The sequence below is a fragment of the Tyto alba genome, unplaced genomic scaffold, assembly GCF_018691265.1.
Source record: "Tyto alba isolate M040663 unplaced genomic scaffold, T.alba_DEE_v4.0 Super-Scaffold_10, whole genome shotgun sequence".
NCBI classification, from domain to species: domain Eukaryota; kingdom Metazoa; phylum Chordata; class Aves; order Strigiformes; family Tytonidae; genus Tyto; species Tyto alba.
The window spans coordinates 28672523-28809891 of NW_024881262.1; the positions used below are offsets into that span (position 1 = coordinate 28672523).

The 137369-nt window shown below is 50.8% G+C and overlaps 8 protein-coding genes and 1 long non-coding RNA gene across 16 annotated transcripts in view; 4 read left to right on the forward strand and 5 right to left on the reverse strand.

Moving 5' to 3' along the window:
* Positions 1 to 22528: 22528 nt before the first annotated feature.
* CRYGS (crystallin gamma S) lies at positions 22529 to 31023 on the reverse strand. Its single transcript, XM_032992602.2, has 3 exons — positions 29844 to 31023; positions 24858 to 25100; positions 22529 to 22856 (listed from the first exon to the last, which is right to left on the reverse strand). Exons 1-3 carry the CDS (start codon positions 29862 to 29864, stop codon positions 22584 to 22586), a joined length of 537 nt encoding a protein of 178 aa, XP_032848493.2. The 5' UTR covers positions 29865 to 31023; the 3' UTR covers positions 22529 to 22583.
* Positions 31024 to 31691: 668 nt separating this feature from the next.
* On the reverse strand, positions 31692 to 41774 carry TBCCD1 (TBCC domain containing 1). The gene is made up of 7 exons (XM_042797616.1): positions 41387 to 41774; positions 41151 to 41300; positions 39069 to 39435; positions 37870 to 38056; positions 37227 to 37724; positions 32833 to 32996; positions 31692 to 32211 (listed from the first exon to the last, which is right to left on the reverse strand). Exons 1-6 carry the CDS (start codon positions 41723 to 41725, stop codon positions 32867 to 32869), a joined length of 1671 nt encoding a protein of 556 aa, XP_042653550.1. The 5' UTR covers positions 41726 to 41774; the 3' UTR covers positions 31692 to 32211; positions 32833 to 32866.
* A 264-nt stretch (positions 41775 to 42038) lies between these two features.
* On the forward strand, positions 42039 to 56207 carry DNAJB11 (DnaJ heat shock protein family (Hsp40) member B11). The gene is made up of 10 exons (XM_032992627.2): positions 42039 to 42234; positions 42356 to 42512; positions 46089 to 46186; positions 47300 to 47432; positions 48394 to 48536; positions 49072 to 49154; positions 49749 to 49806; positions 50379 to 50490; positions 50900 to 51059; positions 55276 to 56207. The coding sequence occupies exons 1-10, from the start codon at positions 42167 to 42169 to the stop codon at positions 55338 to 55340; spliced, it is 1077 nt and encodes a 358-aa protein (XP_032848518.2). The 5' UTR covers positions 42039 to 42166; the 3' UTR covers positions 55341 to 56207.
* An 11783-nt stretch (positions 56208 to 67990) lies between these two features.
* On the reverse strand, positions 67991 to 70243 carry PROCR (protein C receptor). The gene is given in 5 exon segments (XM_032992605.2): positions 67991 to 68566; positions 68662 to 68928; positions 69699 to 69935; positions 70065 to 70179; positions 70181 to 70243. Coding segments are annotated over 5 exon segments (795 nt in total). The 3' UTR covers positions 67991 to 68453.
* Positions 70244 to 71468: 1225 nt separating this feature from the next.
* On the forward strand, positions 71469 to 78529 carry PFKL (phosphofructokinase, liver type). The gene is made up of 22 exons (XM_042795965.1): positions 71469 to 71772; positions 72321 to 72394; positions 72497 to 72574; positions 72712 to 72901; positions 73122 to 73287; positions 73365 to 73409; positions 73486 to 73594; positions 73970 to 74065; positions 74155 to 74247; positions 74616 to 74741; positions 74877 to 74941; positions 75073 to 75136; positions 75252 to 75398; positions 75512 to 75582; positions 75715 to 75802; positions 75939 to 76091; positions 76240 to 76404; positions 76607 to 76668; positions 77032 to 77143; positions 77227 to 77326; positions 77457 to 77562; positions 77686 to 78529. Exons 1-22 carry the CDS (start codon positions 71688 to 71690, stop codon positions 77831 to 77833), a joined length of 2343 nt encoding a protein of 780 aa, XP_042651899.1. The 5' UTR covers positions 71469 to 71687; the 3' UTR covers positions 77834 to 78529.
* Positions 78530 to 80628: 2099 nt separating this feature from the next.
* On the reverse strand, positions 80629 to 86822 carry CFAP410 (cilia and flagella associated protein 410). Its single transcript, XM_042795974.1, has 7 exons — positions 86681 to 86822; positions 86533 to 86551; positions 85935 to 85981; positions 84901 to 85130; positions 84092 to 84263; positions 83335 to 83428; positions 80629 to 82260 (listed from the first exon to the last, which is right to left on the reverse strand). The coding sequence occupies exons 1-7, from the start codon at positions 86755 to 86757 to the stop codon at positions 82135 to 82137; spliced, it is 765 nt and encodes a 254-aa protein (XP_042651908.1). The 5' UTR covers positions 86758 to 86822; the 3' UTR covers positions 80629 to 82134.
* A 7666-nt stretch (positions 86823 to 94488) lies between these two features.
* On the forward strand, positions 94489 to 117264 carry TRA2B (transformer 2 beta homolog). Of its 4 annotated transcripts, XM_032992498.2 has the most exons (10): positions 94529 to 94570; positions 96204 to 96297; positions 103793 to 103926; positions 107973 to 108135; positions 108981 to 109169; positions 110450 to 110565; positions 111154 to 111237; positions 115044 to 115106; positions 115901 to 115974; positions 116868 to 117264. In XM_032992498.2, exons 2-10 carry the CDS (start codon positions 96256 to 96258, stop codon positions 116876 to 116878), a joined length of 876 nt encoding a protein of 291 aa, XP_032848389.1. In that variant the 5' UTR covers positions 94529 to 94570; positions 96204 to 96255; the 3' UTR covers positions 116879 to 117264. The 4 variants fall into 4 exon arrangements, with proteins under 4 accessions (XP_032848390.1, XP_032848389.1, XP_042651778.1 ...); XM_032992499.2 differs by lacking the exon at positions 116868 to 117264 and having other exon boundaries at positions 94489 to 94570; positions 115901 to 115982; XM_042795833.1 differs by lacking the exons at positions 94529 to 94570; positions 96204 to 96297 and adding an exon at positions 96594 to 96830.
* A 6673-nt stretch (positions 117265 to 123937) lies between these two features.
* LOC122153708 lies at positions 123938 to 125637 on the reverse strand. The gene is made up of 2 exons (XR_006165582.1): positions 125557 to 125637; positions 123938 to 124302 (listed from the first exon to the last, which is right to left on the reverse strand). It is a non-coding gene; the product is annotated as an uncharacterized LOC122153708 (long non-coding RNA).
* IGF2BP2 (insulin like growth factor 2 mRNA binding protein 2) overlaps positions 124892 to 137369 on the forward strand; it is a 27017-nt gene continuing 14539 nt past the window's right edge. For 2 of the 5 annotated variants that reach the window (XM_042795797.1, XM_042795805.1), the window contains exons 1-4: positions 124892 to 125207; positions 125792 to 125852; positions 136485 to 136533; positions 136919 to 136970. In XM_042795797.1, the coding sequence (XP_042651731.1) occupies positions 125018 to 125207; positions 125792 to 125852; positions 136485 to 136533; positions 136919 to 136970 (352 nt within the window). In that variant the 5' untranslated portion in view covers positions 124892 to 125017. The remainder of the gene's footprint in view (positions 125208 to 125791; positions 125853 to 136484; positions 136534 to 136918; positions 136971 to 137369) is intronic. The other 3 variants (XM_042795792.1, XM_042795812.1, XM_042795801.1) reach the window with 2 other exon arrangements.

The following is a 137369-nucleotide window of genomic DNA, read 5'->3' on the forward strand; positions in this document are numbered from 1 at the left end:
ACCAGGTTCTTGGCAGGAGTTAGAGGCATCCCAGATTAGGTTCTGAGCCTGAGTGCAATGCTCAAATGGGAGTGAGACAGAAGGAGGGCTATTTTCCAAGAGCAGAACTGCAGCTGCAGAGAAGTACAGGTCTGGGAGCGGAAAAAAAAAAAAAAAAAAAAAGGGAAATGAATTATTTCTGAAGGACACCAGGCCCAGAAAACCCCTCTGGAAATGTTGTACTCAACTTCAGACACCAGCTAAATAATACCTTGATGATATCTGCTGCTTGACTAGAGTCTAGTATTCAGTAAAATCACATGCAGTACTCAGAAATATTCTTATGTATAAAAATAACAACTGCACGAAGCACCTTCATGCAACCTCTTCCTTTTACATTATTAATATCAATCTCCCAGATTTGCATAGCTGCACAGTCTCCATGCACGCATCCACAAATTTGCCTGCAAACGTCTCTAGGAAAACAGAAGGATCGCCATTTGCTGTCAAGTATGTTTCAAATCTGAGCTACAAGTATGGAGCGAGGAGTAGCATCTTATTCTAGCAGGGTAAAAAGGGAATAAAACTGAGGATTCTTAACCCTAATAGAAGTGTTCAGAATTTATATTTGTGTTTTAGGGCACTATTTAAATAGAGTTAAAGTGCATTTAATAAATCACATTTCTCAGTAAAGGGAACGCATTCAGCTTTACATCAGTATTTCAGGACATACGCAGATGCTGAGCAAGGAAGATGATAAACCTGTTCTCACATGGGAGATGTAGGGAGCGTGCTCTCTTCTTCCTGTTATAGCTGAAATGTAAAGGGGAGAGAGATGAACGGTTAGATGTGGTTAACTGGAAGGAGTTGAACTTAGCTGGTTAAAACACACCCGCATCCTGACTAGTCACTAACAGCCCTTTCTAAAGGAGCAGTTTGGTCATGCGTTACCTGGATGTTGGACCTGCCTGAAAACATGCCAGCATATACCCAAGCACAGTGCCACATGTGCCATACGGGTACATGGTGACACGGTCAATATTCCACTCGTGTCTTGCTTTGCAGAGCAAAACTCATTGTGTTACCTGCTAGAGGCTGCTATCAAACCCAACAGCCACTGTCCCTTGCGCTTCCTTATCTGTACCATCTGATATTTTGGACACCCTTCTTATTCCTCTCCTCTTAAAGGAAAGCAGACCCAGGTGCTCCAGCTGCATTGTTTTCTCCAGCCTCTGCAATTGTTTTTATGGGCTGACTCTGAACTTTTTATTTCCCACCATCTTCTGCCTGTGGCAGGCATCCAACTGACAACTACTTTTCAGAACAGGAGCATCAACGTGGCTTTTCTAAGAGGGGTTTAATCTTTTCAGATGCTTTCCAAGAAGTCTTCAGCAGACCAAATAAGCTTGTTTTCCTGATCTTTCTAGATGTGTTCCAGCTACAATTCCCACTTCAAACCACTTTCCCCACTCTGAGGGTACTGAAGGAGCTTTCTAGATTCTTGTAACTTGACTTGAAACCAGTCGATTCTTTGCATTGTTTGCTATTATCCTTGCCATGAGTGCCTTCACTTTTGTTTCACTGTCTTCTTCCAGAGCTGCCCTTGCACAGAGAGGTGGAAGCCTGCCAAGCTCTGAGCAGGACATCAGTGTAGAGACCTGCTGAAGTCCTTTCCAGCCTGAATTATTTTATGACTGGTGTAAAATATCTGTCTCGATCACCATGTTGCATCATTCAATGAGAAAAAAAGTGAAGATGGCACCTTGTACGGTCAGGTGCTCTCTGTTTCCCCCTGCCTCTTCTAGATGACTACCAATCCCAATTTTTGTCATGCTAAGAGTATTTCAAGGCATAGGGGAAGCAACCAGCTGCAGCAAGAACATGCTTGGTGAAGATTCCCCACTGCCCAGCTAGCTGTGATCCCGTACAGCGGCTAAGCCCTATCCAGGGGTTTATGCAGAGCCTTTGTGCTGCCTGTAGCTTGTGCTGAACCTCCAGCAGGATGCCTTCAGAGAGCAAATGCACCGCAAGGTTCATGCTTCAAAGTACACACAGCCTGGTCTCAGAAATCTCACAGCACTACCTGCAGGCTATCCATCCAGTGCTTTACTTTCATGCCCTGTAACATGTCAGCACACAAATTAGCATTAGCTTTCACTGTCCACTGAAGAGTTAATCTAGATCACCAGAATATAGCATGCAAGCAAACAGCCAAACTCAGAAAAGATCCCAGACTGTTACTGCAGTTTCTCCCTTTTCTGTTTCCTCCATCTTCCTCCACCTCCAAAACATTCATTTTGCTCTTTTCTTTGGTGGAAGAACTAGCTCAAGCAGAGGAAAGGATAAAATGAACCCAAATAAATAATAATAAAAAAAAAAAAAAAAGAAAAATAAAAATAAATCCATAACAAACCCCCTTCCAAATACTCACCCTTCAAAAGGATAAAATGATTCCAATTTTGGTCTGTCTCGTTCACTTCCTTCCCCCCTCCCTCCCTAGGTATATATACATATCTGTATATTTAGAGAGGGTTGGTTATTTTTTAGTATTATTATTTAGTTAATATGAATTACAGGCCTCAAGCTGCCTCCCCTCTAAACCCAAAATGAAGAAGCTCTCTTTTTTCTCTTTTTTTCCCCTCTTCTTTCCCCCTCACCAACACGATTTACATTCTCAATGTAATGTATTAAAAAGTTGACAGGGCCGAAAGGATTCACATGATGTCGGCTAAGAAACCCAATTTCCATGATGAATTGCCCGGAGCCCCTGAATCACAAACCATTTTTTCCGCTGCTCAGAAGTTGATTTTTTTTTTTTTAAATCTTCTTAAAGCTTCTCTCCTAATCTTCGGCTAGAAGAGATGGGTGAAAGGATTTTTTTTTCTAAACTAAGGAAAGTATTAGCATCTTGGTTGTTGTGCATCAAATTTGAAAATGCAAGGTTAGTAATATTTCAAATCGGCTACGGTCCAAGCCACTTGATAAGTATGCTTGCTGTCTCTCGCTGTCTCTCCCCCCTCTCTAAGTTTCTGTTGGCAGGAGGACAGTGCTACCGCAGTGATTGCGTGTGCAAGCGTGCGCACGTGCACACGGCGTGTGCAGTGTAGGGCGGTGGGAAGGGAGCTTCAGCCCCCCCCCAACACACACTTCAGCTCTTCCTCCCCTCTTTCTCTCCATAGCGCATGATTTCCCGCCGAGGAGACCCATCCATCCCTATTCAGTGCGTACATGATTTGAGACAAGGCAAACGGGGCAACAGCCAAATCCAAAGCCAAATACCCAGTAGGTTTCCCTTTCAGAAACCACCGCTGAGCTCTTCCCTGGGTGCTGGGATAGAAGCCCCGTGCTGAAAAAGTGTGCCCTGCAGGCACGCTGGCATGTATATTTGTTTTTAAATGAACTCCATCCCTCCACGGAGTTCCTGGAAAAAAACCTGCACAGAGGAAACGAGTCATTTTGCCCACTCTAATGAGACGTCCAGCCATTCCCAATAGCAAGGTCTTTAATGAGATTTCCCTCCCTGCTCCCCTTCTTCCCCAGCATATAAAAACAGACTGTGATCAGAGCTGCTGCTTCTCTGGATGAAAGGAAGGACAGTTTCTTCCCGCACTGCTGCCGCTTCCAAACCATAGTTTTCATGCCTCCATCGTTTGTAGCATGCCCCTACCACTTACTCGTGAAGGAGGAATATGCTGGCAGCCAGTGGATGGAAATGTGTTGTAACCAGCTGCCCAAATGCTTGAGGCTTTCAGGAAATGGCCCGCACCGTCAGTGCCAGATGCAAACTCCGGGAAGGTGAAGCAGCTCAAGCATTAGGGACTCCCAGCAGCAAGTTCTGCACACAAAGAGCGGGATCAGCCTTAGCATAGCAAGGCATTTCCAGGGAACGCACTGCGTTTTTCCCCATTATGTTCCAAGACAAAGGGTATTTTCAGCTTTGGGACACGCAAAATACTACTGGGACCAAGTAGGGACCATCCACTCACACGACGCCAGGCCTGCTTAGCATTTGGGTCAAACAGGACAGTAGCTACAAAGGTAGCCCAGGAATTTATCCAGAAGACCCAGCACACCCACTGGATGATCATCCAGCACTAACAAAGCCAGCAGCTTAAATATACGCTGTGCAAAGAAACTCGTCCTCCCGTCCACTGTGAATCTATTCCCTTGCTACAGTCATCTGACCCCTCTTGTAGAGACCCCAGACTTCTCTACCTCTGGGAATACAAAGTTGTTGTAAATCTGCTTCTGCAGTGGTATGTCTCACCTTAGCCGACCACAGCTCTCCATGTTTGCTGTCTAATGTGCTCTCCATCTCTGTTAGCTATTACTCTAGATGCCTAAAGGCAGGGAGTCAATTGTATCCATCATTTTGCATATAAATTTCTCCCACTGAGGAAAAACCACCTCTGCTCTGACAGAAAAGCAGCTGCTTCAAATCTCAAGTTTTTCTTACTGGGGGTGGTTCTGTTATGGTATATTGTCAGAAAGATGCTGGAAGGAGTGAGTCTCTCACGATGTTGGCAGAGCTACCACATGAGTCTCCACTACTTCTCTGTCATGATTAGTCTTTCCCAGCACAGATTCCAGCATCCTACTTTATTTTTATTCATAAAATCCCACCCTGGTCACCTCCAAGTCAGGATCAGTTCTGGGAACAAAGCCAGAAGTTCAGGAAATCACCATCAGTTCACAGAGACCTGAGGACATCATCTATTTGCTACAGCTATTGGAACCCAGTTTGCATCTAGGGGACATGAGAGAAGCCATGGTGGACTAAATACCCCTGGGATCCATCTGCAGTTGAGTGGGAGGGACTGGAATCAATGACCTTGGAGACCTCCCTCCATTGAGTGGGACCTGCTAGTTGAGTATCTGAAGAGGAAATATTCAACCATCCCTAGCCCAAGACCTGTGCCCAAGGGCATGACCTCAGACCCGCAGGTTTCTTTCTAGCTGTTCTCCCACTTGCCCTGTGGATTTACACTCCAAAGCATCCCTCTGTCTTCAAATACTGTCCTTCTCAATAAAAAAAAAAAAAAAAAATCTCCTTTTCTCCCAAATTTAGCCTTTACCCTGCAGCATTGCAGCACCCATTCCCACCCTTACCTTCAGCACCTAAAAGCCTGCTTTTTTGAGGCTGATTCCCAAAGCACATTGACAAAACTCTGGACTGAGGCATCCTAGTACATTAAGCAAAGCCCAGTTCTCTTTGCTAGAGCCATGTCTGTTAGTCCCATCTCATGCAGAGCTGTAGGATCTGTGCCCAACAGTTGACTCCACCTCTTTCTCTGGTGCTAACATTAGTTGCATTGAGTGAGGTGATGCTGAGGTTTAGGGCCCAAAGATAAGCCTGATACTACTTTCTTCCAGGTGCAGCAGCTGATTTTAACGCACAGCTGCCCAGGTGTTAGGCAGGTCTTAAACTCAGGAGTGTCTTGAGCAATTCCAGCCCTTATAGTTTTAGGGAAAACACAGGACTTCAGCAACTGGGCTTAGGAGCTGATCAAGCTGAGCTACACTGCTGCAATCACAATCACCCGACTTTGCTTCCCTGGATTTAGCACCAGGAACATGTATACGAAGCAGCAGCAGGAGGGGACTGACCCAGTAAGTATTGCTAGGAGCTAATCCAGTCTACTCAGACTGATGAAAGCCCCCTCCTGTGCCCTGAGCTCTCAATCCCCGCAGGGTTCTGCTTCACAGAGGGGCTGGGAGAGACCCCAAATTCCACTACCCCCTCCTGCTTCTCTGCTGCTCACTGCCACTGAGCACGTACCCTGTACTCATATACCCACCACACCACATGCAGAAGAGGTGGTGAGACACACCTGAAAGAGCTGGGTACAAACCAGACCAAGATGATGCAGACAGGCTGAGACTGAGAGGACTCTCAGGGCACTTAGGAGAAGGTGAGAAACATCACCTGCAGCTGCTGAAAACTTGGCAGACTTACATACACTGAAGGCATTTTGTTGTGAGACATGAGACCTGTGTAATTTAAGGAGTTTTCCCATGTATTCCAAGGGCTTGATCAAATTATAACACACATAAAAGCCCAGAGGACTGAGTCAAAAGAAGTCACCAAAACCAGATTATGGCAGTTGGAGAATTACGGAAGTGTTTTCCTTAGATTTAGCATGCACTGATATCTTTCAGTGAGATTGTTCCTCCCAGTCCATGGGGAAAAGCATCATCCCAACAGATAACGACAAGCAGATGAATGCAAGTTACCAGCACCCTTACAAGCTATGTAATCTTTTCAGGACTTCGTGTCCTCTATGTCTGAAACAATTATGTGATTTTTATGATAAAATTCACCACATCCATAGAAGCTCCTGAAAACCAGCACATCACTCCCGTCTTAATTCTCCAGACACCAGCAGGGCACTCAGATGAGCTGTGCTCCCCATGGGCACCACCTTTTTCCGATCACAGCGGAATGACTACCAGTCACAACATTGAACAAGCCTCAGCACACTTTTGGTCACTGTCGAATTTTTAGGAAAACACCTCCGAATGTGCTTTGACCTCTCACAGACAGAGCAGGTTTAAGGCAGCAGGCTGGTGAGCTGTCACCAGAAGCATCGGATTTGGCATGATGCATGCCTAAAAAGCAACCGGAACACAGAAGCATGAGTGAAGCCACGTCCACAGGAGTGGTTAGGTCTCTCGATGTTGGATGTCCAACTTAAAGTTTGCTTCACACTCAAGCTTTAAATCTAGTAGCTTTCAGACTGTGCCCCATCTAGATTATCTTCCTCACTCATCAACTTCAATGTAGCGGGAGCTTCTTGGGTTGAAGGAAACCCACATTCCTCAGCAGCAAGCTGCGTACAGCAGAGTAGCTGCAACCAGGCTGTATCTAGTACTACACAGCAGGTAGCAGTACTGCTGTGCAAGGTGGGATGAGCTGGAAGCCAAGGGTGACCCCAGCACGGGCAGTGCCCTCACCCACCACGGCACAGTCCCCCAGAACCACAGAGCCAAGTGCTGGCAACAGGGTCCATCAACAGTCCCTGACACAATGAGGGGATGGACCAGGTCCATCCTTGGAGTCCTCTCGGAAGATGGGACAGAAACAAGCTAGATACAACATATATTCAATGATCTAGTGAGGAGAGAGGCAAGACTGGAGACAAGCACACCTACAGCCCAGTTCAAGCCAGGAGGAAATGCTCAGGTCTGGGCTTAAATGGAGCTTGTGGGACCATGGGCATCAGGGTGTGTGGGCCAGGGTCCTAGGGCAGCCAGCTCAGGGCAGTTAAGGTGTACTAGTACACTCAAGGCCCTGGCATTATATCAGGGATGTCTATAATACAAGGGCTATGACCCCTTTTTAGCATCTTCTAAACCTTAGAAAATATACAGAGAGCATTAAAAAGGCTGTATTTCTTATAAAAACACACCTGGGCACTGATAATTAGAAGACTATCCTGCTGCTTCAACATGTGGCACAGAGACCCCTCTCCCATCCTAAGATCTTTTCCCAGGCTGTTGCCTTCCTTCCTCTGCAGGACAGAAAGACAAGGGGGGATGCTTCCCAGCCCGGCCCAGCCCAGGGGGCCTCCACCGTGCCCCATGCCTGGGCCGAGCTGCCCGTGGGTGCTGGGGGATTGCAGGCAGCTGCCTGTGGCTGCAAGGACAGCAGCAGCCTCCAGCGGCCAGCTGGCAAACAACACCAGCACGGATCTGTGTCCCGTGTCCCACGGCAGACGCCGCTGCGGCCTCACGTCCAACATCCCACAGCAAACACCCGTGTGGTTTCATGCTCAACGTCCCACCATGAATTCCAGTTTGGGCTCACGTCCAACATCCCACGGCAAACACCCGTGTGGTTTCATGCTCAACGTCCCACCATGAATTCCAGTTTGGGCTCACGTCCAACATCCCACGGCAAACACCCGTGTGGTTTCATGCTCAACGTCCCACCATGAATTCCAGTTTGGGCTCACGTCCAACATCCCACGGCAAACACCCGTGTGGTTTCATGCTCAACGTCCCACCATGAATTCCAGTTTGGGCTCACGTCCAACATCCCACGGCAAACACCCGTGTGGTTTCATGCTTGATGTCCCACCACGAATTCCAGTTTGGGCTCACGTCCAACATCCCACGGCAAACACCCGTGTGGTTTCATGCTCAACGTCCCACCATGAATTCCAGTTTGGGCTCACGTCCAACATCCCACAGCAAACACCCGTGTGGTTTCATGCTCAACGTCCCACCACGAATTCCAGTTTGGGCTCACATCCAACATCCCCTGGCAAACATCAGTGTGGCTTCACCTTCAGCGTCCCACGGCAAACACCACTGTGGCCCCATGCCTGACATCCCACAGCAAACACTGATGTGGCCTCACATCCAACATCCCACAGCAAACCCAAGTAAGGCTTCGCATCCAGTGTCCTCATCTGGCATGTCACCATCATCCCCTCCATCAGATCTAAGCCCACAAGGATTCATGGTTGGCCCAGAGCCAGGACATAAATAATACTCCTTTTACCAAAAAGGCAGACTTTCAACAGCACCATCACACTTGCCTTTGCATGGGCAGGTGTCCTTTAGGTGTCCAACCCTTTCTGTCCAGAAACAGTGCAGACACATGGGGCAGGACCTTGCCCTTGTTGCATGGACGTGTGATGGTGTGACAACTAACTTAGTTGTCCCAGCAACACGTCATCAAGTTGAAATGAGCAGGAAACACAGGTAAGGTAAGAAAGAGGAGGGGGGAGGAGAAGAATAAAACCACAGGAGGAAAAATGCCAAGAGAATGAGAAAGAATAGGGAAACCCCTTTTTATTTGCTGTTTCATTAGGATGAATCTGATTTTATAGCCACTTGAAAAGAGGCTAAAATATAATCTCCTTTTGTGTAATGCGCGTGTTAGGAAAAGGTGTCATCAGCAATTCTTCTGTACACTACAGCAATATTCAAAAAATTAGCAGGGATATTCAAGTCAAGCTACAAAGCAAAACAAACGGAAGACTCACATTCCAAGCCCGAGCTGTCATTTAAGAATATTTTCAACTTTTTATTAACCTTTTTGATTGTCCCTGATGGTTCCTCTCCGCTGCAGCCGAAGAGCAGCAAGGCAGTGTGAAGGGGTGCAGCTCCTTCGCTGCCTTTCACCCTGGTGCAGTTACACAACGGCACCATCCTTGTCCAAGTGTGGCTATACCCATGGCTGCAGGATCCAGAGGTCTCCTTGGTGGTTATTGCCCATTCTCCCCCAGAAGGACGGCCTTCAGCCCTCAGTGTCACCATGCCACTGGGGCCCTAAGTGACCTTCATGACAGAGCTTTGTTTGCCCCGAGTCCCCAGGTCCTCACCCCTCCCCAGCATCTCATCCCACGCATTGCCTGGTTGTCTTCCCTAAACTGCTGCACAGAGAGCATCTTGCAGAGGAGGAGCCCACCCAGGTGCCTGAAGAAGCTGCAAAATAGCAGTGGATGAGCTTGTTTTCTTGTTGTCTGCTTTTTCTCAGTCCTTTGAAATAATCACAAACATAGCAATTATTGCAGAGATAAAATAGCAAGGATTATGAAATCCTCACAGGCAAAGCTCTCCATCAGTTAACCAAATCAATCCTTGCTTTAAAATATAATCCACAACAAGAAGCCACAGCAGGAGACAATTAAAAAAAAAAAAAAAAAAAAAAAAAAGCACAACAAATAAATATTTTTGTGGAAGAGAAGGGTGGGAAGGAGAGAAGAGAGATTCTTATCAGAGAGCAGAATAATTTCGGGTGGTTGCATGTAATGTACAAGCACCAAAAATATTTCAGCAAGGAGCATGCTGAGACATACTGCTGAGTTTTAAAATGTAGCTGAGGGACTTAAGGGGTGTCGTAAGTTTGGAGGTACGCACACACACAAAAAAATGCCTGGATCAAGATTTTTAAAAGTAGTGCATAAAATTGGGTTCCTCAGTCCACATTTAGGGACATATAACTAGAAAAGCTCCGAGGGACCATGAAGTCCGTTCCCCCACAGCATGGACAATGCTGGTGTTTAATCCTCTTCATCACTTACCGACCTCAGCATAAAACTAGCCCCTCTCCTGGAAAGGTTCAGGCTGGGGGATGCTGTGCTCGGTGCGATGGTAGAGGGGCTCCTCCACAGCCTCCTCACTCCGCGGTTGGAAACTGGTTACTGGCAGTCAGCTTAAGTCTCTCCCAGTTCAGCCCCATTTCTTCCAGTGTCAATATCCCCCTGTAACTGAACCGGCTGCTGATCATTCCAGTGCCCTCTGTTTGGGGAGTAAAGCAAGCAGCCTGCTTCTCTGCAGCCCCAAGTCTCCTGCAGCGACCGCAGAGGAGGCTGAGTGCTTGCTTGACTGATTCATTGATTACTATTTGAATTAAAGTTTTGCCTAGTGACCCTAGCCAGGGATCAAACCTCAACATCAGGGGGAGATGCCATCGTCAAGTCAACAACTGGGCTTGCGTCCTTCGGGGGCACCCCAAAACCAACAGACTTGTGAAGGACACGGGAGTGGTGGTCACTGATGAGCATCATACGAACTCCCAAGGCTTCGGAAGGAGGTCCACCAAAAGCTGTAGACTCCCGTGACACTTGGGCTCGCCCCTGTAAAATGGGAGCAAACTGAAATTGATGCTCCATACAGCCTTAGCACCGGGCTGGTGCCTTGAATAAGGATAACTAGCCTACGTTTGACCAAGCAGATTTGGGCTTGTGGCTCAGACGAGCCTCTCATTTCTCTTTGTTCACCACTTCTCCACCCCTCTGCCAGGCACCGCACCGCGCAAGGCGAGCGTGCTTTCTCCCTGCGCCCACGTACAAAAACCTGCCATGCTGGAAGAGTAGGGAGCACCCTGAGCTTGCTAGGCAGATAGAGCTGCATTTCTAACCTCTTTCTCTCGCATGCTTTGTCTTCCTTTTGAAATTAAGAGCTCTTCGGCTGCAGCGGAGAGAAACCATCAGGGACAATCAAAAAGGTTAATAAAAAGTTGAAAATATTCTTAAATGACAGCTTGGGCTTGGAATGTGAGTCTTCCGTTTGTTTTGCTTTGTAGCTTGACTTGAATATCCCTGCTAATTTTTTGAATATTGCTGTAGTGTACAGAAGAATTGCTGATGACACCTTTTCCTAACACGCGCATTACACAAAAGGAGATTATATTTTAGCCTCTTTTCAAGAGGCTATAAAATCAGATTCATCCTAATGAAACAGCAAATAAAAAGGGGTTTCCCTATTCTTTCTCACTCTCTTGGCATTTTTCCTCCTGTGGTTTTATTCTTCTCCTCCCCCCTCCTCTTTCTTACCTTATCTGTGTTTCCTGCTCATTTCAACTTGATGACATGTTGCTGGGACAACTAAGTCTCGTAACCTTCTTAACTTTGCCATTGTTACTGCCTGGAGTGTATTTAGGAGGAGTGTTTTAATTTCTTTTCGAATGCACAGTGCCTGCCCCGTAGAAAGATATTAGAAATGGAAGGGGGGGGGGGGGGGGGGGCGGAAGGCTTTTCTTCTATAAATGTATGCTATTCAAATCATCTCTTTTTTTATTTCCTTTAAACCCATCATTTGTATGCTGTAGGTCGCTACTTTAAAACCCGGCTCGCTGTTGCTGAAAGGATCACCCGTATAATGATGTCATCCATATTCAGCTGAAATCTTGGCTCTGCTGGAGCCCAGCGCTTCCCTCTCCTCCCCCTTGGAAGCCCGGCCTCAGCCTCCCAACCGGCCTGCACTCACCCAAAATTTCCACATGGGAATGAGCGGGCTCAGCGGGGGATCACGGAGGAAGGGGGTCCTGGCGGGAGGCGCATCGGGCACGTGGAAAGAGATCATAGTGCACAGTTCATATTGGAGCAAGCAGCAAAACCAGCTGTTTTGGAGACACCCCTTTTCTCATTTTGATGGAAGGTCCTTCCTTGGAGGTCATCCCGCGGAGGAGAAGCTCTTGCTCTCACCGAGACCGAAGGATTGGGCCTGACCTGGCTGTCCCAGTCCTTACAGCCCGGGGAGAGCCAGGTTTCACGGCACGGTGCGTTATCCCAGCCCCACGGCTGAGTGCTGGCTGGATGCCTCCGTGTCCACTCCAGTTTGGCTATATTAAAAACCTAATTGTACACGTGTTGTGCACGCGAACTCCCAGTCTCTTCAAAGTCAGCTTGATGTCTCCCTGACACGCTTATTGTACCTGGATCAATGCTCTTTTAACAACTAATTGATCCTTTATTAACGTATAATAACTTTCTTATTAAATCTAAATTAAAGACTTAATTGAGACACTTAATCTAGAGTGGCTCAGTATATCACCCTCATAAGCATAATGTATAATTTAATTAATTGACAGAGCTGATAATAGCATGTCATCTGTCACCGTTTCTCCTGACCTGGGAGCTGGTTGCAGCCCGAGGATTTTTCCATGGATGCAAATACAGGGCTCTCCCAGGAGTGGTACCACGGGGCTTGGGTTATGCTGCTCAACACGCCAGGCACAGACATCTGATCCCCACCCCTACCAAAATGCACACAAATAAATTACCTGCTGCCTAGGATCACAAATAGATATTAAAAATTTATCTAATCGGAAAGAGAAGGCTGATGGTGAAGGACCAGCTCAGCCCGGTGTTGCCCCAGGGTTGCTGGAGGAGGACGGCAAGGACATCGTTGCCCTGCATCTCCCCTCCCTCCAAGCAGAGATTTGGGCTCCTCTCCCGCCTGGCAGCAGCCCCAAAAGCGGGGTACAGGCAGCGTCCCCCAAGTAAGGAGGTAGCAAGCGGCCCCGCGTTCTGGGGGTCACAAGGGACCGACCAGGCAGGGCTTTATTTCCCCCCACTGGTCACTATTTCTTCTCTTCTAGCAAAAATTTGGGCCCATACACCATTTTTCACAGCCAGGCACTTACATTCTGCACCCCCCCCTCCCCCCCCCATCTCCCAGCAATAAAGAATTTCATTTTAAAAACTGAAAGATTTAATTTAAAAATACAAAATGGCAAAGGGAGGGTTTTTAAATAAAAAAATAAAAGTAAAGAGATGATGGTTGGAACAAAATGTTCTAGAAGAAAGCTGTTCCCTTGGGGTTTCTTTTCTTTAAGCTTTGCATATTACAATTTAAAATTTTTGTAAAGAGATCCCCATTTTATATTCACACTGGTAGCCTGAATTTAAATATCTCTCTCACCTGAGATTAATACAGGCTTCACCCTGAATTACTTCCCAGCTCTGAAGTACAGCTCTGGAGAGCTCAACTCTCCACAAATTCACTTCTCTTTTAGAGGCATAAAAGCTTATGAAATATATGAAATATTAAAATAGCGTGTGTGCTGGGGCAGAGAGGGGGGAAGGGAAGGCTGGGTCAGTGAGGGGGGGCTCCTTTGATATGAAAACACACTTTTCCTCAAATGAAATCATGGATCTGTTAGCACAGGACAAGAGACCCATTAAACACTGAAGTCGAGGATTTCAGCCCAAAAGATAACGCTTTTTTTTTTTTTTTTTTTTTTTAATTGTTAAGCCCTGCAAAGGGAGCAGAATGCAATCCATGTTGTGTGCGACAGAAATCATTATTTCCATCAGCGATAGAAAATATCGAGTTTCTCCAGAGCCAACCAAAGTATTCCCTGCAAATGAGGTTACAAACAAAGTTGTAAACACCAGTTCCTTGTTATAACTCAGTATTAACCAAATCCACCTGATGGGGGGAAAAAAAATACTTTGTTTTACGTGCTGAGGACCCATTAGCTAATTGCCGTGGAAATCCAGCATTTTATATAACGGTTTAACCCTTGCGGAGCTGTCAGGCTGGGGGGGGGGGGGGGGGCAGCCAGCGCAGGAGAGGAGCCGGCGCGGTGGCAGGGGGGGCAGGGGGGCACCCCGACACGCTCGCACGGACCACCTCTCCTCCTGGGGGTTACCCAGTGGGGTTTTCCAGCCGGAGGACTTGGGTGCTGTGAAAACCAGCCCCTGCCCACCCTGTGTTTGCTTTCATTCCCTGCGTCCAACAAAGAAATCAGCTCCATCAAATGTAAGTTGTTTTCCTCAGCAGGCGATGCTCGAAGACCTGCTGGTCCCTGGGAGCCCCTCGCACTGTCCCCATCTCTCTTTTTCCCCTCCCCGGGGTTTTTTCTGCGTCCTTTCCTCCCTGCCTGCCATCGGCAGCTTGCACAGCCCAAAGCAGGAGCTCCTGTCCCCAGCTGGCGGGGAGGAGAGGAAGCTCTCAGCCCGGACAGGCGGGGTGCTGCAAGGTGGGACGTTTTGGAGACCCGGCGTTGCTCGAATAAATAATCAGGAGCCGGCAGTGCCGCGAAACCCTATTTGCTCACGAGCCGTGAGCAGAAGATGCCGCGATGGAAATTGCATGGAGTCTAACGGGGGGTGGCAGAGACAGCCCAGAAGAGGCCGAGGGGCGACTTCATGCCGTAGCTCTGCTTGCAAGCACTAGCGGGAGCGCCGTGCCTCGGATCCTGGGTGGGAGGAGGCTGTGGTGGGCATGGCACTGCCCGCCCTTGTCGCACCCTGCGATGCTCCACGGCCCATCCGATGGTTTGGGACCACCACAGTGACCTGCCAGCCTCGGGAACCACTGGCAGAGAAAATCTTCCTTCCAATGTACGGCTCCGTTAGAAACCTTTCTCAAGGGGTCATCAGCGTCTAAAAACCCCACCAATTTCCTCCTTTTTAGCCTCTGTAGTCTCCCGGGCTTGCAGGGCGCCCACCCAGCGCCGTCGTCGCCCCGAAAGGCACCCCAGTCCACCAGCACTTTTGGGCCAAAACCAGGAGGGCTGTGCCGGGGGCCGACGGCGGGCAGGCAGCCCGCAGCCTCACCTCTGCCAACGAGCACCCAAACCCACCCAGTTTGGGACACGCCGGCAGGGTCCCGCTCCTGGCTGTCCCCCAGGCAAAGCGTCACAGCTGCCGGAGGGAGTCAGCCGGGCAGGAGCATCTCCAGATGTGTTCTGGCATCTGCGCAAGGCTTGGGCAGGGCGCTTTCCACGCGGACCACGGGCGCGCGGGCACGCGCGTGTGTGCAGTTTTCTTGGAAAGGTACTCGCTGCTGCGACGGGGGGACTTCTGTGCAGCTGCTCCATTCTGCCAGCTGCAATAAATTTCTTTGCTAGCCCTGAATCGAATAGAGTTTATTTCATTTTAAGAACTCTTTCTTTTTTTTTTTTTTTTTTTTTTTTTTTTTTCATTTCAGGAAAATGAATGTTAGAGACAGATAAGAAACTATAGTCTGCTTTCAAGAAGGTTACAAGAAAACTGCATCTTGCATTACTAATCCTTTATCTTTCATGTTGAACAAAAAGATTACTGACATATTTTTGAATGAAAGAAAATAAAATAGCAAATGCATCTAAAGAACTGTGTAACTTTCATGCAACACACAAATCGGTTGTTAAACGTGGAAAAAAAAAGGAGGAGAATGAAGGGAAAATTCATAATACATTTCCCTTTGTAAAGTGAGCAAACCAACTTTCTATAATAAGAGAAACTAGTGGAGGACTAGAAGATGCTCCTTTCATAAACGGAGAACGACGTTCTTTTTACCAGAGGCTGAATTCAGGTGGCAGAGGAGGAAATCTCCCTTGCCCAGGGAGGGGATCAGGCGGTGCCAGCCCCAGGGCAGCCATCCTGCCCTCCTGGGAGCCGGGGAGCTGCGTCCCCCAGGCCCCCTTGCCTTCAAAAGAGATGTCAGTCTGCCAAAAATCAGATGGAGGATGAACACGTCCCCCCACGTGGGCCGTCTCCGGGACAGACAGTTGTCACGGGGGACCTGGACTGTGCCTCCCTCTGCAGTTCATCGCTCTGTCCCCCTGTGCCAAGTCTTCCCAGGATGAGCTTTTCTGGTGCTTCTCCCCCCCAAACCTCCCTGGAAATCCTAGTCTTGATCCTCAGCCCTGGTTTTCCAGGCGAAAACACCCGCCTGCCTTGGCACAGAGTGGTTCATTAGGAAACCCATAATTGAATTCCCTGACCATTCAGTTCTAAAACCCCTTTGATCAAGAATTAGTTAATTACATTGGGCCCAGTATATTCCTTGTTACAAATTTTGCCCATGTCCCCCAGATATGTGATTGCAGGCTCCGCTCGCATTGTGTCCTTTGAAATGCATTTATGAGCCTTTGAAGCTCTCCCCCCTTAATGATGCATTGTTCGTTAATAAGTTGCCTGTAACATTTCCCCATTAGGAAATAGCTGTCTGCGACTCACTTCGGCTTGAATGAGTAATAATAATCCAAATGTAATTGATAATGTTGGAGAATAAATGGGGATAGGCGCTACCTGGAGAATTGGCTCGAGCAGGGCGGAGGGGGAGATCGTGGTCCCTGCCCGCCTGCCCACCGCCAACCTTCGCCTCGCTCGCCCTGCCAGAAATCCGTTTGACTTTGAGACGGGGGCCGAATCAAAACTCAGGGCGGCAGATAAGAGCCGGGGAGATCACAGGTAGGGAGCCTCGGCGCGGGCAGCCGTCTCTGCCTCCAGCCGGGGGAGCGGGAGAAGCACGCCAGGTTTCTGGGGAAGGTGAGAGGAGATAAGGAGCATCTGGAAGCGTGGAAAAAGAAGAGGCAGATGGGGAGATAACGCTGAGATGGGGAGATTGCCCCTTGCTCATCTCAGCAAGGAGGGGTTTAATGAGGCGGATCGGGGGGCTCTGCGGAGAAAAGGTGGTGGACGCCCTTCATTCTTCTCCTTTAGGGCTGAAGTCCGGTTGTGCCCTCTCCAAGCAACAGCATCTCAACAGAAGGCTTGCCCTAGACTCCCCAAAAAATGTTCATTTCCCCGCGGCTTCACTCCTGGCCCCACACCATAGCAGCAGAACCGTGCTGCGGGTCTCTGCCCAAATCACCTCCCCAGATGCTTGCTGTGGTGTCTGGCCCTCCTGAGCTCCCTGCATCCAAGCAGGGTGCTGTTCCCCAGTACTCACAGCTCCCTGCCACGTGGATTTTGCCCTTCCCTTCCAAATAATGGTATTTTCCCCCTCCACCCCCCCCAAAAAAAAAAAAAAAAAGACCAGGTCTCAGCTCTGCACCCAGTGGGGAATACTGCCAGGAAAGATTTCCCTGCAGTGTCTGTGCAGGTGTCTCATCCTGGCTGGGAGAGCAGGATCTGTAGGATCACGCTCCTGCCATGGAAAGCTTTCCTTGCTAAAACATCCCTTGTGTAATTCCAAGCAGTTTGGGACAGAAAAAAAAAAAAAAAATGCTGTAAAACCATATGTAGGAAATGTGCAAGCGGGATGTGAATACCTGCCAAGCCAGACAGGAGCAGGCAGGGAGCAGCAGTGCGGCAGGGCAGAGCTCTTGCCCAAGCTGGTCCAGCAGCCGGGAGGGATGCTCTGCCCGCATCTTCCCTGCGGCTTTCCCCCTCTCTAGTTTTCCCTTTATGGGGCAGAAGGGAGCCTGCAAGCAGCTCCTCCAGCCCCAGCCCAGCACGTCCCTCTTCGGAGATCGGCACCCCAAGTCTCCAGGCACGTGTGACTATGGTAGAATTTGCTCTCCAAGAGACCAGAGCATCCAGAAAGAGACCCAGAAACTGAGTTCGGCTCAGTCGCACAAACTGACTGAGTGGAATATAATTGGTGCTGGGAGCTCTCTGAGCCTTTCCTTCCAGCACCATTCACTGGAGGTGCTCGGCCATGCCTGTCAAGGCAGCACTTTCTACATAAAAACTGACCTAAAATCAAGAAAGTTTAAACAAAAGGGTTAAATATCTCCCCTTTCTTCTCCATCCAAACCCAAAGCAATTCATTTCGGATTTATGAAAGCACTGTTTGGCTTCAACCCCTACTAAAATATCCCTGAGTTGCAGTTCTGCTTTGCCCTCCTTCTCAAGCCCCCCACCAGGCACCGGTCCCGCTGCACATCACCGTGTCTGCACGTTGCCCCCACTTGCACATCGCTCGGGCTTGCAAACCACTCCTCTTGCACATCCCTTGCAAGGTCTTGTCTCTTCTATTTGCTTCTATTGCCCTCTGCTGGGGACTGTCAAAGGCAAGGCTGATCCCTTGGGCAGTGCCTTCTCCTCTCTGCCTCCCTCTGCAATTTTAGGGGTGGCGCAGAACCCCCCCCCCCAGGTTGGGGTGCCAGTGCCTCCCCGCCCCCCTGCCCAGCAGCGATTCCTGGTCGCCACTCGCATGTCCCAGTGAGGCCGCTCTCACCCACAGAGCTGCACACACCCACCCGTGGACACGGCCACCCCGTCTGCCCGAGAGGCCGTGCAGGCACCGGAGGGGTCTCCAGGACATGCGCGTGAGCACACAGACACGTGCGAGATATGAAGCAGCTCATCTCTGCTATTGCAACCTACCTGTGCACAGCCCGAAAGCTCTGCGCGCCCGGAGCTGGGCCAGGCTTTACCCACAAGCTCGCAGCAGGACGGACGGAGCTAGTCCTGATCATCCCCTCCTGAAACGCTCCGCTCTGTGCGACCTTTGCCTTTCGGCTGGTGTCAGCAGGGGATGCGCAGGGCGGTTGATGCATAAAGCAGAGGAAAAGAGGACATCCGGAAGGGCCGCATGGGCAAAACCAAAGTCCGTGCTGTAATCTTTGGTGAGGACCTTCAGAGACCGCCCAGGAATGGTCCGAGGCTGTGGCTGAACCTACAGGGCCTTTGGTTTCAGGGAGGAGGCGGTGGGAAATGCAGGATCCACCGCGGCAGGGCTTCAGGGGAGCCAAGTGGCAAGGAAGAGTTGCCCTGGAGGGACACTACTGGGCCTCACGCATTAATGCCCTTTGCTGGCAGGAGAAAGCTCAAGCTGCTGATGCCTTGAGACTGAAGAGCGTCAGCAACGCCAAGAGAAGACCCACAAAACCCTGAGGACCGCTGTAGGCAGCGCGAAAGCTCCGGCTGTGCCCACAGCAAGCAAGGAGGATTTCTGCTGCAACCTGGGAGCATCGCCGCTGGAAAGCCTGGGAAACACAAGAGCGTGGGCTGGTCGTGTCACACACGCCATGGTGAGAGCTCCGGGCAAGCCCCTGCGTGGCTGTGGTGCCAGCAAGCTCACACTATTAGGGCCTGGGAGCAATTTGGGGGGCGGGGGGGGAGGGCAAAGCTGAGCACCAGTGTCCCACTGGGACCATGCAGCAATCTCTCCCAGACCAGACAGAAACCCAAAGATGCGATGCTCCGTCACAGAGATAACTGTGCCCCACGCTGGGCTGCCACCAGCCAGCTCAGAAAAAGGAACAAATTGTCAGTATTCAGAAGAATATTCTTCATTTCCAAGCATATAATTTCTGCCCTCTGGCAAAAAGCCCTCCCGCCCAGCTTTTTAAAAGCTTTTACGTTTCATCGGGCTGAATCCAAGGTGGAAAATGGGAAGAAACTGGAGACCATTTTCCTTCGAGAACTGGGAGGGTTTCAGCAGCAGAGAGGTGCAGGCGGGGGCTCTCCCGTGCGGCACGGGGAAGAGCACAGGTCTGCACCCAGAGCTGGAGGGAAGGCAGAAGCCAGCAAGGATGGGCCGGGGAGCTGGAGAAAGTGAAGCTACCATCCCACCAGCCCTCGCAGAGTGTGTCCTGGGGTCCCCTGGGGACGGCCAGCCTTGAGGGGGGTGGTCTTCCCTCCTTCAAAGTGGTGCCACCTCAGTCCCACCTGGACCTGCTTCTCCCCAGCAGCTGGAGGAAAAGTTTGGAGAAGAGTGCCACAGGCAGGGAAAGAAGGAAAAATAGCAGCAGGTCTTTGGGCACCAAAGGGGCTGGAAATGAAGGTGACTTCAAGATTTCAAAGCCAGCCTGTGCCCCTTGGTCACGGCCAGCGCTGGACAGGCTGAGGAGGGGAGACAGACGGCTGCCCGGCATGTCTCCTCTTCCAAAAGTCCTCGCACACTCGCCGGATTATAGGTGATAGAGGAGAGGAATGCCTTATGCCAATTAATTCCCAAAGTGTAATTAACATCTGGGCCAGCTCCGTGTGATCCCCAGCTGCTAATGAAGCATGGCACCGCTTTAATTCCTGCTACGCTGCACCATCTTCTTATTAAATCCAGGAGTAAGTTCCATCACATTTCCCTTAAAGGGAAAAAGGAAAGAGAGAGAAATGGAGCAGAATTTGTATCAATGAAATATGATAGATTAGAGTTTGCCGGATAAAGAAAGTAGGAGTGGGGGGAGGGCACAAAATGTGAAATTTCGTAGGTGTGTGCGTGCGCGCGGGCATCTGTATATTCTCTCTCACAATGACCTCCATACACCCCATCCATCAGCCTGGGGTTGGCTTATTCTAACTAGCAGAGTCTTTTCTCGTGTCTAACAGGCCCATCAGACACAATCTGCATGCCAATTACCAGAGCAGACCCCCTGATACTGAAAAATGGAAATTAGCTGTCAAGCAAAAAACAGCATCAGCAGGCTGGGTTTGGATTGCCTGCGCTCCCCGCTCGCTCTCGCCGCCGCTCATATCCATGTGCACTCTGCTCCGCGGGCAGCCGTGACAAGGGAGCCCCCGATGGAAAAAAGTAATCTAGAATAATAATAAAATAAAAAATAATAGCCCCCACCACCACCACCACCCAACTAGCATATTTTATTGTTATTCGTATTGGTTGCCAACGTTCGGGACACAATGTAAAATTCACCAGAGGGCAAGAGCCAGCCAGAGGAGGAGGGAGGAAAAGAGTTTGGATAATTGCGTTTTCGCCGTGGGTAGATCAGGAGGGAAGGACGCAGGGAAGAAATGTCAGTGTCAGGGCAAACCAGAACCAGGTCTGGTTCCTCCGATGCTCCGGGGTGGATGTGCACCAGCAGCCACGGGGCTCCAGCACCCCAAACGCGCCCACTGCAGCTCCAGCACCCACTGCAGGGTGGGACAAATCCCACCGCAGGGCACACAGGGCGGGGAAGCACGCTGCCCAGGCAGACAGTCCCCAAAATCAGGGTGGGAGATGGTTGGAAATGCACTGGTCAGAGTACACCTACCTGCAGGAGATTTTCCTTCCACAACAGGGATGGCAACAGGCTCCCTGCAAATAAAAGGTGGCCAGGCCCTGCTCAGGCTGGTGCCTCGCACAGGCAGGAGCCGGCAGCTCTCGGAGAGCTATGCCTTGAGCCAGGGGGAAAAGGGGAGCTGGAGCCCAATGCTGGCCGGGCTGGCCAGTCCTGCAGAAATATTTTGGGGGCAAAAATGCACCAAGACCTAAACATAATGCCAAATTGTCTGCATCCCGCTGACCCGTGACAGAGAGATGGTGGGACAGAAGTTGGTCAGGAAGATGCCTCACCCTTTGCAGCAAAGGGCTGAAACAGGGCAGGGGGGTTAAGGCTGGGGTGGGGAGGGGGGGGAGGGATGCACTAACTGCAGGGTCGCAGCAGGAGGAGGACGAGGAAGGAGACGTTCTTCAGCCCACCTTTGCGTTAGGGGAAGCCTGTGGGGCTGGAGCTGCCCCTCTCAGCAGCCTCTCCCCGCTCCCCACCAGCAGTTACGTTCCCGGGGGGTCGCGGCGCGGCGGCTTGACAAGCATCGCTTAAACCTGCCTCCCTGCTCCGTAATAACCTCATACATCAACCGGCAAGAGAGCGCAGAGCACGGCTAGAAGGGCTCTGCTTCTACATCCAGCGTCATTACCCCAAGGCCCCTCGGCTCGATATGCAAACAGGCTGCAGGTCCCGGGAGGAGAGAGAGTGCCCTGTGCAGCAGACATCAGTTATTCCTGCGCGGGAGGCTGTGCCGGGACAACATGGGCAAAAGCTAGCAGCACCGGGCAAAATAGAATGCTCTGGCTGGTGGCAAACTGGGCTGAGGGGGAGCCTGGCAGCCCCCTCTGCTCCCTGCCCGTCTCAGGTACCCAGGGACCCCTTCCTGCCCTTCAAGATCATTCAACGGTGACCTCCCATCCCAGGGCACCTTCCAGAGGCACTGACCATCTCTGTCCCTGTCCAGCCTCTCCTTCCCCTTCCAGCTGCCCAGCTTGACGTGGTGCTTAGCCCCATTTGAAGCAACTAGACCCCTTGTGTCACGCCTAGGGGATCCTGTACCTGGCACACTGGGCTGCCAGGGTCCCCAGCATCCCCCATGGAGTTTGCAGCCATAACTCTCCTACCCGCTCCGGGATCCCTGCCTCTCATCTTCACTTCCCCCCCAGTCCCGTTGCCCTGAGCATCGCGGGAGGGACATGCTCCTCCAGCAACAGGGCGACTGGTGCCTTGCTCAGGCTCCCCAAGGTGTGGGGGGGTCACGCTGCCCGTGGCAGGGATGTAAACCTCAGCCCTTTTCCCCAGCCACCGTGCAGCAGTCACACAGCAAGCAGGGGACGCCCCAGGGTCACGACGGACTGAGGCCACCCACAGCTAGCACCAGAAAACGGAGACCCAGGGCGGGGTAAGATGGTCCCACTGCTCCATTGGACTGGCCAAACGCTGGAGCACAAAGCTCCAGCTTCAGGATGGCTTTTCCCTGGAGAGGAACAGCGGGGTGGAGGGGAAGGGATGGGGCCAGCCCGGAAGGAGGAGATGACGGGGAGACGGAGGTAATTGGGGCTGGTGTTTTGCTCAGAGAAGGCTCAGCTTCGCTCTGGCTCCCCCCCAAAGCAGGACAACTCGCACGCAGAGCCCAGGAATAAGCAGGACAGGCTGAGCTGAGTGACTCAGTTGCTTTATTGACGGCCTCCAGCAGCCCAGTCAAGGGTCTGCCTCACTCAGAGATGCTGCGGAAGGACTGGACGGCGGGGCTCGCCGCTCCCCACTCCACGGGTTTGCGGTAATCCCCCTTGGGCAGCACGTACTGCCGGCCCCGGTAGTTGGGATGCTCGTAGAAAACCCAGACGCCCTCCAGCACTCTGCAGGCATGGACCTCGCGCATGTGCCACTCCTCCATGATGGAAGGGCAGTCTTCAGTGGCTTCGAACATCTGCCCGCCAAAATCTCCCTTCTCAAATACCTGGATGTGGCCCCGGCCTCCACTCGGCTGGAAGAAGGGGAGAGAAAATGGCACGAGCGCTGGAGGGGAGCACCGACACGTCCCCAGCGGATGGGAGCAGCGCTGAGGCGTGGTCGGACTCAGACCAGGAACAAACTACTTCCCCCCCCCCCCCCCCCCCCCCCAGCACACCAGGACAGAGCTGAACAGCTCACATCAGCCCCAAAAGCACAGCAGGGAGGCAGCCGGGGTAACTCCGGACCGAGCATCACGTGCAAAGAGGCCGAGCTGGAGCAGAGCACTTCCAGCTCAAAGCCCAGCCCCAGTTTCACAGGGAGGGATGAGGCCACATCAGCAAGCGCTGGGCTCTCTATCCCAGGCAGCCTGCCCATCCCGCTGCTGGCTCGAACCCTTCAGCCACTCCACGGGAGCATCAGGAGGAGAGACAGACACCCCCCACCCCCCCCCCTCCACTCCCTGCTCCTCCGGGCAATGAGGAGTTTAATGAGCTGGTGACCCCAGCTGGGTTGTATTACAGGCGGCCGCGGCGGCGGGTATTTTCCGCTGTGATTTGAAGCGCTGCGTTGCCTGAAGGCACTGCGGCGGTTTTAATCTGCAGCTGCCTGGACACCGTCTTTCCCCCGCCTCCCCGAGCCCGCTCTGGTTGCCAGCCCCAGCCGAGCTCTGCGGGGGGGACTCTGCAGCTTCTCCGGGGTGCTCTGACCCAACGCCGGTGAGCGGTGGGTTCCGTGCCACCTCCCCAGGCACAGGAAGGGAAAGGCCCAGCACCAGGTAGACCCGCAGGATAAGGCCTCTGCATTTCATCCCGATGGAGGAAGCTGTGGTGCTGTTACATCCCCCCCTACGTGTTTTGGCTCCATCTCTTATGCCGGATCAGTGCTCTGAACTGGCTGGAAACACTCCGTGCAAAGGGTTTAGACCCAGCTCAAACCCAGAACAGGCTCGAAGCGGCACTAGACCTCCAGACGTAAAAGCAAAACTTCCTGCTCAGCTGTGAGACCTGCTCCACTCAATGCCAACCCGCAGCTGTGCCACTCAAGCCAGCAATGCACAGGTCCCCACAGAGCCTGCCCCGCTGCTGGCAAAAACACAGCACCAGCACTCAGCGGCTCAACCCCAATCCACACCCCATCCACACTCCCATACCCGCCAGTTTTAAAGGGTGCTTCTCCCCATAGGCTTGCTTCCCAAAGGGATCGTTCCCTCTGTCCCTTTCTACCCCCCAACGGTGCTTCCACAGGGTGCAAACGCTCCTGTCAACCTACATTTATCCCCTCTCCTGCAGGGTGGAAGGGCAGGCGCTGCCAGAGGCTGCAGAAGCATCTCCCCATCATCAGTTAGGAGGGGATGAGCACAGTTCCTGCGCTGCAGCAGGGAGGCACACGTTGCCCTGTGCTCTCCCACTACCAAGAGACACCGGGCTGCTCCAGGCACGCCCAAGGAGGGACTTCAGGCATCCCTCCCACTCCTGGTCACTCCAGGTCTGCTCCTGGGGCTCTTCCCATGCCCAGAGGGGCTCGGTGACACTGAGGTTCAGTTCCCTGTATCAGAAGGGAGCCCTGGCTTGCTAGAGAGGCAAAGAAACTGCCCTTCACTCCGAGTGTCCTGCAAAATCTACATCCCACTGTTACAAGCCTTGTGCCCACCATCACATTTGGATCGGCTGGCAGCACAGCAGGGGGGAAGGAGGCAAACCCCGGAGCAACCTGCCCAGACACTGAATTCCCTAAAGGAACACGCAGATAAAACTATGCTGCTGTTCCTATGGAAACTCGCTATAAAGCACTCAGAAAGATCTGCTTTTTCCCATGGCTGTCAAGAATGGAAGAGTTTACCTTCTCCACTCACCAAACACCTTGCCATTCCTGGAGCAGGACTTCAGGAGCAAACCCCCTATAGCCATTCTCTCCAAGGGAGCTCCTGCAGGTCCCCAGGAAGAGGCGGGGGGGGGCCACCCACAAGCAGGCTGAAACCCTTTAATGCTAGGGGTGTAAATTAAGACATCCCTTGGGAAGAGATCACACTTACTATCTGGATGGCTTTGCAGGAGCCGAGGCGGTCGTTGAGGCCCATCCAGTGGTGGTAGTCAGGATACTCCCCGTGCGTCAGAACGTACATGTTCCCAGAAAAATTGGGCCTCTCATAGGCCACCCAGGTGCCCCCGTCCACACGGATGGAGTTGCAGCGGCTCAGGTAGGTGTGAAAATCAGGACAGTCGCTGTCGCACTCGTAGCAACGGCCTAAGAAATTCTTGTCTTCATAGAAGGTGACCTGAAACACAAGCCGAGGAAGGAAAGCTGGGAGGTTCCTCAACACCCAGTGCATGCACATGTCTGCATCTGTATTCTAGCTGCATTGCAGAGTGAAATACCTGAAAACAGAGCCCTCGAGATGCCAAAAAGTCATCAAGCCCAACCACTGAGCAGGATCAACTGCATCCCAACTAACCCCCGCAGGCAATCCACCAGTCTGGCCCCAACACCTCCAGCTGCCACCGTTGTCTGACCCTTCCCAACACCTAGCTCTGTCCCAATCCAACCCAGAGCTCCCTCGCTGAAGTCCCTGTCCTCTTTGCAGGAAAACACTATTAAAACATTTCCCTCCCACCTTCCCTAGATCACTAGCTACTAAGTTATGGCCAAGGGAGCCACAAGTAGTCAATGGACTGTCCTAAGCAGCATTTCATTTATTTTGGCTTACCGAGTGTTTGCAGTTAGACCTTTACTGATAAGGGAGTGGTGAGGTCTCTTTCCTCCTGGGTCATGTCTTCTAGCCCTGCGATCGTTCTCCTTGTTTCCACTCTAACGGTCCACAGCTTGCTTTCTCAAAAGTCAGTGCCAAAAGCTGGACATCACACAAGCTTTACCAGTGCCAAGAAAAACTAAAGCAGCGCTCCGCGTACAGGGTGGATAGCACAGTTCTTCAGACACGCGAGGATTGCATTTGCAGTTGGCCGATTCTGCTTTGGTTGCTGCAAGTTTGCAATGCGGCTGGCAAGTTTCTGATCCATCACCACCTTTCTTTCCCAAGAGCTGCTCTACAGCCAGGCAGCTGACTGCAAAGCACTTTGCTTAGGGATGCTTTTTCCCCTACCTGATCGCAACCTTTTTTCAAAATGATCTCGAGAGCTGGTGAATAAATCCTGTTCCTCTTGCCTGAGGTATCACCAACCCAGCCAGCCCTGGAGAGGCAATGTGTGCTTTCTTCAAAACGCCCGTCGTGGAAATATTGACAAGCCCTAGACGCAGACCAGTCCTTTGTACAGCCCCATTTTCAGATCCTTCCGGATGACAAAACGGGTTCCCAAATCATCACGTCGATTTTGACTATACCCCTTGCTTGCTTGTGATGCTGTGATGCCAGACCACATCAAAAATTACATTAGTTTGACCTGAACCGGTCTCAGTAGATCACCTGTACCTGTCTCCAATCACCAGTCCATCTTTCACCCTAACAGGGGTTTGGTTACTTGCTCCAGTGTCTTCTACAGCCTTGCATTGCATCAACTGATGGGCGAGCCAGTTAATTCAATGCCGTGCATACTCGAAATATTTCACTTTTTCCCGTCTTCCAGTATGGCATCAGCCCCATACTTGCTGCCGGGTTATTTGGTAGCATCTGAGATTGCCTCAGCTAATTCCCTCAGATGCTCTGGAGAGAATTTTTCTGGCCACAGTGATTTAAACATCTAGCACGCAGTACGCCATAATCCATATTTCCCATGGTTTTTCTACAGCTTGAGTAACAAGATACATGATCACCTTCTGCTCCTAGCTGGTTGTACTTCACCTATGGTGCTTTGGCTACTGGTATCAATCTCACATCACTGCTTTTAAAAATACTGTTCGTTGTCATAGTTTCAACCCAGGAGATAGAGCCAAATCTAGGACAACCCACTTTTTTTTTTTTTTTTTTTTCCCTTCATTCATTTTGTGCTAAAAAATAAGTTAGCCACGGTTTTCCTAGAGCTGATTGGTCGGTGCGTCCCACCTACCTGACCAGATATCTGGGGAGTTAGATTAATCATGCCAGAGGATTTATGCCCTTGGTCTTGTAGCCTTTAGTAGACCTTTATTAGGATAATGTTGTTTCCCTCACATTTTCCTCTGACTTTCAAGAGACTGATCTCCCATTACGAAGCAGTCGGCACATACAAAACAACCTGTCCCCACATCTCTCCCCCCCGAGCAAGCTCTCCCCATCTTCAGGGCAACGGAGAGTTGGGAGATCACTACCATCTTTCCAGCCAGTAAATAAAGGTTGTAAAAGGTGTGCACAAAAAAATCCAACTCCCGTTTTCCCACACAGCTACCATTGGGTAGTTATCCATGCTGGTCAGTCCTTGCCAGCCACAATCCCGCTGTCGTTTTACAGATCCTGCTTCAGGATCTTTGTCCCTAGAGCTACCACCTGAAAAACCTGCTGGAGGCAACACTGAAAGCCCTGCTCGCTGCGGCGTGGCAGCCACTCACCACCAGGAATCCTCTTCTTGAAGCCAGCGGTCGAGGAAGCCACAGCCCCCCTTGCCAGCCCCCTCGGCGGGGATGCTCAGACATCACCCTGCACTGCGGCAGCAGACGAGCTCTCCTTTCCTCAACCTCCCTCCCCAAGCTCTGCAGCCCCTTCCGATCCGCAGTCCCGCTCCTGACCACGCAGTGAGCATCCAGCACGGTCAATACTGAACTCTGCCCAACGTCTGTAAGACCACAGGTCTGGTCTCCGTGCAGGCAGCACCCCGCCCGGGCAGAGGGATGCCTCCTCCTGCCTGACAGCAGGACCATCAGCAGTGGGAAAGGAGTTGGTCTCCATCACCTCTGGTCCTGGCTCCACGTGAGCTGCCTTGATTTTGTGGCTGGCCCCCAGCAGAACCAGCCCCTCTCGCGATGCCTCAGCGCAGCAACTGCGCCCGAAGTTGGTTAAGTTGGCCTTTAATTTTCTAGCAGAAAATCAAAGCTCCTTTTGATGTCCCTTCCCCACCCAGAGCTGAACTTCAGTTGGGCAAAGCTACCTGGTGCTCCTAGGAGGGTATTCTCCCTGCACTTATAAAGCCCTGAAGCCAAAGAAATCCAAGAGCACGCTAAGGGCATGGCCAGTGACCAACCACAAGTGTTGTTCGCTGTTTCGTTCTGAGTTCATTTATAGGGAGACTTAAGGAGAAGGCTCCTGCCCACCCACCCTCTACCACAGCCCTTTGCACACTCTCTCAGTTCATTTTAGACCTTCGCACCCAGTGCTTCTCAGTTTTCCTCCAATGATTCAGGCACAGACCAGACTGATGTTTTTCACCCGCAGGATAGTGACAGGTGAGTTACAGGTTTCAGTCACATCTTACTCCGAGGCAAACCGCCTTCCCTCAGTAAAGCCACGAAGTTTCTCTGCTCACAGCACCAACCCGCTAACCGCTCACTGCCCAAACTTTGCTTCTTGGGTGCTTCCCTGGCAGATAATAAATTTGCCATAGCAAATCTTCCTTAGGGGACTGTAAAACTCTTACTCCCTTGGCCACCTCATAGCAGCTATATTTCTTCCCAACAGCAGCTCTGTTAGAAGGAAACTCAGACAATAACTGTAAAAAAATAACTAGTAGTGCCCACTGCCTTCTAAGAAAGCAGCGTGGGGGCAGTGACCCGTCTCTAGGGCAGACTACTTGCTTCGGTCATGAAAAAAATAGTGCTTGATTCTCTCCTTTGGCCTTTTCTTCTCCCTGGAATGTGCTAGACAAGAGCGTAGCATGGGGCAAAGATGAGATTCGCACTCTTTCACTGATTTAACTCCTCTGGACATTTTGCTGCACCACAGCAGCACGTAATCAACAAATTCCCTGCAGCACGCTCACAGGGGACGGAGCTTTCAGCAGGGGTAAGGGCAGCGCGTATTTAAGTCTCTTTAAGCAGCCAGGAGACTCGAGCATGGATCAGTTACATTTCCCCAGCACCTTCCTTATGCGCCGGTACGTAAAGACTGCACCACTGCAATCTGACAGAAGTCAGAAGGAAGCAGCACACCGTGTTCCGTTTTTAAAGACTGCTCAGAAATAGTCAAATCGCTTTGAGCCAAGATCACCGACAAAAGGTGCGGAGAAGCAGAGACTGAATCCAGATCTTCCATAGCATCGGCCAGTGCCTACAAAACCACTCAACTTCTGAGCCCGCTGCCCTCTCAGGTCTTAGTCTCCATAGGTTAAAAGGAATGCAACCCAAAAGCAAAACTCATACAATGGAAAGATGTGTGTCTGTCCACAGCCTCTTAACAGTTGTTTAACATTTCATAGAAGCTGGCCGCTAGCCCCAAGTTCTCGCGCTCCTTTCCCAGCTGTTTATTCCTGCCCAGTCCCAACCCTGCGACAAGGTCTGGGTGACCAGCCAGCTCAGCTCTGCTGATTCAAGACTGAAGAACACAGCCTTTCGAGCTGGATCCCCACCTCACGCACGGCCTTCTAGCTGGAGTTGAGCTTTCCGATCAACCTCCTCCTCCAGTTTTAAATTCCCCTCTGCCGATTCCACCAAATCACAAGGCCGGTTCGCACCCCCGAGGGAATGCTATTGCCTTTGGTGCTATGGTCATCACTCGGGCATCTTTCTGTCGCAGCGCACCCTTTGCTCCACCGTGGAAGGGGGACTCGGGTTCTCCCGAGGAAGCCTTCCACGAGACTCCGCTCTGCAAACACAACTCGTCACGCTTGCTGTTGGCATAGCAGCCTCCACCGTCAATTTACAAGGCATCAGGTCCTGGTGCAACTTAAAATATCCCCTCACCCGTCACTGTGTTCGACTCCATCCTCTTGCAAAGCCACACTTAAAGGTAACAGCCAAGATCTGGGAAAAGACTAAGGAGGGCTCAGCTCCAGCTTCCCTCCCTTTGCGGTGGGATTTCACGCGTCTCCTCTTGCCGACAGACTGACAGAGGAGAAGGAGGCTGGTAGCAGAACAAAGAGACCAAACTTTATCCCCAACTTACCCCTGATAAATTCTGTACTCCTTGCCGCAGTCACGAATAAGCTGCAAATAAACTTACCTTGGTTCCAGCTCTGGACATTTTCTGTTCCAGCCAAGCTCCCCAGTGCTGGAGGGTCGTCGGAAGCTGTTACAAACAGCCAGGATCTGAGGCACCCTTTTTATAATGGGCTTGTTTTAAACCAGACAGCCGCTTTGTCATGAGAATAGGATCCAAAAATTGAGTCAGTGATTCTGAGGCTATAGCCGATTTCCAGAAAAGCAAGCAGGATTAGGGAATAAAGGAAGGCTTCACCATCCTCCCTTTGTTACCATTTGCTGAGTCAGAACGCCAAAACTCTGCCAAATGCACTCAAAACACGCAGCCCCCTGCCAAGTCCTGGAAGACGGGGGGGGGGCAATCTGGCTGCTCTCTGCCTTTCAAGCGTGTGAAACATCAGCTATAAAAGGCCCACCCCCATTTGTAAGGAAGAAACCCAGTATTTATCAGAGAATGTTCCCGTGCAGCAAAGGATGCCGCTAGGAAACGGTCAACACGTGCTCGGGGCGGACACCACAGGCTTGCAAAGAACAGCCGCTGCACGGAGGCTCTGCTTCCAAAGCTCACGATGGAAACATCTGTGCAGCAAAGAGGCTGCATATCTTTACAGCACCCCCTCAGCTTGAGCTATATTGCTCCAAACGGTGCCTGACATAGAGGCAAAGAAGTATGTCTGGCCACACACCCCCCACAGTGAGTGATTTCACACATCAAATATTAAAGAATGATGCCCAAATTTCTGACCGTATCACTGGTGTCACAAATTTAACTCAAAACTCTTACACCGCTGTCTGAGGTTTGAGCAAAAGTTTTTCTTTTAGCCACACTCTGGCCCACTGAGCAGGGAGGGCGAGGATTGCTGGCTTATGTACACCCAGAGTCCCCGCCAACGCATTATGAAAAAACACCTCTGCAGCTATTCACTGCACCAGCCCAAAGGCTTAGTGAAACAAAGGGAAACGAATTTGGCATGGCAGCCCCTGAAACACACAGAGCCTCTTTCAAATCTGTCAGGACAAGCAGTCTCACAACAGCAGCTCTGCATGCCACCCCATGCACACCGCAGCAGCTCTCCTAAACGCAGTCAGATATGACGGCCTGAGGCAGACATGCCCAGCAGCATCTCATCCTCTTCCCGTTTTAGGGGCCCTGAATCACCCAGTGCTGTTGGTTACAGCTCTCACTGCTAGAAAGCCGTGAGGCCAATTGGATTTATTTATTTTTTTTATTCAAATGCTGTCTTATGAAGATCAGAGTTCAACCACGATCCGAGTCCTATCAAAAGGCAACCCAGTAGGTTCACTAGGACATCCCAAAGCTCCACCGTGGTCACTGTGCACATCCCTCTTTTAAAAGTTGGTTAAATGTAAAAAACTCACCTTGCATTGCGTCACCTGCTTCCCTAGGAGCCAAGAGAGACCTTCAGGAAAATTCTAGCACCACAACAGCCGTGTACAGCAGAGCACTGAATGCCCCTGCCTTCCTCTCGCTCTCAGGTTGGATAGCTCTTCAGAAAGCACATGGAGCTGCTGCTCTCTCAGTCATCCATACAATTCCTTTGTCTATTTTGTCCAGCTTGTTTAGGTGCTCAGCTGCGAGCACATCTTCCCAGGACAGGTTCCACTAGCACATGAGAATGGTACTCGTTCAAGCTGATACTCTTTACAAGAAATATTAAAGGTGGGAAACAGAGTTTGGATCAAAATGCTGTGCTAGAGCAGCCTTCAAAACCTTCCAAATCCATGGCTGTTAATAAATTAGGACTTTTCTCTCAGTTGATCAGTTCACATATCATTAAGCAGTAAAGAGGTGTCCCCGTAACACCCACTGGACAAGTAAAACCCTTTCCCCAGGACGCGTGTGGCAGGCTTATCTGAGAACTGTGTTTTATTGACATTTGTCAAAACAACGCAAACGTGTAAGAAAGTTAATTCCATAAAAATCACATTGCTTAAGTGCCATCTTCATATAAAAAAAACTCCAATTAATTTCATTCATTAAAAAAAAAAAAAATCAAACATTTCTTTTTCACATTTGTAAAAACAGTGCAGCTGGCTCATCCCATAAGGACGCTCCGCACCAGGAAGGGGCTCCTTTGCTGGGTACTTGCACACCACGGACGCTACCCGTGACGACAGCCTCCCCACTAAAGGGTCTGCAACAAGGCATACTTCATCATCCTCTAGTGACATGCACCTTCTCAGTTACCAGTGGAATAGTTACAGCACGTTCCTGGGAAAGCCGCAGCGATTAGGATTCCTAAACCAGACAGACAGTCCAATCCACACCGAGGCTGGGTGTCAGATCCCCGTCGAGTGTGTTCAGTCAGGGTGGCTGCAGAGTCTTAATGAGAACTGTTTTCAGTGTATCGTTGCCTGTTCCCAGAACTCTGTAACGAAATCAGAGGAGCAAATTTTACTCTCAACATTAGCAAAGAAAAAGCAACTCATAGACTAAAGAAAAGGAGGGAAAAAAAAAAAAAAAACAAAAAAAAAAACCCCAACTTTATAATGGTTTGAAACATGCAATAGCAGAAAAGTATCATAAGGGCTTGTCTCTGGCTCCTAAACCACTTTACTTGGGCAAAGAAAGACACTACAAAGCAAGAATTATTTGAAGCCTCACTTAATTCTCTTAAGCAAGAGGTGAGACAGGTAAATACAGTCATTAATACACACAGCCTCTCTGAAAGAGCAGTTATTAAAATAAGTTTTTACATCAGATTATGCACAATATGCCTATCTGCCTTTACAGATGCACACAGATGTCCCCAACAAATCAAAGAGAACGCCTGCAGAGAACAAAGGAGGTGCTGAGTACACTGGGAACAGATTCAAATTGAAAGCAGGTTTTGTCTGCAAAGTAAGAACTAAAACCAAATGCAAGGCTCTCGGGAGAACATCCACTGAACAGCCTCCTACTTCTTCCCCCTCTGCGTAGGCTGTGCACACAAACATGGGACAATTCTTCTAGATAGAGAAGAATCAAGAGAAACAGGTCCTCTACTCACCCTTCCTTTCCCTTTGCTGTACAGGAACACGATGCTATCCTGCTGCCTGCTTGGAGCCTACTGCAGGAGGAACAAGGCTATCCAGCTGCTGACGGTTCCCTGTCTGAACCAGCCATTCATAGAATTTGTTTTCTACCAGTATCTGGAACTGCTTCCTCTGATCCCTGAAACCACAAGAAGACCAGCAGGGAAGTAGGTAAAGGTCACATTTATTTCTAGTATTATCATAGAATCACAGATGGGTTTGGGTCAGAAGGGTCCTTTAAAGATTACTTAGCCCCAACCCCCCTGCCCCGGGCAGGGCCCCCTTCCCCCAGCCCAGGGGGCTCCCAGCCTCGTCCAACCTGGCCTTGAACCCTTCCAGGGAGGGGGCAGCCACAGCTGCCCTGGGCACCCTGGGCCAGCGCCTCCCCCCCCGCACAGGGAAGGATTTCTGCCTTAAATCTCGTCTAAATCTCCCCTCTTACAATTTAAAACCGTCCCCCCTCATCCTACCCCCACCCCTTGACCCAGAGTCCCTCCCCACCTCTCCTGTCCCCCCTTTAAGCCCTGGGAGGCCACTCTCAGGGTCCCCCCGGAGCCTTCTCTTCTCCAGGATGAACCCCCCCAACTCTCTCAGCCCGGCCCCCCAGGGGAGCTGCTCCAGCCCCCCCAGCATCTCCGTGGCCTCCTCTGGCCCCGCTCGAGCAGCTCCGGGTCCTTCTGCTGTTGGGGGCCCCCGAGCTGGCCCCAGCACTGCAGGGGGGTCTCCCCAGAGCGGAGCAGAGGGGGAGAATCCCCTCCCTGGCCCTGCTGCCCCCCCTGCTCTGCCTGCAGCCCAGGGCACGGGTGGGTTCTGGGCTGCCAGCGCACGGGGCTGCCTCACGGGCAGTTTTCCCCCCAGCAACCCCCCCAGCCCCTCTCCTTGGGGCTGCTCTCCAGCCACTCCTCGCCCAGCCTGGGTTTGTGCTGGGGATTGCCCCGACCCACGGGCAGGACCTTGCCCTTGGCCTTGTTGAACTCCATGAGGTTTGCCCGGGCCCCCCTCTCCAGCCTGCCCAGGTCCCTCGGGATGCCACCCCTGCCCTCAGCGTGTCCCCCACCACACAGCTCAGTGTCATTGGTGAATTTGCTGAGGGTGCATCGATGCCACTGTCCATGTCACCAAAAAAGATGTTAAACAGCGGCTGGCCCCAACACCGACCCCTAAGGAACTGCTCTCCACTTGGCCATCCAACAGCTGACCACAACTCTTTGAGTGCAACCAGCCAATTCCTTATCCACCGAGTGCTCCATCTGTCAAATCCCTGTCTCTCCGATTTAGAGACAAGGATGTTGTGCGGGTCAGTGTCAAAAGCTTTTCACAAATCCAGGTAGATGACATCAGTTGCTCATATACTTCTAACCTCACCTCCACTACCAAAACAAGCTTCTATATATATCAGCTAAGAGCTGGGCTTGGTTCCTGAACTGTCTGTATCAGGGAGAGAAGGTTTTTACCAAGTGAGTGTGACAATAATAAACTCCAAAGGGAGAACTTGTTGGAGTTAACTAGCACAGTAACTCTGCTCCACAGGGCTGCCTCCACTTTGCACTTAGAGCACAGATTAAAAACAGTCTGAAAAGGGAGAAAAAGAAGATTAGTAACTAGGGTTGAAGCACTAAACACACAAAATGCTGTTCTGACAGCATCTGAGAGAGGATGGAAATCAGGCAAAAAATGCACCAACGCTCGTCAAATAATTCCCATTACTGCCAAATAATTTTTGGGGTGTTTTTGCTAAGACCAGCAATAACAGGGTATACCACTTAGCTCAGGCACTCTGTCTGGCACCAGTCAGATGCCCAAGAACAGCACAGGCTCACAGCAGTATTTCTCCAGAATAGCATCCCAGCCACCTGGGATCAGCTCAGCTCCGGAATTTCTTAAACCAGAGGCGGCAGGGGTATTGAGTAGCTCTTGCTGGGCTTTTTTTTTTCCTGTGAGCTTACACAATTCCTTTCTGAACCCACGTTCAACCCATGAACATCTTCAGTGTCCTGTGGAGATTTTACGTGGTTTTGCTTTGAACCCATTCCTAATCTGATGTGCTGATCCCATCCTGTACTGGGAAAAGCAGCAAACCAGCCCTATTCATTTTTGTACCACTCAGCTTCACAGAGGCTCGGGGTACCCAGACCCTTTTTTCAAGCTAAAGGCTCTTCTTTGTACTATCACTTCCATTTGAGACATTGCCCAAAAAGCAGGGTTCTAGGACAGAAACTAACCTAAATTCCTCCCCGGTGAATGTGAACACAAAGGCAGTCACTTCTTTCTTCCCTTATAGTTTTATCTTCTCCAAGTGCTTTTCATATACCTTGATCTGCTCCTGACCCTGAAAGACTTTCTGTCTGATATGCTCGGAAAATGAATAAACAGGATTTTATGCTTTTGCGAGTTGTTCCTCAAGCTGTCTTATTGGTCCTGTCTTACGGGGGTTTTACTTTCAGTCTGGCAGGATTTACATTCTTTTTTTGCCCCACTTTCCTCATTCAGACAACTTCAACTTCTTGAAAGATGTCTTCTTATTTCTAACATTCTCTTTCACCTCCCCGTTCAAGCATGGCAACTGTTTTCTTTCTACAAAGCTGATATCCTGTTTGCTCTAAGCTTCCTAGTTGTCTCCCTGTCCGCAAGATACGGAGACATTTTACAGTGTCAACTACCCAGTTGTTTTTCAGCAAGCTTCTAAACTTGGCACAGTTTTCCCCCTTTTAAGAAATAAGCCACTCCACTAGTGAGCTCTTGCCTCCCGTGACTGCCGCAGAGGATTTTAGTTAAATCTAAGCACATCATCTGTATTACCTCACATTTCTTTAACAGTAAGATTTTGACAGGCCAAACACCTTCACAAAACCCTGGCGTGAGAAGGAACAGCCCTGGGAAGACAGTGGCTGGAGGGGGAAGCACCTTAGATGAGATTCACAGACACAGCGGATGACTAACACAAGGGCCGAAGTTATAACTTTCCTCTCTGCTGCCCTTGAAGACTCAAGCCTGAGAGTTTTGAACATTTTTACACTGTCATTACTACTGGGTCGCTACTGCTCAGTCACCCTCCACCTGCAGCAAAATCCTGCCCCAGAATCCTTTCTCTCTCTCCCTGTCTAGAGCTCTTTCAAACTGCAGGCTCCTCCACGCTCGGCACAGAGGCACCTGGATTGCAGAAAGGTACAAGAGAAGTGGAGGGAGCTCCTCCAAAACATCAAATGATCAAATGGACTAGAACTCCTCAGCCTGGTATGATGGCAAGTGTTGACAGTTGGGCCCAAGGGGAGGTTTTCATACTCTGTGTTCCCCACAGGATAAAGCCCTCCAAGATCACTGCTTATCAGCACCCAGTTACACGCCTGTTACAAGTCATCGACTGACCGCAGAACAGAAAGAAAATCTATACAGCTTAAGTACAGCTTAGGGAACAAAACTTGTTTTCATCTCTTCAAGTCTTTACAGTTGAGTATCTGGGTTTCTATCCCCACTCTGTATTTGCAAAGGAAGCCGCGTCCTTCGGGTTGCTGCATCAAAACAGTTCACAAAAAGACAAAACCAGCTAAACTGAAGTCAGCAGTGATTTGTACCCTTGCCCGATCTGGCTGGCTGCAGAAGCAAGCACGCTGGCAAAGGAAGCGAGCTGAACGTCTTCAGAATCCCACAACATCCCTGTTTGCTGAGAAGGCAAACAGACACGCATCAGTACATGAGATGAGCTAGGCCAGGCCTAGCTGGCACAGTAAAAGCTGGGTGGAGGATCTGATGCGATCGGATAGAGAGGACTTTAAAAGCTACTGTCCACAAGGTGATCTACAGTATTGGCCCACATGCACATTCTTAGCTCACCTCAACAACAGATGGGACAGTGATTTAAAGCTTCAATCTCTATATAAAGGTTGGGCTAAGAGTGACCACCAATCAACTGCAGGCCAGTAATTAGTTGAGCTGTACAGGGTACACCCCCAGACCTCACCCACAGCAGCACACGACACTGGAAGCAAAACAGAGACAGCAGAGAGACAGCACCCAGCATGAGGTAAGTTGGAAACTCTTACTGCCGGGGTGGATCCCTCACCTCAGCCCTCAACAGTATCTAGGCATGCTTTTCCCTGAGTCTCACAAGCTAGGAAAATGCCATCGTGACAAAGTACCTCTTTCAGAGTCACAACTGTGAGCATTATTTTCCCATCAGAGGAATTACTAAAGAGCAGGATCCCAAGATGGCTAATTACTCATGCTCTAGAAATGGCATGCAAGATGTGGCTCACGCAAATCAACCCATTATTAAAGCACTTCTGTTGAACCACATCAAATGAATCTTGTGTTGGTGTCCGAGCCGAGCTGCGACGCAGCTCACATGCTCCTGTTCGGATGCAGCACTCACTTGGTCAGGCCTGCCTCCTTCACAGTTTTCTGCCAGATCTGTACCTTCCGCTCTCGCTGACTCAGCGCCTTCTGATACGCGTGGGGAAGCCCACCCGGCGTCTCCGTGGTGTCTCCTTCCATCTCAAAAGGAATGACGAAGGTGTAGAAGTCCGAGGGCGGCAGGAGGCGGAAGACACTCGTGTCACTGCTCTCCTTGCACACCAGCATGGGACTGTCCCAGTAGTTTGGCAGAGTGGCCAAGCCCACCTGAGCCATGTGGTCTTCAAGCATCGGATAATGGGTGTGGAAAGGGGCAAAGCTGATTGCTTCGTTCCCCGAGAGGATGAGAGGCTGGGTAGGTGTGAGAGTGTAAAAAGTACAACCAGCAGTGGAAGAAAGGGACAAGCAATGGCAAACCACAATAACCTTGATGTTGTCACAGCTGTGGACGTGAACAGAGGCCTGTACAGGGCCAAGGACAAAAGTGCTATTCCGGCACTTCTCAATGGTCACAGATCTGCAAAAGAACAAGAGAGCGAGGGCACGTGAGCAGGAAAGAGCAAAAGCAAGACTTTTTCACTGCTTAGTCCATCTGAGAAGAATTGGGCATTTGAACAAACCTGCCAAAAAGACAGCTGTGTCCCAGGAGAACAAAAACTCACCGGAGAGGAGAGAGGAGATAAATGAAGGACTCGTTGCAGCGATGAATTCTTACATGAGCCCCCACCAGGGTGTCCGAGCTCTTGGCCAGCGTCTGCTTGTACACCTGGCTCATTATCACCATGGGGAACACCTCAGGCACCACACGAGTATTGCAGGCAATCTTTGCTCTCCTGGTTGTTCCTTCAACTGCAAAATAAAGTTCACCGATGCACTTAAAATTGAAAAAAACAAAAAAACAAAACAACCCCCCCCCAAAAAGCACAAAAAGGCTATACGGGATTCCTACAGAGACACAGACATGATGGTTTGCTGTCCACATCACGCAGCAATCCCTCAAGAAAATAACCAGCCCAAAACTTCAAGGGTGGTACCATCAGGCTGCATCACTTCATGCACCAGCCATACCTTCCGCCCATGCCCACTAGGCAGGTCAGCAGTACGTAGCAGTCAGGAGCTCCAAAGTTGGGGCACACTGCAAGATCACAAACACTTCAAAATTATTCAAAGGCAGCCAAAGCCTTCCACAAGCTACAGACAGCTCTGACCTAGGCATCTCCATTTCCAGAAGTCTGTTTCCAAACACAAGACTTAGCTTGGCAGGAAGGTCCTTAGAGCAAATTTTATGTTGAAAGCAGGAACTGTATGGTTTAAGACAGTAAAATGCTCCCTCTACAGTACAATCCTTGAGCAACCTCACTGTCCCACTTAATGCGCTGCCACTCTTACGACTGTGCAGTCAGAGAAACAAAACACTGATCTGAATTTTTTTCTCCTAAGGTGGAATGGTCCTTGGCTCCACTGCCAAGTCCCTGCAGGAGGGAAGCTGTGATTCAAGACAAGGAAACTGAGACCAGTTTTCAGCTTTGCCACAAACCCATTACATTATCTATTCTCTGTGCCCAGCTGTACTTGACTAATGAGGCTAGTAATACTGACCTCACTCAGAGGGGCCTTTGACAGTAAAGTCATTAATGTTTGCTCACAAAAGTGATACAAGGACTGGAAAAACACACACAGATGTCACACGCAGCACCCTCTAGTCACTCAGACTCACCTCTAAGCTGTCACCTTCCCCATCTCCACTGACAGTAGAAGGAAAAGGAAACAAGCCGCCCCCACCACTGCCAGATCCCTGGTCAGCAGGAAGAGCTGAGACTGGAAAGTGATTTCTGAAAATAAAGACAAGGCCTATAGCTACCTTGCTGCGCCCACGCGAGTTTCTTCCCAGACTTGAGGCAGGCAGTCATTCCAAAAGGGTTTGTTGTCAGGCAAGACCGCAGCCAGCTCTCTAGCTTTGTGAAAGAGAAGGCTCTGGAGGCCTTTGAGTAGCCATTCTGCCCATGACAGGGCTGCCAGAGGGCAAGCTCGTGCAGAGGGTGGACCGTCCTGGAGTTGTTCACGGTCCCTTCAATAAGAAAGCTGAGGGCACAGATGGCTTCGTAGGACACCAGGCTACTGCGGGTAGAATGGGAGGAGGCAGCGAGCTGCTCCGGCTCCAGCAGCAGCTCCAGCATATCCGAGAGGTGGCTCTGCACAAAGGCGCGGTGGTCCTGATCGTTCCAGTTCTTGGCAGGTAGAAAAACACACAAGAAGGAGGTGAGTTCTCACAGAGCTGGCAAGCTCCACTAACACTGTACATTGCATCCTTGCTTACGCTCATTCTAGAACAGGGAAAGCAAGTCAAATGTGGTGATCTCTCCTGCTCACTGCTTCTGCTGCTCTGCTCTTCCAAAACAGAGAAAGCAACCTCCCCCCAAAAAGACAAAAAAAAAAAAAAAAAAAAAAAATTATTCTAACTCCAGGTACCAAATATTTCACTCTAGAAAGCAGAAACAGACTCTCCTACAGTCCTTCCCACACAAATTCAGCCAGCTGCTGCTGGTAACTGAAGGTAGGAAGCAAATCAATAACTGACAGTCAAGGTCTTGCAACTGCTCTATTGGAAAATCGCTGCATCTGTTCCAGACCTTCAGCTCTGATTTAGTGCCGCCTTCTGAGGCGCTGCGGGGAAAAAAGCAGAGGGTCATTTCTTCACAGCGAGCGAACCAATAAACCAAACAACCTCTGAAAGAATCATTAGTTCAAATTCTAAAGGGCTCCAGAGCCCCAAAAAAGCAGAAGACTAGAATTATGGCAGACCTTGATCAAGACAAGCTTTGCTGGCCTGGGAACTGCAGAACAAGCAACACACGGCTATGATTACCTGTTGTCCTCACCATCCCTGAGGGCTGTGGCCAAAAGGGCTTAAAAAGCAGCTGCGAGCATCTTGTCCAGCAGCTGGAGGTCCCTGCACAGCCACAGAGACCCTCTCGCACCAGTCAAGACTCGCTACACCATTTCAAAAGAGGGCACGGTTTACCTCAGGCGTTGCTGAAACTGGGGGAATCTCACCCAATCACACATAGAACAGTCACACCAGTGGAGACAGCCCCAAGCCCCTTGGGACCAAAATCCCTGGGAGGATTTCAGTGGCAACCAAGATGCACCTCCTTCCTGCCCAGAGTTTTGTGTAATGCATATAATTAAAACAAAACATCGGCTTTTAGATAATACTGGATGCTCCACAGTCACCCACCTCACAGCCCTGGGAAAGAGAAGGCTCTGGAGACCTGTGTCAGTTCCTCTCTCTTTTTTCATTTGTTCAATCTTTCAGTATAAAGTTACCCAGTTCCTATTTTTATCAGTTCAGCTCATCCCAAGCAACATTTCGCTAGCCCACGGAGCTCACAGCATCCCAGGCATGCCAGAAACCCACTGAGGTTTGCAGCTGGCCTTTACGGTGGTGTTGCCAATCTGTCATTCACTCTCAAGCACAGAGCTGCCCACAGGCTGCACCCAAGACTTCCAACTCACTTCTTTTAAAATACTTGATAGTATTTTATTGATCTACAGCTGACCAGCCAGCTCTCTGCTCAGAGATGTAACTTCATGCTAGGGAACATCCTGGGATCCCAATACTTTAGAGTGGGTCAAGGGAAAACAGCCTCAACCTAAGAAAAGCTTCTTGTTTAACTAACAGGAGAAGCAAAGAGGCAGCTGCTTCTTAAAAGAACTGCTAAGACTCTGAGAGAACTTTTGCAGTTGGTCTCAGACTCTCAGAAATTCCCGTGGAGAACTTTTGCTGGCAAAACTGCAAAGAACACACCCGCTTCACTTCATTATTGCCCATTTGCTTGGTCTTTACTCCAGGCAGGATCACGCTGTGCCAGGGATGAAGCGGCCAGTTCTCAAGGCAGTTTCCCACCCAGCCCCACGAGGCGAATCCCACAGCCACAAATACCTTATTTTCACCGGCAGATTTTCCAGTCAGGCCGGGGGACTTGGTCCGGGGGCTGGGCCATTCCTCCCCGATCAGAGACCTGCGCAGGGAAACCTTGTTCACCTGTTGGACGTACAGGAACAGCAGGAACTGCAGAGTGTCTACCGACAGCTGGCCGAGAGGGGAGAAAAAGAGGCGTTAGGGTGGGCTCCCCCCGCCCCTCCCCACGCCCGCCCGGCTCGGGACGCAGCTCCTGCCTTGCTCCGCTCCTGCTCCAGCTCGTCGGCGCTGGCGCAGGCCGCCTCGGCCTCGGCCCACTCGAGGCGGCGCGGCGGGTCCCGCCGGAGGAGGCTGTGGAAGAGCTCGAAGTAAAGCCAGGCCAGGCCGCGGCCCAGCTGCAGCTTCCCGCAAGCGATGTGCCGCCACCGGGGCCACTGCAGCCGCGGGAAGCAGCCCTCGGCCGCCCGCGCCCGGGCATACGCCGCCACCTTCCGCAAGTAGTAGGGGGAGAGGCGGGCGGGCGGCGGGGCGGGCAGGGCCCCCACCAGGAACGGCTCCGTCTTGGCCCACAGCCGCACCGGGCCCGCCGCCGCCATGGCGACCGCCGCCCGCTTCCGGGAACCGCCGAGGCGCCGCGCAGAGCGGCACCCGCGCCGACCAACGAGAGGGCCCTTCTCTCACAGCCGGGAGGACTCCGCCTCAGGAGCCGGAGCCGGCTTGCGATTGGCCGCTTTCCCCGGGCGCGGCGGTAGGGGCGGGGCTGCGCCGAGCCGTGATTGGCCCGGTGGGCTCAGGGCGCCGACGCCCTGGCAGGCGATTGGCCCCGCGCCGCCGAGCCGGCGGGTGAAGTGTGCGCAGCCGATAGGCTGGGCGCGCCGCCGCGCTGCGCTGCCATTGGCCGCGCGCGGGGCGGGGCGGGGCTAAAGGCCGTTTCAGCCGGAGCTCCGCTTCACGTCTAATGGTGGCCGGGCCGGGGCGGGCGGCTGCGGCGCTGCGGATCCCCCCGGAGAGCGCCGCTCCCTCCGTCCCGCCCCGCCATGGCCCCCGGGTGGCTCGGCCGCCTCTGCCTGCTGCTGCTCTGCCTCTGCGGGGAGGCCGCCGCCGGGTGAGCGCGCCGCGCCGGGCCTGGGACACGCATCCCTCACACACCCCCCCCCCACTTTCCCCTCAGCGCCGGGCCTGCTCCGCCGCTCCCCGCTCACCTCCCCTCTCTCTTCCCCGGGCAGGAGGGATTTCTACAAAATCCTCGGGGTGTCCCGCGGCGCCTCCATCAAGGACATCAAAAAGGCCTACCGGAAACTGGCGCTGCAGCTCCACCCCGACAGGAACCCCGACGACCCTCGGGCACAAGAGAAGTTCCAGGACCTGGGGGCTGCCTATGAGGTGAGGGGGGGCCGCGGGTTTCCCCCGGCCCCGCGCTTCTCCGTGGGTGTGGGGTGGAGGGAGATGGTGTAGCGAGGCCTGGGGTGGCCGTGGGGGAAGGAGAGGGGAGGGGAAGTTCCACACCCGGTTGTAAGGAACTCGGAGAACCTCGAGTCCTCCTGGCGCTTCTCAGGGTGGACGGGGCTCGTGGTAAAAATAAAAAAATTCTGGGAGCGTGAAGGTGAGCTTGGCCAAGGAGCAGTCTCATGAGGTTTCCTCCTACAACATTGAGGGCAATGGGAGAGGAGGGCTGCTAGAGATTGTAAATGCCCTTCTCTAAGGTGCAGGTGCCATCTGTCCTCCCCCCTGCCACTATATTGGAATTCAGACATTCTACCAAATAAAAAACAAAAGGAGAGACGCTGCCAGGCTGACTAGAGAGCTCCTTCTGTCAGAGGACACTAAAAGACCTTAGCTCACTTAAAGAGGAGGAAGCGAAGGCAGAGAGATAAAGTTATTTGGCATTTATTAATAGTTCTTTGAGGAAAAGAGTTGTATCATCTATAAGTATTGACGCAGGAACAAGTGTGTGCCTGTACAGGGCCTGGATGTCAGTGAGTCTGAGCTGAGAGGAGACAAAAGGTGCTCAGCTTGCCTTTTAATAGTTGTTACATTGGGAAAAACACTTGTGGGTCACATGCATGAGGATTCCTGTTGTTTTCATTATAATATAGTAGCGTACAAATAATACTTGACACTAATAGCACGGTGCGTTACATAAATCACATACAGATTATTTTATTAGCCAAATGTTCTAAGTCAAAGCCTACTTTCTCTGCCATGCTACATACACACATTAACACAATTTAGGCAGGGTGGTATGAGCTGTTTCTTCCACGTTTTCTGTCCTTTTGCTCTCCCTTCTGTCACTGTTGGTTTCCATCTGCTCCTGCCATCCCCCAGGGAGCAGAGGACCCCTGAGGAAAAATGTGTTGACCAGCAAGAATTTGCAGCAGCGGTTCCACCAGGAGCTTGCCTGTACTGCTGGGCTGTTTGCATGGGAGGTTTGTGTCCTCTTTGAGGAGGCAAGCCTCAGGAGGAGAGGGTTTGTGTTCCCACTGCAGACTGGTGCTGCTCAGCCCGCAGCTGTAGCGTGGCTTCAGCTTCCATCCCTGATGCTGCTCTGCTTTTCAGATATGCAAATACATGAGGAAGTGAAACAGCTTGAACGTGTTTTCTTTCTGAGCAAAGAGGAATGCATTAACTTTAGTTTTGTACCAGAGCTGGGACCTCTTTTTACTTCAGACTTAACTGTTCTTAAATAAATCGGGTGAACTATCACAAGGAAATTGGTGAACGTAAAGAATTTTTTCCTGGAAAAAAGTATGTTACCCGTCATTTGCAGCATCTGAAGATCAATGCATACGGTTTACTTCAAAGCTGTGAGCTTGATGTCGTTTCTGTGAGTTGGGATCTTGTCACATTTGACAGTGCTTTACACACAGGAAGCATTTCTCTTCCTCTTCCCCAAGTCCCAATTTATTTAAGTCTTTGCCATAGCAACACCTGAGAGTACTCTTTCTTTTAAAAACATTGGGGAGAAAATGGTTATAAAATCAAATCAGCAGGGGATGTGGTGGCAGAAGTAGCTGAATATTAACTTCCATGAGCAGTGACTGAGTCTGCCTCCCCCTGACCAGGGTTTTACTGAAGCACAGCGGTGTCCTCGTTCAACGTAGTGTGCAGGTCTAGTGCTGACACAGACCATAAGAATGCAACGTGCTCCCTTGGTGCTGCTGAATAATAAACTATGAAACCTCCCTTCAGAGCCTTCATTTGTGTGCCTCTTGCTGAAGCGAGATGCATCAGAATATTGAAATCCAGTCTTGACATACGTGGGTTTTTTTAAAACAGGTTTGGAAGAAGTAGCATTTTGATGTCCTGCAAGGTCTTTCTCTCTTTGTTGAGCTAGTACAGATTGCAGATGTTCAGATTGCAAATCCTTCTGCTAAATTAGCTACGAGATGCAGGGTGTCAATTTGTTTCTAGAGGGAGCTAGAATTATGTTTCCCTTATAACCTAAACCAGGATGCTTGTTGCCATAAAGTAACAGCCTGTTATTAGTACCACTACTCAGGGTTTGGCTAGCTGACTATGGGTAGTAAAGTCTTCCAAAAAATTGTGGGGAAAGTAGGATAATTAAACTGTGCTGTCTCATTCATTTTCATAGCCTAAGTGATTTCCACCCTGCAGCTGTGTGGTCTGAACACAGCTGTTTCAGTTAGAACCCAGACAGATCCCATGTGAGCCAACCGAGGCTTCTCTATGTACAGTCATTAGTCTGAGGATGGTTTGGGGGTGGAGTTTCCACAGGTTTTTTTTTCCTAAGCTTATACTCTGCTGGTGCTTTGCTTTTGAGGCAACCTAGCATAACAAACAGGAACTCGAAATTGTGTTCTTGGAGTCATGTTCTCTTACAGCCTGCAAAAAGAAAGAAAATGTGAAGGGAAAGGCAAATATTTTTCTGTTCTTCATTCCTTTCATGACAATACCATGACACTACCTGCTTGTGGAATTGTCAGTACTGTGCAGTATTTTACCAGAAGAATTTTGTTCTGCCACCAGCAGATCACAAAATGGAAAACTTAGCCTAGTTTTAGGGAATATAAGTCTTAATGCAAAATCTGAAATGACAAAGGGAGAATTGAGCTCTTACCTACTAGATGAAGCTAGTAAAGTCACTGTTAAGGTTTTTTTTTCCCTTGTTGCTAGCATTTATCATTGGTTGCAATTTCAGGTTGGTTTTCATCATTTAGCCAGCTTCTCCACCTGTTTCCATTTCTCTCTGACCATGTGAAAGCTAACCTGGCAATTTTAACCTTCCCAGATATGATCAGCAGGGGGGAAGAAAGAGAAGGAGCACTAAGTATGACTAGAAACTTCTGGGCCTCTGGGGGAGGAAAGAGCAAAGATCAATACTTGGGAAATAAAACTGAAGCTTTACAGTCTTGGAAGTCGTGTGTGTTGGCATGTGTTGTTCTGCCTCAGTACTGAAGTTACGTCTAACTTTTGCTGCCCTTAGGAATGGCCAGCATTCAAACTGGTCCAGAGTTAACATGTTTGGCTTGGTGGGCAAATTTGCCATCATTGCTAATTGTTACAAAATAGCAGTCAGAGAAATACATATTCTGCATGCTCAAGGAACAAATTGAGAAATGGGTGGCATTATGTGATTTTTTTTTTTTTTTTTTTTTTTTTTTTTTTTGGTCAGTGTGACTTGCTTTGTAGGAACTGATTTGAATCATTCCTTCTGATTAATTTTTTTTTTTAATCCTTAAGATAAACTCAGTATTGTTTGCATTTTCTGTGTTGCTTCAGCTGTTTTAATAAACTAACTGTACTTTTTATGGATTTAACTGATAAATATTTAACTTCCCTAGTCCGGGGCAGCAAACAAGTTCTAGCCAGTGTTTCTGTAATGCAAAGCATTGCTGCTTGACCCTTGGTGAAGAGTCCTGGTTTGCTTCTCAGAGCCTTGTTTAAATAACTCAGCTCAGCTGTGGGTGAATGTCTTGTCTGCTTGCCTCCCTTTGCCAGGTGCTGTCGGATGAGGAGAAGAGGAAGCAGTATGATGCATATGGCGAGGAGGGATTGAAGGATGGGCACCAGAGCTCCCATGGAGACATCTTCTCACAGTAAGGAGACTTTGCCACTTCAGGCTATTCTACAGTTGCTGCTCTGATCTTGTGATGCTCATACACACATTTGACGTGGGTAAATTGTATGTTAAGGTCTTTTACCCAGTCCAGAGGTGCTGATCTGAAGTGACAGTTGATAATTTGAAGTAGTACGTTTACAGTGGATATCCCATGTGCTGTTTTCAGTTGTCTGTCTTGCATCAGTCCTTACTTCGAGAGCAGTGAGTAGGAACCCACGGTGTCTTCCCACGTGGGCAGCTCTTGCTCACGTGGCAAGCTGTGTTGCCAGTGTGGGTGATTTGTTAAGGTGCTGCAGCTGCGTTAAACACGTACAAACTCTCTTGTGTTACGTGGTGTGTGACTGCTGTTTAACCAGTTGTCATGGATCACGCGTGTGCTTTGGGGGTCACTTTTCTTTTGCGAAGTAATGCTGTAGTGACTTGACACTACATTTCAGAGCAACTGTGGAATTTGGATCATTAAAATCTGAAGGCACTTGCACGTTGCTCAAATTTTCTGTTTGTTTAAGGCTCCTTTGGTTCTGCTAGGCACAAATTTACAAAAGCAGTTCCTGAAGTTGCTTGTCTCATGTCATCCTTCTGGATGAGAACTCACACCATCTGCTGGTCTGTTTTGAGGAAAAAGACACAAGCTTGCTGGGTAGCTTTTTCTCATCCCCCTTGTCCTCAAATTACTGAAAACCAACCTGCTGGCATTGACTTGCAGTGGCAGAGATGGAGGGCTACTCAGAGTTTGCACCTTGTGGTGATGGTAGCTGAGCAGCAGTGCAGTACAGAGAGGAATTCCCTTAGTTAGTGGTCAGATTTTGAGGTGTTAGCATTCAACTCCTGCTTCAAAACCTGTTTTCTTTAATACAGAAAACTCTTCCAAAGCACCCACTTTGTTTGAAGGCATTAGTTTGCATCCTGGGGGAGCAAAAAGAGGTATCTGGATTTACTGTGGTGCTTTTGTACTGTGAGCAAGCTGTTCTCTAGGAGGCTGGAAGCATTTGCCAAGCAGCACATTGCTGTTGCCTTGGGTGGCTCTCTTCATCAGAGCCTCATTTGATCAGAATTCCTTCCTGAACTAATTTGATGTGCTTCATTCCAGCTTCTTTGGGGACTTTGGATTCATGTTTGGAGGTAACCCTCGCCAACAAGACAGGAACATTCCCCGAGGAAGCGACATCATCGTGGACCTGGAGGTTACACTGGAGGAAGTGTATTCAGGAAACTTTGTAGAAGTAAGTTTGACTGCTGTCCTGTTGGTCTCTCCGGTGTGTTCTCAGGTTTGAGCTGACTGGCCTGGCCACTGCTCAGAATATCATCTTCTCCCAAAGAATAGAAATAAAATAGATGCTCTTTTTCTCAATATCTGGCAGTGACAGTGGAAGATGTTGTGATGCTATTTGCTGGTAGTTAACTGAAGAAACAACACATTTCTTCTTTGCCATCTGGCAATTTCTCTATAAAGGGATGCTTCTTGTGATAACAGCTTCTTTACAGGCTGTGGGTGACTAGCTGTAGCTTTTTTTTTTATCGCAGCAACCTAGTTGGAAAAAATGTAAGTGGTCTCTCTCTAGAACTTAGTGGTATTTGAAGGCCTATTCATAAGCCTCAAACTCATTTTGTGATTCTTGCAAAACCATGTTGAAGACTTTTCATAGCCTCTTTATATGACCAAACATGTCACTGCAAGTTTCTGGATTACATACTTCATACTTGGCAAATGTTTTGGTGGCCTTTTAAGTTTTTTTTTTTTTCAAGCAAGCTACATTTTTGGTGCTGGCAATCCCTGTTCTTCCACATGTTAGAAGTCATATCAATTGAGTTTGTGTGGTGTGTCTGAATAAATGAGGAACTCCAAATAATTTTGCCCATTGTGTGGGATAAAGAAGCTATCATAACCAAAGCGTGAGGTGTTTTCATCCTAGCGTTACCTTTTCTATTTAGAAAGGTGTGCAGGAAGAAGAAAGGAAGTGGTAATAGTGGTGTCAGAGAGCTTCTCTGGTATTTAATGTGTGATCAGCAAGAGGTGCAAGGTGAAAACTTGTCAGGATGTTTTGCTGTGACCATTTGGAGCTGCTGCGGAAGCAGCACACAAAAACAAGCTCCGTTCAGGCTGCTTAGAGAAATCCAGACCCTTGTGGAGACCCAGGAGTGCTGGCCTGTGTGTTGGTATCAAGCTTTTCCTCTTCCATGCAGGTTGTCAGGAACAAGCCAGTGGCAAGACAGGCACCTGGCAAGCGGAAATGCAATTGCCGGCAGGAGATGAGGACCACCCAGCTGGGTCCTGGACGTTTCCAAATGACTCAAGAAGTTGTTTGTGATGAATGTCCAAACGTCAAGTGAGTTTCATGCTCTTTACTGCTCTGTGGGTGTTTATTCAAAGCCTACCACTAGATGGAGGGAAATGCTTGTACTACCAGTAAGACCTGGGGAATTTTGAAAAACTTGGCACAATTTTCTCCTTTTCATGGAGCCAGTCTTTATTTTTACAGTAGAGACAGCCAATGCTATTAAATACAGAGCTCCCCGATTTGCTCTTTCAGCCTCTTATTCCTTTAACAATCAGTCATACTACACTGGAAGTCCCCCAGCTAAATCTGAACAAAGCCAGAGAAGCCCAGTTTCCAGCTGGGAACAGCTGGGCATGGAAAACTGTGTTGTAGTCACGTATGCAGATGCTGACTGTGTATTTAGGAGCTTAACTTTGCTTTCTCTACTAGATGAGTATCAGCACACAACAAAGGCAGTTTTAGATGTGGGCAATGAGAAAGTATGTGTTAATATGTGTGGGTGTTCTCATTATCCCAGTAACATAAGTAGGAGCTAGCATGTATTGTTGAAAACTTAGTGCTTGCTTGCTCTTCCCGTTGGCAGGCTTGTGAATGAGGAGCGGACGCTAGAAGTGGAGATAGAGCCAGGTGTGAGGGATGGCATGGAGTATCCCTTCATCGGGGAAGGTATGTGTATGGGCACTGCCCTGCTCCTCAGCTTTCACTGACTCCTTTTGCGTGATGCAGGGCTGGTCTCTGTGGCAGTGACCAGTGTTCAAACCCCGGGTTGGGTAACTGATCAGCGCATGTGGTTTGAGGTGCTGTGTCCCTCTGCGTGCTACTGAAATCCAGGAACATTCTATTTACTAAGTCTGGATAACACTGAGTTCCACTCCCTTTGCTTGTACTGGGGGCACACACAGACACAAAAAGGTCTAGATCTGATGTTTTGGGTAACCTTTGAGTAGAAGCATCTGTTCCAGGCTTGATTATGTGAGGGAATCCCCTCTTCCCAAGGAGATTAAATCTTTCAACAAGTAATGGACATCGTTAACACACAGGCAAGTCTTTCAGAACAGCAGAGAGCTATGAGCTCATTGAGGCAATACTCAGAAAGTCATGAGCTCTTTAATAAGCAGGGTTTTAGTCATGTGAAGATCAACTTGTTGGTTTTATACTGTAACACGTGAGCTGCAAATCAATTGTCTTTCATATGGTGCTTGTTTCTTCAACTTTTACTAACTAGCTCCTTTAAACAGAGCTTTTCTTTCTTTTTCACAGGTGAGCCCCATGTGGATGGGGAGCCAGGTGATTTGCGTTTCCGAATAAAAGTTCTTAAGTAAGTAACTGGCCTAGTTAGACCAACTCTTCCTGATTACAGTAAAGGGAGTTTGCAAGCAGTTTTCTGGGCAGTGTTGCCCACTTGGCTAGCATGTAGCTTGCCCTTCAGCAGAGTTGATGCAGCCAGGGCTTGCTCTGGGCTGTGCAGGATGTTCAACCCTGATGATGCCAGAGTAGTTGGACTCACTACTGTTAAGATGCTGTGATAATTCCACTTTTATTTCGCTTGGCTTGAATTCTGGCATGCTTTACTAGCTCCTGTGTGAATCACATGAAATAGGTCCTTTTTCCATAAATATTCTATCTTCCTATTGTAAGGAAAAGCACTACTAAGAAAACTGTTGCATGAGTCACAACTTCGTGACACGCCTCACCACTCATTGCCCTAGAAATAGAAAGGTTATTTAGTAGTACATACCTCAAACAGGAAAATGAAGCTAAATTTCATTCATTCTTCACTTCCTCTCCACTTTGTGAATTCTCCAAATTCACACATAGAGGGGAGGAAGCTAGAGGACCTATTTCCCCTATGAGGGAGAAGAAAAATTCCAGTGTCCTTTATTTCCACAGGCACCCAGTCTTTGAAAGAAGAGGAGATGACTTGTATACAAACGTGACAATCTCGCTGGTCGAGGCACTTACAGGCTTTGAAATGGATATCGCTCACTTGGATGGGCACAAGGTGAGGCAATGGTTTGCCTTCTTGCTGCGTGTAAACCAAGTTTAACTGCAGGTCTCCTGTGCTGAGGCTTGGCTTGCTCTGGGACCGTGCAGCTGGGGGCTCTATGCAGTTTCCCCTCTGCTAGAGCCTTCCAGACCAATTCCCACGGAGCCAAAACAGGCTCTGTACAAGGGGTGCACAGTGTGGGTCTCAGTTCCAGGCTGTCACAGCAGCTACTGCACGTGCTGTCATGGATGGTGTTAGTTCTGGCATGTGTCCTGGCATTAACACTGCTTGGACCTCCTGAATATCACTGACTTAAGGAATCAGTATCACTTGAAGAATTCTCAGTGGGTTGGAAAGGGCATTGGAGTATTGGGGTGCACACACAGAACACTAGTAATGTTCTGATTATTTCTTTTGTTTGTAGGTTCACGTTGCTCGGGATAAAATTACAAAACCCGGGGCCAAACTGTGGAAGAAAGGAGAAGGTCTTCCAAATTTTGATAACAATAATATCAAAGGCTCACTAATAATAACGTTTGACGTGGAGTTCCCCAAAGAGCAACTGACAGCTGAACAGCGGGAAGGTGCGTGTGTTAAAGCGCCGCCACAGCAGTGGGCTGCACAGACCTCTCACCAAAGCTGATAAGAAGTTGGCACAACTGACCCAGCAGCCTGTAGTGGTCAGGAGGGGGCTCTCCTTTCCCTCTGCCCCTTTAGAACATGACACAGTTGGCTGATGCCCTGTGATTAACTTCGATTTCCCTTTGAAGCGAGTGAGCTTGGCTGCTGCAGTTGTAGGGATCCAGATTAGGTTGGGATGTGCCACTGCTGGGATGCAGCACTTGGCAAGTTTGCAGGTGCTTTGTTTTGTAGCTGGCCATCTGTCTGAGCTGAAAGACTTACCGGGCTTTAGCCTCTGTCTGCTTTGGCTCTGCTGGAATGGGATCACAAGCAGTTTTCCAGCCCCTGCTTCTACTTTCTTGGAGGCAAGACCTGTGAAAATCCCTCTACTGTCAAGGGTAAAGTGTGTCATGCAGCATCAGGAGGGGATTGTTCCTTTCCACATCTTCTTCCCTAAGTGCTTTGTGGCTATATAGGAAAGAAGGGTGCAGTGCAGATATTTCGTATGAGAGACCTGCTTCGGTGCTCAAATGGAAACTTGAGGATCCATGTAGAAATCCTAAAACTGACAGCAAAGGTAAAGACAATACTCCTAGTCAGAAATTCCCCTTTGCTTCAGCAGCCTCTGCAGTAGGTTCTGCCGCTCTGCGCAGGACATCAGAGTGGGCAACAAGGGCCCCATCCTCTGCTACAGAGCAGTGAAGTTCCTGGCACGTACCAGTAAGAGCTCTTCAGGAAAAATCCCATTCCCAGAACTTCTTCCTGCTGGCCAGGGCTATCACACTTTTTTCTTCTGAAGGTGCCCGAGCTGATTCTGACAGCTGTCCTGGTAGGATGAGGCAAATAAGTGGCTTTCCTACACCCTTTAAGTTTATAGAGGGAAGCCAAACCCTGGGTGGGCTTTTTTCAGCCCTATGGCTCTTCCTGCTGTGTTGAGCACACTGTTGGTAGCTGCAGCTCCAGGGTTGGCTGTCCTGTGGCTCTCCCCGCAGCTGTTTGGGCTGTTAGGGCTCTGCTTTGGCTGCACCTGGTTTGTATTTTGACCCCGTCCTTTCCTGCTTGTCACAAGTGTTTGTGCCTGACAAGGGCTGCGGTGCGCAGTGAAGGTTTTCAAAGTTTGAGGAGGTTTGTGAAGTCTCATCCCAGGCTCTGCTGCCTTGCCTTTAAGCTTCGTAAGGCGACAGCACCTCGCAAACAGACATGAGGTTATTCCAGCTGTTGCTCTTGGCAGTTTAGAAGAGACTGGGCAAGGAGCAGCGACAGAAGCCTTCCTGTTTGTCAAAATTGCTTGCGTACCTTTACGGATGTCCTGGGAACAGATTGGTGATGGTACTGGCCATGAGTGTGTGCGGGCGTGGGGCCTTTGGGTGCTTCACTCCCTCCTAAAGCAATTCCCTGCTTCCCAGGGGAAGGTGACTGGGTAGGCAGGCAGGTGCATTTCTGTGTACTCGAATATCTCCAAACATCCCCTCATAAAACTCCTTAAATCACTGCATAGGTCTGTTCGTGTTGTGTGGCAGCAGTTCAGTGTACACATTCAAAGGAAGACTGTAGGCTTCAGAAATCAAAACATTCCTTTTTTTTCTTATTGTTGGCGATGGTCCTAGTTTCTTATCTTCTAACCATATGTACAGCTCCTGGGGTGGTCAGAAGATACTCTGACTCAGAGAGCACCACTCTGGTCAATTTAAGCTTTAGAGTCAGAGAAATAACATGCTTGCTTTCCTGCCAGTGTGACATCAGGGAATTTATTGGAGGTGACTTTCTCTTTGACATATCTCTCGTTTATCTCTACTGACACTTGTTTACTCTCTGTTTTGGAGCTTTGGATCCAGTGCTTTAGCTCTGGAGTGCTCAGTGAACAGCAGCAGGTTGCGTTGTAACCTGTCATCTGTTGGTGGTGTCAGGAAAATCTCAAAGCTGGCCCTAGTAAAAAATGCCTGAGGTGCAGTAGCCCCAAATATCAGGATTCCTGACTGAACATCCAATGTGTTGAAATATCCTGTGCACTAATGAGGGTATCCTTCAGGGCAGCAGGCAGCTGCCTAGAGCTAGCTAGCAGGAAACGAGGTACAGGAATGGTACTAATCCCACTTTTTTCAGGGTTACTGGAGCACACCTTTCTCCTGCTATATCCTTCCTGTCGAAGAACTATACGTCCAGGAGGCACATCCTCTTACCCATCAGCCAGGAAATGGCTTTGAGCCTCCTTTGGCTGCCGGGGGGAAGTGAACTTGCCTGGCACTCCCCTGGAGAATGACCTATCCTTAATGATTAGCAGCTCCTGGAGCGCGGGGCTCGCTTTGCCCTGCTGTTGAGGATGTTTTTGAATGTAGAAGAGTTGAGGATTCTCTGGCCAGCAAGCAAGAAGCATGAGTAGTTCTTGCCTGGCAGAGACCCATCTCAGTTCCAGGTAATACTTCCAGGATAGTTTTCCAGTATTTTAACAGAGTTACTGTGACCCTTGCGCATCAAATCGCTGCTCTTTTAAAGGACAGTGGTATTTGTATCCAGAATGATTTAAGGCTAGATCAGCAGGACAGAGTTTACAGGGAGGCATCTTCTTCACGCAATCCAGATAAAAGAGAATGACTTGCATGCCTGAAAGGTTGGGGGGGTTTTCTGCACGAGTAAATTGGTTGATTTAATTACAGATAGTTAACAACTACGGCAGCATTGGCAGCCTAATCTGACCTGTTGTACAAACACGTACGCGCTCTGACACCCTGACTTCAGTGGAGCAGCAGAGCAAGCTGATCTGAGGCAGGGCTGCGATCCTGTCTTCTCTCATGTTGAGGGTGCAAAGCTTGTCTGCTTTGTTGCAAGACTTGATGCTGTTTTGGGGACATCCAACAGCAGAATTACTACAGAAGTCTAGCTTAATTTTTGTGGGTTTGGTTTGTTTTGTTTTTTTTATTTGAAAGTTACCTGTGGCATGGGGAGTTTTCCTCTCTGTTTTGGGTCCTGACAGCCGCTCCTCAGGCTCAGTGGTGCTGGTCAGAGCAGAGATGCTGCCATGCCCTGAGGGGCCCCACTGGTCAGGGCAGTGGGAGTTCTGGCAGCGTGTGACCAGGCTGACTTTTAAAGGGGAGGGAGTCCCTGCTGCCCACTATCTCTGGAAAAAGTGTGACACATCCATTCTTGCCAGTGCTTCCTCTGTTTTGTGTGGACTTGCCCTTTAAGAAGCAGTGAAGACCTGCCAGTCTTTCCCTGAACGTGCTGACCCCAGTAGATGAGCTATTATGGTTTTAAGGGCTGACTCACTTGTCTCTTATCCTGCTCTGGTAAGAATTTGATACTGACAGGACCTCAGAGCAATCAGTTCTTTGAAATGTTTTATGAATGGGCTTTCAGGGGAGGGGTGATGGTATTTGAAAAGTCATCTAGACTCCTTTGTGAAACAGCAGGTTTCAAAAAAAGCTTAAGATTTTCAGGCTTTCAGTAGGATACTTAAGCCCACAGATAACAAGTTTGCTTCTCTTACTTGCCTTCAGGGACTACTTCTAGTGGCCAGTAGTGTCCCCAGGTACCACGTACCAGTGTGAAAACTCTTGCTTTCTAGTTACTCGTGTGAGTTTCTGTAGCTGGAAAGTCCGAAAGGACTCGAGCCCTCCCGGACTTGCCCCTAGCAGATTTCTTCTGGGCTGTAGAGGGAGCCTGGGCAGATGAGCTAGATCAGTTAGACACGGGAAATACTCAGCAACTAGTTTGTTGTTGCATTTGTACTAAAGATGACAAAACTGTTGTCAGCTTCAACAGCAAAGCAGCTCTGGGTGTCAGCTTTACCCCCTTACAGAGCTGTGAAGGTGGTGAGCTGGGCTTTGAGTTTGTAGCAGAGGAGGCTTTCTCCCTCGAACCTTGTGTGGTCCCAAGAGTGCATGAAAGCACTGCTACAGCATCACTAACCTCAGTCCTGTTTCTGTAAGTCCTGTAAGAATGCTGAAGGAGCAGGAGCAAAGCTGTCACACCACTGGGTGGGGGGGATTTTTCCTTTTTTATTTTATTTTAATGATGCTCTTTAGAGTACCAGTGTTTGCATTATTCAGATACATGGGCTCAGCCTGGAAAAGCTGGTGCTGTGAGGGCCTAGGAGCCAGACCTGCAAATGCAGCAGGAACAACAAATGCAGAGTCCTCCTCCTGTTTGTGCTGTGCAGTAATGCTTTCCTTTCTCTTGCAGGTCTCAAACAGCTGCTGAAACAAGGATCGGTGCAGAAGGTGTACAATGGATTGCAGGGATATTGATGTGTGGAAAAATTGGACTTAACTGAAAATGAAAAGTCAGATTTGTTTGCAGTCTTTTCTCCTGCCCACTGTGGAGTGGAAAAGAGGGGGGGGTGGGGCAATTGTTGAGGTATATACAGTTTTGTTCTTTGTAAATGGTGGAAATGCTCAGACGAGTTGGGGGAAATACTACCCTTTTCAGGACATAACTGGTGCTGCCTATCATGTTCCATGTCCTGGAACAACAAAGACTCCTTGAGCAGGAAAAAAAAAAAGGTGGGGAAAGGCGTCTTAAATTCCATGCAGATTGGAATTTCTGGTTTTTAAATATATTTTGATGTGACTTTTCTTGACCATCTCAACATATTTTCATAGCTTCTCCTGCTTTTTATGTCCTTTGTGTCAGTCTCTTCCAAGTTTGTTTTGGGTTTTTTTTTTTTTTTGTTTGTTTTTTTTTTTTTTTAAATCCCAGCCCTTCCTCCCATTCCCCACTGAGCCCAGAGTCTGTGTTTCTGGGGCAGGAGTACAAATGCTGCTGGGAGTGGACTGGCAGAGGAGCCTCTCTGGGTCCCCACACGTGGTTGGAAAAGTCTCTTAAGGCTCCTGTGGACTCCTAACTACCAAGTAGTCCTCTCGTCCTAAAAGTTTAATGCTTGGTTTTAAAGTTGAAGTCGCAACAGCTTATCAAAGACTCCTCAGAGTTTCATGGTGGGCTTTTGAAAAATAAGGGGAGTGGCTCCTCGTGGCCTTGGTTCTTCTTCGTCGCCCCTAAATGTAACCCAACAACTTGTCTGGAAAAGTTCACTTACCTCCTGCACTCTGTCCTCTGTGAGGACGGGTGAAGCTAACAGCACAGAAATAAAGATGTTTGAGTTGGAATGGCAAAAACTCCCTGGTTATGTATTTCAGCAGCCCTTGCCCTGGGACGGCTGTAAGTCGTCGGACTAACAAGGAATGGTCCCATCTGTGATCTAAGCTGTGAGCTGCTGAAAAGGGTTGAAACTGCTGCTCAAACCAGCAGAAGCTCAGTAGCTGCTTTATTTGAACTGTGGGCCTGGTAACCTGGCAGGGAGGTACCTGTGCTCCTCCGATCTCTGCTGTGAAGACCCGGCTGCTTTAAGCATCCCCACCAGAGACTCACCTCCACGCGTTCTCCGGCGGCGGTAGCGAAACGATTTCTCAGAGATGCCTGTGCCAGGCTTGTGCCTTCGCTGCGACAGGGATGTAAGGCAGCAAGAGAAAGTCAGTTGTTTGTGTAGGATGCTCTGCTCCCTCCCTCCGGGCTCTTCGGGGCTATTCAGTGGGATCCTTACAGCCGCTGCCTGCGAAGTGGATGGGCTCTGTTTTTCCTACACTAAAATGTTTGCTGGGAAGCAGCAGTAGGAGACTTGAGGCAGTTTGCCCCTGGGGGGGGGCGGTTGTTTTCTGGTTGGTTTTGCCTAGTTGTGAGCTTTTAAGTGTGCTGCCCTTGGTCCAGCAGTGTCCAGCGGGAGCTGACGCAGCGGAAGCACGAGCACGGGGAAGGCTTCCTGTTGAATCCTTTGTACATTTGCCTTGGCAGAGCAAAGCAGGGGCTTTGGGAACAGCTGATAGAGGGGGGTGAGACAAACCCAGGGTGCCAAACCCTTGGTCTCAATGCTTGTCTTCCTCAAAACCTGGAAGTGTAAGCTGGTAATCCCAGCTGAGGCTGCTACTTCAAGTGTCTGCCCGTCTGATGACGGGCTCTTTCCAGGTGTCTGGAGGAAGCTCTGCCTCTGCTTTCCCCCTCAGCTTAGTTTTCTAAGAAACTTTGGATTTCAAAGAAACTCCTCTTCTGATATCCCTGTGTGGGGGGTGGGTTCCTGTTAGCCCCTTGAGGATCTGTTTGATTGCCTGCCTTCCTCTCCCACCTGCGTGCAACCATGCTGCCAAGGCCTGCCTGCAGCAATAAAGCCAAAAAGCCAGGACTTCACACCAAAGTCTCAACTTCTCCCCAGGAGAAGGTGCTGTAACCTTTACTACCTGCACCCCTAGCAGCAGGCATCGCATTTATTTCGGGCATGAGTGCTTGTTCCTGCTGCTGCTTTTCCTTTCCCTGCTAATTCTTTTCCTTCCTGTCATTTGGTGGTGCTGTTTTTTTTGTCATTGTGGGCCTGTACTCCTGAGGGGCCGGTGCTATGTAGAACAGCAACAATAGCTGCAAAGCCCCAGCTTTTGTAAGCGGGAAAAGACAAACAGAAAAGAAAGCCCCGAATTATACCGAGCAACCTTGCTTCCTTCCCCTTCCTTTTCCCCGCGGCTGTGGGGTGTGAGCAGAGCCGGGGTCCGTCGCCTCTCCCACCTTCAGACAAAGCTCCCAGGGTTTCCCTGCTCTCTCTGCGGGCGGCAGCGTGCGCTAGTGCCTGCAAGGGTCCGGTTCAAACGTTTGCACTTGTTTTGCTTTGCTCTGTTTGCCTGAAGAAAGCTGCGCTGCTTCTGGGATCGTGGGGGGAGGTATTTGCCTTCCAAGGGCCGCAGGGTGTCTGGCCAAGGGGATGCGAAAGCTCTTCTGTGTCTCTGGCATCCTGCGTCCTGTGTTTCAGTAACATTTTGCTGCTGTGAGTGAGTCAAAGGAGTTCATGCACGCTGTATCTCATGGAAATGCTTCTTGAGAGGCTTAGATGTTCACGTCGCTTCTTGGTTTGGCACCAAGCAAGCATCCTGAAGGTGGGAATCCTGTAAGTCACAGTCTTAATTTCCAGCTCCTTCTAAGCAATGCTGCTGTTCCCAAATTGGGTCAAATCATCATCATAATAATAAAAAAAAAAAAAAAAAAAACAACTAATTTCCTGGTCCCCTTTTACCCTAAATCCTTGCATGAGTCAAGGATTGTTGAGGGTTTAGATACAGGCATGTTGTTCAATTCTTCTAGCAAAACACTTGTCCTTGAAACACATTTCTGGAAGTCCTCGCTGTTTTAGCAGGGGGTGTTTAAACAAGCACACGGTCCTTGCCTGGCTAAAACGGGATCCTTGATTTATTTCTGAAGCGAACGGTTTCGATCGCCTCCCGAAATTGTGTGTGTGTGCCCCCGGGGCCTCGCCCCAGACTCGCTTCAAGGTCTCCTCACCTCCGTCAGTGCTACGTCGGGACCCTTTGGTTGGATCCTTCCCATCCCAGGAGAGGTGAAGGAGCGGATGGGGTGAGCACTCCAGACCAGGGAGGTGATGGGGGTGAAACCAGGGTTCCGATCCGCTTTTCCAGAAAGCAGCGTGCCCTAACAGCCTCGTCTGCTTCTCCTCTCCCTCTGCAGTTTCTTTCCCATGGAAACCTCTGCAAGTACAGCGCAGGCAGGCTTGTTTGGGGGTTTTTTTTGGTTTATTTTTTTTCCAAAGAGCTTGTTATTTTAAAGTACTTATCTGTATCTAAACTTTTCTGCTTCCAAGAGACAGGCAGTGGAGATGGGAGGGCAGAAGTGACTGGTGCCAGGAGAAAATTGCTCTGAAAAGACGTAGCTTTCCAACGTTCCTGAATACATCAAATGTCTGAAGACAGGGAGCCTCTGCCTGGGAAGGGAAGACGAAGGGACGATTCCTTGCTGGAGTCTTTAATGTGATTTCTAGATCGCAGCCCCCGTCTCCGCTCCCATGCCACGGGGCTGAGGAGCAGCGGTGGAGCACCTCCCAAGGGATGGGTTTGCTCGGACCGAAAGGGTCCCCCGGGGAGGGGACAGCCCAGTTGCAGCCAGGACAAGGAGGTGTGGTGCCACTGGTGGTGTCCTGCTGCCGTGTAGCCCTGCTCGGTGTGACTGTGGCCGGCGGCCAGCTTTCTCCTCCTGCTTCCTCTGGCTTGGTCAGGCACGCTGACCTGGGAGCTGAGAGGAAAGGGAAGAGGGCAGCGATGGCTCCCGGGCACCCGTGTGCCCTGTGAGGAGGGGCCCACCAGCACAGCCCTTTCCTCTGCTGGTAAATATTTCCAAGGACCTGCCTGGGAGCAGGAGGTGGCTAAAAAAAACAGATACCCAACAGCTCCTACCCGCGAAACTAAGTTGCCCAAAAAAAAAAGCACCCCTTGTTCAGGGAGGGCTGGCTGGAGGCTGTCCCTGTTGCAAATCCCCTCTGGGGTTAAAAATGATGTCGCGAAGATGGGTGACACCCAAAATGAGAACACGGGGCTGTGACTATGTGGTGTTCAGAAGAGTGGAGATTGTTTAGTCCCAAAAAGCAACGACAACACCAGCGCAGGCACCAAGTGGTGATTACAAGGATAATCCCTTCCTCTTTCCAGACTTAAATCTGGTGCTCTCCATCTTCCTTGTAAACACTGATATCATTAGCCCTGTTGGTTGGTTTGGTTTTTTTCCCCCAGTTCCTGCCTTCCCCATCCCCACCCAAGAAGTCCCGGGAGCCCATCGCTGTTTTCTGGCAGCTCCTGGAGCCACCCAGCCCTTTGTCCCTGGGGACAGGCAGAGCACCAAGGCTGCCGGGCCGGGACATGGAGCCAAGGATCCCGTGGGAATGGCCGGAGGCTCCCGAAAGGACACGGCGACCTTGTGGCAGGAGCTGATGTCCAAAAAGCAGCAGGGTATCCCATCAGAAGCACCCGCGGGCAAAGGGGAAAGCCGGTTCCTAGCACGTTGTTCCAGTGAGCAAGACGAAGCCAAGGTTCAAGGCTGGGTGTCTTATCTCAATCCTTATCTAAGCCGGTAATAGCAGAGCTGAGTCATGGAAACCCCACAGCCCGCGTGGAAAGCCAAGCCTCACACAGCGATCGGTGCGGATGCCTGGGAGGGTTTGCTTTGGGGGAGATGCTGCACAGGCGGGTTGGTTAAAGCCTCCAGAGGTCTGCATGCACGTTTGTTCACCCTCTTGCAGAAAGAAAAAAAAAAAAAAAAAAAAAGGGGGGGGCAAAAATACCCACAAGGAGCAAATTAAAAACAACCCTTCGTTGACAGGATATGTGGTTAAGCGTTGGTGCCTGTCCCAAGCTGTGATCAAAGGTGGGAGAACAACTAAATTGGGGAGAGGATCAGCTCTGGATGATGGGACTGCTAGCTGCCGGACAGACGGTCCATGGAAGAGTGGTGGTGGGGAGGGAGGGCGGCTCACAGGCTGGGGCAGCCAGCCCGTGTGTCCCCGGCACGGCATGCTGCACGGAGCCAGGTGCTGGTGGCCCCGGGATGAGGATCAAAAATTTTAAGGGTGGATTCTATTGCCACGACCCCTCTTCTCTTGGCCACTGTGCCCCTGTCGGGTGCGGGTGCTGGTCACGACGAGAGAGGTGGCCCTGGATGGGGTGGGGGTGGCAGCTTTGGTTGAGTTGCCCGTTGGCACGGTTCGGGATGAGGCTGTTTCTCAGGATCCTGCAGTTTCAGGGGGATCCTCACTGCTGGGTGCTGCCCCTTCCCCTTGTGATCATTGGCAGAGGCTCAGGAGAGCAGCAGCAATGTTGGCTCCTTTCTGGCGTGCTCTCCTGCTCTGATCGGTGTGTGCGGGGGGCCGGGAGCAGGAAAGAGCCTTTACCAAAGCTCTTTAGAGAGACTTCCTATTCTGTCCAAAAGATGACGTATTTCAGACGAAAATGCAAAACAAGCTCTGTTGTTCCAGACTGTTACAACCCAAACTGGGAGCCCAGGGAGCCGTAAAGGTTCTTGTGATCCCCTTGGGTTAAATTAAGGTGAAACGACACCAAAAGACCACTCAACATGTTTGACCTGTGGTAGAAACAACATAAACTTGGAAAACGATAGTAAACAATGTGGCCTCTCATTGATAAGCCTGTAAGAAAGAACAGAAAGGAAATAAAAGGAAAAGAGAAAAAGGGAGTCAAAGGATCTGGATCACCACCTCAGGTTCCAGTGTTGTCTCAGGTCTGGTAATTTGGGGCGGTGGGTGCACACCCAGCAAAGTTTTCTGTCGCCTTTTAAGTTCGTCTTATCGTCTGATTAGCATCCTAGAGCCAGAGAGGCGGATATTTCACAAACTCATTTCCACGAGAGGCGAGGGAAAAGGTGGAGCATGGGTTCTGCACAGTGTGTTGAGGGGGGAAGGGGTGCACCAGCCCCCCTCGTCCAATGGAGTTGGTGATCGTGCTCCCCCCACCACCACCACCTTTGCTTTTGCCTCAGTTTTTGCTTAGCAGTATCTGGTGCTGGTTGTTTATCTCTCTTACCAGTCTTTTTAGCCCAACGTACAGTTTCATTCTCTCTGTGTCTCCACTCATCTGAGGAGCCTGGCGATACAACCACCGGGGAGTGGAGCCGCGCACCCTTCGATACACGCTGGGCTCCCCTGGGCACCCTGCCTTAGACTAGTCACAAAGGCCACAGCTTGTCAAAGTTTTCTGCGTCGATGAATGTTTGAGGCATCAATTCCTTCAATTCCTTACACCACCCCGTGACTCAAACATTTGGCGAAACTTCAAGGTAGTCATCATCAAGGGTGGTAATCTGGACATATCGAACAGAAGGAGAAAGAGAGGAAACAGCATGAGAAATCGTGTATTTCACCATAGCAATACTTCTCATTGCAAAAAATATTGACAAAATCATAAACCCAAAGTTTACGAGCTATCTTCCTCACCATGCTCAACATTTCTTTTCACATTCTCTTCCAATTTCACAATTTTTACAACAGTTCTTTTACTTTGCCTTTCCCTGAACGCTTTCTGCTAATATATACATCCCATTTCGCGAGTTCCGTGATCACGTCATTTGATTACAGGATGGCTCTTGGTTTAGGCATCCAAAATCAGGATAACCCCAACAAGCGCACATATCTTGAATAGAAGTTCTTAATGATTTACAACTAATTATCAATGATTACAAAAAAACATTTAAGGAACCAAGCACATTCCTAATGAGAGACCCGTCATGGTGAGCATACCCACGCCATTTGTTAGGATTTTGAATACACCCACCTGGAGATAGCAGAATGTTATATTTGTGGTGCAGGGGTTCACCATGAGGTAGGGGGCCCCTCCAAAGTACAAGATTACAAGGGATCTCCACCTCCCGGGTATACCATGTCCAATTCTTTTGGGTTGCAAGGGCAGCATTTGTAGTTTCCTTGCAGAGCTGTTGCTTCCAACAGGCAGAATTCCGTTCATCCCTCCAGGTCATGTCAAGCATAAATTGATAAATCACTGGGGAGGGTGTGTCCCAAGTTGTCCCCCTATACTTGTGGAATGGAAATGAGTCAGCCCCCACAAACATTTTTCCTTCCATTGTAATACACCTTTGATTTCACATTTTTAGTTTCAAATGCAAAGTTCGTGCAAATTTGAAACCCGCTGACGCAGGAAGGTCCACACAGAGACCTTGGTCTGTCTGATTCCAAACCCAGGCAAAACCAGTAATTGGTTCCCATGCCAAGTTAGGTTGGTTATCCACTTTCCCAGTTGACAGACAAAATTATACATCCACAAAGTAAGAATATAAACTTCTCCCGCACCAGCTTTCCTTAGTAAAGAAGCAAAGCAGAACTAATAAAACCAGACCAACAATACAGAAAACGACCCACTCGGCAGTGAAAAACATAAGTCCCACAGTGGGTTTCTGACCACCTGCAAAATATATACATAAAGAGACAAAGAAGTTTCTGCAACGGATCTGCAAAATACATAAAATCACAGGACACATGAGAAGGATAGAACAATCCATCTGGTGTTGATCCTGCCAGGCACATGAACTGAGCGGTGTCTTCAGGGTTAGGGGTACCTCCCCCACTCTTGGGAAGTCCACTGAAAGATGTCCTGAATATGCGTTTGAAGAGTCTTTTTGGTCTTTTTTTTTCCAGAAAGAAGAGAGGGAGGCCTGGGGCAAAACACAGTGAGTTTGGGGCACCCGTTTGTCCCCCAGCAACCGTTCACTTTGGCGAGTGCATCAGGGAGGTGGGAAGCCCATCCTGCATCATGAGGTTTAAGAGCTCATTTCAGTAACCCGTTTGTTCTCTCTACTATCCCACCAGCTCGTGGGTAGTAGGAAGCGTGAAACAACACCCACTGTATTCCCTCTCCTTTTGCCCATTCCTGCACCACCTCGGCAGTAGAGTGGTTGCCGTTGTCTGATTGAATCGACTGAGGTTTTGCTCAGGGACTGAACCATAGTTTCAACCCTTTTACCGTATTTTCTCCAGCTGCCCACGCGACAGCCTCAGCCTGGGTGAGCCCTGATACTAAATCCACTCCCATGAGAACGTATCGCTTCCCATTCGATTTTTTAAAGGGTCCGATATAATCAATTTGCCAAGTCTCCCAGAGGCCCTTCCCACCCCACAGGCAGAGAGGGGGTTCTTGCAAGGGCTGCCTTTCTAATGGGGTGCAACACTGACCACAAGCAGAAATAATCGTGTTGCGCAGTTTTCAAGTAACTGGCCAGCCCCTGCCACTGGCTTCTTTGAAAAGATCTTTGGCCCCTGCGTGACCACGTTTCACGTGTAACCACTCTAACAGATGTTCCCACTCTTCTCCTTCAGCTTCTGCTGCCATTGTAGCTAAGCAGGTTAACGAATCTACTTGATCATTCCAAATGTGGGCGGGGTGCTTCCCCTTTTGGTGTGCAGCTACCCATCCCACCGGGAAAGTTCCCTGTTTAGCAACATTTAAGATTTTCTCCCACTTTCTTTTTGCCACGCAGGTACCCGGTTGACTTCCCACTGATTCTGTTCCCAGAAAGGGAGCCACTCCGTACACCCTTTAAATACAGCATGGGAATCTGTATAAATAAACACTGGCTCTTTGTTCTTAGCTTCTATCACACTCCAAACTGCAATCACTTCCCCTGCTTGAGCGCTTCCCTCCCTTTCTGTTACAAGCTGCTCCCCTGAATCAACGGTATTTCCATACCCTGCCTTCTCTTTTTGGGGAGGTGTCAGTAAACCACACATTCCTCGGGTGAGGTTTGAATGGAGGAGCTGGCTGTATAAGGGAAGGAGGGGTTTCCTGATCAGGTTGGTTATCAGGTGGCTCCTGTATCCGACATACTTTGGGAGCTCCTTCTTCTATCTTGCGCGTGTGACACCAGAGATCCAGTTGTGCATCTCCCCTCCTGACCGTGTCTCGCTGTGCCGCCCCTGTGGGGTTGGGGTTCCATCTAATACTGGTTTCAGGACCTTGAAAGAGCCTCTCAAAATAACTGGTCGTTGCTTTATGATTTTCTCAGCTTCCTGTAAGGCCAGGCTAACCACAAAAAGACCCTTCTCCCAAATTGAATAACGTTTTTCTGCATCTTTACGACTTTGAAAATAAAACCCAATGGGACGAGTCAGACCCTCTGGCTCGTGTTGCCATATATGTATGTTGCAAAACCCCGCTCAATATGGAGTGGATCTGTCAGGTGTACCAGCCCTCGGGCCTGGTACACCCCAGCCTCAAAGATTAACATCGTTAAGGCCTCTCCCTGGACAGGAGTCCAGTCCCAAATAGTCCTTTTGCGTGTCAAATCATACAAGGGGTGAAAATTCGGGAACATGTTTCCTCCAAAATGCCAGCGAGCCTAGGGCATGTTGCAGTTCCTTCTTATTTCCAGGCATCTTTACCGCTTTGAGGGTAATTAAACTTTCAGGGGGAGTACACACTCTTCCTCCCTGACACCAAATACCCAGAAACTTTATTTCTGAAGGCAGGAGCTGTACCTTTTCTGCTGGAATTTGGAATCCTAAGCTCGCCACATGAGTGATTAGCTTCATTTAGGTCTATCCCATTACTTTGGTATCGGGGCCGCCAATTAATACATCATCAGTATACTGGTATACCTTAACTCCCTCCTCTGGGGCAACACGGGTGAGCTCCTGGACCTGTGCGTAGCTGGTGACGGTTGGTGAATGGCATTATCCCTGAGGGAGGTGGGTAAAAGCATACTGCACCCCTTCCCGGGTAAAAGCAAAACGATCTCTGCCTGCTTCCTGCAAGGGAACCATGAAAAACATGTCTTTTACATCAATAGTTGCTAAAATCTGATGGGCTTGCTCCTGTATGGTTGCATTCAGCTCGGCTATGTTAGGTACTGCAGCTGTTAGAGGATCTGTATTGGAATTTAATCACCGATAATCAATTGTTAATCGCCACTTCCCATTAGGTTTACAGACTGGTCACACCAGGGAGTTACAGGGTGACTGAGTTGGGATAATTATCCCTTGTTCTCACAGCTCCACTATTACCAGCGTGATCCCCTCCCTGTCCCCTTTACCGTAAGGCACAGGGTTTCACGTTAACAATTTTAGAAGGATGAAATGCAGGTGCTTGCTGTTGAAGTCTTATAGAGGCAGCTGGGAACCCAAATTTCCATTCCCTTCCTCTCGGATCCACCCAAGCTCATCCCTTCGATAGATCAACTCCTGGGATATGTGTGGGGGGAAATTTTCCAAGATCGTTGTAACCTCTGTTGCAGTTTCAGTCCCGGGTAACCAGCATTTCACCCGAGCAGTCAGCCGTGGCTTAGAGCATCCGAAAACATCTGCAACCCATATCTGTTTGTTATCGGGGAGAATGCCATTGCGATCAGCGATATCGGCTCGGAGCGCTGAGATCTGGGCACCCCCCGTCAACCAGAAATGTAACTGGGGTTTTAAGGGGGCCAAGGGGAAAGGTGATCAGCAAGTCTCCCTTACTATTTTCCATGAACCTCCTGAAGTGGAGCCACCGGCCATCCCCCAGCTCACTTGCTGAGGACGGCGCGTCCAGTTTCCCAACCCAGGAATGCTTGAATCAATCAACTCAGTCTCCCGGGAAGCTGACAGGGTTGTAGTTCTGAGTTCCCAGGATGGGAGAGAAAGATCTTTGGGGTTTGAGTGAGGTGGGGTCCCCTTTATTTTGACCCAGCCTTTTGCCAAACTTTCCAGGTTGGGGGTGGGTAAACCATCCACCACCTCCCGGGGAATCCCCTTTGAAATTCTCTCTGACCATCCCTTTCGCTATGAGGAGGTCACGTCAGCTTCACTGGGGGGGGTCGGGAACTGTGCAAAGGCTTAGCTTTTATCCCCCCATTTCCTTCCACCTTCCTAAAGTCTGCTTTGGATTTTAGCTCTCCCTAACCGGTGAATCCCATCCGTCCCCTGTAATTAATCAACTCCTCTGCTACTTCTCCCCACGTCATCTCTGGGAGGGCTTCCCCCTTCTCTGGGGTCAGGCTGTTCTCAAACGATCTTGTAATCCCACTGCCTATAATTTCAAGGCACGAGGCAGGCCCCTTAGGAGAGGAAGCGATCCATTGGGATCTGCCACATCTTGTATAGCAGAGGGCTGGCGCAGAATTAATAACCGGTCATGCATTAGCTGGAGACGTGCAGCTCTTTGTGTGCTCTCTAGAATATGCCCTGCTGTCGGAGTCGTTACTGAGAAGGGCTCTCCCCTTTCCATAGGGTCTAATCCTCCAGCCCAATATGCTACTGCCTGGGTCAGGGACCAGGGTTTTCTACTGTCATTGGTGGTTAGAGAAACCCCCGGTCCCCAATACCATCTTGCCTCGTCCTCACTCAGCAAAATACGGTCACCCCCAGTAAGGAATTGTCACCACACGTATTCAGTTTCCACTTCTTGGGGTCAGCATCAGCCTCGCGTCCCCCAGTGCCTGTGGCAGGGACACGCAGCGCTCGGCCTGCCGCAGAGCTCCCGCCAAGGGCATGCCTTTAGAAGCTGAGCGATGACGTTCGCATGCCTCGGCCTCGCCGGTTTGGATCCTCTGGCCTCTTGGCTGCCCTTTCCCTTTTGCAAAGGAGCCCGCTGAAGGGTGGGGAGCATCCCAGTCCCTGCCCCCAGAGCCTGGTGAAGGCGGGGGCTGCTCGGGGCGGGGGGGGGGGGGGGCTGGCAGCCAGGGTGATGAGATGTGGTCTTCAGAGACCTCCTCCTCCTCCATCCCTCCTTAAGGACAACCGCCGTCTCGTCTTCCCATCCCCTTTCTGTCCTACATCTTTTTTCCCCGTCTTCCCCCCCTGCCCACCCTTTCTTGCTTGCTTTGAGCTGCAGGAAAGGGTATTTAGAAAGGAATGAGCTGGAAGTTAATCCAGGAAAGCTCCTTGCTCCTGTGCTGTCCACTCTTTCGGTGGCCCAAGCCAGCTCCTGGCTAACCCCCAGCCCTTCCTGCCCTCAGGAAAGCAGAGACAAGAGGGGTACCGTGTTATGGGTGAAAGGAAAAGAACTCATTATTACTATAACTGAAGTCCAAGCAGTCAAAGAGCGTACTTTAGCTCAGCTCTAGCTTGTGGAAAAGGAAAATAAAGCCATGAACGCTGTTGGACAGTACGAGTAACACAACTCCACGTTTCTCTAGCTGATCCTTGGGGAGCAGTTTCTCTCCTGGGGGTCCCCAGCGCATCGCCCCATGCCTGCCCTGCCCCTCGCCCGGCGTCCCCACGCTCCCGCGTCCCTCTGGGCAGCGTCCTTAGGGGAGAGCAGTGAACACGTTCATCCGCTCGGAAAAACCGTCCCGTTATAGCTGTCTGTGCTCAACCTCGGCGTCCCGTGCAAAGATGAGGAAATGAAAAATAAATGAAGCGTTGCCAGTTGGCCCCTGGAAAAACGGCTTCACTGAGTCGAGCCAAAGCTGCGGGCAGATGGCAACGAGCTCAGGAGGCACAACCCCCCCCCCAACATCTCTTCAGAGGCCTTGCAAACGCGGGGCTGCCCCCCTGCCTGCCCCCCACCCCCCCCGTGATGGATCTGCAGCCCCTCCACCTCGGCGCTGCTGCGGGGGCAAATGAGAGCAACCACATGCGCTGTGAGAGCTGATGGGTGGTTTTATTACAGGACATCTCAAAGCAGTGCCACCAAGGTGTGACATTCTTCCTTCCCTGCGTTATCCCCACTGGAACTGGGATAAATGAGAGTTTCAATGCCATGCTTTTAACTCTTCCTTGGTTGTTTCTCCTGCCACTTTCCACCCCCCTCCCCCCCCCCCGCCCCAGGCCTCTCCTCCCCGTTTTTTCCCGTATCTGCCAAGTGTATTTCTGCATAAAGTCTCAGTGCACTGTGTCAGACCGATGTGGGGTGCTGCTGCTGGAGGGGGGGTTCAACCCAGCTGGGACTGAGCAGGGAAGCCACCGGCATCCTTTGGGAGCAAAGCCTGCAGTGCTGGGGAGCTGTCTCCTTTGCAGGGCACGGGCTCAGTCCCTGCCTCCTCAGGGTGACGATGGGTCCATCCCCTGCCTCCCGTGGGGTGACGTGGGACAGCTGTGGGCTCCGTTAGCAGCTCCCTCCCGTGCACAAGAAGATCCCCACGGCCATGCCCAGCAAGGCAAAGGTCCCCAGGATCAGCCCCAGCACCAGCGGGGTGTGCGACCGGCTGCTCTGTTTCCCTGCAAGAGGCAAGAGGGATGAAGGTGACGCCTGCGGCCACCCCCACCGTGCCACCGCGTGTCCCCACCCCCCCCACCCCAGCCCCGTCACGGACCCGTCCTGGCGCTCTGAGCCCGCAGGATGCCAACGCAGGTGGTGTTGAGGAAATGCTGGAGGTCCTGGGTGGTCATGGAGTACTTCATCAGCTCCCTCTCAGCAAAGGCGGCCACCGCGTCCCTGCCGGGCCAGCGCCGCTGCCAGGTGGCACTGGGGACGTGGAAGCTGAGGAAAGCCGTCCCGTTGAGGGTCACCTCGTAGAAGCTGTGCGCCGTGCCGTTGGGGAAGAGGCGGCAGCCCAGGTGGCAGCACAGGCTCTGGGTGTCTGTGGGGACAGAGGGAGGGGGGGTCGGGCTCAGCACGCTTCCCCCCTCAGCACAGCATCAAGCCATGCACTGAGCTTGCCAGGCCTCAGCCTTGCACCACCCGACCCCCCCCCCCCCCAGCATTATTTTCGTTCGGTTTATCTGCAGGAGCGACTTTTCCAATAGTCAGGCGGCCGTGCTTATTTTCCCCTTCCTTATCTGCGTACGGCACAGCTTCAGTTTTACAGAGCTGGGAGGTTTTTGGGTGCAGAGCGACTATTCACCGCCTTCATGGAAGGACGCAGCACGGGGAGCGTGAGGATACAGGGCAAGGGGAGGAGGTGTGAGGCTCACGCCAGAGACCCTGAGGTGAGAAAGTGCTCCCCGAGGGCTGGGTAAAGAAATGCAGAGCTGGGGCAAAACTGGTTTGGGGGGTATGAAATAAAAGGATGGTGAAACACACCCTGGGCATGAACATCAGAGGTAACGTGGGGGACATGAAACCATCGCCTTCAGCATCCCGCACCTCCTGCAGAGGCTTTGCCAGGAGGTTGAGCATCGCCCTGCTCCCAGCGTGGGCTCCAGGTAAGGAATTCCCAGCTCTGCAGAAGGGCTCCTTTTGCCCAGAGCACGGTTTTTGCGGGTGGCCGCGTCCCCGTCCCTTTGCCCAGCAGTCCCCTGAGAGCCATCCCCTTGCCCAGGCAGCGCGGGGAGGGGAGGGGGGGTGTCCCCTTCCCCACCCCCCCCACCAAGCCGTGTGTCCCTGTGCCCCCCCTGGGGTACCACTCACAGTTGATGGGCCTCTCCTTGACGAAGAACATCACCAGCTGGCCGAAGTAGTTCAGGTAGGTGATCACGTCCTGCTGCCGCCTGGCCCAGGCATCCGGGGGCTCCAGTGGCAGCACCTGGGTGACATTAAGCCCCTCCAGGAGATGGCTGAGCTGCCCGTCCAGGCTGGCGTTCCCCCAGAAGACGGAGCTGCCTTTGGAGACGCGGGTCCGCTGCAGCATGGTGAAGGCGAGCGGGGCTGCGAGAGACGCCAGACATCACCCACCGCCCCGTCCCCTCCCTGTCAGCCAGGCGTGTGTGTGTGTGTGTGTGCGTGTGTGTGTGTCCCCCCCTCTCCACGCGCCAAGCCCCCGTGTCCTTGCCTTACCCGCCCGCTCTGCCCCGCAGCCCAGGGCCCCGCAGAGCAGCAGCAACCGGAGCATGGTGGGGACAGGGATGGGGACAGGAATGGTGGCCCCACAGCTGGTCTGGCGGGGAGTTAAGGCAAACCCGGAGAGGTGGGGCTGTGGGAGGAGGAAAGTGGGAGCCCAGCCAAGTCTCTCCCATTTCCTTAACCCAAGCCACCCACACCCCTTCCCTGCCAGATATGCCGGGGGGGGGGGGGGGGGGGGGCCAGGCATCGCAGTGCTCGGTGATGGTGAGGCAGGACGAGGCTCCACGCTCCCCCCGAGGCCTGCAGGAGCACATGGCACCGCTCCAGCCGGCGGGGGAGCAAGCGGCCAGTGCCTGCCTCAGTTTCCCCATCCGTTGGCTGGGCAGCGGCCCCATCCCCGCTCCCCCCCCCCCGGGCGATGCAGGAGGCCAGCAGGGACACAGCGGTGGGGGACGGCTCCAAGAGGAGAAGGGAGGGCTGGAAGGCAGCCACCTCGCAGGCTGCACTCACTCCTTATGCTTGTTTTTAAATTACACCTGCAATAACAATAGCTTAACATTTAAAAAATACAGAATTTAGATTACAATACCCAGCTCGCCCTGCTGGCACTGCGTGGCACAGCCCGGAGCGGCATGCACCGGCACTGCACCGCCTGCCACGGCACCGTATGGCATGGTATGGCACAGTATGGCAGGGTACGGCAGGGTACAGCACGGTGTGGCAGCGTATGGCATGCTTTGGCACGGTGTGGCAGGGTACAGCACAGTATGGCAGGGTACGGCATGGTATGGCACACAGTATGGCACACTATGGCATAGTATGGCACAGTATAGCAGCGTATGGCAGGGTATGGTATGGTATGGCACACAGTATGGCACGGTATGGCATGGTATGGCATTGTATGGCACACAGTATGGCACGCTATGGCACGGTGTGGCATGGTATGGCATTGTATGGCACACAGTATGGCACAGTATGGCAGGATATGCCATGGTATGGCATTGTATGGCACACAGTATGGCACTGTATGGCATGGTATGGCACGGTATGGCACACAGTGTGGCACGCTATGGCACAGTATGGCAGGATATGCCATGGTATGGCATTGTATGGCACACATTATGGCACTGTATGGCATGGTATGGCAGGGTATGGCACAGTATGGCACACAGTATGGCACGCTATGGCACAGTATGGCAGGATATGCCATGGTATGGCACAGTATGGCAGGGTGTGGCAGCGTATGGCACGGCATGGCAGGGTATGGCACACGGCCTGGCAGCATATAGCACGGCGTGGCACTCCATGGCGCGCCACGGCTGCGGGAGGGGCGTGGCCAGGCGGGCTGGGGGGCGTGTCCTCCGCGCACGGGGGCGGTGTGTCCTCCGCGCGCGGGGGCGTGTCCTGCGGCGGGGCGTGTCCTCCGCGGGAGGGGGCGTGTCCTCCGCGGGAGGGGGCGTGTCCTCCGCGGGAGGGGGCGTGTCTTCTGCGGGAGGGGGCGTGTCCTCCGCGGGAGGGGGCGTGTCCTCCGCGGGAGGGGGCGTGTCTTCTGCGGGAGGGGGCGTGTCCTCCGCGGGAGGGGGCGTGTCCGGCGGCGCCGGTGCCGGGAGCGCAGCGATGGCGGCGGCGGAGCTGGAGCGGCTGCGGATGGCGGGGGCCGGCATGGCCATCGCCGTCCTCACCAGCGGCGGCGACGCGCAAGGTGGGGCCCGGCGGGAGGAGGCGGCGGGGGGAAGCTCGGTCCCCGCTCCCGTCCCGTGGGGGGGGGGTCTGCGTGTCCGTGTCCGTGTCCGTGTCCGTGTCCGCCCGGCCCCGTGGGCGCGGCGGGGCCAGAGTCCGCGGGGCCTCGGGGCGCGCAGCGGGGACGCGACCCACGTTCCGCCCCCCCCCCCCCCCCCCCTCGGTGCGTTCCACCTGCGGCGCTTCCCCAGCCCCATCCGCCCCCGGAGCACCCTCCGTGAAAGGTCACGGGCCCCACGGGGGAACCCCCACGATGCACCCTCACCCCCCCCGCCCCACCCGGGGATAAGCAGCTATTTCTAACACGTCTCGCTTTTGGGCAGTTGCTCATCTGCAGCTTCCACCCGTGCACAGCATATCCCCGCTCTCAGCCCGCGTGGGTGCCCCCTCCCCCCCCCCCCCCCCCCCCACCACGCGAAGGGACACTTCAGGGTCACCTATAGGATCTGGTCCCCTGTGGGGCGCGGGGTCCCCTCGGGGCCTCCCCAGCTCACGTCTCGCCTTTTCCAGGGATGAATGCTGCCGTCCGCGCCGTCACCCGTATGGGCATCTACGTGGGAGCCAAGGTCTTCCTCATCTACGAGGTTGGGGTACCCCCGCCGCTCCCCATCATGGGTGGGGGGAACCCCCCCCCCACCCCCCCCACGCTGGGATACCCCTCACCTCCGCCCCCCGTTTCTCCGCAGGGCTACGAGGGCCTGGTGGAGGGGGGAGACAACATCAAGCAAGCCAACTGGCTCAGCGTCTCCAACATCATCCAGCTGGTGAGGGTCACTGGTGGGGCCGCGGGGGGCCCCCCCAAATCCCCAAACGCCCTCCCCCCCAAATGTGCGTGACGAGCTGCGTGCCCCATGTGTGTGCGTGTGTTTGTCTGTGTCCCCCCACCCGTTTTCCTCCCCAGGGGGGGACGGTGATCGGCAGCGCCCGCTGCAAAGCCTTCACCACCCGCGCGGGCCGGCTGCGGGCCGCCCGGAATCTGGTGGAGCACGGCATCACCAACCTCTGCGTCATCGGCGGGGACGGCAGCCTGACGGGCGCCGACATCTTCCGCTCCGAGTGGGGTGGGCTGCTGGAGGAGCTGGTCCAAGACGGTGCGTGAACCCCCACTCCCCAAACCCCAGGGTGGGTCGAGTGAAAGCGTTCCAGGGGTGGTGAGGTCCTAGAGGTTCACCCCCGTGACCCACCCAGGGAGGGCTTGGGCTCCTCCTCTCCTCTGCAGGATCCAGCCTGATGCTGGGGGGGGGAATGGGAGCACCCCAAAAATAACCGGTGGCGCAGCCATCCTTCCCCCTCTCCTCCCCGCCTCTGCAGGGCAGATCAGCGAGGAGGTGGCGCGGGAGAACTGCCGCCTGAACATCGTGGGGCTGGTGGGCTCCATCGACAACGATTTCTGCGGCACTGACATGACCATCGGCACCGACTCGGCGCTGCACCGCATCATGGAGGTGATCGACGCCATCACCACCACGGCGCAGAGGTGAGCGGGCTGGGGGCCGGCTGCTTGGCCGCCCCCGAGCACACGCACCCACCCGCTTTTGCCTCCCGCCCTTGCAGCCACCAGCGGACGTTCGTGCTGGAGGTGATGGGCCGCCACTGCGGGTAAGCCCCCACGGGTGGGGATGGGATGCCACGTCTCGGGGCCGGGGCCGGTGCTGCCACCACTGTGTCCCCACAGGTACCTGGCGCTGGTGTCCGGCTTGGCCTCGGGCGCCGACTGGCTCTTCATCCCCGAATCCCCTCCGGAGGACGGCTGGGAGGACCTCATGTGCGAGCGGCTCGGGGAGGTGAGGAAGGGGCCGGGGCGGGGTGGGGGGGGTGGGGGGTGTGTTTCGTTTCTATTCTACAGCCTCATCCCCCCTTTCTCCCCGGAAAGTCCCCGCGGGGACCCGCGCTCGGCCCCGCAGCCGGTGCCCGGCCCCTGCGAAGCTTCGGGAGCTCCCGCCTTTGTCCCTGTGAAACGGGGCACTCAGCCGAGCGCAAATCCAGCCCTCGCGTGCCAGGGGCAGTGCTGGCTCGGGGGCTCAACTGCCCAGAACCTGAACCACCCCCCCGCTACCCTCCCCGGGGCTCTGACCGCTGAGGGACAAAGGATGCTCAGACTCACCTGCCGGTGAGTTTTGGCTAAGCCGCGGCGGCTGGTTTCTTCCCTTTTGCACCAGACGCGCAGCAGAGGGTCGCGGCTCAACATCATCATCATCGCCGAGGGTGCCATCGACCGCAGCGGCAAACCCATCTCCTCCAACTACGTGAAGGATGTAAGCGCCCCCCCAGCGCCCGCCCCGGTGCCCGCGGTGACCGGGAGGTCCCCGGTGTGACCCCCCTCCGGGGCTTCTCTGCTCCACAGCTGGTGGTGCAGCGCTTGGGCTTCGACACGCGGGTCACTGTCCTCGGCCACGTGCAGCGTGGAGGGACCCCGTCGGCTTTTGACCGCGTGCTGGTAGGTTTTGGCATGGGGGGGGGGGGGGGTCGCCCTGCAGAAAGGAGCAGGAGGCAGCTGGGGAACCCCGCTCCTGCCTTCCCTCTCCCCGTTACAAAGGACTCACCAGCTGGGATGAGGCTCAGAGAGTCCCCGCTGCGCCAGGCAGAGCGATGCGCTCGTTTCCCCTCATTCGCTGCAAATTTCCTGGGTTTTTCAATAAAACGAGCGGCTCGCTGGCTGTAAATCAGGCGTGCGAGCAGCGGCGTGTTTTCCGAGCCCGTGGGAGCATCCCTGTGCGCCAACCTCCAGGGGTGGGGGCACCCACCCCAGCTGGCACGGGGTGGCCCCGGTGTCACGGGGCGGCGGGCGTCCCTTGCTCGTTGCAGAGCAGCAAGATGGGGATGGAGGCGGTGATGGCGCTGCTGGAGGCCACGCCGGACACCCCGGCCTGCGTGGTGAGCCTCTCGGGGAACCAGTCGGTGCGGCTGCCGCTCATGGAGTGCGTCCAGGTGGTGAGTATCAAGCACGCCGGGCCCACGGGGTGTGTTTTTGGGGGGGGGGGGGACGGGACGGGGGGGTGTCCCACTCCCCTCCCCGCAGGCGTGGTGGGGTGTGACAGCGCCGCGTCTCTTCCCCCACCCCTCAAGACGAAGGATGTGCAGAAGGCCATGGATGAGAAGAGGTTTGAGGAGGCCATCCAGCTCCGTGGGAGGTGAGGAGCGGGGGCTGGGATGGCGGCTTCTCCCCGGGGGGAAAACCAGCAGCTAGTGCAGCCGGGGAGGGTGCCCCCCCCCGCCCCTACACCCTAGGGTGCCTCCAGGCCACACCGCCTTGTCCTTGCAGGAGCTTTGAGAACAACTGGAACATCTACAAGCTGCTGGCGCACCAGAAGCCGGCGCAGGAGAAGGTGAGGAGGGATGGGGAGTGACGGCGGGGACACACACACACACACACCCCACCCCCCACCATCCCCGCCCTGGGGACACGCACCGATGTGCTGTCCCCATCCCTGTCCCCTGCAGAGCCCCTTCAGCCTGGCCATCCTGAACGTGGGTGCCCCCGCCGCGGGCATGAACGCTGCCGTCAGGTCGGCAGTGCGGATCGGCATCTGCCGGGGACACACCGTCTACGCGGTGAGCGACGGCTTCGAGGGCTTGTCCAAGGGGCAGGTGAGGAGAACGTGAGGGAGCTTGGGTTTCCCAGGGCGGGGGACGGGTTTGGGCTTGGAGGGAAGTGGAGGTGGGGGGGGGGTGCTCCCAAAACTGAGCGCTGCTGCTTGCAGATCCGTGAGGTGGGCTGGCACGACGTGGCGGGCTGGCTGGGACGCGGAGGGTCCATGCTGGGCACCAAGCGGTAAGCACAGACCTCCCCCCGCCCCGGGGGGGGGCCAAGGGACGTAGCAGAAGGGATTCTGCTGTCCCTGGGTATTGCAGGGACCTCCTGTCCTCTCACCCCGTGGTCTCTTCTCCCTTTTCCCCACTGCAGGACGCTGCCCAAGACCTGCATGGAAAAGATCGTGGAGAACGTGCGGAAATTCAACATCCAGGGGCTGCTGGTCATTGGGGGGTTTGAGGTGCGGGGGGAACCCTCAGCCCTGTTTCGGGGGCGGCCAGGGCGGGCTGTTGGCATCCCAGGTGGTGCAGGCACCCCAGGCCGTTCCTTTTGGGGTGCGGGGCCGGCATCTCCCCAGCTCCCGGCTGCTTTTGCAGGCGTACGAGGGGGTGCTGCAGCTGGTGGAGGCCCGTGGGCAGTACGAGGAGCTCTGCATCATCATGTGCGTCATCCCCGCCACCATCAGCAACAACGTCCCCGGGACCGACTTCAGCCTGGGCTCAGACACGGCCGTCAACGCGGCCATGGAGGTGAGGGACAGGGCAGGGGGCCGCTCACGAGGCCGTCCCGCTCGTCATGAGGGTCCCACCCCGTCTTGGGGTGACGCGTGGGAATGAACCAGAGTCCCATCCCTGAAGATGGGTTTTCCTGGTGTCATCCGCCCTTCTCCCTGCACAGAGTTGTGACCGCATCAAGCAGTCGGCCTCGGGCACCAAGCGCCGTGTCTTCATCGTGGAGACGATGGGGGGCTACTGCGGGTACCTGTCGACCGTCACCGGCATCGCGGTGGGTGCCGACGCTGCCTACGTCTATGAAGATCCCTTCACCATCCACGACCTGAAGGTGAACGGGGCAGGAGCTGCCTTCTGGGGTAAAACAAGACGGTGGAACTGGGAAAGGGGAGGGCTGCGGGGCCGGGCAGGATTTGGAGGAACGTGGCCAAGGCCCGTGAAGCCGCTGTGTTGACATTAGTGGCGCTTGGGTCCAACCGAGAGGACAAGAGGGACCCAGGATGGCTGCCAGCATCCTGGCGTTCATCTTGCAGGCCAACGTGGAGCACTTGACCGATAAAATGAAGACGGATATCCAGAGAGGGCTGGTGCTGCGGTGAGTTGGGGGCCCCCGGGGACACTCGCTGAAAAACCCAGCCCCCCCCGTGGCAGGGAGTGAGGCTGGAGCTGGAGAGGTTTGTGGGGTGCAGCAGGGTTTGGGACAGTGGGGGCACGGCGTCCTGCCTGGGGATGGACGCTCGGGCGGGGGGACAGTCCTGCGCTGGATACCTCTGCTGCCATCCCCACTCCTGCCCCAAAGCCCTGCTGGGGAGATGGGCTGAGGCTCTGGGCTTCAGGGAGAACAAAACAGGAAAAAAAAAAAAAAAAAAAAGGTGGTTAGGGGAGCATGGAGGAACCCCCTGGGGGGGATGCCAGATTAAGGAGCAGCTCCCCACACTTCTTCCCTCTGCTCCCCCAGCAATGAGAAGTGCCACGAGCACTACACCACCGAGTTCCTCTACAATCTCTACTCCTCCGAGGGCAAAGGCATCTTCGACTGCAGGATTAACGTGCTGGGCCACCTCCAGCAGGTACGGGGGGGGACAGGGCCACAGGGGCCACCGCTGTCCGCAAGAGCCGGGTGGGCTCAACATCCCCATTTCTTTGGCCCCAGGGAGGAGCCCCGACCCCCTTTGACCGCAACTACGGGACCAAGCTGGGAGTGAAGGCGGTGCTGTGGATGTCGGAGAAGCTGGAGGAGGTCTACTGCAAGGGTGAGCAAGGGGCTGGGGGTCCCGTGGTGGGGTGGGAGGAGGCTGGTGGCACTGGGCAGCCCCTGCTCCTCTGGGCTGGGCCACTCGGTCCCCGGCGAAGTGGCCATGGTCTGCTGTGTCCCCCTCCCAGGGCGCGTGTTTGCTGATTCGGGTGACTCTGCCTGCGTGATCGGGCTCAGGAAGAAGGTGGTGGCCTTCAGCCCCGTGACGGAGCTTAAGAAAGTCACTGATTTCGAGTAAGTTCCCATCCCCGCCCTGCCCCAGCAGTCCACCACGTCCCGGGGGGGACCTTCCCGGGTCATCCCTGGGGTCGTTTGAGAGCCACATGTGTGTGTGTATGTGTCCCCCTCCCCTCACAGGCACAGGCTGCCCCAGGAGCAGTGGTGGCTGAACCTGCGGCTGATGCTGAAGATGCTCGCCAACTACCAGATCAGCCTGACCGAGTATATCTCGGGGAAGATGGAGCACGTCACCCGCCGCACGCTCAGCATCGAGAAGGGCTTCTAGTCCCACCACCAGCCTGAGCCGTAGCCCCCCTCCGCATCCTCTCCACCCCCACGTGCTGCTCGGGGAGCACCGGGTCCCCCCCTGTTCTCAGCAGCCCTGTAGCTTTGCCATTGACCCCTTAAAGCAGGCAGAGCCTGGTCTCGGCTCCCCCAAACGGTACAATCCTGCCCCAAATTGCTGGTCCAGGGTCTGATCCCTGTGCAGATGCAGAAAAGAGGTGTTGCTAGAGTCCAGTTGGGCAGCCCAGACCCTTAATCGTCCCTTAAGAGTTTATTCCTATTATTTAATGATGGGGTATCTTGATTCCTTATTAAGCGGCTTGACCGCCTGAGCCAACTGCTGCTTTTAGTCGCCTGCCCCGTGTGTGGGAGGGGAGTTGAGGAGGACGTGGTGCTGTTCCAGAGGGGGTAGGGGCTGGTCCCGGGCGGGGGTGGCTTTTGGCTGCTCCAGTAGTCCCAGTAACACTCCATCCTCCCGTGGGGTTTGCCCAGTGGGGCGTCTCGAGGGCTCAGCGCAGAGCACGAGCCCCTCTTCCCCGGCTCCCTTGCATGACGCTTGGCCGCGACCGTCCCCCACGCGGCCCCGGGTGCCGTGCCTGTCACCTCACCGCTGCTCTGTGACACCCCCCCCCCCCAAATCTTGTACCATTCGCAGCGCTGCTCTCCTCCTCTAGAGATAAAACCCGCTGGAGCCAAACCTGCCTCGCCGGAGAGTGGTCATTGCGCGCCGAGTCCCTGCGGAGAGGAATTGGGGGGGGGGGGGAACCGGGGGTTAGGATGGGGATGAGCAAAAGCCAGACGGTTTGCCAGAGCCGGATTAATGCCGGGTCAGGATGTTTCCCTGCTTCGCGTGTCCTCAAAGCCTGGGTGAAGCGGGACCTGGCCGGGCCGCGGCGGGCGCAAGGTCAGCATCCCTCTGCGGGCAGATTTCGCAAGCCGGGAGAGAAAAAAAAAAAAAACAAAAAACCAAAAACGCTTCTCCCTTGTTTTGGTTCCCACCTTCAACCGAAGTGATTTATCAAGGCGATGTGCGCGCTAGTTAAGGCAGTTTCTCAGGGCGGCTGCCAAGCGCGCCGGCTCCCGCTCGGGCTTGGCTGAGCTCGGCCGCACTCGGCCGGTGCCAGAGGCTGCGTGTACACACCACCCCCCCCCCCCCCTTTTCCCAGGCTGCTTTCCTCCCGGGGCTTTCGGCTGACAGCTCCAGCCTCTGGGACGTCACCAGCATGAGCACACATCAGTCTTTTGGGTCAAACACGCAGTTATTTTTTCCTCCCTGGGGAGCTGTCCCCAAGTGACGAGTCCCCCTTGATTTCAGTGCTTTTCCCCTAGCTGGCTACGTTACTTGTTTTAAGCTCTGGAAGCCGATGATAATTATTTTATCTTCCCTGCCAGAGCTGGATGCATGGAGAAATTGTGTTTTCCTTGCTGATGGAGGCAGCGTCGCTGCTCTTCCTGGGCGAGTATCTGCTCTGGGGACCCCAGGCTGCTCCTCCCAGAGCCTGTGAGCTTTGAGGAGCCCCCTCCAGCTCCCAAGCGAGACCCCCCCCTCCCCGCACTGTGGTGGTCCCACACGCCTGCCTCCCAGAGTCCTTGAGAATGGTTTGAACGCGAACCGCGATGGATCCATGCCTGCGCATGAGGCAGCTGCTGGCGTTTTCCATGACAGGGACATGTCTCCTCTCACGGCTCAATATCCCACGCTGAGGCAGGTCGGGGTGAACACAGGTCACGCCGAAAAGCCCCCGTGGTTGTACCGTAGCCGGGATGGAGCCTCGTGCTGACAGACCCTGGGTGTTCAGCTCCTCTCCAGCATGCATTTTGGTTTTTTTTTGTTTTTTTTTTTTTTTCCAGCCTGGCGCTCTCAGCAGGGCACTGGAGCGGGGCCCCGCAGCCCTCCAGCAGCCAGGTTTAGGGTGTTGAAAGGGGGAAGAAGGGGGTGTCCCCATGCCCAGGCGAGCCGCACGTTTGGATGTGCTCGGGGAGTGGAGTTGCCGCAGCCTTAACACCTCATTTCCATCCCCATCCCCCCCCCCAAAAAAAAAAAAAAAAGCTGAGAGTGCCAAATTCCTGGGGGGGAGACAGACAGGCACAGCACCCCCCTCCGTGGTGGGTCACCACCCTGTACTCTGCCAAAGTCGAGCAGGAGGGGAGGTGGTGACTGTGCACCCAGGCTCTGCAGCACATCCAGCCCAGCCCTGGCTTCCCCTGCTCCCCAAAGAGAAGGCAGAGCAAAAAGCCGCCAGCATCTCGCAGCGAAAAGCAGGCTGCCAGATCCCCGGAGTGAGGAGGGGTGAGCCGAAGGGGCCGGCCAGCCAGCCTCCCCCCGGGGCTGGGGCTGCCGAGGGGGTCACCCCGCAAAAGGGGTGGCTGGGGACACGGAGGGCAGCTCGCCCGGCAGCAGGAGCGCCAGCACCGGCCAAGCATGACGAGCGCGGCACGTAAGCGGCGAGCTCTGCTCGGGGACAGTCGTGCCGTCGGGGATTAACAGCCCAACTCCTCCGGCACGGAGGGGAGGAACTGTGCCGGAGCTGCCCCAGGCCAACGCGACCGCTCCATTCGCCACCACCCGGCCCCCCAGGGACAAATGATGGTACTCGCTTCCATCACTCTCCTCTCAGCAAAGCTGAAACCCCCAAATTGCAGCTCCCCCGCTCCCCAACACCAACAGCCACAACTTCTACCACCACGCAGCCTGTCAAGACAGCCTCAGCACAAGGACAACAAGGTGACGGGTAAGCCCCTCAGGGGCCCTGGCTGCCAAGGGAAGTCTGGTGTATTATAAATCACACTGGCCACTTAAATGCAGCTGGGTTTAATGCAGAAGGCAAGAACTAGGTCACCTGAGGAGTTAAAAGCGTCAGCAATCTTCACCCAACTCATGAGGGTCAAGCTGTGCCCCCTCCCATTAAGTAAACAGGCAGAGGGGCTGCGGCACGCTCCCACCCAGCACGCAGGGGCTCGGACACCTTCAAGAGGGAGAGCAGGGACAGGGAAAGGCCACGCCGCAGCCGAGGGGCACGGAGGGCTGGTGACCGGTGTCACCATCCTCCTGCCCAGGCAGGCTGCGCAGTTCTGCGTGAGCAAGCCAGCTTTGCTCGCCCTCTCTTTCCCTTCCCGCGCTCGGTGTGGGCTTGGGGGGCTGCAGAGGTGGTGGCCGAATAGCACAGTGCCTTTGAAAAGCAGCTCGGTGCAATGGCAGCCAGCGCCGGCGAGCCATTTCACGGGTCCAGTGAAGCGGGAAGGTGCAGGGGCCCACAGCCCTCCCCCTGCTCCGCAGGGCTCACAATGCAAGCCCTGAACCAGACGTAATAGAGCGATGCCCAGGGTCAGCTGTTCTCACTACGTTTGCAGAACCCCAGCTACAACTTACACGTCCTAGAGGGATAACTGGTTTTATTTGGTATGTCGCAACGTTTTAGTTTGTATTTAATGGCTCTATAAAATCTTAGTAAATGCAGCTTTTTTCAGTGAAAAAGAAATGCCACCCCTGATGCCTGGGCAGACCAGACAGTAATGCTTGGCTTGTTTTCTCCTAACTGCAGAATGCACAGGGACTTTTTACTCTCTGTTTCCTTAAGCTGCTCTAACGCCTGCAGGGGCATGTCAGGGTGAGGGTACAGCTCAGCGTTCAGGATCTGGGAGATAATAATCTCTGTTTCACCCAGGCTGCACCTAGCTTTAGTTTGGGCTGCCCGACCACCAAGTCAGCTGCTGCATGCGCTAACAGCAGGATCAGAAGTTGGGAGTTGAAGATAAGGGAAGAATTCAACATTGACCTTCACAATCTGTGCCAGACAGTTCCTGGCGATCGTTTCAGGGAGCGTCTCCCCGACAGACTTCACAACAACAAATCTCTGTGGCAGAAACTGCCCTTCGGAGCCTGCTACGCACGGACAGAGGCTGGCTGAGGGTTAGTCTGACAGGGAGACACCGACAAGCAGTAGTGACCTTTGTGGCCGTCAGCAGGCTTTGCCTTCCCCCTTCGATTGCACAGCACCACAGCCCCGCTCCCTTTCGCTCTGCCAATTTGCCTGCAGCTCCCATCAAACAGCCCCAGCGACAGGAGAAACAAACATGAAGGGAGCCTGCTAGGCAAGCAGGAAAGCTCCCGAGGGCTAGGTCAGCCCCAGCGTGATGCGTCAGGAGCTACTACGGGGTGGGGGGAGCAGCCAGCAGCAGCCTGTCCCAGCCCCTCCGCGGGGAAAGCACAGCAGGAAACACGGAGGCTTTGGCTGCAGCCAGGCACGTGTGGGCAGAACGGTGCTGCGGGGCTGGCTGGTGCTCCAGGGAGGTTTGTAAAGCTCACTCCTCCTGCAGCTCCTTCTTCCGAAAGGCCTGGAGCCTCCTCCCCACCGTCTGCTGGACAATCTCCAGACCCTCCGCGTCCAGTTCCTTCATGAGAAGCAGGATGGCATTCAGGACATTGTTCTGCCAGGAGGAGACAGGCACTGCTTTACGTACAAGTTAACACTGGCGATTTTCATTTTCAAAGAGCTGCTCTTTCTAGGAACTCCACCACCATCACCACCGGCAGTGGTTGGCAACAGACACCTGCAGCTACAGGGACAGACCAACGGAGCCCCCGGGGCAAGCACGGGCAGAGGCTGCTGTGATGAGGCTGAGTGGAATGCAGGAGGAACCCGTCTGCCCAGTCCCGGGGAGGCTGCCCACATGCCTCTGGCTCCCGGCCACCCTCCCAACTGGCTTCTGTAAGGAAAGGCGCATTCAAGAACCGGCCACCTTCTCTCCCTCGAGCGTGACCACGCGTAGGATGGGAAAGGACAGGAAGCCTCTGATCTGAGGAAGAAAAGCAGCTGGCAGAATCGCGAAAGCATGAGCTGGAAGGAAGCCTCGAAGGTCCCCAGCCCAACCCTCCCACCAATGCAGGACTACTGCCAACACCAGACCATGGCTCTGTCAAACCACGTCTTGCAAAACTCCAGGGAGAGATTCTGGAGCCTCTCTAAATAACTGTCCTTCTAGGGAAAATCTTTTTCCTAATGTCCAACCCGACCCTCCCTGTGTTTCATATTTCCTTTTCCCAAAGGCCAGAGCCCGCAGTACTACTCACGGTGCTGCAAACCAATACACTCAAGGATATTTCAAACATGAACGAAAGAGAGATCGCAGGCAACTAATACCAAAATGAGGCAGAACGTGGTCTAGATCTCACCCTGACGACTGCAGTGATGGCACCAGGCCCAGCAGACAGCAATTTCCAGCTGAACAGCCAAGATCCATGAGGTTCATCCAAGGCTACACCATGGCAGGGGCTGAGGAACCACCTAAGCTTTCAATTCAGCAGTCTCCTGTCCTCCAGGCAGCCTGCCAGCTGCATTTCAGCCGCTGTCCAACTACCACACGTTCTTAGCACGACCCCAGTGAAGGGACACGCAGGCGCTCACGTGCGGACAGCTCAAAGAGGACAAACCCCACTGGGCTTTCTTTATGTTGCATGATGTCTTAAAGATGCCAAGCGATTTGGTCTTTAAAGATACTCACTCTCTTCTTCCGGTTGCAGTCTGTCTCTCGAGGTGAAAAGGAGGAAAATTTATCCCTGGGAACAGGCTTCATACCAAGCTCCTCTCGAATTTTGCTAAAGAAGGGGAGGAAGAGCAAAATGTTATTCTGAGCAGCTGAGAGAACCTTCCTCTGCCGGGCCAATCCTTCCTAATCACGGGCAACCACGCAAGAAGTATCTAGCTGAAGGACTCAACGCACGTCCATTCACACACCACCACTGCCTACAGACCACAGCACCCCAAGCAAAACTCCCACGTGAAGGAAGAGCCTCGCAGCTCTAAAACATGAGCGAGCATGCTGCCACGAGGAGCCTGCTCCCAGCTCCACCTGGGACGAGAGATTCCCATGCCCGATGCTAGCTGGGACTGCAGACCGTGTAACACTGCGCTTGAGCCACACGTGCCACAGCGCTGACAGGCACTGAAGCGTGTCACAGCAGCAGAGCTAAGCAGGAATGGATTGGAGCTCACACTTCAGAGAGGACCCGTTTCTGCACATGCAGCTGACACGCTGGAGAGGAAGTACCCACCTACAGAAGAGCCTGCTTTGCAGATACAGAACCAGACCCACCAGTGCTATAAAACCAGCACAGCTCCACCACCGTAACTGGAACAACAGGAATTTGCACCAGCCGCAGGCCTGGCCTGTGGAATATCAGGGTTGGCCGGCAGGGTCCTTTCATGCTTACACCCAAGTTCAGCCCAGAAATCCTAACAGGTCCCAAGCAAGCCCTCACTTTGTCTCCTCCAGACTGAAGTTCAGCAGTTCACTCTCGGTCTCCGTCGTGGATTCAGCAGCGCTGGACTCGGTGGCCTCGGGGCAGCCGTTCTCCACGCTCCTCCTGGCTGGTGGGGCCGTGATCTCCTCGCCGTCAACCAGGGCCTGGGACAGTTCTTCCTCTGTCACAGCTGCAACAGCCAAACCAAAAGCCTGCCCCAGTGAACTCCAGCAGCCCAGGAAGACAGTGTTTGTAACTGGGCAGGTGCGGCTGCTGCAGAGCTGTACCGCAGGGGTTTGGTCCCCAAATCATCCTTTGTACTGGCCTTTTGCTTTCATCCTCTTCCTGCAGTAAAATCTGCACAGGAGAACACTGGCAGCTGCCACCAGTCTCTCAGAGTGGAAAAGACACCAGGGAAGGACACAAACATGTTTTGTTACTTCTTGTCTCTGGAGAAGGCTCCAAAAGCCACCAAATTACTGCTACCACATGGAAAAGCTGCTTCTTTTTTTACAACAGCAGATCCAATTACAGAATCTTTGTTTTGCCACAGCAAAGGAGAGCCCTCTAAAAAAACACTAATTAGTGGTACTGTCTCAGCTATAATGAGGCGCTCTCAGCTAGTGCTAAGTCTGGCACTGCAGGGAAGGGAAAGGAGAAGACATCTTAGAAGCGGTGGATCTTTCAGAGGGGATGCTCAACCTCTAAGTCATCCTGACTCAAAGAAGGGTCAAAGGACGCCTTAAAGAGAGGAACCAACACATCGCCGGTTTCCAGTTTGCCCTGCCCATGGCTCGGGGCTGTCCTGTTTACCTGCAAACACCCACCTTGGTTATCAAGCTTCTGCAGGCTGGGTAGGTTACGCAGCACCGTCATTCGGTAGCGGTGGGGGTCCGACCCACAACAGGGATTTTCAGACAGCCACAGGACCCTCAGCCGGGGTAGGTTTTTGAGGTAGAAGAGCTCATTTAGGCTTGCAATGTTGTTCTTCCTCAGATAGAGTTCACTCAGATTCTGGCACTGATTCAGCGGCTCGAGGTCTGAGATGCCATTCACGCTGAAGACAGATGGTAGGATCAGAGACCAGCGAGCCCATCCCTCCCTCGCTGTACCGTCCAGGCAGGAGCACAGCCCCCCCGCAGCACAGCTGCTTTCCAGCCCCCTTTCCTGAAACAGCTTCGCTGAGGAGCCTCGCCCTAGCACAGCACAGCACAGCAAGGAGCGGTCAGGGGCCTACGGCTTTCCATGGAACAGAAAGATAGCCTTTCATCTTTCTAAACAGCATTAAAAAAGCAGGCAGTCCTTCCTGCTGAAGATGACAACCTTTGCTTCCCACCAAACACCCACCGCCCTTGCACCCTTTCCTGTAGCCGTTCTTCAGACTCACTGACACCCATGTAAGACTCCCAAGCTAAAAAGCTCAAATCTGCAGGCGGCACTGGCTCCGTGGGATCCCCAGGACAGGTGAAAGATGGGTGTATTCGGGGGAGGCTTACAGAAATTAAAAGCTTTGTGAGATCCATGAAGCATTTCAACAAGCATTCTGCAAACTGGCCGCATACAGAGGCCTAGAAGATCCCATCTACACTACGGAATAGGACTTAGGGAGCAACAATCCTAAGAGGTTTTAACACCTCTCGAAACCAGGATTATTTTCCTGAGTAGCCAAGTGATACGTGCAGAGGAGCTAGCACAAGAATAACCATTTACTGTGTCTCTGCAGCTTGAGAAATCAGGCATGAAGAGCCAGGCAGCTCAGACACACAACCACAGAAAGGGGGTAAGAAACCATGGGCCGAGCCACAGCCGCATGAGAAAGGTGATTCCCCCCCACCCTCTCCGAAGCCGGCATGACATTCACCTGAACGTGATCACCTCGATGTTGGGCAAATCCCGGCATATCGATATCTGGGCGGGAAAAGACGGAAACAGCGAGTTGGCATTCCCAGAAAAAAAAGGACATAAATAAAAGCAATTTAAACCACAAGCAAGTGAGATGAAAGCAAGAACAGCAATTTAAGCCTGCTTCAGCGTAACCCAAGCGTAACACCACCGGAGAGGTTTGCTGCCAGGGGCAGCGCAGTCAGCAGCTCCTCCGCCCCCACGGGCGGGCGTGGATCCCGCCGTCCCCCCGACACCCCTCTGCTAACGGGAGTGCACCCCTCAGAGCCCCGAACAGGCCCGGGGCAGGCCTGAGGGACCCGCTCAGGCCCTGGCAGAGGGATTTGCCAAGAACTCTCTGGAAATAACAACATCTCCCCACCCCGCCCCCCCCCCCCTTTTTTTTTTTTTTTTTTTTGGTATCAGATGATGCTCAATCCGGAAAAGCACTGCAGCTCGCTGGCCCCAGCCTTCCGCGTCTTCCATCTCCCCGGCTCCGGCTTCTTTCCGCTCATCCCCCCCCCCCCCCCCCCCCCCGCCGGTCCTCGCTGGCTCGTCGCGGCTTCCGCGGTACTTACATCGGTCAGGCGGCTGCCCCTGCGGGAGGAGAACAAAGAGAGGGGGTGTGTGTGTGTGTTACCGGCAGCCTGTCCCCACCGGAGCTGCTCAGACGCGGCGCGCCCCGTTGTTTCCCCGTCCCCCCCCCCCCCCCCGCCCGGTGCCCACCAGCAGTTGAGGCGCCGGACACCGTCGAGCGCAGCGGCCTTGGCTCGCGCCAGCACGGCCGCCCGCGTCAGCCTCATGGCCGGGCCGCGCCGCCGCCGCCGCCAGGGGCGGGCCCGGCCGCGCTGCCCCCCCCCTCGCCCCGCCTCACGGATCCCGCCGACCCGCCGCGGGCGGGCAGCGCTGAGCGGGAACCGTGACGGCGAATTTCGCTGAGGGACGGTCAGTCTGACCGGGGGGTGAGGGACTCGTAAATCATCTCAACGGGGACAGTTCGGCCTTGTGGAAACATAAAGCTGCAAATCAGCGTGATAAATAACAGAAGGATTTTGCTTTCGCTAAAAGCCGTGGAACAATTACTTTTATTGAGGTAGGCTAAAGCTGTTATTGAGTTAGCGTCGTTAAAATTCTAACAGTTAAGCGTGTTTTGACCGCAGGCATGTGGTTGGGCACTGTGGGGAGTTGGGCAAGCAAGAGGATGCGGGCGGGTGTCATGTAAAGGGGAACTTGGTTGGGGAGGAATGGAAGCCAGCAGAAAGGGAAGCAAAGAACTCCGGATGAAGAGGAACCTGGACTTCACCCCAACCCCTCAGAGGGCAGTGGGAAAGTACTGAGAGAGCCAGGCTCGGAGAAACCAAGAGAAAAGAGCGGCGCAGGTGTAAAGAGGAGAAAACCCACTATTTTCGCTTGACCAATGAAATCTCCTGGTTGCTCGATAAAAAGAAGCCCTTGTTGGGTCAGCACGCGCCATTGCGCCCAACGCTGTATTCTTCGCTCCGCCGACTTTGTCCCCAAATAAAACTTTTTTTTTTTTTTTTGATACACGTGAGCTTGTTTCTCACATTAGCAACAGAACCAAACCAGGGCAGCCTGGAAGGACAAGGCGTACGTGACCATAGGAGTGAGTTTGCGCAGATTTTAGGCAGACACGGTGAAGAAGACTACGAGCCTTCACCCAAAGGCCCCCGACGACAGACTCCAACAGACATGCACAAGAAATATTAATATATGCTAATGAGTTTCCCCCCAACAACCACCTGAAGGCTTCAACAGACATGCACAAGAGACATTAACATATGTTAATAAGATCCCAGAAAAGTTATGATAAAAATACAATAAAAATGTAATGAATATGTATGATTACAGTAGTAGAAACGCTTGTTGATTTTGGCTTCAGGCACACACAGGAGGAGGAGCTCTCCCCTGTGTGTCCAGCGCTGTAATAAAGAATGCTTGCTTTCTAAAACTCCAAAATTGGGTCTTGGAGAGTGAATTAATTAGCGCTTTCCAGTAACATGGGGAGGTGAGGGCTGGCGGCAGCCATCCAACCCCTCCCGGGGTCTCCAGCTCGGGCTCTGCCCACCCTGAATTTAGCTGTCTTGCCTGCAGCAGGCTGGGTGCCCTGAAGCTCCCCGAGGTGCAGTTTTACTTAATTACCCCGTATTTACATGTAAATTTTTATTCATTTCATTACATCTTATTAGGGAATATTTCCTACATATAGCTACACCTTTATGGGTATATATTTACATCTAACTTTACACATGAGTATGTGTACCCCTGTATCTATATGTGTATGAAGTGTGCATAAATAAAATAGGTATTTCTACCTATTTCTACACTCCCTTCTGTATGAATATATAGAAATATAGGTAGCACCGCTGACTGCACTGTCACCAGGAGCCCCGAGGCCAGTCATCTGTCACATTTTGGGATAAAATTGCTGTGATGGGCCTCCATTTTGTATCTTGGGGGGCTCAACACGCAGCTGCCATGGTGGAATGTGAATAGCTGAAATAAAAAGGCCTGGAGAAGCAGTGTGACTAGCAAAGACTCGCAGTCCAAAATAAGGGGTGAATGCAGAGTTTCCCAGTGTTTTTCTGCTTGCTTCTGCCTTATTCAGCAACAGAAGCCTGCGCAGAACGGGCGGCTGGCGGTTATTTAGTTGTTCATGCCGGTGTTTTGGTGCAGTGGTTCAAACAGGTTGGACCTGAACCCTCGGTTGCATTGGTGGTGATGGCCCTTGCGCTGGGGAGAGGGGACGGGTGGCACCAAGCGCCCTGCCTTCCTTATTGCCAGGGTGAGGGAAGGACCGAGAAATGCACTTTTGGGGATCGATAGGCACGGGCTGTTCAGGAAGAATGGGGGATAAGCAGCTTAGGCAGATCATCCCTCTGCATTTTCTTCTGTCTTTCAGCGCCGGGCTGCCGTCACACCCACGGACAGCTAGCCAGGACCTCAGGCTGGGAGGCCAGGCCGCAGGTGTGGCACTGAGGTTTTTAGAGCTGGATCTACAAGCGCTTGGGGGCAACTGAAGCGATTTTTGGAGGTTTTGACTTTTCAGCGTGCAGCGGTTCACAAGCCAGCTGGCGTGAGGTGGCTGCTGAGGCACGGGATTTGGCCGCGTGGGCTGTGCGTTGGCAAAGTCAGCTGCAGGACCCGAATCCTTGGTGTTGCAGGAGGAGCAGCAATGTACATGGCTTTGTGGTACTTTGGTTCTCCAAATCCCAGGCTGCTTTCGCTTCCCGTGGAATATGGAAACACCTGAGCACACTTTCAGCTGCCCAGCTGCGCGATCCCAGCCCCAGCCACGCTTTGCTGCACTGTCGGCAGCAAAGCCTGTCCCTGAAACAGGCTAAACAGATTAAGTAATCTTCTCTAGGTGCCACGCAGAGATTTTCATACTCATCTTGCTGATAGAAGTACAGTTCAGCCAGTTTAAACATACACATCCTCCTCAGTCTACGCCGACACCTCTCCTGTGACTGAAGCATACACAAAAGATTGCTTCATTCGGGTTAATTATAGAAAATATTTGAATCCCCAGTTCAATATCAGTAATAATCTCAGGCAAACCACCTCCCTGGTCTTTGAAAAAAGGAGAGAGCTTAAATAATGCATGTAGACTTGCAAAGTGCATTAAAGTAGCAGCCTGGAGAGAAGAGCAAAAGAACCACTGAGGTCTGGGACTACACGGCCTCGTCAGGCTGTGTAGGATCCCCTGCAAGGCCCCAGTGCAGAGACTGAATCTTCCCACCACGAGCTCCCCAGGCTCTCAGCTTGTCTCCTACTCGGCCGTGATGAGGTCCAATTTGCCCGTTAGTTCCCGGTGGCAGGCTGTGCTTGCTTCTCAGCTCCACACGAGCAAGAAAGCGAAAAGCTCTTCATACATTTGGGCTCATATCTAGAGGATCTTCAGTTTGGTCTGCACTGTGTGGTAGCCACATATTCTCTTCCCAGCTCTGTATCAGTGTTTTATATAATGAACCTATTATCGCTTGTTTAATTGCTTTGTAGAGGGTCCAGGAAAGCCAATTCTTTCACATAGTCCTTATGTGTATTTTCTCATTTCAGAGAAGCTCTTTTTTTGTGATCAGTAGCCTTTTGCTGTGACATGTGATTCTTCCATGCAAGGTCTCATGGCTTGCTCGCTCCCACAGCAGCTTCAGAAAGAGGCGCTTTGAACCCCCAAGCGTCCTGGTTACTAAACCAAACCTTCTCTGGACGTGCTGTGGGATTGCTGTTGGTGTGTGAGTCACGGCGAAGGGAATTTGAAGGAGCTGGGACCTGCCACCGATGATGAAGATGACGAGAAGTGCTGCTGGCAGTAATCCTGAGTGTCATCGTTGCTGCTAAGGACCAGCACCTGCCCCTGCTGCCGGTAGCCGTCACACCTCCACGCCACTCTTCATGCGTGACACCATCATCACTTGTGTGGGTGTCTACCATCACAGTTACTTCCTCCGTTGGCCACTCGCTGATGTCCCCATGCAGGTGGCAGTGCCTGGGCAGGCACCCTCCTCTGGAGGCTCACTGCTGCACCCGGGAGGGCACCCAGCACCACCTCTCTTGGTGCTACCCCTCTTGCAATGGTGGTAATCTGCTGATCCCTACCAAGCACCACCCTGCGTAGGAAGAGCTGTTAAATGGGCTAGAAGGAGCGGGATGGATTTGGGGGAGGCGTTCGGAGAGCCTCTTTTATCCTCCTGGTATCACCAGAGTGGCGGTCAGCACTCGTGGAGATGGGTTCTGCTGCCTCCCCTGCCGCGTGGTGCGTGGCAGGGAAGGGCGGCTGCCGGGGCTGTTCTGGGGAAAGCCCCACTTGGTTGGGAAAGTCTCTGCAGTCGTCTCTGGGCGGCAAGTTGTTCCTGTAACTGCTCCAACGTAACTTAGCGTCATGGTAAGCTTGACTGCGTTGTGGTTCAGAGGATGCTCTCCTCATGGCAGCCCTCCAGCAGCTATTCCACCCACAGGTCATTCCCTCTGTGCAATTGTTGCTGCTTCAGGCTCGAAAACACCAGATGGGATCCCTGTTTAGACATCGGCAGGGAATGATGTGGTTTGGGAAGAGCTAATGAAAAAAAAAATCTTGACATCACGAGGACAGGCGTGTCACCACAGACCTATGCAGACTTCGTCAGAGGCTCAGTGTTCTCTTTGAGAAGTGTCTCATTCAGCCCCTCTGAAGGGCCAGCCAAGAGGAACACCAGTGTCTACAAGACACTGACAGAGCCAGTGAAGGAGATGAGCACTCCCGGGGTGCTGTTTGTGCCAAGCTGACAGAGAAGCTTCTGCAGAGATTCTGGAAAAAAGCTTTGGAGAGTGTCTCCAGGAAGGCTCCTGCTGCCTACAATCTCTACCTGCAGTGATTTTCCTGTATGATCACACCAGCACTAGCACCGTTTCACTGGAGAGCTGTATGGACACCACAGCAAGCACCCCCCGAGCCACCTTGGGACATCACGTAGCTTCAGTGATCTGACCAGGACAAAGGGTTTCATGACAACCAAGACCCATCAAACCCAACAAATATGAATTCTCAAGACAGCCATCCACAGTAAAAGGAAATCAAGCCAGGCCACTTCAGTAAACAATAGCTTAAAATTACATCCCTATCATGTCAAGCTAAAACATAGAAAGCATTAAACCGAGAACTTGCAAGTTACTTATATAGCAAAGTGCTATATTATTAAAAGTGAATCTCATCGGAGCAGCTTGCTGTCCTCACAGCCAATTGCATGGAACAAGTATTCAATTTACCGTGCAGCCTACAAAATTAAGAGCAACGAGGCAAAGGCCACCAGATATGTGGAGGACTTCTTTCTTCAGACCCACCATTCCTGTGCAGGAGCTCTGCTGGTATTTTTCTCCTTTGTTTTACACGCTGTCATTACACCAAGATAGAAATGGCGCAGCAGCATGGCTGTGCTGTTGCAGCCCTGATGTTAGTGCTTTGCTGTGTCGACGGAGCTAGTCACTGGTTACAGCTGAAATGCCAAAATAAGGAGGAGTTTCCACTGCTCACAGTGCTCTGGAGAAACCATTATTATCAGTTCAATTTGTCAATAATACACATTGTATAAATACATTTTCATGGGAATTGGGATCCTGCTGATTTGCGTCTAATCAAAGTAAAATATTACGCTTCTTTCTGCAGCGCATGCAATGCTGTGAGATTCACAGGAAGGAGCCCAAAGGGATCAGGGTGATAGGCCCTTCCCTTATAAAGAGACCAAAAAACATGCAAAAAGGGCAGGACATTAGATTCAAGGTGGGCCAGAAATATCCTTCCTGCCTTTCCTCCTTCTGAATTAAAAAAACCCTGCAGAATGAGTGAAGCAGAGTGAAGGAAACCAAAACACAGCAGTAGCTGTAGTGAACGGACTGCAGTCAACTTACTGCAAGGGAGCTGAATAAAATAGCAGGTATTGGGGAAGAGAGAAAAGGGAGAAAAGCAGATAAATCCTTCAAAAGGGTTTATTGATCATTGCGGGCACGGATGGGTTACAGCACTGGCACTACAGCCACACATAATACTCCAGATTTTGAAATCACAACCAGGTGGCAAATCTGCTGGGTTTTGAAATTACATTTTGAAATGAATCTGGAGAAAAGCACAAGGAGGTACAAGGGGGTGGAAGGAATTTAACCAGCACGCTGTTCTCCACCCAGGTCTGCGCAGGACAGGCGCTTTGGAGGGGAAGCTCCCTTGCAGTCCACTGTTTTACCTCTCCATCCCTCCCCTTTCTTACATCCCCCATTAGGAGCATGTCATGGAATAGCAAAGATTAAGTGAAGATTAAGAACATCTAAGTGAAGATTAAAGATTGGGAATAAAGACTAAGTGAAAAGTCCTGAGTAGAAAACACCCGTTGGTGGCTAGGAGCTGCTGTAATAGCTCCTAGAACAGCACTTTCACTCAGTCCAGCAGCAGGAGTTACGTATAATCCCCCAAATTGATCCTGAGTGGAGCTGAGCAGCTCATGTCTATGCTGCTCAGGTCTCCGGAGCAGACTGGGCTGCTCTTGCTGCTTCAAAATCATCTCTTGGAGGTAACCTTTCGGCTGTTCCCCAGCTGGGCAAGGTACTGAAGTCCATCTGTAGGCCCTGCTGCTGATGCAGTAAGGTGGACTTGGTGGTGTTTGGACTGCTGCTGTTTGCATTAGCTGTATCCGTGCTAATTGAGATTGGCCTTTTGGTGTTAATATTTTCAGTGTTTTTTTCAACACATAATAGACAAATGAAAAAATGAACAACAACAACAAAAAGTTGGAAGTTCCTTAAGTTCCCGATTCCAAGTGCATTTGGCTATTTTTTAATAAATCCACCAACATAGTTTCTGTTCAGGATTGATAGAATGAAACTCACCTGACATATATGATATGTTTTTATCAGTATTTTTCTGTTCCCAATCAGCTGTCATATCAAATTAGCGAATTGCATTCTAATGGGATTTGTACATGCTGGGCACTGTACACATGCAATAGCTCTTGTAAAATATGATGAAAAATTAACGGTTTTTATCCTGTGCCATTTAAAGCTGCTGATCAAGACTGATGAACCATCACTGATCAGCTTCAAATGACTAACAGATATTGCATGTAATTTAAGTAAAGGAAAAATCCACTCCCATGAGTAACACAAGATGCTATAAAAGGCAAATAGCGATGCTCACTCAGGGATTGCTAATTCTTTGGCATTTGCTTACTGAATTGCAGCCTATAAAAAAGTCCACACTTCTGAAAGTTATGAAAAGATGTTTTTTTGTTCCAGTGGCACATTCTGATTCCAACATGTCTGCAGCTGCAAGAGCCAACCTGACAGCTCCCTGCCCCCCCTCTGCCTCTTGTTGTCCCCGCACTGCCCTGCACAGCACACCAACATGTTTACTAGGGCACACAGAAGCCACATTAGGGAGCGAGCCAGCTTGAACATAATTAGTGAGAAGGCCGTGCTGCCAAGGGTGACAGTCCAGTGTCTCAAACAGCTTTTCACTGGCAGCGCGGGTGTGAGCTCCCACCACCATCTCACTGCACCCCTTCTTCCTGGCTGTGTGCTACCCAGAACTGTGCCAGACCAAGCACTCATGCAGCTCTTCATAGGACGGGGATCAGAGAACTGATCCTGCTAAGAATAACCTTTTTTCCCTGAGGACCAGTTCATCTTGCCGCCGAGAGAGCAGATGGAAACAATCACAGAGGGAGAGGACAGGCGCTGCTTGAACCCCAGTCATGTCTGATCATGCTCTGAAACTAGAGTGCACAGCCTGAGCTGTTTGTAGATTTTGAGGGATCTCTTCTGAGGAATGAGTTGAACCTGAAGATGATGTAGCATGTGTGAGACTGCTTCTTTAACTGCACAAGTGTTTTTTATAAAATCTGACAGGAAGATGGCTGTGGAGAACACGGTCAGGAGTCCCACAAAGCTGGAAATGGCCCCGGCAAGCCAGAAAACATCTCTTAAATCCAAATGTGCTCCCTGCACAAAGGGAAATGACAGGCTGCATCTCTGGGTGCCTCTGGGAGCAGGGAGATAATCTCCTTGGGATCATCTCACACATCTGCGTCACTGTTGCAGAGGCCAAGAACAGGGGGCTCAGACGTTTGCAGAAAGGTAGGTTTGCTTCAGTCAGTAGCTCTTGGTTGACCAAATTTAAATGCGAACGGAAAGGATCAGAGCGCTCTCTGATCGGCTGTCCCTTTCCCTTCGCACCTTGTTCTCCTGTTCAGAGCGTTTTCAGGAGCTTTGGGGGTGCCCACTGCCACTGGGACAGGGGAGCTGCGAGTGGCCCTTGCTCCTAGCAAACTCCAGCCGATTTATCCCCGGTGGTGTCTCCTCGGTCCCTCTGGTGAACGGGCAGAGCTCCGGGAAGTGTGGGCAGACCCAGCAGGTCAATGTTTGGTTCTGCAGGGAGGGTTGTGGGCAGATATTTGGCTTTTACAGTCACAGGACCCTCTCTGTAGGTTGAGGAGTGAATAGCTGTATAAATATAGACTAAGGGCTGGAAGGTAAATGGCCATTAAACTTTTTGCAACAAAAGCGAACCAACAGAGATTCCCTGCAGAGTTCAGGTGCTTTCAGTCAAAACTCTCTGCTGCACATTTTGGGTGAGTGTTACGGTTTCTAAAGACAACCCAGAACTTCGATGTCATGCTCCTGAATATTAGCCAGCTTTGGCAGCTCGTGTCAGATGTCTCTCCCTTCAGTACAGGATGCTCCTTCTCCCCCTTCTGTTACAAGCAGCACATAGGGAAAACTGATTTTTCTGACCTTGAGTTCTCAGCGATTCAATAAACATGGTGATGCTTTCTGTGGCTACATCCTTCCACCCTTGCTTATGACTTTGTACAGCGCAGCGTATCACTAGCTGTGCTGTAACACCAGCAAAGCATTGAGATGAAACCGTTGAAAAGTGGCGTTAAAAAAAGCTGCGGTATCTTTCAATCAGCAAAAGCTGCGAAAATACTGTTCACTTTCCTCTTAGGTTGATAAATTAATCTTTGTGTTCTGGGGCTGGGAGGGAGAAGGAAAGCAGCCAAGCAGCCTCCAGCTTGTCTCTTCTCATGAGTGTCAAAGCTAATAGGAGACCCCCCCTGGGCGTTTCAGGAGTCATCACCTGGAAATCTGCGGTGCCGGAGCTGCTCACCACACAGCAGAGCTTGCCAGCGTTTAAGGCTGTCAGTCACTTTGCAGTTTGCCGCCGGCCTGCTGCCTGGCGTTTTCAGTTTTACTGCTTGAGAACATTGCTGCCGCCTCTTAAATCTGTGTGGCAAATGGGGCTGGGAATAACCTCGGCAGCAAAAAACCCAAAAAGAGGTACTGAGATTTTCAGCGCTCTGCCTCGCTGCTCGTTGAACAGCACAAATGCAGGGGTGCGCGGAGCATGACCCCAACTCTCGCTATACAGAAAACGCATTTAAGAGAAGAAAAATAATTGCTGCTGGTGTGTCAGGTGGCTATGGGAGCAGTCATGGAGTGGGAGCGCGTCCTTCAGCAGCGGCGTGTGGGGTAACCGGTGCTCTGGTATGTGCTGACCAGGTGTGACGAGTCCTTAGACTTCAACCCTCACGCAGTGCTGGGGGTTTCAAGAGTGTTGAGTAAGTCGGTATTTTGGTTAAACCGAAGGGCTGTAATTTAAATCATGGCAACCCACTCCATTCGGGTGTCCTTGTTTAATACCTGCCGTCAGAGCTACATTGACCCTTTGGGGATGATGGTGCTTTACTTGTGCTGCTTCTCTTGCCAGGGTGAAGTAAAACACAATGTGACAACAGCCAGTGAAACCTGGACTGCCTGTGATGCAGGAAAAGGTGTTGGAGTCACTCCTCGCAGACGCAGTGGTACGTGTTTTCTGAAGAAACAATTCAAGGGCTGAAGAAAAAAATGACTTATTCAAGGACTGAGCGAAAACGATTGTTCAGTGATGCTATGCTGCCCTCACGTGGGTATTTTGGGAATATCCCCCACCTTCAATCCCGACCTGCACTAATTTAATGCTTTAGAACTCTTGGGCACCTCCTCCAAGAAAGCCCCTTGCAGTCACGGAGTTTTTTGTAAACCGTTTCCACGGCCCGCGCGAGGGAGGGACGGACGGACGGACGGACGGACCGCAGCCGCCGCAAACCGGCGTGGGCGTGGCTTCACCTCAGGGCGGGGGGGGGGGCGTGGTCACCACACACCACACCCCCCCTCAGATACACAGGGCGGAGGGGGCGTGGCCTGGCGCCCGCGCGCGCGCGCGCGGGGCCGCGTCACTTCCTCTGCGGAGAGAGCTGGCGCCCGGGGACGGTCGGGTTGGCGCGGCGGCTGCGGCGACGGGGAGCGGCGCGGCGGGACGATGAGCGACAGCGGGGAGCAGAACTACGGCGAGCGGGTAATACGCGGAGCCTGTGTGTGCTACCCGGCCGGGCTCCCCCAGCCTTTCCTCTGCTTTTCTCAGGGCGGCGCCGTCGCCACCACCCCTCACCCCACCCCCCCTCATACACCACCACCTCTCCCCGTCCCGCGGCCTCGGCGGAGCGGGTGGCGGAGCCGTCGCGGCGCGGTGTGTGAGGAGGCCCCGGCGGAGGCGCGGGAGGCCCGGTGGGGCTGGGGTTTGCCGGGGGAAAAGATGGCGGCGAGCCCGGCCGGGAAGGCGGCGGGGACGCTCTAGCTGCCGGCGCGCTCCATGGTGAGTCTGCCCGGCGCCATCTTGGGCTGGTGACCGGGCGCGCCGGAGAGGGACAAAATGGCCGAGGGCGGCGGAGGTGCGTGTCCCGGGCCCTGCCGCTGCGCCCCCGCCGGCGTGTCGCTCCCCGGCGGGGCTGCTTTGGGTTCCCCCCCGAGCGCGGCGGGGCCGGGCGGCCGCGGGTGGGGGGCGGCCGGCCGGCCCCGCTCCCCGGTTCCTCCCGCTGCGGGGTGTGGGGGGGGTGGAGGTGCGCGGGCCCTCAGGCCCCTCGCAGCCGCGCCGCGGTGGTCTCGGCTGGTGCCTCGGTGCCTCATCTTCCATTCCCCAGCCCTGTTCCGTAATGTCTGGGTAGGGAAGGAAAATCACGAGCCAGTAGTAGTCCGAGCCTTTGTTATACTGTCTCCAAAGCTGCATTGCAATTAATTTCTGGTGAATTACTTTCTAAGTTGAGTTCCGATTTGCTACTCCTCGTGCTCGCTTGTAAAATATTAACTCTGCTTCTTGATGTAGTTGCAGCCTTGCATCCAGCTGACTTGGTCTCTTAATTTAATTGACATGTGATTCCAGTAGTCGAAGGGTTAAACCTCAAGCAGAACGCTCGAAGTGCTAGGGCAATATCCTTGCTTTGTGGAACCAGCAGTAGATGTTCTCTTAAACGGCATACTTTTACTAATATCGCGGTAGTTGATTTGCTAAGCTTCACGTTTGTAATGTAACTCTGCAATACAGATTACCTATAGTTAGTTTTTCTTTAGTGAATCAGTCTGGCTTTCCTTTGAGGTTTTTAATTTTTACTGCAACAGACAGTGCAGCACAGGGGGTCAATACTGTGTTTTGGGGTTTTTTTCATCATTGGTATATAAGTTTTTTTACTTACTGCAGCATTGGAGGGAGTTCTGGAGGTGCTAAGTAGTTTAAAATTTAAACCTTCACCAGAGGTTGCAAAAAAATAGGAATGTAATAATTCTGAGCACAAAATTTTAGTGTCCTTCTTTGAATATGGCTTTTTCTTATTCAGATTCCCTAGAATAAGCTTTAATAGTGTGAGTGTTTCTACTTCAAGGTAGCTTAGGTTAGAAAAATTCAGTCTTCAGGAAGCTAAAATTGCTAGATGGAAATGAATGCAGAAAGGAATTAAAGAATAGACTTGTACTGCCCCCATTATTATCTTTTCATTGATGTCTTCATGTCACTCTTACAACTGGTATATTTTTAGTGAGGGAGTGTTACTTCTGACTTGCTCAAGCTGAGTTTCTCTGTGTTAGTCTTTTAAAAAGTTGATTTAATTGCTCTTGTGCAAGTCAGACTGAAAACCAGTTTAAGATGGTACCCTAACTTCTAGCTTAAGTTTGCCAGGGTAACATGTATTATATTTTCAATCAGAATGAGTGGAAATGTTAAAACGTTTATAGCAAAGTCTTTTGGAAACATAATTGTGCAGGGTATGTTAGGATGGCAATTGCTGTCCCACCTGCTTTTCTATTTTATCTTTTCTGTATGTTTATTAAAAAAAAAAAAAAGATGTGCAGGCATTCTTCATCAAGGCTTAAAATGAGTTATGTCTGAACTTTTGTGCGACGTAACTAGGTAAGTGGTATGCAATGTACACAATTGTAAAACTAAAAGATAAAACCATAGAGCTACAAGCTTGCTATTTCAGACTAGGTCAAGGAGTGGCTTTTCTAATGCTATTTCTGGTGTTATGATATTTTTTGCTTACTTAAGGCTTATATTTTACTGAGTCAATGGCTTTCTACTTTTTCAAGCTGGAAGCGCTAAAGTCTCTGCAGAGTAGAAACAGTGCTTGGATAAATAATCTAGGATATGACTTTACAACTGTCTGTTAAGCTGTTCCAAGTCCATGCTGCCAACAAGAATTGTGATCCTGAAAATGTGTTCCTGCTTTCTGCTATGTACTAGTGTTTGTATAGTCAGTCAGATCTGGGAATTAAATCAGCTGAATTTTTTTTTTTTCTGATTCAGTTTCCAGCTGCCTTGGTTTACAGGCTTGACTGGCTTGTGTAGCTGTGAGCCCTAATGTCAGCATTGGGGATGAAGAAGAAATACCACGTGCTTTCACAAGTAATGAGACTTGCTATTTCAGCAGCAACACAAACTTAAACTGGTTTATGTCACAGTTTAAAAAGAAAAAAAAAAAATCCCCCAGTCAAATTCTCTTTTACAATTTACACTCTGTAGCGGAATTAAACTCTGGAAACTTTTTTAACTGAAGAGACTATAAATCATTAAATGCTACCAATACTTCAAACACTGGAATATACTTCAGATACTGCTAGTATGCTGTAATAATTACCGTGTTTTTCCAAGTCACTTTTGTTTTCCTTCATTGAAATTGTGGTCAATGGAATGCGATTAAGGCATGGGAAGGTTGGAAAGATGACAAGTTAAAGTTAAAAATAGTGAGCCTCATCCAGTGATGAATTAGCTAATGCTGATAGTGATTACTTGGCGTGGGTCTGATCAGAAACTGTTTAATACGGTAGTCAGGTTTTTTGGTGTGTTTTTTTTTTTTTTAATCAAAGTAATTGAATGGTATAAATATTCAATTTGTAGATCTACTTGCAAGGTGCTTTTACACATATTTTTTAAAAATGTTGATTTTATTACGAAGTTGTGGAAGAAGGTCTAAGGAAGCAGTTTGAGAGAATTAGAAACGATCTGATAACTTAATGCTACCAAAAGGATAGGTCATTCCCTGTGTTTTTCCTTCATCAGCTGGCACTTGATCTGTCTTAGTGGTGGGCTGGTTCAGTACCCTAAGTTGTCAGAGAATAGTTTGCTTTTTGCTGATAGATTAGTTTCCTGACAGCTTAGTGCACTGAACCAGCCCACATGGTCAGCACGGAAGGCAGAGGTGCTGGGAGGAAGTTGGGCTTCTGTGCTCATGGTCTGTTTGCATGATTTTTTCAAAACACATAATTTTCTCTTTTTTGGTGGAGTTTGGAAACTGTTGTGGAAAGGGATTGTTCTGCTTTGCCTTCGGAGTGGATTCCCAGCCCGCCCCGCCGCCCCCCCCGGCCCAAGCAGTGATCTGATCTGGTGATCTTGTGCTTCAGGGGAAACGGAGGCCAAAGCTGTTGTTTTTCTGTTGGCTCAGTTGCTGAATTTAGCACAATTCCACCTTGAATAAATCTAATTGCAGATTTGATAATGTGTAATGTCAGGAAAATAAGTGGAAATACGTAAGGTTATAGAGATTTAGGATTTGAAAAATACTAATATTTTTATTTGCCTGTATCTTACATTATTAAGTAACTGAAATCTGTAACTTGTATTCCTGTGAGGAAAAACTGGATCTCAGAAGCACAAAGAACACATGGTCCTCACATACCGTACAGCCACTTCTGTCTGTGGAAGCCTTTTCTGTCTACTGCCCTCCAGATAATCCTGCTGTTGTGACATTCTCTCCTTATGGAGTAGATGACTGTAACACATCTTTATGAGTGTGCTTAGAGGTGTTAAAAATATCAGCTCTCCAGTATTAACCATTACTTTTAATATGCTTAAAGTATGGAAAGAATAATTTGGAAACCACAAGCCTGGACTTCAGGGCTTGCACCTGAATTCCAGTAATGCCTGATAAAGGGGAGGAACTGTTGGTAAGGATCAAGGGATCTGCTGGGTTTTAGAATCCACACTTCACAGAACCAAGGCTAAAAAAAATGGTTATTTAATAGTTAACACCAGTCTTGGTCTGCTTACCGTCAAGTGTTTGAATGTAGGTAGGATAAAGAGGATTTTTTTTCTTTTTCTCTTCTTCCACGTGTCATGACAGGAGCCTACTTTGGCATTTTTAAAAAAACTTAAAATTCACAAAGTAAAAGAGCAGAAAGTAGGAAAAGAAAATGTATTAAGAGCAACAAAGTACTTGTTCTATAGTGGAAACTCTCGGATTTGTGAGCGGTGGGAGTAGTTTGTGTGAACCCTCAATGGGTGTCGGTATAACGGGGCATCAACTAAGTGTGGAGTGCTACAGGCTTCTGGTGCTTGAAATTTTGGGTAGGGAGGATTTCCTGAGAGTTAGGGTGGGGAGGCTAACAACTTTGAAATTTTAGGGGTTATTACCAGTCTTAAGATTTGAAGCAGGTGAGGTGTAGTGAATTCCCTTGAGACTGGTGATGATAAAGAAGTGGCATAATCCTGTAAAGTGTGATAGAGTGAAGATAAAAGTTGTAAAGAAGGATGATCTGGAAACAAAAATGTGGATGCTCAAAAACTGGAAAATGTTGTAAGATCCAACGAAGCTGAATGAAAATAAGCCAGCTGTTTAATTATCTGATTTAGATGTACAGTTGTCTTTTTTTTTCTGAAGTTTTTTCTCAGATCCTAGGTGTCAAGTTTCCACATCAATTTTATCATAATATAGCAAAGATCGTAAAAAAAAAAAACAGAGGAAGACTTTGGTCATTTGCTTATAGCTAATACCGTTACTCTACTGATTTCTTCAAAGCTTATTGACTTCTGAAAACTCTAAAAAGGGTATGGGGTATGTTTATGGGCAAGATCTTCCCTGCTGCTTCCCTCCCATCCTGCATTTCTTGTGTCCTTTTCAGTATTGGACCCACCTGTATTTGGACACGGCTCGTCCTGTCTGGCCAGAATCTGTCACGAGAGTTATGTTTTGTGAATGGAAGTATTTTTCCTCAAATGAAGAACAACCTTAGTTTTGATTTTTAGCCCTTCTTCAATCTTGCTTCGTCTAACTCTTTTTAAAAGAGTTGAAGACTTCTTATGGCTAAATTAAAACCTAAACTCATTGCCTTGGATTATTTTCCTCTGAAGGTAGTAATGGATTTAGGTTAAATTTGTTATTTGTAACTTAGTTTGCAACATTTGCACTGCCCTTTGCAGGGTTAGTATATGAGGTTGACTGTAGTTTGTAACGCCTTCTTAAAACATTTTGACAGAGAAAAATATGGCCTTGACCAACTTTGTGTTATTTCTGTTGTTCTTAGTATTAATTGAAAATATGCTTTATCCTGCAAGCTGTATTTGTCTCCCTGTCTGCTCTCCTCTCTTCCCCACCATACTATATCATAGGCAAGTGTAAATAGCTAAACTGTGTTTTAAGTTGTGTACAAGTGGTTTAAGCACAGTTAAATTTGGGGTTGGCAAATTAATTCCTGAATGCTTAGTATGGAATTCCTGTTGAGTGTCCAGGTTTAAGAGATCTTAAAAAAAAAAAGGTTATTTTTGAGAAAAATCTGATACTCCGTTGTTGCTGGTGAGCATTCTTGTTCAGAATAGACACAGAATTTAGAATTGTTTGTTCTTATGAAATAATAGAATACTGCTGAATTTTAACTTTTCTCTAATATTTTGAAATAAAGAATACCTTCTAGCGTGTTCAAACCAAGTATTTAAGCCATTTGACTGGTTAAGTGTTACACTGATTTAAAAAATACATATATATGTAAAAATTGAAAATGCTAATTAGGTTATGTCATTGCCAGAGAAGATTGCAAGTAGATAATAGAGTAGATGGGGTATTATTGCAGAACAGTGCTTGAGTGTGTCGCACAAAATTGCATTTTCGGTTGGTGGAAAATTACGATTTACTTGGAAGCGTGAAGGCTGCATATGTAATCACACTTGTGCAGGCAGAGTAGGTGTGAGTGTGCTCATAAACCTTCAAACTAGGCCTTCTAAACTGCAAGAATGTCCCCAAAAGTAACATAATTGTAAGTCATTGATAGACCAACCGCGTTGTGCTTTCTGCATTCAAAAAGCACATCAGTTAGTCATCTCTGGCCGCAGCAGGGGCCTTCTTTAAGTCACTTGTTGATTTTGTCTAAGCATGTGGCTGACAATGCATAATATTTTGAGTTTCCTCATGCTAGAATTCATTAGTAGATACTCAGTTGATCCACTGTGCATTTGCTATTAAATATAGACATAAATAGCGAATTCAGTTACTTAGTACTAAGTTAAACTGAATTGACTGAATCTGTTTATAAAATAGTAGGGCATTTGGTAGATTCAATTCTTGAACTGCATACGTAGTAAAAGTCCACAAAACATTTTTTTTCTAGTTTCAGTTTTGGCACTAGATTTTATCCTGGAGTTTTTAAATATTCTTCATCCTGTTCTTTTTCTATTAAGGTTAATGTTGAAGAAGGAAAATGCGGAAGTCGCCATTTGACAAGTTTTATAAATGAGAATTATTTGAAGCTCAGGAATAAGTGAAGCTGAAATTTGAAAAAAAAGAAAGTGAATGCATGCTAATTATCAGACCAGAAGTCCCACTTGTAGAATATTGAGCAATTTGTGTGAAGTGGGGAAGATGAAAGAAGTCAGAATTTGAAACGGAAGAATGAAGAAAAGGAATAAAAATGAAGTTAAGATAAGAAGTAATCTGGAATCTGAAAGCACTACGCTAAGTAATTACTAGTCTGTTTATGTGTCCCTGTATATTTTGCTAAACATGCATGCATTATCTGTTTAATAGCAAAAGTATATGCAGGGTAAAGAAGTGTCTACCAGGGAAAAAAAAAAAAAAAAACTTCTTAAAAATCTAGGCAGTTCTAATGCCAACTGCCCGGACACATAGATATGAATTTTTACCATTTATTTCACTGGAGCTTGTTTACAGACCTTAGGTAAACAAGAAATTGTGTACAAATTAGGCTTTCGATATCTGCGTGCAGGAATCCCGTTCTGCTTCCAGAAGCGGAAGTGCTCATGGGTCTGGCAAGTCGGGGAGACACACCCCTGCAAGATCTCGATCTAAGGAGGATTCCAGGCGTTCCAGGTCAAAATCTAGATCCAGGTCTGAATCCAGGTGAGTTTCCTTCTTTTACCTCTTCCTCCTCTTCACAAGTCAGATGATTATGTCAAAGGTGAACTGAAATCCAGTTTTGCCCAAATCTGTTTCCGGAGATTACTGATGAACTTGTGGACATTGAATACAAAGGGGCGTGTGTGGTTTCAGGATTTGAAAAGCTAAACTATCAAGTTAGATGTTTTTGCAGCTTTTCCTAAGGGGTAGTCAGCTATGTAGGCTTGTTTCTCTGCTGAATCGGTTTGGAGGTGGCTTGCCTTTTAAGTCTTAGAATAATGGCTAGTTTCTGAGCATGAAGCATTAGGAACTCTAGATCTTAGTATTTCTGTGCATTAAAAAGAAATAAGTGCATTAGCAGGTTTTTTCCATGTTAGGTCACATTAATGTATGATGTTTTCTCAGTGGAAACAGTGATGTTTCTGGAGTAGTTAACAGTACATTCCATGAAAAAGAAGCAGTAGAGATAAGAATGAATTTCAACAGACATCTGTCTGACCTCTTAAATATATATTAACTTGAAAAATAACAGGCTGGAAAGATTTAAAGACTAGACAGCTTTCCAAGTGCTCAAAAGTTGTGGAGAAAGTAGATAGTTTATTGTATTTGTTACGTGACAACACAAATGTACATTATGAAAATGCCTTTTGCACTGTATTACCTATGCTTATAACCATCTGCTAAACAAGCTGTGTGCAGTGACGGAATTCCTCTGGAAATTGTTAGCAGACATAACCGAGACATAAAATAAGCTGATAGTCCAGAAATAAGACTATAAATGTCACTGCTAGCCAATTTACATTGGCTTTACCAGGTGTGTCATGTAAGAGGTATGTATTTAATAAAGAATGGAGAGGCAACAAAATCTGTAAATGGGTGAATGATGTTATTTTCTTAAGAGTCTAGATAATTGAGTGCTGACTACAGAAATGAAGGTGGTGATAGTTTCTCATTCGTAAGCATTCAGGTTAAACTGGGTTTCCAGTTGAGCTGTTCATAATATGTTTTTTATGTGTATAAGCAATGAAGTAGGCTTGCCAAAGCCTGGGGGTCAGGCTGGACGAGGGATGACAACACAAAGATACCCTGCTATTAGCAATCACCCATGATGGAGAACACTCTCAAATACTGTGTTTTGATCTCCTTGCAAGATCAGTGTGATCAATTTTGAAAGACTTTTGTGAGGAGTAAAATACTAGGGAAATTTTGACAGCAGAGGAGTGAGCTTGGGGTTTTTTTGTGTACTTCAGGCAGTCACAAGTGTCAAATCCATGCACTTGGCAATCTTTGTAGTGCAAGAACAAATATGTCAAATTAAATGAGTAAATACTTGGTAGATTAATACTGCTTTATAGACTACGAAATTGGAGTGACCTCTGGAATTGATAGTAGTGAGAGATTCATAGGGCAGCTCAGGAAGGGTCCAGTCCAAAATCCTGCTTAAGGCAGAGTCAGTTTTGGACTCAGATCGTGTTCTCAGGACTTTATCCAGTTGGATTTTGAAAACCTCAGATGATGGAGACTGCAAAACACCTCTGGGAAACCTCTTCGTTTTAAAATAACGAGCGAGTCAGGACCCAGCCTGGCATGTCCTTCTGCACCTTTATCTATAACCTCCGGGGATTCCATACTCTAAATAAAGCAGTGTGTTTCTCATTTGCAGAATATAATACTGTGTAAGAATGCCATCGCAAAGTGTATAAACTGGATGAAGCAAATGCAAGATCTAGAATTTGAGACCCCTGGCAAGTCACATACTTGTACAAAAAATTACCCTTTAAATAATAACCTGGCAACTAACTTTTTACTTTTTGATGACCAAAAGTAGAAGCTTATGACTACCGTGGCTTCCTGAGCATTTAACAGCTATCTTGAAAATGCCTAGGGCTAGAAATACATTGCAGAGTTAGAGTGTGTTCATTAGGACATTTGGGCAGAATTGTGTCAAGGCACATATTTAGAACCAACATACTTACATCTCTCTTCAGTGCCGTCACACATTTGGATGTGATCAGGAGCAGGTCATCTAACTCTGGCTCTCACCAGAGAAATAACCCTGTGAGAACTTACCTATTTCTTGGTAGTTTCTGTTGCAAGTGTGTTTTGAGTTACAAGTTTTATAAATTAAACTTTGATTTGGGAACAAATCTGTGTCCTGGCGTATTTATCAGTTGGTGTGTGGATAGACTTGATTTAAAAAAAAATCTGCTTTCATTGATGTTTTCAGCAGCAGCATAGCAAGCTTGTTATCTTTGGCTGGCTCTGAAGTCTAAACAATTCTTAACAAAGAATTAGGATTTTTAGCTGTGGTGGCTTTGCGGCAAAGGAGAATAAAGGTAGTATGATGTTTAAGGCAACAGTATAAACAGTGCCTATTTAAAACAAGTCTTGTTCTCTCAGTGGATTGCCAGGTTTAGAAGTGTCCAGCTCTGTTCACTGTAATGAGTGCATTTTGTTACCTGGAACCATCAGCTCTGTGTTTGCCTTCAGGTTTTTTTTTCTGTTAGCAGTTGAAATGTGACTGTGCATGTGTGTTGAACTTTTCATTATTATTATTTCTGTCTATCTTTACTGTCTTCTCCGCCTCAAAGAAGTGGTTGTTCTTGTTTTTTGTGGGTTTTTTTTGTTTTGTTTTTTTTTTTTTTTTACTTGCCAAAAGTAATTCATTCTTTCTAAATACATAGTTAGAAGTATTGTAATGGGACATGCTGAAGACAGAACTTAGCTGGCTCACTTCTGAAGAGGTTGAAGGCATTTTTTAAGGGGGCCTGTAATGTACACGGTGTATATTGTGCAGTTTGCCTGTCTGGTAATGCTTACCTAGTGAGGAGACCTGACTGGAAGAAGCTGTTAAATGCTCAGGAGTAAAAACAGGTTTAGGTTAAGAGCTTCATTCATGCCCGTGTGGTGGTAGTGTCACTGTGAAACATGGTTGTGCAATGACGGTAGCTTATGGTCTCAGTCAGTACTTTACTACCTTGGCTTCCACTAACAAGAGGAAGGACATTTAAGACGCAATCAAGAGTCTGAAGATTAACAATTTATGACTAAGAGCCTTTGAATATTAAACTGTTTATTGCACTTCTCAGCCTTGCAGCGATTTTCTTTGTAGTTGTGTGGAATGCAGATTAATCAGTGACTGCCATCAGCAGGCCAAGCTCAGGCATAATATTCCAGTTGAACTGCTTGCCCATCCTTTCAGCGAAGGTTGTGTTGGGAGGCCTAGGGGTTTAGTAGGAGTTGAAGCGTTTCAGCACCTCATCTCCACAGACTGAGTGCTGTCAGAAAAATGTTTCTGCGAATCTTCTGAGGAGGCCTGGGCTGAAATCAGTGAGCAGTTGCACCTTTGCCTAAATACACTTCATGTGTGAACATGTAAACATTCATGAACAGCTAATGTTAAAGAACTGTTTAAATACCAGAAAGTAAATAAGCCTACTACAGCTTAATTTCTTCAGTTGTGTTAAACTCTGTTTCAGGGGGCATTTGCTAGACTTCTGTGCTCGTAATTATGCTCTGTGTGAAAAGTGTATTTGCTTTTTGGCGTCAGTGAAAGCAGCTCTATTATGAGTGCTAGAATAAGCAGAAGTGTGCACTGACGCAACCGTGCGTGCTTTATGTTAAGTCATATTTACTTATTCTCCCTTCTTCTGTTAAGTCTTTAAAAGAAAGCCACCCCAGCTATTTTAACTTAAATGCTACTGTAAATGCTATGAATATTCTAAGTATATACTGTGTCAAACCAAGACAGCCTTGTTGGAGGAAGTTAACAGCTATTGGGAGAAAGTTAAAAGTGAACTAAAATGGAAGTTGAGGTTTTTGTTCTGCAGTAGAAATGCTCTGAGAGCCTCTACACTAATCTTACTGTAAAGATTTAGCACACAGTCCTTAAGAGTAGTGACTAAATTGATTATAGCTGAATCGTGGTGCTGCAGGTTTTAGAAAATGGTTATTTGGGCTGTATATCTGACGTATTTTTGAAGGCTTAAAAAAATTCTAAACAAACCCAACACTACCTTTATCTTTTTCTTCTTTTTTTTTCCCCTCAGATCTAGATCAAGGAGGAGTTCCCGTAGACACTACACAAGATCACGCTCTCGTTCCCGCTCCCACAGGAGATCCAGAAGTAGGTCTTACAGTCGGGATTATCGGCGACGACACAGTCACAGCCATTCACCCATGTCTACTCGCAGACGTCATATTGGAAACAGGGTATGTCTGTTACAGTAGTACATGGTCCTGAATACCTCCTGAAATCACTGAATTAATTACTTGGGGCTTTCCAGAAAAAAGCATTCTGCTCTGGCTCAGGTCTGTTTAAAAGATACTGTTGAGGTTAACTGTCATTTGTCTTTTGATGAGCCATGGATCTCCATAAGTTTGCTTAGGATTGTGGGGTTGGGGGTGTCTTGTTTGTCTGTTAATAGTTGCATTTAGGAGTACTGCCAGTGCAGCCCGTTGTCGCCATACCTGCTGTAATAAATGAGTGAATATATGCAGTGAAGGGATGGGGTTAGAATTAGGAGGGAGAAACATTTGGGCTTTTCTTGATTAGAAAGCCTGGAAAACTAAAACATGTAATTAAAAGCTGTTTTGATGGGGTCTTCATTAAATGAGCATGCAAACCAGCTTGCATTTAGCTGCTTTACAGGCTCAGGTGGCTGAGCGTGGTGTGGTTTGTGCTGAAGCAGGGGAGAAAAAGTGATAACTAACACAAATGAAGATGTGATCCAGGTCTCTGTGTATGTGTCTCCACATTCAACAGTCATCAGCTAGCTTTTGGAGGGAAAACTTCTTAAATACAGTACCTATTATGTGCTGTAACTGTAGTTTGTACAGCATCCTGAGAAATGCAAAGTATTTTTGTGAAAGGAGGCTTGTGTATCTGTAGGCTTGATTGTAATTGTGTCTGTTAGCAAGATAACCCAGCCTGAATCTCAGCAGCATGTTTTTTTGTTGTGACTCAGAGCTTCAAGACAAAACAACTTGTGAAATACCTTGTACTGCAAATACAAGCAATTTTATTCTCCTATCTGTTGATCTGTCCTTTCCTTTAGGCAAATCCTGACCCAAACTGTTGTCTTGGAGTGTTTGGATTGAGTCTGTACACCACAGAAAGAGATCTGAGAGAAGTTTTCTCCAAGTATGGTCCAATTGCTGATGTTTCCATTGTGTATGATCAGCAGTCTCGGCGTTCGAGAGGATTTGCATTTGTGTACTTCGAAAACGTTGAGGATGCTAAGGAAGTAGGTTGGGGTACAGAATGTATAGTATGTTTGCTGTGTTCTCAATTACTGGAATGTGTGTTCTGTAACAGGACATAGCGTGGGGAAACTCAGGGCCTAAAAAATACGTGGCACCTCAAAATAAATGTCAGTCGTGTGCACCAGAAGAGAGAGTGGAGAGGCATGAATGCTGGTCTCTGTGCAGGCTGAGCTGTTGTGTAATTCACAAAAGAAAACTTCAGGCTAGCCATAGTGCAAACTATGCCAGCAAGGAAAAGAAAACAGAAACACAGGCTCTCTGTTTTAATTGAGATGAGAGTTCCTTCCTAACTCCACATGTGATCTTATATTTAATAATGGGCGTGTTCAGAGTGGACCAGGACCGTTTCAGAGCTCTCTGTAGGAGCACTAGCATGCATTGTGCTGACTTCTGGTGCTTCAGTCTGAAAGGGGCAGGCAGGAGAATCTTTTTCTGAAAATAAAAAGGCCAGGCAAATGTGCAATGGCTTCCTAATGCCTGTAGATGTCCATGGGAAACCCTAAGGGGTTCGGTAAATGGAAGCAGTGTCAATACCGTATAACAGATTATGGGATTTGTGCTTACAAGTGCTATGGAAGGAACAGCGAAGAATATACTCACCAGCTAGATAATTCTACACTCAGGCCAGCCCTTGGAGAGCAGTGTGTTGATGGGCTGTAGCTGGGCTTATATTCTGCATAAATTCCACTACTTAAAGTCTCTAGTGTCATCCTTTCTGAATTTGGCATGAAGGCTTCCGTGTTAGGTTGGAGCTTTGGATGTAGGTCCTGCAACTTGGCAGAAAAAAACCCTAATGGTTTTTGGTTTTCTTACTGCAGATTTACTTACAACGAAGATACTACTGTGGTAGTTTTTGAGGATGTATTGAAGGAAAAAAAATTAACAGTGCTCTTTTGTTAACTTCTAAATGCTTTGCTTTATGTTACATGTTAGAGTAGTTACATGTCCCTACATAAGCATATTCAAACGTTCCTCTTAATCCTGTTAGAAGTAGAGGTTCTGAAACAGTTGTTAAATTATGTTCATTTCAGGCTTTAATGTGCAATATAAATCACATTAAGTGGTTACAAAAGCTTATATCCAGCTGGCTTCGAATGTCTTGGTTTCATGTTTGGTGATACGTATAAGGCATAAGTGAAACTTGGATATGCATCCTAACTGAGCCAATTTAGGACTTCTCCTAATGCTTGAAGCACTCATTAGAAACTTGGGTTGGTAATAAAGTTCATACCTACAGCTAATGTATTTTATCACTGTTTAGGCAAAGGAACGTGCCAATGGAATGGAGCTGGATGGAAGAAGGATCCGGGTAGACTTCTCCATAACAAAAAGACCTCACACACCTACCCCTGGCATCTATATGGGCAGACCCACTTAGTAAGTTACCCGTGTGGGATTTTTTCCAAACCAGTATGGGATGGGATTAATTGTCTTGTGTTTTATTAAAAACTGTTCTGTATCCCTGCTGAGGGACCTGATTTTGTGTGTTTTTCCTAGGCTTCTGCATTAATGCACTATTCTGAAAGTAGTTTGCTTGCTTATGACTTGTGTGCTGTACAGTATGTGGATGTTTCAGTACTAGAAAATGAAATACAAAAATCACTGTTGATGCCTAATTACGTTTTAAAATAAAAGTCCTTAACAAGAGCTGTGCTAAAACTGATCGTTATCTAGAAAAGCTTCTGAAAACTAAAATACTCAACTGATAAAGGAGGCTCTTCAGAATTAAAAAAAAATAATAAATATGACGAGATGTGGACAGCATTCAGCAGTAATACATATCTTTCCAGCTCTTTAGATACGAGGGGTTAATTTATGTACCCCTTTTCAGTGACTGATCTGGGGTCAGCCTGGAGTACAGTGAGCAGAAACCTGTGTTTAACTGACTGTGCCTACTGAAAAGCACTGCAAACATTAATACTGTTTTATGTTTTGTTAAACGTAATTCTCTTTCACTACTTGTAGTGGCAGCTCACGACGACGAGATTACTACGACAGAGGATATGATAGAGGGTATGATGATCGTGACTATTACAGCAGATCATACAGGTGAGGCAACGTTTGTAATGTTCAACTGCTTTTTAAACTGTGCTTTCTTATTGACATTCCTACCTGTATAAGGGTTAAGCAGTTCATCCTACGTGCAAATGCCAAAATATTTTTGAACTAACTGTCATTCCGGAATCTTACTATGAAATCTCTACCAAAATGACTGCTTATTATGACCAAATAAATCCCATTGGTCAGATTGAGAAATATTTTATGATGTTAAACCTGCGACATGACTTAGTCCATAATGGTTTTTGAATCTGCATTAAGTGTAGAAAAACAAAATATGTTCTCTATGATCTTATTATTAAAGGATGTTTTGTTGGCTCATCTGTTAGCACTGAAATGGTGGGAATACATGTGTAGGACTAATACTTAAGTTGGTATTAGAGTGCCAACTTACATTGTGAGCATAGTGTAGTAGAGAAAGTGAGAAATTTCAGTGGTGATCAATATCACCTAATAATTATGGCACCCCAAATGTCACCAAAAAAAAAAAAAAAAAAAGAATCAGGGATTTGAACATTACCTGTTCTGTATTGGACATTTGCATAAAAAAAGCTCTTTTTAACATACTTTGTTGGGTTAGATGTGTGTGTTTTTTACTTGAAGGACTCACACCTATTTCTGTCTCTTCAGTCTAAAATTCTGTGTTCAACCCCATAGTACTTAGCTGAAAGAGGTGAATATTCGTGTGGCAACGGTCAGTGAGCTAGTAAAAACAAAATCTGTTGAAAACATGATTGGTATGTATTTGGGTTTGGTGATAGAGCAAGTTTGTCACTGCATTTTCCATTAAGACTGCCAGGAAGACTTGTCCCCTGTGAAATCCTCATAATTTCTGGGACACTTAAGTTGGACACAGAGATAGGAGTTCATTTTTTTTCCTGTCTGCAATCAACAAGCGTTCCTGTAGTTGCCGAATTCTATAGTAGTAATACCTAAGTGTTTCACAAAGCTTGAGTGCATCAGTAATGGGTGGATTTATGATTGTTCCCTGAAGGCAACAATGTATTCCTGGCAATATATTAATTCAAATTGCATTATCACATTATAGCTCCAAGATAAAGGAAATAATAAATTCTGTGATCTTAGCTTTCAGTGTACTCTTCTGTTGCTTTCTAGGTGTAGAAGAAAATAGCATCTTTATAATGTTGATAGCTGTACGGTCATTGTCAATGAGTGAGGGCAGCTATCTCTTCCTTCCCCTCCTACAACTTTCAGCCACTTTTTCTCCTTCCTGGGCTGTTGGCATTGCTTCCAATATGTTTCTCCCCTGCCTTGCTGTTGTCACGTAAATCAGGTGCTTTGCTTTTACAGTGCTTCAGTGCTGCTGGGGCCAGGGAGGGGGTCAAGGTACTCTACATCAGTGAACACAGACAGAAGTGTTCTGCTCTCATTTCTGGGAAGCAGTCATTAGGCTATATTTCTCTGCCTCTAACAATCCATTTTCTTGAAACATCAGTGGTTTGAACATTTAGGAGAACTGCAGCAGCTAAAATCTGAAGTTGATACTGAGCGTACAAGAACCAAGGTGTGTTGGTTTCTCTTTGCCAGCAGCTGTATGGAGGCTTTTATATGAGGTGGATGGCTCTTCGACCAAACTTCCAGTTTGTTTGAGAGCACAGGGTACAAAAACTTGCTTGGGATAGTTAATATAGCCTTGTCTCACTTAATGTACTAAAAGTAGTTAACTGAAATCTAGCAGGTAAATTAACTGAAGCAGCTCGCTGAAGTGTTGGGGAACAGAGAGGGCTTGCAACGTAGCCTGCTAAGCATTGTGTTAAGTGCTGCTTCTAGCCTGCTTTCCATTTTATTGCATGGAAATCTGATGTAAACCCATCAAACTGGCAGAAGCACCCAAGGACCAGCAAAAAATGCGGGGCTACGCAGTCTTTAAGAGTTTTACACCCCTGATCTTTGTTTTGCACTTCTTTGTAGTACAGATTTCCTTATTAAGGAGTCGGTCAGGGTGTACTGGTTGTCCTTGAAATCTTGTTTGTGGCTTGTGTGTTCTTAAAATGTAATTTATTCCTTGTTTAGATCATGGTATGACCTTAAGTCTTGAGTGCTTAAGCGTTACTATTTCATTCCTGATAGTGAACAGTGGCTCTGTTTGTAAAACATTGTCAGAAGTTGTAATTGCATCGGTTCTGGGTGCACGCTGGTGAGAACAGTTGCAGTCTGTGATAGCGACTGAACCTGAAGAAGAATACATACATTAGATAAGGAAGAGCAAATAATAAGGAGTGGTGTGAGAAGCTGGGCTGCTTCAGTTAGTGTACTAGTCTGAGCGTAGTGTATCAGAATTCATGGCCATGCTTCGGTCAAGCTCTCTGAGGCAGTCATGTGCAGGGTGATGTTCTGCCCTTCCTACATGTTCACCCCTCCCGTGTCTGTGAACTAGGGCTATGGAGTGGAAATACTTAGAATATTGACAATTCCAGCAAGGGTGATTACCATTTCCTATCTTAGCAAAAAAAAAAAAGGGGGTGGGAGTGGGAGGGGAACCCAACCAAAACACCCACACCCCAATATTTTAAAGCTCATTTCAGAACCTTTATAATGTCTTTTCATAGCAGCTATTGAAAGAGTGAAAGTAAGCCACCAATGGTTTGTGTGTGGCTGCTTTAAAAATATCTTGGGCTGCCCAGGTTAGATACCTACTTTTTCATCCTGCAGATCTTGGTTGTTTGAGGGAGAGAGAATACTAGTGTTGTGTTTGTTGAGAGTGCTTCCTTGAGGAAGGGAAAGTTAGAATTATTAAAGATGTAGAGAGCATTGCATACTAGTACTCCACCCTAGAAAATCAATTGGTAACAATTACTTTGCCTTCCTTGCCCCTCTGTGCAGTGAAGCCTTAAGGGAAATAAAATTTCAGATGGGAATTGTCATGCTAAAACTTCCATTTCTCCTAATTTCAATGGGGTGCTTAATCTTGTCTCGAAAAGTATCTGTAAACTCAAGAATAATGTTAAAAAACCCCAACTTGCATGCTGGCTATCTACCAAATGGAGAAGAGTTTTGGGGTTGTTTTATAATAATTGAAAAAGGAGACCTGCTGATTGGAAGTGTGGTGTTTTGGGGGTTCTTTATCCTTCATGTCATTGACAGCCTTTTTGAGCAGCTGCAAGACAACTGCAGCAGTGCCTGTTCCATAATCCAAACTTGATTTAGTCTTCTCCTGGTAATGCTTTACTGTATCTAAATCTGTGGAGGTACCAGCCCAACCACTTAATATTTTTAAATACTGTAATGTATTGTTTCACCTCTAGGCAGCTTCTGTATAAGGAGAAGCCACATCACAGTTCTTAAATGCCCTTGTTTAAACATGATTTTGAAGTGTGAAAATGTAAGAGTGTAGGGGTTTTTTTCCCTGCCTCCACCTTGGAAACAACTTTTTCCTCAGGACAGTGAATTGATCTTGCTTCTTTTTAAAAAAAAAAAAATAATAATAATTAAAATTGCTTGCCTCAAGTTGGTAAGCATCTGCAAATAGAAATGGTCTTAGAAGTGAAGGCTGTGTACCAATCTTAAATTGCTTTTTGTTGTAGAGGGTGACATTGTAAAATACAATATTGGTCAGCTGGAACGTGAGCCCTCTTTAACTGCTCCTTGACAGAGTTCAGCAAACTGATTCCAGGAATAGATAAAAACAAACATAATGAAGTAGCTCAGTGTAGGAAGCAATGTGTTCTTGTCTTCACATCATTTTCTTATGCTCGATGCTGCTTTTTGCTTGTACAATGAACTTCTTGTTTGTTTCAAAAATTTTTTCAAAAGTTATTCTGCTTTTGTATTCACAGAGGAGGTGGCGGTGGTGGCGGCGGAGGATGGAGAGCTGTTCAAGACAGGGATCAGTTTTACAGGTATGATAGGAAAGCTTTCAGTGTCTGGTCATCAGTGGAAGCATTTTTTATACTTTTTTTTTTTTTCTTGAGTATTCTATGAATCAAGTCTAGGGATATCTTTAAACACGTTAACAGAAACTGGGTAGACGCTGAGCCCTTGCTGCTCTTCAGTGAGCAATGTAATTAATTTCAAAGGTTCCCTCATTGCTATGTAAAGGGGTGAATTTAGTGTAGGGACAAGTTAGTGCAGCTTTGCTCAGGAAAAACTCATAATCAACCAAGAAGTTGGTGTCCTGAATGTTTGAGGGGGTTTTTTTAAGTTTTATTTTATTAGGAGATTAGTGGAACTAGGCAAGGAAACGCAAAGCTTGGGAGTGCCTGGATTTGGAGGGATTTGGTGGTGAGTTTGGTTGTAGCAGTGACTGATAATCAACTCTTCATCTTGGAACAGATAATTGAGGTTAAAAGTTAAGGTGTGATTTGGCTTAGACTGCTTGTTTGGGGTGCTCCTGGCTTGAGCCACTAAAATCATGTGTGGTTAAATGGTGAATGCAAGACAGTTTATATTTCTTCTTTTAGTCCAAATTAATACTATTCTGACCCAGTAAGAAAAAGAGCATTAAGAAAATGCAGATATTTGCTTTGTTACCCATAGAAATGTTGATCAGTTATTTATGTGCTCGTTAGCTCTCCCAAGTATGCTCTTGATGCCAGGACAGGGTTAGAAGTCTGCTTGGAAAGTTAGAAAACTGCTGCCACTCATCTACCACAGGCTTTAACGAAGGGATTGTTTCTGTTGCCCCCTTTCACAGGAGGAGATCGCCATCCCCGTATTACAGCCGGGGCGGCTACAGATCTCGATCCAGATCTCGATCCTATTCACCTCGTAAGTAGCCTTAGAGCTCGTATGTCAAAAGCAAATTTTCAGTTTGCCTGAACTACTTCTTCTTTTGAGTTGAGCTTCTGTGTCCATAAAGACTATTTGACTTCAGTGTGGTGGTTTGGTTTTTTTGGTTTTTGTTTTTTTTTTTTTTTGAACCACAGTTCTCTGTAGTGTTTTATTGAGCAACTGACAACCTTGAGGACAGATCAAATATTTAGTTTGCAAAAAAATAAACTAGATAATACCACTTGTTAAAAAGTCTGAGGTACCGTTTCTTTCTCTGAAACTCTGTTAGAACAGGAGTTTGTAGTATGTTGACAGTTCAGTTACCTCTAGGACAGCAAGGGCAAATTGCGAAGCCTTGCACATTTAAACACTGAAACTAAATTTTCCAATGTCAGTTGTTGAAGAGGAGGTTAGTTTCATTTGAGATCCAAACAGTGCTTTTTCTTTTCTGAATTCCTTATTTGCATGGAAGATAAAGCTGCATTTTGATGGCAGAAATTTAATAAAACACAATAGCATTCCTAGCATACTCCCTTCGTAATGGATACAGAGTGAATGAATAGGTTGTGTTCTCATGTTTATCCTTTGTGTCCAAATGAAAACAAGTGTAACTGGTTTTACTGATATGTAGGGAAACATGGAACAGTTACAATGTGAATTCTCATTGTGTGCTGAAACATCAGCTCTGGGCATATCTGACAGGAATTGGGGGGTTTCTACACAAAGGAACTGAGTGGTAGAACTGTCCTGACTGCTGGACTCAGTCGTAGCCAAGGAATGGGATACAAGTTTGAGGGGTGGCAATGAATTTAGACAGAACTCTTAAAAATCTGTCAATCCTTGGAAGATGTAATAGTGTGTATTTTTTTTTTTTTTTTTTTTTCTTTCAGGTCGCTATTAAAGCATGACATGTAGAGGAGTTTCTAGCTACAGCCTTTGAGTTGAAATTGCAAGTTTGTGGACAATATTTTTATTGTCTCTTCTGTTTAAACAAGTGAACAGTGCCTAGTGAATAGGTGACTTTTACACCTTCGAAGACTACTTCTGTGATGTTAAATGCTGTTTCATTCTGCATATTTGTGTAGTTTGGTGCTTTGTTTCAAGTTGTGTTTTGAAAGGAGTATGTTTTGCATGTATTTTTTTAGTCTCAATTTTGACTCCTGAAAGGTTTCTATTGTAAAGACAAACTGTTCAGTTAGTTTTTTCTACTGATTCCAAGGTATTCTGAAGATCAAAACCTGTGTAAAATGCTTTCAAAAAGTGAAAAATAAAATAAAAAGAAGTTTGGTTTTTCTTTTCCTACTTTTGCAAAGTGTAAGTTACAGGTTGAAACGAGACTACAGTATTCTGGAGTAATGTTTAAAGCTCAGTTGCTGGGCAGTTGTTCTCTAAATGTAATACCTTCAGGTGTGTAAACCCAGCCTGGAGAGAAGCCCATGTGCAAATTGTACCGTAACAGGAGCAAGAAATGTCCTTCAGCAGCACTGCAGGCATGGAGCAGGACCGGGAATAAACTCTTGGTAATGGGGCTGAGCTTTGAGGGGGGTGAGCTGTCAGCAATTACCACCTGTAACATGGACACCTTTAAATAAGGAGAGGGCTTCAGTGGAAGTAGATAACCGTACGCTTCGGGAAGGCAAGGAAATAACATTCAGACTACTTTCATTTTTCTTCTTTATTCACCAGGGATTGTCCTTGTGGGGAGTACATCTTCGTACAATGCAGTGTAACTCTCAGATGATGTTTTCCTACCAGTATAGTACCATTTTGCCTACGTGGATTCATGAACTTCATACGCTTCCAGGAAAATTCTGTGCAAGATTTGAAAGTACTTCAGTCAGGCTAGAACTTCCCTCGGCCTTGAGTCGCATCTCCAGGGTGACCATGTGTGGAGGGCCTAGAAAACAAGAGCCACGAGATGCTAGGCTACACCTGCCTTTGTTCTCTTGGCTTTTGAGGTTCCTCTGCTGTTTTTTTCCTGTGTGGCAATTTCCACACTTTTTTCCTGGACTGAGAGCAGTGGCAGGACCCTGTGGACCTGCAGCCTCTTGACCTTTATTTGCTGACTTTCCCCTGTGTCTGCGCGGGAATAGAACAGACAGCTGTGCCATTTCTAATCCCCTCTTGTCTAACCGTGGCTTTCAGATCGTATGGAAGTTTTCAGTAACTTTTAACTTGAATTATTCCTGATCTTGCCGCCCGCTCTTGTGGAGAGGGGTGGAAGGGAAGTTTCAGGCTGGCACGGACCGTTCCACGGTGGGTAACGTGATGCTCGTTTCTTTCTGAGCACCACTTCACACTTGTCCTGGTTTGGTTCTCTTAAGTACTGCTGAGCCACAGGTTTTTGTACAGCGACTCTGCAGAGCTTGCACCGGAGGCTGGGTGAGCAGTAGCCTGCCCCTGCAGTCTTCCTTTCCTTAGAGAGTTTAAAACATGGCTGTGTGAGCTGGGCTGGCACTCGGCTATATAGAGAATTGCCACCAGAGCCATCACTGGTTAGGATTTAAGTGGCAAGCCTGTTTTACCCCCAAGTTTTTATTCAGTGGGAACTACTGTAATAGTTCTGTCAGCCTAATTAAAAAAAAAAAAAAGAGGTAATCCCAGGGCGAGTGATTGCATACTCTGAGCTACATCCCATTTCTTTGGGAACAGTCATTGGCTGTCCCAGGGAGGCTAAATTGCACTTCAGGGTCTTCATTAAGTTCTTCCACTGTCCGGTTCTCATTTTTAAAATTGGCACTGAATCATTCAGTTTGGGTTTTGGCTATTAAGTTATCGCATTGAAAAGTTCTTGGGCAAATGCTACACAGCCTATCTGTCATACCGCTTAGTAAATCTGTGCGGTTAGATCTATGATCTAATTATTTTTATATCCTGGGTTGTAGGAGATGCACTGAGCTTTCCACAGCAACGATATTTTTCGTGTAGAAATAGTGATAATACTCTTTTTCTGAGCTCCTCAAAAAATTACGTTCCCTACTGCTGGAGGGAAGAAAGTGCTTTCCCCTTTTGATGAACACCACGCAGTCGCACAAAGCAAGAGACGGAAGAAATAAGCCCTCCCTGCTGCAGCCGCCTGGAGGGGTGTTGAGCAGTTAATTATTTTTAACTATCAGCAGCAACACCCCCTCCCTAAATCTGCTATTCGAGCATCCCAGGGGGCTGAGTGGTGCTGCTCCTGGGCCGGGAGCATCTCTCGGGGCCCCTGCCCGCGGTGAGCGGTGTTTGGGGGGTGCTGGGCTCCGGCTAGATGGGTGCAGGGAGGGTTCCCCGGGGTGCTGGAGTCCCCCCCCCCCCCTCAGAGCTGACCTTTCTCCTCCGCAGAGCGAGCGCTCTCCTCACCCTTCTGAGTGCGTTGTCTTCCTCACGGTCCTAAGCTTCCTTTGAATCTCGCTCAGCAGGGGTTGACAAACCCGCAGTCGAGAGCGCGCGTCCTTGGGTGAGCTTTGACGTTTGTGGTGAAATTAGGGTTTTGCAACCGGTGCGGTTCCTGGCAGCTGAGTTCAGCCCGGGGCTTGTCGCTGCCAGTGGAGCATCCTCCCCACCCCTTCCCCGCACGGGGATACCCGCTGCTCCTGGTAAGGCTTCGGATCCCCTGCGGAGCCCGGCCAAAGCGAGCTTCTCCCCCCGCCGAGGGTACAAAGGCAAGCAGGGGTGTTGTGTCAGCGGGAGGCAGCGGGCCAATACGCACCCTAAAATCCCTTTTTGAGCTGTTGGAAGGCTCGGGGAGAGCAGCAGCTCCGGTGCTGCCGTAGCCTTGCAGAGGGGAGAGCCTTTTGTCTGGGTGTTTTCCTGCCGCTGAATCACTCCAAGGGCTCGTCAGTCCAGAACCAGCCCCTGGGTCAGATGCTTCCCCGGCGTGTGTCATGTTGCCCCGTTACGCGGGAGTGACGGATTGCTGTGGTATGTGATGCGCTCCGAAACCACGGCTGAATCACTGCTGGACGTCCTGATGCTCTGCCAGCCTCTAACGCAGAAAATTCCTCGCAGGGGAGGCGGCGGGGCGGAGCTGGGGGGGGAAGCCCACCCTCAAATTTCTGCAGACATCCCACCGGCGCTGGGGAAGCATCCTCTGCAAAAGCAACATCTGCCTGGGGTGGATGTGAAAGGCCGTGCCCTTTGCTGACCCGCTTTCCCGTCAGGAGTAGGACAAAGAGAAAACTTTAAAAGCACGGGGGAGAGTTGGGGGGGGGAAGGAAACTGGGCAATGTTTGTGCCGTTGCGCTGCTGGTCTCTTCCCCAGCCTGTGCAGGTGGAGTTTCCTCTGGGTCAGTTTGTGCCGGTATGAGATACCCTCTGGTCCCTGCGCAGCCCTGTAGCATCTCCCCGGTCCCCCAGGCACGAGGAGGGTCCCGGGGAGGGGGTGGGGGGGTGGGATAGATGGAAGGAGCTGCTGAGCATCAGCACGCAAGGGTTGATAGCTTCAGGGGTAGTCGTGGGTTTCATACGTTCCAAAAAACGTCACTGAATTCAGCTTGTAAGGTGGCTTTCCAAATACAAACTAACTTGAAACTGGGTCTTGGTGTCCAGCAGGGAACGGCGAGCCCAGGGCTGTGATTCTCCTGTCACCCCCTTGCACAAGCAACTTTGTGAGTTCCTAAGAATCCTGGTTTTTTTCCCCTAGCAACTCCTTAATTTGGGCTCCAACAATTTTGTGCTTCACATTTCAGCTCCAGCAAGCCAGTCACGCGAAAGGCAGGTGCTCCTGACCCAACAGAGCTGCGTTTTGGAGCCAAAAGGAGCTGACCCTTTGTTTTTACCTGCTTCAGTAGGATGGGTAGGGCTCTGTGGGGCTCTCCTGGGTGTCCATCTCCGGCACCTGGCCTTGCTTGATCGCCATGGCCCTGGACATCCGTACCTTCAAGATCACCTTAGGTGAGTAAAACTTTTAGCTTGTTGGGAAAGGAGCTATTGGTACATCACTACTGACAGTCTCTGTCCACCGTTCCCATTGTTAAAAACTTAGAGAGTTACATCTCAGTCATGCTCGGCCCCTGTATAGGTGTAATTAACAGAGACTCAGTTATTAATCCAATTATCCAGCCATGAGAGTTGCCTTGCACCTCAGCATCCCCCAGTGCTAAGGGCCGGTGACCTGAAAGCTTCCAAAATTCTGATCTTTGCTCGTGTCCTAGCAAGCGGTGAGCAAAACGATTGCCCCCCGTGGCTTGAAAAGTACAGAAGCGTTTTGCAACCGAATTCTGAATTCCTTTCTCAACGAGGCTGTTTGTGATGGATAATCTCACCCGACCGAGGTGGGCTGCTTTGGTGCTCGGCACTGCTGACTGCAGCCAGATGCTCTTCCCTCACCTCCGCAGCAGCTGCTTGCCTTTCTTGCTAGGAGGTTTCTGGAAGCCGAGAAGGTTGATCGACGCTATGCTAGAGTTAAATTTCGGGTCTGCTCCAGTCTCGTGGTGCCTCATCCCTGGCAGCCGGTGGTGGAGGGCAGGTGAGAGCCGCTCCACCAGCGCACGCTGATGGTAGCAAGTGAAGTCACCTCTGCAACTCAGCAGAAAAAACAGTAAGTCCTTTTGTAAGGGAAATGAGTTCATTGGGGGGGGGGGAGGTATTTGGGGCTCTTTTTTTTGGCACTGCCTCTCCTGTGAAGTCTCTGCAGGCAGAAGGGCATCCCTGCACAGAGTGACGAGTGGCTCTATCCCCATCTCGCCCCCGCAACCGATGGGGCAGAGAATGGGACAAAGCTCTGCTGAGATTTCTCCTGTGTGATGAACGAGTGAAAAATATCCTTCGGGATTTCAGGGAAAAGGGAGCAGGTCAGAAAGAGGAGAGGAGGCAGGCTCCTCCCGAGCCAGGTAGCTGGGCTGCTTCTGCCGGGCTGATGCAGCCCCTGGGGAGCACGGTGGGTGGGTGGCCTGGCCCATCCTCCTCCCCCCACGCAGCCCGTTCATCCACCCCCTGGGGCACACACCCGCGGCTATAACCCTCCTCTATTTGGCTGCAGAGAGCCGGCGTGTGATTTTTCCCGTCCGCCAGCAGAAAAGCCACGCTCTTTGCCCCGCCTAAGTCTGACCAAGAGATCTGGCCAGGCCACACGGCCAAATGTTAGGCCTGTCTTGTCCACCGATGCTTTCGCATCCCCGCCGCCCCCGGGGAGATGCCCAGGCTTCTCTGATCCCCGGTGACAGTGGGGGGGACAGCTCACGGAGGACATTTCCCTTGGGATCACCCCCAAGTCCAGCTTGCTGCCAGCCCTGCCAAGCACACCACAGCTGGAGCCCCTCTACTGACGGAAATGTGATGGTTTCACCGTAACCTTCCCGGTCGGCTCAAGGCCGGATCCTCCCCCGTGTTGTCCCTTTCTCTGTCCTGTTCCCAACACCCTCTGGGGACGGATGCTCCAGCTGCAGGATCCAAGGAGGGATCCCAACACGGATGCCCCAATGCAGCCCCAGCCAGGCTCCCCCAAAAGCATCTGTTAACAGGAGCCCACCCGGTGCCCTGACTGCAGGTCCCAGTAAGACCAGTCTGTCAGAAAGGGGTGATGAAACCTCGCTGTTCTTAACCTGCCTCTTCCAAGACAGGCTTACCAAAGGCTCTGGGTAAAACAGTGTTGTGAGCCAAGCCGTTTATCCAGGAGCTTGGAGGGGACTCGGGAACCCCCTCGGGCCAGCCTCAGCACCAGGGTGGATGTGGCAGTCCCAGATGTTTGTCCTACCTCCTCCCAAAACCTTCAGCTGAGGAACAGCACCACCTCCTTCTCTTCCCATGTCTGATCAACCAAACACTCGGGTTTTTTTTTTTCCTGTTTTCTCCCGTCTCGTCAAAGCAGTCTTTCACACACACAAGCCTGTTATCTTGTCCTCCTCCAGACTAAACAAACTCTCCTTCAACCTCCCCTTGCTCCCACAATTTTTTTGCTCTCCTTATCACTCTCGCCGCCACCTCCCGGCTTCGTTCCATGTCACTATCTCTTTTCAGAGAGGAATGATCTCACTGCACATCCCACCTGCAGGGCTGCCGATCGAAGACGACTCGCCTTCCCTGCTGGGTCCTGCTCCAACTTCAGGACCATTTACTCCCAGCTTTGTCCACGTGGTTGCTGCCTCGCCAGCTGTGTTGTACCAGTGCTCTTAAATCTTCCTCCCCAAAGCACTTACTTCCCTTGATCACTTCATCTGGACTGAGACGGGTTCACCCAAACTCTGGGAAAGACAGTGCCAGCTCCATAGGGTTGGGAAAACATCTGAAGAAGGTTGTTGAGCTCCTGCCGCAAAGCCAAAAATGAGGGGCAGGAGGGATGAGATCACGCAGGTAATTGCAGGAGACTTCCTACGTGACATCCAGCTCCTGCAAAAGACTTGAGCAGCGAGTCATAAATGAGTATTGCAACCTGTGGGCACTAATTACTCCAGCAACCTCGGGTTTCTCCCGCCGCTTCCCGGGGGCAATGACCTCACGCGATGGAACGGCAGCTCCCTGCCCCGTTACTGTCGGTAGCTCATCGCTGAGGAGGAATTAACGACTTGAATGAGGGTAAGCTTTTTTTTTAAAAAAGGACGCTATCGACGCATTTCAGCCTCAAAGCACCTGAAAAAGGTGCTGGGGATGGGAGAGCCCCCAGCCCCGCTGCTAAACGGCAGCCCGGCAGGAGCTGCATTGAAAGGAAAGACGAAGAAATTGGAGGAGAAAGGATTCTTCTCGCTTTGCATCATCGCAGTCCAACCACATCTATTTTTGCTATACGCATGGCATCAAGCACCCGTCACTGCTATTCCTACTCCATCCAGCACCTCCGCATGACAGGGGAAGAGCGGCAGCGGGATGGAGCACGGCAGGAGGGAGCGACGCTTTTAATTCTCCCGCCATACAGCTTGAAATCAGGGCCACCTCTACTACCACCCTTCACCTCCCCTCTCAGTAAATGACAACTGGCCCTAGGGCACAACACTCCGCTCCAAGGACACTTGTCTCCCCTCCCCCCCCCATTGACCAGCATTAATTCTGCACCTTATTTTAATCTCCGGTCACGGCCTGGATGCACTTCCGCAAAGATTTGGCTTCATATTCTCAATAAGTGAGAGAAAAAAAGTCCTTTAACCTGCAGCGTCCAGCCCTGAGCGGGCGAGGCAGGTCGTGACCCCGACCCTTGGCCACTCGGGGACATCCTTCAGCGGAGCCCCCGAGAGCCGCATGCCCCAGAGGCTGCAGCGGCCGGCTCCCCCCCCAGCTGAGAACACGCAAAACTCAGCGCTGGGGGGGTCAGAGCACCAGCTCGACGGTTCTTGAAGCTTTTGGGGCGCTGGGCTCGCACGTAGCGACGGCTGCTCCGACCTCGGGCGGGGCAGGTTGGCACATTTGTGCTTTCTGAAAAAAAAGCGCGTTTAACGTATTTATTTACTGATATTTTTTTTTTCATTTATTTTCTTTTTTTTTTTTCTTTTTTTTTTTTTTTTTTTGCTTGGTTCCTGAGCGAGACTCCGTGAAGGAACTCCTCAAGTGGTTTTGAGCGAGGACAGGGCGCGACCTGCCAGCGAAGGGCAGAGGTGCGCAGGCAGGGAGGGTGCTGCAGGCACCTCCTCCAGACCCACCGCGACCTGAAACTGGGGGGGGTCCCCGCTCCCGGGGGGGGGGGGGGGGGGGGTTCTGCGGGCCCCCTCTGGAAGCCGCTTCTCCCCGGGCAAGGCGACCCCACGCACCTCCAGGGGAAGGGGAGCTGGCTCCGGCCGCCGGCGTGTCGTTCCCCCGCCCCGAGGTGGAGACACCCCGGCGGGGGGGGGGGGGGGGGGGCTCGGGGCTCCCCCGGTTCCCGAAGCGCCGCGACCCGACGGGGCGGCCCCGGGGCCGGGCGGGGGCGGCGGGTTGGGCTCGGCTCGGCTCGGCTCCGCCCGCCGAGCTTGCAGGCTGCTGCGGGGCTGGGGCTGGGGCTGGGGCCGGGGCTGGGGCCGGGGCAGGGCCGTACCCTCCCGTCCCCGCGTCTCTACCGGCCGCCGAGGGGCGGGGAGAAGCCCGGGGTTGGGGGGGGTGGGGGGGGTGGGGGGGGGGTGGTGGGGTGGGGAGGGTGTGTGGGGGGGGGCTCCCCATGAAGCGACGGAGGATGAACAAGCTGTACATCGGGAACCTCAGCCCCGCCGTCACCGCCGACGACCTCAAGCAGCTTTTCGGGGAGAGGAAGCTGCCCCTGGCCGGCCAGGTCCTGCTCAAGTCGGGCTACGCCTTCGTGGATTACCCGGACCAAAATTGGGCCATCCGGGCTATCGAGACCCTCTCGGGTAAGCCAGGCGCAGCGACACCCCCCCCCCCCCCCCCCCCCCCCTTCCCTCCAACCTCAACCGGCACCCTCGCCCCCCCCCCTCAATCCCCCCTCCGCCGGGGTTCCCCCATCCCTCTGACCCCCCTCCCCGGGCATCCCCGCCGGTCCCCGTTTCTCCCCCCCCCCCCCCCCCCCCCCGCCTCCTTCCCGCGGCCGCCCCGGCTCTTTCCAACCTCGGGTATTTTTCGCTGATTTTTTTCTTCGATTTTATTAAGAGGCGACCGGGCGCGGAGCCCCAATACCCACCGCCCCCCCGGCACCCGCTCCCCCTCGGGAACCATTTTACGAGGTGCCCTGCCCCAACTCACCGGGGGCGCGGAGCAAAGGGCGGCCGAAGGGGCGGTTGGGTGCCGGCGGCCGGGAGGCGCAGGCAGAGCCCGGGCAGGGCGGGTACGGGCAGGCCGGGGGGGGGGCGGGCGGGCCGGGGGCCGGGGGGGTGGTTTGGGATGGAGCGAGGTGGGGGGGGAACACCGGGAAAGCGAGGAGGTTGGGGGGGGGGGGCCCTGCCCCGGGGTGATGCTGAGCGCCCCGCTCTCTCCGCAGGGAAAGTGGAGCTGCACGGCAAAGTGATGGAGGTGGATTATTCCGTGCCCAAAAAGCTCAGGTAACCCCCCCCCCCCGCCATCACACACACAACCGCCCCCCCCCCCCCGCCGCCATCCCACCGGGGAAGCTCCGGGAGTTCGGGGGGGGGGGGGGAACGGGGGGTTTGGGGTGGCAAGGCGGGGAGCCCCGCCGGGTTTTACTTTCGCTCCGGAAAGCGGAGGCGGGGGAAAGGAGCTCCCGGCCCACGGCAGCGCTCCCACGGGCCGGCATCCACTCCCACGGGGGGCTCGAGCGCGGGTGGTAGCGGGGCCGTGCTTCCCCCCCCACACCCCCCCCCACCCCACGCTGCGGGGCCGCGGCGGGCGCTGGGCGGCCGCTCCCCGCCGGTGCCAGTGAAAAACAGCTGCTTTTTTTTTTTTTTTCTTCCTTTTTTTCCCTTTTTTTTTTTGTTTTTTTTTTTTTGTTTTTTTGGAGAGGGGGGAAGCCTTTTTTCCCCCCACTTTCTCCTGGGGGGGGCGGGGGCTGGGAGTTACACCGAGGGAGGTCACGCACAGCAGTGGGGCTGCCTGCGCCGTCAGAGGATATTGTTTTTAATAAGTAATTTGCTCTTTCCGAAAGCCTCTTTCCCCCTTTTTACTGCCAGAGGATCCAAAAACTCAACGCTTTTATATATTGCGTCGAAGTGCGCCCTCTTATTTTAATCAGGTGTAGGGGAGCGCCCAGGCCGGCCAGGGACACGCGCGTTTAATAGAGAAAATAAAACCCGGGACCGTGTTGCGTAGCTGCCTCGTCGCAAGATTTGGTTTTTTGTTTTTTTTTTTTTCCCCCTCAACATGTGTCGGGATAAAAGGTCCGTGCGGCGGAAAAAAAAAAAAAAAAACCCCAACCCATCGGATGGTCCTGTCGGATAATTTGCTGCTGCTTGGCGTGGAGGTTTGGCCCGGGGTTGATGTTGGAGTATTAATTTTGAAATTATGGGGCAAGCGGTGCGGGGGGGAGATGCTGTTGTGTAATTGAGGATCGATGGGGGAGCGGCTCGTGCCCGGCATCACGTGTGCTGCAGCGGGATTTCTTCTTCGGCAGGGATCACACCTTCTCTTACCTTAAAAAAAAAATCTTCAAAAACAAGGGAAAAAAAAAAATCCCAGCTGTAATATTTCTAAGCTAGATCTCTGCAGCAGCCTTAGGCTGTTCCGCCGATGACTTTTTTTTTTTTAAGAGTGATGGACCCAAACATGGGGAGTTTGGGAAGATAGTTTGGACCCGAGACTCGACCTTTACCGTGTCCGAAGGAGATGTAAACAAGGAATTTATCCTTACCTAAATTCCCCCTTAGGCTGGGGTACTGCTACTTTTCCTTCTGAGTTTTACCAGAGAAAAGACATTCAAACAGCTCAGAAATAAATGCTGATTTATTTTGCATCGGTCTGTTTTCAGCTGGCTCCGAGTTTTCTATTCCAGCTCGGCTCCCAAGTTTCTTCAGATTATTGAGATCTAATTGAAGCTGATACCTTTTTTTCACAGCTAAAAAAATATATTCTGCTTTATTAATACATCCAGTTAGGGGGGCCGTGACTTTGCCTCAGTAGATTATAGAATTTATTTTTATAATGTGATTTTTTTGGCAGGGAACAGAGCCTCACGTGGTCATGTTTTAGTTCTTTCCCCCCCCCCCCCCCCCCCCCCTTTAAATTTGTAGGAAATCCAATTTTTGTAGTTGCAATCGAGTCCCGGAGAGGCGCTGGGATTTCAAGGGGGCTCAAATGGTAAAATCCCCCAGTTATTTACACGAGTTTGTGTTTTAATTGGGTTTGGGGAACCCGAGCCCCTCTTGGCTCTCCTTCCCCTGGATTTCTGCGTCACGGGGATGGAAACCAGGAGGTGCCGATGCCCGGCGCTTCCCCTCCGTGCCCGCCTTCACCTGGAGTGCTTTATTTGTATAACTAAATCCAGTACAGATATATTTTACCAAGGTATTTATACACGTTTCAATATAGTTCGGTAAGAAATGGGCTGGAAAACGCCCCCGACACCTCGCCGCCGGCGGTAGGGGAAGGGATTTCCTCGAGGTGCCGCCGGGAGTTGCTGGCAGGGGGTTGTTTCTGTTTCTCCGAAGGCACAAATTAAATGTGATGGCGTTGGGAAGGAGCGCGGATCCTGCCCCCCGCTCCGCCGACCTGCCTCGCGCGAGTTAAAAATCAGCCGGTTTGCTGCTGCCGTGCGAATGGTTTGGGCTCCTATAGGAAGGAGCCAACAGTGTCTCGATTGTTTTTGGGTGTTTGTCTTTTTTTTTTTTTTTTTTTTCTCCCCTTGTATATGCTGTATTGCGCCTTGGGGAATTAAAGAAAAAAAAAAAAAAAACACCACTCCCTGTTTTAATCAACAATTTAAAAATTTAAATTAATTTTAGAATTGATTTTTAAATTCAGCAGAAGCAGGGAATACTTTTATTTGCCTCAAGCGGGGCGATGCAGTCCCCCTTCAAGAGTGTTTTGCGTCCAAGCAACAGCATCTTTCCCCTTAAAGATAGGTTGTACCTTCCTGAAATCTTTGTAAATCCTGTTAATGGGAAAGAAAGATATGAAAAAAAAAAAAAAAAAAAAAAAAAAAGATTGGTTGTGAAATTTGGAAAGTAAAACTCTGTCACCCCAATGCTGACTTTTCTACAAAGGTTGGATAAAAAGGAAGATTTTAATAAGCAGCGGGGATGTAGTGAAGCACCATTTAACATTTCCAAGCCAGTGAAATTTTTTGGGTTCCCAATGGCAAGGATGCCTTGTAATTTCTGCTTCTGCCATCGTTTTCAGCTATGAGAAATAAAAGCACGAGGGACATCTGAACAGCACGAAGGGGGAGGCTAGAAATTAATTACTATTTTTAAAAAATAACAAAAAAAAACCCCAAAACATTAGAAATATGTTACCATTCTAGTAAATGGCAAAACTTGGGTGGTTTTGCCCCAGTCGGAGGTCACTGGAGGGGGAGCGGTGAAAATGCCTGCTTGAGCAGCTTTGCTGGAGGTGATTTGATGGGATCTGCAGGATCTTCTCCTATTTCAAAAGAAATTATCCTTAAATAAGTTTCCTCTCTTGAGCATCAATTCAATTCTCGTTTCCGCGTATTTTGGCTTTATTTATTTATCCCCACCCCCTTGTTTTTAATCCCAAAATGCCCGTGACGTTAAGGCTCGGGATAAACGTACAAGCCATTTTGTCTCCCCATGGGCAGCCCATCTTTTCTTTCCTTATTCTTAATTACTTGTCGTCAATGAGATGCTTAATTAGGGCAGAGGAAACCCTCGTGCAAACCAGTTGCTTTGCCAGGAAAAGCCACCAGCACCTATTTGCGCGCGCGTCTATAAATACAGACGAGGAGCAGAAAAAACACTCCCATGGCTCTCCAGTTCTAATATCTCTAATTTAAAGAACATCTCTAATTTTGAAGAAATCAGAGGAAACCTAAAGAGCAAGAAGAGATTTTTTTTTTTTTTTTTTTTTTCTCTCCCCTCTGGCCACAGCATAGGGAGAGTTTGCTTTGCTTCGCTAAAAGCATTAAACTTGCTGGAGATTTTCTTGTGTGTGGTATATGTTGAGTTGCGCTGTATTGACAATTGAATTCCGAGTGCTAAAAGTGGGGCTGCTCTCAGGCCTAGTCTGGGTTTTAAATAGTTATTTAATATCTTTTGGTATTTTTTTATACGTATGTGAATTAAGAATGTATCTTCTAGTATTTGAAGTATTTAGTATCCTTTATTTATATATACATGAAAGATATATACAAGATACTTTATATGTATATTTATATAACAAGATACTTAAAATAGATATATTAAAATATATATATAAAATGTATGTATATCAAATATACAAAACATATGTTTATATATATTTTTAAAGATAATTTAAAAAAATATATATATACATATAAATGTGACGTTGCCAGGGTGATGCTGATTGCCTCGGGCGTGGGGAAACCCCCTCCGGCTGCCCACTGGGTGCCCGTAGGTCTCGGATGCTGTTCCCTGTGGATTTGGCCACTAGAAACCCCTTTGGGGCTGAACCTTTCCTCGACGGGCTCCGGTGCTCGTTATATCTGGGTGTGACACCGTCGCTCCTTTTACTCGATCTATTTTTGGGCGCGGATAAGCTGGGAGCTGGGGGCATTTGAGTTGGTTTGTTTTTCTTTAGCTGTTTTTTCGCTGGGCGCTTCGCCGCCCGCTGGGATGCGGGGATGGGAGTGGGGTGATGTCAGGGGTGGGAGTGGGGTGATGTCAGGGGTGGGAGTGGGGTGACATCGGGGATGGGAGCGGGGTGACGTCGGTGGGAGCGGGGTGACATTGGGAGCGGGGTGACGCCGGGGATGGGAGCGGGGTGACGCCGGGGATGGGAGCGGGGTGACGTCGGGGGTGGGAGCGGGGTGACGTCGGGGGTGGGAGCGGGGTGACGTCGGGGGTGGGAGCGGGGGTGACATTGGGAGCGGGGTGACGTCGGGGGTGGGAGCGGGGTGACGCTGGGGATGGGAGCGGGGTGACGTCGGGGGTGGGAGCGGGGTGACGTCGGGGGTGGGAGCGGGGTGACATTGGGAGCGGGGTGACGTCGGGGGTGGGAGTGGGGTGACGCCGGGGATGGGAGCGGGGTGACGTCGGGGATGGGAGCGGGGTGACGTCGGGGGTGGGAGTGGGGTGACATTGGGAGCGGGGTGATGTCGGGGGTGGGAGCGGGGTGACGTCGGGGGTGCAGGACAGTGTGTGGGTGCGGAGGATGCCGGGGGGTGACGGAGGCCACGCCGTAGCACACCAGGATGCTTCTTGGCACCACCCTGAAGCCTGCCTGGGTTTGAAGGCACTGGGCAGAGACCAAAGCCGAAAGGCAAATAATACATGAATATTTATCATTAATTGCTTACTATTTTTGCTAGTTTATAGTTCCTCCAGCGGTGTGAACTTGCCCCGCTGGGCTCCGCGTTGGTGCCCTGCCTACCCCCACGCGCTGTCCGTGGGCCGTCCCCGGGGGAGAGGCGGGTGCCGGGGCTGGGGGGGGGCGGTGGGGTGGCTTTGGGTGCCGGAGGACGGGAGCGCGGCACGGCCGGCTGCCCCTCGCAGCAGCCGGGGGGCTCGCAGCGTGCCGGGCTGGCAGCCCTGCTCCTGCACAGGGCTTGGTTTTCCCCTCCAGCCTCATGCAGGGGGTGGCTTTATTTTTTTTTTTCCTGCCCGCTCTTTCATTTTCTTTTTTCTTCCTTTTTTTTTCCTCCTATTTTTTCTTCTTTTTTCCCCTACTCTTTTTCTTCCCCCCCTCCCCTCCCCGCCTTTTTTTTTTATTATTATTTCTCCCCCCCCCCCCCCCCCCCCCCCCCCCCCCCCCCCCCCCCCCCCCCTTAATCTTGAAAAGCTGTGACAGATGGGACGTTGTTTCCCATTCATCCCTATTGTTAATACATCCCCAGCTCACGGGGATGTATCAATCACGTGCTGTCCTTGCCGTCCCCCACCCCGCTCCATCGCTCGGCAGGTTGCTCGTCCTGCGGAAGAGGACAGGGCTTTAACGTGAACGGATTTTAATTCCTTAAGAGCGTCAAGGCAAAGCCCCCAGGCTGGGAGGGGAACTGGAGCAGATGCATCCGCGATGCTCTTGGCAACTGGTTGAAACTGGGGCAGCTCTTTAATGCTTATCCCGCCCAGCGCTGACGGAGCTGTTGCTTGTTAAGATCTGCTGCTGGATTGGGTTGGGCGAGAGCAAAACTTGTCAAGGATGACCCCGATAGACTGAAAAAAAAAAAATATATATATATAATAAAGGGACACAAACCCAACAGGCACTTTCTTCCCTGCCTGAATAGGGGATCGTGTCTGTCTTGGGCTCTGAGCTGCTGGGTCTGAAAAATTCAGGTGGGGCTAAGTTTGGTCCCTACCTGACGATAAGCATCATTTTCTGCAGATATTTTCTTGCCTAGGACAAATATTCATAAAGCAGGAGTGCCGCCAGGGCGATGGTTGGTTTCCAGTACGTTTTCTCTCTGTTTTTTTTCCCCAGTTCCCTTGAAAACTGATTTTTATTGAAAGCAGGAGCTGCCAGACAGTGTGTTCTCTGCCCTCGGTACTGATCAGAGGTGGAAAGTGGCTTTATTATAGTAAGATACTACAAAGCTCGACTAAGGAAGAAAAAAAAAAAATCCTCATTTTTTAGAGCAAAGAGTGGAGAAGCCATCCCTTACATACCATTGTAGGACTTCTATTCAAGCCAGCTGACTGAAACAGAGTTTCTGGTCCCCAAATGCTTGTGGGAGGTGAAGCCCCTCTGGAGCAGGAGACCAGGGGACGGTGGGGACAGTGGGTGGTCCACGGCGCTGCAGCCTGATGGGCGGACGCAGGGAGGGCTAATGGAGGTTGGGCAGGGGGTCTGGCAGCTTGTTTTCCTTTCACAACTTCATCTCCTCTTTATTCTTCTTCCTCTGTGTCCTTGAATTTCGGGGGTGGCCGTTACCTGTTATTTCTCTGGGAGCTACAAGCCGGGGTAGCCACGAAGCCGTGCGAGTGCTGCTTCTCACCTGGGCTGCTGGAAAGGGGAGAGATGTGCCAAAAAAAAAACCCAATCCACCCGGTTCTGGGGAATAAACCACAAGTTTTAAGGCATCTTCTGTTTTATTGCTTGATTTCAGCAAGTACAGATACCTGGCACACGGGCACGTGTAGCTCTTGTTCGTGGGCGTCAGCCGGTGGCGCTGGCGGGGGGCGGGTGGCCGTGGGGTTTCCATCCCTTTTCCCCTCAGGGTTGTGACGTCGACCTCGCAGTTTTGGTCTAACATATGCATGAAATACAGCACAGCTCCGTCGTGGATTATTCCGTGAACCCAGTTTACAGTCTCGCTTGCTTAGAGAGCTGGCTCCTTCGTCCTGCGTGTGGAGGAGATGGAGGGGAGGAGATGTTTATTCCTCGTGCCAAAATAGCTGCTAGTGAGCAGGACCGTTTTGGGGTGAATTTAGAAGGGAAAAAAAAAAAACAGGTGAACCTATGTAAATCTGGTTTCTTTAGCACTTGAAGCTGATGCTCAGTTGCCACGGGGGATTTTGTCCTGGGCCGGGCACTGAGATGGCTGGTGGGTACATGCAGGTAGGGAAGAGCAGGGGGGGGATGCAGAAAGATACAGCTCTGGGGTTATTTAAGGACAGCTCGCTATGGCAGGGCTAGCTGCACCACGCATTTAAGTATTTTTCCACAAACTGTGTGCCTGTAGTTACTGGTTATTATGATTTTTTTTTTTTTTTTAAATATAAAAAATTCCTACCAGCCCGCTGCAAAACAGGTTGGGTGAAATGTGGCTGCTGCCTTCGTCACCCAAGTCCTGCGCCCACATTTGTGTGCGTGCACTGAGATCAGTCCCCCGTCTCCCAGGTTTTGGGAAGAGTGATGAAAATGAAAATAAAGGGGGTTCCTGCCCCAAAGGAGCGGTGTTAGAGGAGGGTGGCCTTGAGCTCTGCTGCCCTGTCCTGCAAGGACCACGCGTGGTCCGTGCCCCAGCCTTGGGAACAGCACATCTGACCCTCATGACTGGGATGTGCATCCATCGCTCCGTCAGCGATGACCACACGGGGTCCAGCACTGCTTCAACCAGGCGGGGAATTATAAGAGCTATAAAAAAAATACACCCAGTAGGAATAGTAACCTCATTTTAAATGCCGAGTGGTGCTAATGAGCTGCTGGGAGACCTGCCAGGTGATGGGGGTGAAGCCTCGAGGACCATTTGGGTATCTCTGCATCAGCTCAGAAGTGGGAATATGCTGTAGCGTCCTGTTGGGGAGTGGCATTACGTGGCAGCTTGCCGTGGTCCTTCTCTTTGGGTGTCTCAGGAGGCGGGCGAGGGGCGTGGAGGGGGTGAGGCAGCACCCCGGGGCACCAGGGCTGCCCCGGCATCTCCGTGAGCGGAGGTGCAGGGGGACAGTGGCCCCGGTGGAGTTCAACTCGAGGCAGAAGCTTTTCCAGAGTTGCCGCCGGCACCGTGGCAAGGGGACCGCGTCCAGCCGCTGTGCTGGTTTCGTTTGGATGAGCTGATTCAGAACGTCCCGCGTCCCCTGGGCTGCTGGGCTTCGGTGACGAAGCAGGCCGAGCAAAATGAACCCCAAAAGGAGAGTGGCCTCTCCGTGGTCCAGCCTCTGGCATCCCGTGGGTGAGGAGGAGGATGGTTGCAGCAATGCTTTTGGCTTGCAGCTGAGCGGTGGCGTCTTGGGATAAGGCAGGCGAAGGTGCCACCCTTTCTGTTTTGGGGCTGGAAGGTGGTAGAAATAACTGGGCAGCACGTCAGGCTCTCTCTGCCAGCAGGGAGAGGCCGGTCCTGGGCTTCGCTTGGACTTTTGGAGCTGAGAAGGGCAACTCCCTGGAAAGCTTTCAGGTGCCGATGGTTTGAGACTCGCTGGCACTCGGGCTGGGATTTGCTGGGGCAAACCAGGCTCAGGAGAAGGATTTAGGCTGTTGGTGAGTAATGTAGGATCGTCGTTGCTGTGGTCCCCCTTGGGCCAGGTCCTCCTTACTGCCTGCGTGGGGTGGGGACGGCTTGGGGATTGCGTGGGGTGGGCCTGGGTGGGATGGGATGGGATGAATCTTGGTCCTTGCCTCGCAGGGATCTTACAGCTGCATGCCCAACCTTGAAATCCCTGGTGGCAGCTGAGGACAGGAGCAGCGACCGATTTCTTTCGGCGGGCAGAGCCATCTCTGCAGAGACACACAGCAAGGAGGGGGGGGCAGGTTGTGGACCAGGCAGGGTCCTTGGCTGTGGTGGAGGTGACCGTTCAGCAGGGATGGCTGTCCAGAGCAGGATCCGGCAGGGGCTGGCCTGGGGAGGCCGTCTGTCGAAACCCACGCAGGGTTTTACTGAGCACACCTCCTCGGTGGGATGCAAGCACAGGGCTTGTTGCCCATTGCTGACTGCACCGCTGGCCGTACCTGTTTGAGCAGCACTATGAGATCCGAGGCTCCTCGGTGGTTTCAGCTGCTTTGCCTGACTCGGGTCCTTCTCGTGGGACAAGCTGTGGGTTTTGTCTTGCCCTCGCAGCCCTCATCTCATGAAACATCCTTTCCCTGCTGTCCCTCTCTCGCTTGGAGCCTGCATTTTATCTGCTGTGTGGGGGGTGGACGCCCCAGATTGCTGCACGTATTCGCCAGCATCCTTATAGTCATGTTGCTCGTGCTGCACCCCAAATCCACGTTCCACAAGGCAGGTGACTGTCCATCACAGGGCTCTGGTCGTCCTGCACAACTAAATCAGGAGCAAGCAGGGCATGCTGCCACTGTAGAGGCAGAAGGATCGTGCCTGGTGCACGGCTCTCCCCACCCCTGGCTGCTTTGGGTCTGCATGAAAGCCAGCCTTCTGGTTCTCGATGCGCCCCACGTTCCCCCCCGTCCCTGGCCCCAAACTACCTGAGAAACTCTTTATCTGCCAAAATTATTTGCAGAGGCTCGGGGTGCAGCTGCGCAATGAGCAGCGAGTGCAGGGACCAGCCTCACTGCCTGGGCCACGGTTTGAAGGTCTCGGTTTTCCAGCTGTTGAAGACAACTGGTGGAATCGGGGTGCTGGGTGTTGATGGTTTGCGAGCGAGCAGAGCTCCTCCTGCTTCTTCCTTCAGGGCTTGGCCTGTGGGATTTGGCCCAAAGCCCTCGGGTGTTGCTTGGCCGTCAGCTGAGGCTGCTGGTGGCAGCCTGCACGTCCCCGTGTAGCGTTCAGACTGGTGGTACCGGTCCTTCCAAGCATCTTCCTTGAGCTCATCCCAGGGAAGGGCAAAGCTTTGTAAAACCAGCTTCCAGCTCCCCATCGTCTCCAAAAATCCAGCTGTGTGTGCATGCGTGGGGTGGCTGTGTCCGAAAACTCCTCCCTGATGTTGGGAGAGGTGGCCCAGCTCTTCTCTGATGAGAGCGTTAGAGCTGGACCAGGTGAGGACACGGGACGCTTGCTTTGGTCAGAGCTGATTGACTATGAGCAGGAGTGCGAATGCTGATCTGGGTAGACCAAGGACGAGTTCCTGGCTTGGCTGGGTCCTCCGTGGGCTTGGGTGCCTCAAAACTCCCCGCCGCCCAAGCATGTCTTCATGCAGCCAGGCTGGGGAGGCTTTTGGTGGCCGTTACCCCTTGGGAAGCCTTGGCACCGCTTCCCGTGCATCCGTGCTGGCGAGGTTGGGAGTGCAAGAAGGCAAGGCTGGGTGTGTTGGCCATCTCTAAGGGCAGGCCCCTGAGGAGACGTATTTAGGTTTCCGCACGGAAAGCAGTTCCCATGTTGCTGGGAAGTGGTGGGCATGATGCGCTTTTGGAAAGCGTGCCCTCAAGGGTGGTTGGCCGTGGTGGGTCTGGGGGGTCCTGTCCCCCGGTCCCTGGCCAGCCTGGGGCAGTGCGGTCAGGGGGGTGCGTGCGTCCCAGGCGCGCCTGTGCGGCCCTGACCCTGCAGAGGCTCGTTTCGGGAGGTTTCCTTGGAAACCCGACTGCCAGCCACGGGGAGGGGAGCGTTCCCCAGGCAGCTTCAGCCCCGGCGGGTGGTGACTGGTGCCCGGCTGGGAGAAATGGCTTTCCCTGGGGACGAGCTGCTCCAGCGCGGCGTGGGCAAGCGGGAGGCGTCGGCAAGCTCTCACCAGCTGCCGTCTGACTCCCCCAAAGCCTCTGCCCTCCTGCTGCGGCGTGCCTGCAGACCCTAACCCTGGGCTTTGTCTTTGCAGGAGCAGGAAGATCCAGATCCGAAACATCCCCCCCCACCTGCAGTGGGAGGTAAGAAGTGGACGATCCTAAAAACATCCCGTTCATCTCCTCCTCCTCCTCCGTCAGTCGTGCTGAGCAGCACAAGCTCCGCTGTTGGAGCACGTGGTCTGCACATGGGCCACCTTTTGCCTTCCCAGTAAGCCCAGGAAGGAGATGGAGCATGAACTGGTCTCCATTTCCTGCTTGCTCGTGGGTCCTGGAGCTGCGGGGTGGCTTTGAGCAGTCGGGGCATCACTGGGGCGGTGGGATGCGGGGGGGGGGGGGGAGGGGGGTGAGGGCAGTTGGGTGACTCTGGCTCTGTGGAGGGTGTCTGGGGGTGAAGCAGGCTCTTCGCCTGCCTGCTCCCTGCCTGCCTGCCCGCCTCACCTGCCCTGTTTGCTGCTCTCTCCCCCAGGTGCTGGATGGGCTGTTAGCTCAGTATGGGACGGTGGAGAACGTAGAGCAAGGTAAGACGGTCCAGCATGGGCCTCATCTGTGCAAAAGCCCCAACGCTCTGCCCACACCAGACAAAACCTAAGTGGGGTGGAAACCTAGTTTTCCCAGTCACTGATATTGGGCTAAAATGGTTTTCCCTGCGGGCGCGAGCCCTGCTGGCAGAGGTGGGGCCACCCGTCTGGCAGTAAGATCAGTCCTCCATCCCCAGAGCTTCTCCTGGTCACTGGCAAATTAAAAAAAAAAAAAAACATTGTCCCTGCAAGCAAAAACTAGCTGAGTGTTGTTTGGGGTCCGCTGGTGGACTGGTGATGGTCCAGCTGTGCATCCTCCTTGGCGAGGGTGGCAGGATCCAGCCTTGGCACCTTCTGGTCCTTTGCCAGCCCAGCCCAATCCTTGTGCCAGGGGAAAAT

Excerpts from the sequence above, each read along its gene's own strand:
- DNAJB11 (XM_032992627.2), top strand. The coding sequence starts at position 42,167 with ATGGCCCCCGGGTGGCTCGGCCGCCTCTGCCTGCTGCTGCTCTGCCTC. Across the intron at positions 49,807-50,378 it reads TTCCGAATAAAAGTTCTTAA|GCACCCAGTCTTTGAAAGAA; the intron begins GTAAGTAACTGG and ends TTATTTCCACAG. Across the intron at positions 50,491-50,899 it reads CTCACTTGGATGGGCACAAG|GTTCACGTTGCTCGGGATAA; the intron begins GTGAGGCAATGG and ends TTTTGTTTGTAG.
- TBCCD1 (XM_042797616.1), bottom strand. The coding sequence starts at position 41,725 with ATGGCGGCGGCGGGCCCGGTGCGGCTGTGGGCCAAGACGGAGCCGTTC. Across the intron at positions 41,301-41,386 it reads TGGAGCAGGAGCGGAGCAAG|CTGTCGGTAGACACTCTGCA; the intron begins GCAGGAGCTGCG and ends CCTCTCGGCCAG. Across the intron at positions 32,997-37,226 it reads AAGGAGGCAGGCCTGACCAA|GGATCAGAGGAAGCAGTTCC; the intron begins GTGAGTGCTGCA and ends TTGTGGTTTCAG.
- TRA2B (XM_032992498.2), top strand. The coding sequence starts at position 96,256 with ATGCAGGAAAAGGTGTTGGAGTCACTCCTCGCAGACGCAGTG. Across the intron at positions 103,927-107,972 it reads AGATCCAGGTCTGAATCCAG|ATCTAGATCAAGGAGGAGTT; the intron begins GTGAGTTTCCTT and ends TTTTCCCCTCAG. Across the intron at positions 109,170-110,449 it reads ACGTTGAGGATGCTAAGGAA|GCAAAGGAACGTGCCAATGG; the intron begins GTAGGTTGGGGT and ends ATCACTGTTTAG.
- CFAP410 (XM_042795974.1), bottom strand. The coding sequence starts at position 86,757 with ATGAGGCTGACGCGGGCGGCCGTGCTGGCGCGAGCCAAGGCCGCTGCG. Across the intron at positions 85,131-85,934 it reads ATCGAGGTGATCACGTTCAG|CGTGAATGGCATCTCAGACC; the intron begins GTGAATGTCATG and ends ATCTGTCTTCAG. Across the intron at positions 82,261-83,334 it reads ACTGCAACCGGAAGAAGAGA|AACAATGTCCTGAATGCCAT; the intron begins GTGAGTATCTTT and ends TCCTCCTGGCAG.
- CRYGS (XM_032992602.2), bottom strand. The coding sequence starts at position 29,864 with ATGTCCAGAGCTGGAACCAAG. Across the intron at positions 25,101-29,843 it reads TGTCCAGAGCTGGAACCAAG|GTCACCTTCTATGAAGACAA; the intron begins GTAAGTTTATTT and ends CTTGTGTTTCAG. Across the intron at positions 22,857-24,857 it reads CCTGCAAAGCCATCCAGATA|CCGAGTGGAGGCCGGGGCCA; the intron begins GTAAGTGTGATC and ends CCCTTCTTCCAG.
- PFKL (XM_042795965.1), top strand. The coding sequence starts at position 71,688 with ATGGCGGCGGCGGAGCTGGAGCGGCTGCGGATGGCGGGGGCCGGCATG. Across the intron at positions 74,942-75,072 it reads GCCATCCAGCTCCGTGGGAG|GAGCTTTGAGAACAACTGGA; the intron begins GTGAGGAGCGGG and ends TTGTCCTTGCAG. Across the intron at positions 75,399-75,511 it reads AGGGCTTGTCCAAGGGGCAG|ATCCGTGAGGTGGGCTGGCA; the intron begins GTGAGGAGAACG and ends TGCTGCTTGCAG.